The sequence below is a fragment of the Haliotis cracherodii genome, unplaced genomic scaffold, assembly GCF_022045235.1.
Source record: "Haliotis cracherodii isolate W230 unplaced genomic scaffold, xgHalCrac1.p SCAF_9, whole genome shotgun sequence".
In the NCBI taxonomy this organism is placed as follows: domain Eukaryota; kingdom Metazoa; phylum Mollusca; class Gastropoda; order Lepetellida; family Haliotidae; genus Haliotis; species Haliotis cracherodii.
The window spans coordinates 46,391,813-46,513,708 of record NW_027266343.1 but is presented as its reverse complement, the minus strand read 5'-3'; the positions used below and the strand labels follow the sequence as shown (position 1 = coordinate 46,513,708).

At 40.6% G+C, this 121,896-nt stretch overlaps 4 protein-coding genes across 6 annotated transcripts; 3 read left to right on the top strand and 1 right to left on the bottom strand.

Annotated features, from left to right (window-relative positions):
* Window positions 1–4,026: 4,026 nt before the first annotated feature.
* Window positions 4,027–71,188, top strand: LOC139452187 (uncharacterized). Its single transcript, XM_071233551.1, has 24 exons — window positions 4,027–4,321; window positions 29,876–30,430; window positions 31,128–31,257; window positions 33,155–33,257; window positions 35,073–35,139; window positions 36,283–36,532; window positions 39,902–40,041; window positions 41,145–41,270; window positions 42,405–42,606; window positions 43,188–43,524; window positions 45,185–45,345; window positions 47,353–47,480; window positions 48,209–48,376; window positions 49,813–49,906; window positions 50,241–50,450; window positions 52,492–52,656; window positions 55,490–55,715; window positions 57,112–57,354; window positions 58,366–58,464; window positions 58,844–59,025; window positions 59,988–60,097; window positions 62,487–62,649; window positions 63,749–63,885; window positions 66,064–71,188. The coding sequence occupies exons 2-24, from the start codon at window positions 29,973–29,975 to the stop codon at window positions 66,266–66,268; spliced, it is 4,104 nt and encodes a 1,367-aa protein (XP_071089652.1). The 5' UTR covers window positions 4,027–4,321; window positions 29,876–29,972; the 3' UTR covers window positions 66,269–71,188.
* A 9,848-nt stretch (window positions 71,189–81,036) lies between these two features.
* On the bottom strand, window positions 81,037–88,913 carry LOC139452423 (nuclear transcription factor Y subunit alpha-like). 2 transcript variants are annotated; one of them, XM_071233894.1, is made up of 6 exons: window positions 88,878–88,913; window positions 87,590–87,766; window positions 85,299–85,617; window positions 83,174–83,229; window positions 82,586–82,708; window positions 81,037–81,655 (listed from the first exon to the last, which is right to left on the bottom strand). In XM_071233894.1, exons 2-6 carry the CDS (start codon window positions 87,758–87,760, stop codon window positions 81,428–81,430), a joined length of 897 nt encoding a protein of 298 aa, XP_071089995.1. In that variant the 5' UTR covers window positions 87,761–87,766; window positions 88,878–88,913; the 3' UTR covers window positions 81,037–81,427. The 2 variants fall into 2 exon arrangements, with proteins under 2 accessions (XP_071089995.1, XP_071089994.1); XM_071233893.1 differs by having other exon boundaries at window positions 88,790–88,878.
* A 159-nt stretch (window positions 88,914–89,072) lies between these two features.
* On the top strand, window positions 89,073–93,472 carry LOC139452536 (probable small nuclear ribonucleoprotein G). Its single transcript, XM_071234048.1, has 4 exons — window positions 89,073–89,203; window positions 90,903–90,925; window positions 92,456–92,580; window positions 93,159–93,472. Exons 1-4 carry the CDS (start codon window positions 89,172–89,174, stop codon window positions 93,207–93,209), a joined length of 231 nt encoding a protein of 76 aa, XP_071090149.1. The 5' UTR covers window positions 89,073–89,171; the 3' UTR covers window positions 93,210–93,472.
* Window positions 93,473–103,703: 10,231 nt separating this feature from the next.
* Window positions 103,704–116,273, top strand: LOC139453316 (protein O-GlcNAcase-like). 2 transcript variants are annotated; one of them, XM_071234983.1, is made up of 15 exons: window positions 103,704–103,911; window positions 105,156–105,207; window positions 105,583–105,680; window positions 106,082–106,212; window positions 106,533–106,701; window positions 106,864–106,962; window positions 107,620–107,904; window positions 108,167–108,951; window positions 109,266–109,440; window positions 110,377–110,430; window positions 111,488–111,573; window positions 113,541–113,645; window positions 113,966–114,057; window positions 114,391–114,580; window positions 114,898–116,273. In XM_071234983.1, exons 1-15 carry the CDS (start codon window positions 103,764–103,766, stop codon window positions 115,195–115,197), a joined length of 2,769 nt encoding a protein of 922 aa, XP_071091084.1. In that variant the 5' UTR covers window positions 103,704–103,763; the 3' UTR covers window positions 115,198–116,273. The 2 variants fall into 2 exon arrangements, with proteins under 2 accessions (XP_071091084.1, XP_071091085.1); XM_071234984.1 differs by lacking the exon at window positions 110,377–110,430.
* The last annotated feature ends 5,623 nt before the right edge of the window (window positions 116,274–121,896 follow it).

Sequence of the window (121,896 nt, the reverse complement as noted above, 5' to 3'; positions counted from 1 at the left end):
TGCCCCAACCAAAGGCAACAGCTTGGCCTTCTCTGGCTGTGTTGGTGTGTCAGCATACACCCTATGGGATCCAGTGTGCCAACCAAAGGCAACAGCTTGGCCTTCTCTGTCTGTGTTGGTGTGTCAGCATACGCCCTATGGGATCCAGTGCTCCAACCAAAGGCAACATCTTGGCCTTCTCTGTCTGTGTTGGTGTGTCAGCATACACCCTATGGGATCCAGTGTGCCAACCAAAGGCAACAGCTTGGCCTTCTCTGTATGTGTTGGTGTGTCAGCTTAACCTTTGTGGCATCCAGTGCACTCATCAACAGCAGGGGAGCGGCATTCTCTGTCTGTGTTGGTGTGTCAGCATACACCTTGTCGATTCCAATTCCCCACAAACAACGGCAGCTTAGCCTTCTCTAGCTGTGTTAGTGTGACAGCTCACACTTTGTGACAATGTAGTCGATGGTTCTCTAGCAACGATCCAGTAGTTGGAATACGACAACGTCCCTCGCAATCGGTGTACGATGACACGTAATCAAATAAAGTCAATACGTCTGACCTGCCCATGAATTCACCTCCTCAAACGACAGGCATAGGAAGATAGAGATTTACCATTGTTATCGGTGTATAGAGTGGGTGTGACGTCGTACTGTCAGTCATGGCGACAGGCCGTGGTAGTGCTGTTAACTTGACATTCAACAAAACATTCTAGATCTAACTTTAGGATCTGATGTCCCATCATACTACTGAGTTTAAAGATGTGTTGCAGCTAGGATACCCAAGGGGTGGTGTGTGTGTGTGTGTGTGTGTGTGTGTGTGTGTGTGTGTGTGTGTGTGTGTGTGTGTGTGTGTGTGTGGTGTTGTTGTTGTTGGTGGTGTGTGTGTGTGTGTGTGTGTGTGTGTGTGTGTGTATGGTGTATTTGGTGGTGTGTGTGGTCAGAGGTATGTGTTTGGTGTGTGGTATGTGGTATGTGAGTGTGGTGGTGTGTGTGTGGTGGTGGTGGTCGTGTGTGTGGTGGTGTGTGTGGTCAGAGGTATGTGTTTGGTATGTGGTATGTGGTATGTGATTGTGGTGGTGGTGTGTGTGTGTGTGGTGGTGGTGTGTGTGCTTTTTGTGTATGTGGTGGTGTGTGTGGTCAGAGGTATGTGTTTGGTTTGTGGTGTGTGTGTGTGTGTGTGTGTGTGTTTGTGTGTGTGGTGTCTGTGTGTGGTGGTAGTGTGTGTGCTATTTGTGTGTGTGGTGTATGTGGTTGTGTGGTTGGTCAGAGGTATGCGTTTGGTGTGTGGTTTGGCAGTTGTCTATAATTGCTTATCCTTAAGCTATTGTGCTGTCACCATTAAAAACTCGTTTTAAGACGATGTGCCATATTCCCGGCAATATAGATCTCCGTGTGTCACGAACTACAGACAACGCGACATATATTTTCTCGATCTCGAGTTTACAATTATATTTGCACTTTCAAACAGGCGACATGGGGTTTTCGACTTCACATGACGTGATCTAATTGAAACACTTTACTTATTAAGATAAGGTCAATATTCAAAATAATGATTACGGGATAAGGACGTTTCCTGAGTCAATAACGTGTTTATTGTTGTTAGTGAATAGGCGAATTTTATCGCCGCAGCCAGCAACGTGTCTACTACTTCCCGTCGGTCTTGAAATGATCGAGTCCGTACCAGGCAAACCAGTGACTGAAAACATGAGCAACGACCCATGACGATGACGTATGCGATGGCGCACCATCGGCTTAGTTACAGAGCCGTGAATTCCAAGCCTCACATTAGTCGGCCTTACGACCTGGGACCTATATTCTGATTCCCTCAGAGTTGACTGTCATAAGCTCCAACCCTCTTCCATCTCAACCAGACAATAGTGCATGTTCCTGATGAAAAAGGATAAAAAACATTACAGGATCTTCAGACATTAATAGAAAAAAACATTATTTAGTACTTACACAAACCGGATTATTGTACTTTTACACATATTGTGTAACCTAAAATAACCACACCTTCAGTGGACTTCAGTCCTTAAGAAACTTTTATCACTTAAATGTCTGTAAAAACATGTGTGTTCATTAAGAAAGAAATCTTAAGCTTATCTTTCGTTAAGACCGCACGTCATGTTCGTGAAGTCCGCAACCGCAGACTAATCCAGTCTGACATTCATAAAAGTAACGAAGCACTTTTATATTTCTTATATCTTTCTAGCTTTTTCTTTAATCGGAGAAAAGTATATATTTCGGACACCATTAGTGCATGTTTTGTAACTAATTTCTTTAGATTTCTTCTAAAAGTACAGAAGTAAATAGATTTATTTTTTTAAAATGATGGAAATTTATGGAAATAGGTATTAAAATTTGCTCCGACCCATCTTTCAAGAGTGAGTGAGTGATCGAGTTGGGTTTAACGCCGCTTTTAACAGTATTCCAGTTATATCACGGCGTGTCAGCTTAATGTGGGAGGAAAGTCCGAAGTGATGCAGGTCACAGACGTTTACCACTTCGGTGAAATCGGCGAGCACGGGTATGGTGCTGACAAACCTAGAAACATAATCGAGGCGAACCGGGATTCGAACCACAATCATAGATTTCTGGCATGCCCAAGGGACGCAACTCTGCACAGCGAATCGCGGCGCCTTAGGCGACTGGGCCACCCGTGCCCCCTCTTTTAAGAGAAAACCCTCCTGTTGATTCAGGGGAAATAACCTTCCGGGCAAAAGAAAATATATACACTTGAAAATTGACCAAAACATTACAAAGGTTATAAAATCGTTTCTAGGGTGAAAGTATATTCAAACATAAGGTCCAAAACACAGCTATGATGCGAGTTTCAGTCAAATCGCCATCAAAAAAACATTTCTTGTTTGCTTCATTTATAGCTACCATCAAACATGGCTGTATACTTTTTATTGACGTCATTTTTTCTGTTCCAGTAACACATGTACCGCATTACCCGATTAATGAAGATTGGTTCGTTAAAATTTGTGACCTGGCTGATTGAGTGTCATCGTACCCCGACGATTTGGCTCGATGCTCATGTTATCAACCACTGGCGAACCAAGCCCGGGTACTATTAATTACAGGTAGCCGTGGTATAGCTGGTGCAGGATTGCTTGGCGTAAAAAGCATCCACTCACCCACGAGAGAAAATTCTTAAACAATGAGACTATTATTGTATGGTCAAAACTCCGTCCTTTCTAACAGCCAGTCAGTCAACCCTGTAATGTGCACGTTGGTTAACATTCAAAAAGGTCAAATTCACGTCCATGTAATGTGATATTATAGCTGGTTCACAACGTGTATTCTATAACGTGGGAACGGTTCAGAATAAACCGCGGTTGCGGGAACGGGTCGTCACACCACGACTCAAGTCAGCGTATACGACGTGGCTACGACTCCAGCGAGGCACATATTTGGATGAAATAAGGTAAACAAAAATAGTTTCTCCACGTCACGTTTTCACAACAATTTAGCGAAGAGGTCGACAAACAGCGCCGTTTTTGTCACCACCCCCCCCCCCCCCCCCCCGACCGTTCATGTTAACATTGAGAAAAATATTACGCTGTTAAGGCTTCTTAACCTGTGGAATTTGCAACCCAAGCCCTAAGACGATTTAATAAAGAGGATGAATATGTTTAAAAACTCCAGCCTCGGAATGTTTACTCCCTTATCCGACATCGAACATAAATAGCTGCCTTTTTCAAGTTTAAACAATATAGGACACTTAAAATAAATCGTAAATCAATTCACAAATAATGTTAATAATGTTCTCCATTCAAATTTCGTTAAAACAATTACAGTGATATTTCAATATATGATTTTCATACCGTATGATATCGAATGCATATGGATACATGTAAGTTGTACACATGAATTTACAATTAAATATGTTTAAGGTGCTTGGTGTATTTGCAAGGGAGCGGGGGAGTTTGTGCGAAGGGGGAGGGATTGGGATGCCTCTATCCTACCATAACGAGTCTGTGGACCGGGGCATGACGGCCGCGTTGTTTCCTGACGACAGTAGCCGAGCGAGGATCAATATACGCGAACGAAGCTTGGGTTTTAGTTCAGCGTGAAAGAAGTCTGATGCAACTTGCTAAACCAGTTTTATGCCATTTTGTGTCAAAATCCTTTTGCAAGCGGAATGAATGTAAACCTACATGGCGTCAACCACGTGACGTGTCTCAGCTGAAGCTGAAATACCAACCCGGAAGAGAAATGTACGGGTATATGCTATCGACAACCGCTGTCGGATACTTCAAAATAGCAGCTGACTAATCACGTCACATTTCATATTCTACTGTAAAAGTGGGCACTTCAATCGTTTACTAAAGGTAAGACGTTTATTCATTGTAGTTTTTCTAGGTCACCGTGTTACCTTGTTTTCAGGTGGGTGATTGGGTTTGGGGCATATAGTCGTACCTGAATATGTAGCACGCATTTTATCACTGTTGAAGTGAACACACTTCGATTAGGCGTATCGATCATACCATGTGTGTATCACATCACAAGCTGTTTCAGGTATATTACGAACAGGTGTGCTTCGCGAAGCATAAACCTACTGACGATATACATAGGTAGTTATTTAATATTCCCTGCTATTGTGTGTATAAGACGACGTAGTGGGGCGAGCTCTCAAGCTGAAGGTGTACATTCACCCTGCTGTATATAAGACGACCAGCTAGGGTTAGTTCCCAAAGCTCGATAACATTAACAGGCTGTCTTAAATATTGACGACGTTCACGCGTTGGGAGTAGGGGCCGCTACTTGCCGCGATACCACCGACCTGTCACAATGCCACAATCACCACACACCGATGTCAGTCTGTGTCGATCGATATGGAAACTAGCTTTTGTTTACCCATATATAAATATGTGATAAGCAGCAGAACTGGTCTTCACTCGCTGTCATATATATGCGTCGCTATACACAGTGTGTATATTCACGTTCAGTATAGGTGAATATAGTACGATAGGCTGATAGAGTCAGTTAAACTTCCTTACGCTGACGCACATATGGGCAGCCTCGTGTGAGTACGAGTTAGGGTCCGTGTCGGACACGAAAGTTATAGTCTATAGTTAAGTGGGGCTGTAGAGCGTAACGTCAGTATACTCATGGGCTGAAATAACGGAACATGCAAAAGAGGAAGCATTCGTTGGACAGTCACGAGAATTGTATGTGCGGTGCCACATCGGGCTAATATCATACACCATGTTTATTACATGAACATTCAAAAATATTCTACAAGTAGGATGGCAGGACTAGAGTGAGTGAGTGAGTGCGTATGGTTTAACGCCGCCTTTAGCAATATTCCAGCAATATCACGGCGGGGGACACCAGAAATGGGCTCCACACATTGTACCTATGTCGGGAATCGAACCCGGGTCTTCGGCGTGACGAGCGAACGCATTAACCGCTAGGCTACCCGATCGTTCCGACTGACAGTTATGTTTCTGTGGCAATAAACAGCCAATCCAGCCCAGAATTTCTTCTTGTTTCTTTCTTTATTCCCCCCTCCCGCCCCCATGTTTTCCCGTACCTACTTTTTGAGGAAATAAGAAAACAATATTTGAAATATATTTGACCTACCGACCTGGATTTGGGGACCAAAGTCCGTAAGTAAACAAACCCCAAACAACATGTCTTGCCATGTTTACAGAATTGTGTTGCTTACACTCTGGTTGCATCAGTTGCAGTCTACATGCAGCGAAACCCCTTAAGTCAAACTTCGTTAACTCAGTATATAGTAAAACAATGTTACTTTATGGTACCTGCGTAATCCTTATTGCCACAACGGTCCGTTAAAGACACACAGCTTGCATCGAACTATAGATAACTCGAAATATCGGTTAAGTCGAAGTGACTTTATTGTAACGCCAGTATGTGCCCATGTAGACACAGCGCTTGTATCGAACTGCGGGTGACTCGGCAAATGTGGATTGTCCCCCGAGTTCGAATTAACGAGGTTTTATTGTTGTTTTACCAGTGAAGACATGTTCGATTACAATGATTACGCATCCCCGTGTCTCCATGCGTCCACAAGCAGGATGATGAAAAGGTACTGGCGGTATGAGTGAGTGAGTGACTAGTAGTGAGTGAGTGAGTGTCAGAGCCAACGCCTTAACCACTAGGCTACTCCATCACCATGATAATAATGATGACGACGATCACGACGACGACTACGATTGCAGTGGGAAGACTGAAGTTCAAATTGACATTTAGTTACATACTTTGTTTTCAGTCAGAGGTGTTTGGAGGCATACATTAGCCCTTAACAATAATACGACCCGTGAAGATCCGTTGTAGAATAGGTCTTCAGCAACCTATGCTTGTCGTAAAAGGCAACTAACGGGATCGGGTGGTCAGGCTCGCTGACTTGGTTGATGCATGTCATCGATCCCAAATGCGTGGATCGATGCTCATGATGTCAATCACTGGATTGTCTAGATTTCGACAACAGATACCCGTGTACCCGTAGGCCTGTACTGGCCTTGCGACTCGCGTGTTATCTTGAGGCCCCCGTTCTCCTTTACCCGATAAATACCAGATAATGTAGATCTGAAAAACGTTGCAACCAGGAAGGTGTAATCGTATACTGTCACTTTGTGACTGTCTCGAATGTGTGAGTTTAACGTCTCTTTTATAAAAAAGTATTTAAGTTATATCACAGCATGTCAACTTGATGTGGGAACAAAGCACAAAGTGATGCAGGTCTCAGACATTTACCACTTTGATGAAACCCATGAGAACAGGTATAGGGCTGACAACTGTAGAAATATAATTGGGGAGATCCCGGATTCGAACCAACGAACATCAGTTCCTGGCACTCCCAAGGGACGCAACTCTGCACAGCAAATAAATAACCAGGACTTAGGTTTTATAGTAGGCTGGATCACCCGTGAGCCCGTTTAACCATTCGTGACCAACTCGTGTTATTCCGGGACAAGCCGAATAGCGACTCGTGCCCCTCTCATATCCATTTTTGCGACCGGGTTCCGTCTTAGCGCAAACGGGCATACCTAAAACAATTGTCAACTCGTTGCGGAATGGTTCACATATATTTCCCCATATATTATATATATTTCAGATGCAATTCAAAGCACATCTGGACATGCGGTATTATACAATATGATTGAACACATTTAACTGTGTCTTGGGTATATTTTTAGATGCAAGACATTTGGAAAATCAAAAATTATTTCTGAGGGATTCTTTGATGAACAAATTGAAATCAAACGCGCATTCTGATTGGTTTGTCGTATTTTCGCACATAACCTTCATCGAAAAGGGGACGAGTCTTCTTGCAGGTTACGGAAAGGGGCGAATAGCTCATTGTACAGTGAAGTAATGGGGCCTTACATAACTGCATCTGTGAACCAATTAGCCGACTCGGTCGTTGGTAGTTCAGAATACTGGTGATCGTAGTTGCCAGAACGATTGCGCAATCCTGTTCGTGTCAAGACAACGCTTTTCTATAGTCTATAGATTACCGTTAACGCCCTACCGACATACTCGTTGTGTTGGACGATGCTTATTGTGTGATGGCGGGTGCTACTGGTAGGCCAGTACATGCTTACCCTTTTCGCGAACACATGGTGTGATCATTGATTTTCAATGATTGATTCATATAAATTTTCACCGCTGTTTTGGCCTTAACACCCAAAGGAATCTGTTTCGTGGGATAATCGAGACTTGTTATTCTCTGGCGTTCACGTTTTATATTTAATATAAAGAGTTGAATTCCGGAGGGAAGAACATGTTGTATGTTTATTTGATGTTTAACGCCGCACTCAGCAATATTCCAGCTATATGACGGCGGTCTGTAAATAATGGAGTCTGGAGCAGACAATCCAGTGATTGACATCATGAGCATCGATCCACGCAATTGGGATCGATGACATGCATCAACCAAGTCAGGGAGAACAGTCATGTAATTTGAATGCGTTACGTTTCTATAGGTCTCCATGTCAAAATGGGGTAGGCGGTATTATTTCTTCTTATACTGACAGGGAAAACCTGGCCATATAGGTTTATGGTACGGCTGTCTTGCACTTATTCAGCAGAATATTCCATGAAGCGATCATAGTGCTAAGGTGATAGTTACTTCCATATTTTGACATAGTCCGACAGTCCTAGTGCTACGATCGCTTATTTGAACGAGACCCTCATCCATACGCATCGCTATATACTCACACATCAACTGATGAAGATCCGGGTTAGAACTTGTCATCAGCAACCCATGCTTGCCGTAAAAGGCGACTATGCTTGTCGTAAGAGGCTATCAGGTGGTCGGGCATATCACACAGCAATATTCCAGCTATATGACGGCGGTCTGTAAATAATCGAATCTAGACCAGACAATCCAGTGAATTGACATCATGAGCATCGATCCACGAAATTGGGATACGATAACATGCATCAAGCAAGTCAGCAAGCCTGACAACCCGATCCGGTTAGTCGCTTGTTACGACAAGCATAGTCGCAGGAATTGATTGCTGAAGACCTATTCTACGCCGGATCTTCACGGATGCCCAGATGTAACATGTAGACAAACTGATGACGGTGACAACGAAGTAAGGATCTGATTACGGCTACCTCTGACATAGCCTGTTATACAACCAGGAAGTTGGACTATACGACCTGAGACTGAGATTTGTAGAGTCGTGTGGAACATGATGTGTACATCACAGTCGATGTTGTAGTGACGATCACAGGAGCTGAACATGCCCCCGATCGGAGGCCCATATGAAACAGCATCAGCAACCATGGGTGAGTTAATCAAGAGGACTTTTCACCCCGCTTGATATTTGCTTCCTGTCAATTGGGTTAGCCATGTAAATACTTGTAATCGGCTAGTCTCTCTTACGGTCACAAGAGCATATAAATTAATATGACAATCAAACCGCCCCATGTCATTCTCATCCCATTTTACGCTCCAGGACTGAAAAAAGATGCTTAAGAGTATCTTAACACTCGAGCGTTCCTTTGTAGGGCCTCGTTCCACAGAGTGATTGTAACCCTACGAACCGTGAAGATTCGTGAAGAATTGGTCTTCAGCAAACCACTATGTCCTAAGGGGGTCTAACGGGATCGGGTGGTCAGGCTCGCTTACTTGGTTGGTGCATGTCATCGTATCCCGATTGCGTGGGTCGTTGCTCATGATGTCAATCACTCGATGGTCGGGTCCAGATTGTTTACAGACCGCTGTCATATAGCTGGAGTATTGTCGGGTGCTGCGTTAAACAACAAACACACAAATCTTAGCGCTACGACTGTCGGAAGTCTATGCCGATGTATCGGAGTAACGATCGCCTTAGTTTTGTCACCAAGACCCTAGAGAATATATTAAAAATGGAGTCACACTCAAGTATAGAATGATTTCGCTAGTATAGATTGCCTTAGCTCTTAAGGATTGTTCTGGGTTCCATTTGGATATTATTTTTTATTTATTTTATAGATATATATATTTAAATAAGACTCAATGTCAGTCTACGATAGCCTTAGCGCTGAGATTACTTCGTGAAAGAGGCCCAGACTTTTTAATTCAGCAGAACTTTAATTACTTCTTGTGACTACTTGTTAGTCTGATAATTGGTATGTGAGTGTAACTGATGAATTCCTCTTTCGTAACTTTAATATAACAATACGAGTTGGGGAGCACGGGTGGCCCAGTCGGCTTTGGCGCCGCGATACGCTGTGCAGAGTTGCGTCCCTTGGGCACGTCAGAAACCTATGATTGTGGGTTAGAATCCCGGTTCGGCCCGATTATGTTTCTAGATTTGTCAGCACCATACCCGTGCTCGTGGGTTTCACCGAAGTGGTAAACGTCTGAGAACTGCATCACTTCGGGCTTTCCTCCCACATTAAGCTGACACGCCGCGATATAACTGTAATACTGTTAAAAGCGGCGTTAAACCCAACTCACTCATAATAAGAGTTACGTAAAAAGGAAAAGTAGTTATGCAAAAGTAAATGTGAAGATTGTATAACTAAACATTTAAATTCCAGATGGACTAGTGTAGATCTCCCTAGCCAACTATGACAAGAACAATCTACATTAAGTCCAGCCCAGCAACCTATGGTGGTCGTAAGAGGCGACTAATTGGATCGGGGATTCAGGCTCGGTGACTTGGTTGATTGTGTGTCATCGTACCCCGATTGTATCGGGTGGTCAGGTTCGGTGACTTGGTTGATTGTGTGTCATCGTACCCCGATTGTATCGAGTGGTCAGGCTCGGTGACGTGGTTGATTGTGTGTCATCGTACCCCGATTGTATCGGGTGGTCAGGCTCGGTGACGTGGTTGATTGTGTGTCATCGTACCCCGATTGTATCGGGTGGTCAGGCTCGGTGACGTGGTTGATTGTGTGTCATCGTACCCCGATTGTATCGAGTGGTCAGGCTCGGTGACGTGGTTGATTGTGTGTCATCGTACCCCGATTGTATCGAGTGGTCAGGCTCGGTGACGTGGTTGATTGTGTGTCATCGTACCCCGATTGTATCGAGTGGTCAGGCTCGGTGACGTGGTTGATTGTGTGTCATCGTACCCCGATTGTATCGGGTGGTCAGGCTCGGTATCTTTGTTGATTGTGTGACATCGTACCCCGATTGTTGATCATGATATCAACAACTGGATTGTCTGTTCCAGATTGTTTACAGGCCGCGGTTATCTAGTTGGATTATTACTGTAAGTGGCGTAAAACAAAAACTAACAAAAGGTTCAAAGTAGGAAAATGTGAAAATAAATGTGGGAGGTATATTTTCTGACATGAATGGTCCGCAATAGAGTGAAAAATAAGTCTAAACTGTCTTTTCTTCAGATGCTTTCGAGTTTGGTTTTTATCTGAAATGCTATTCTAAAATAATTACTTTAAAAATGGTTTTCGGTCGCTTTGCAGTTGTATCACGGCGTGTCAGCTGAACGAGGAAGGAGAGCATGCAGGAGATGCAGGTCTAGGAAGTTTTTTACATAAGTCTCGACTTAATTCTCCTAATTTCAACTTTCAGAAAAAAACAAGAACAAATTTGTTCGGTTTTGACCCAAAATCGTTCACCAAGCGCTGAAGCACTTTTTGGGAAAAGGAGGTGTGCGGAATGGGATTATAACTTGACATGCAAGAGCTAAAAATGAGTGCCGATTCTTCGAGAAGACATTTGCATTGAAAGTTATCTTTAAAGTTTAGCGGAAATGATATAGCTTTGCGGAACATTTACCCTTAGAATACTCGGTCACCTATTAAACTTCCAAATGCCAAAAGCACGTCAATGCTTCACAACAAACAAAACTCCGGAATGAAGTGATCTATCTACAGGATATTTGTTTTGAAACACAATGCTACTTTATTCAGGATGGGAGCATTTTGTTTCCGTGAAGTGTGTCAGCGCCTAGGGAAACAGCAACCTGATCAAACAATATCAAAGAATATCATATATTTCATTTTCCTAGATTAAGGGTGTAACTTAAATAGATATATGAACGAAACTGTAACCCTTCCTGAAACAGATGCGTAACACACTGACTCTCAGTGTTTGTTTGTTTGCTTGTTTCTTGTGAACGCCGCGGTCAGTCATTTTCCTGGAATTTGACGGCGGCCTGGATATAATCGAGTCTGAACCAGACAAACCAACCAGTGACTGATATAAGGAGCAACGATCCACGCCGTCTGAGTACGGTGACTAGCACAATCGCCTTTTAAGCTTGCCGTAAATGGCGACTATGCTTGGTTGATGCATATCATCGTATCCCAATTGAGTGGATCGACGCTCATGATATCAATGACTGGATTAACTGGTCCAGACTGGAGTATTGTTGAGTACGGTGTTAAACAACAAAAAAACAAACAAAGATATTCCTTATAGTAGAACCTGGTAAGCTCGCTTTATCCGTTGTTCCAGACAAGCGTAGTGTCGATATCAGACATAGTACGTTAGGGATTCTGTCAGCAATATAAAGTTACATCGTCTTGTACGATATTTCGAGTTAAAAGAGTTCGATTATCGACTTTTCACTGTACTTTGATTTGGACTTCTATCAGATTCGGGGGCGGTCGGGTAGCCTAGTGGTTAAAGCTTTCGCTCGTCACGCCGAAGACCCGGGTTCGAATCCCGTCTGGGTACAATGTGTGAAACCCATTTCTGGTGTCTCCCGCCGTGATATTGCTGGAATATTGCTAAAAGCGGCGTAAAACCAAATTCACTCCATCAGATCCATGATAAGGGTAGCTTTAAAGGTCATGGCCGGGTAAAAGTCCTGATATTGGATAAGAGTGGTTCTCAGCGGGTTGTCTGGAATGTGGAGGTCATTATTCCCAGTACCGAGCGATATTTGTCAACTGCAACAGTCCCTGTTCAGTGGATGACATCTCCTCTCAAGTTTTATCTGACAAATATCACCTGTGCCATGCTCCTGCTCCGGGTTACAGTGGCACGATCTTCACTGAACCTTGTGTTTGTTCTCGGTTGAAGGCGTTGATATATCACTTCCCAAACGTATAGGAACGCAGAGATATATTTATTGTGACAACAAATCGGGAGATATGTCTCTTGGGACAAGTCATGTACAGATAAAAGATTTTGGTTTCTGTATTTCAACATGAAGATGTCCCTTTCTGGTCAAATATATTTCTTCAGAATTCTAATACAAGATACGGTTATAAAAAAAAATGTCTCGATTATATATGGAAATGTAAGGGTTTTTTTCAAGATGGGAAAAGGAGGTGTGCGGAATGGGATTATAACTTGACATGCAAGAGCTAAAAATGAGTGCCGATTCTTCGAGAAGACATTTGCATTGAAAGTTATCTTTAAAGTTTAGCGGAAATGATATAGCTTTGCGGAACATTTACCCTTAGAATACTCGGTCACCTATTAAACTTCCAAATGCCAAAAGCACGTCAATGCTTCACAACAAACAAAACTCCGGAATGAAGTGATCTATCTACAGGATATTTGTTTTGAAACACAATGCTACTTTATTCAGGATGGGAGCATTTTGTTTCCGTGAAGTGTGTCAGCGCCTAGGGAAACAGCAACCTGATCAAACAATATCAAAGAATATCATATATTTCATTTTCCTAGATTAAGGGTGTAACTTAAATAGATATATGAACGAAACTGTAACCCTTCCTGAAACAGATGCGTAACACACTGACTCTCAGTGTTTGTTTGTTTGCTTGTTTCTTGTGAACGCCGCGGTCAGTCATTTTCCTGGAATTTGACGGCGGCCTGGATATAATCGAGTCTGAACCAGACAAACCAACCAGTGACTGATATAAGGAGCAACGATCCACGCCGTCTGAGTACGGTGACTAGCACAATCGCCTTTTAAGCTTGCCGTAAATGGCGACTATGCTTGGTTGATGCATATCATCGTATCCCAATTGAGTGGATCGACGCTCATGATATCAATGACTGGATTAACTGGTCCAGACTGGAGTATTGTTGAGTACGGTGTTAAACAACAAAAAAACAAACAAAGATATTCCTTATAGTAGAACCTGGTAAGCTCGCTTTATCCGTTGTTCCAGACAAGCGTAGTGTCGATATCAGACATAGTACGTTAGGGATTCTGTCAGCAATATAAAGTTACATCGTCTTGTACGATATTTCGAGTTAAAAGAGTTCGATTATCGACTTTTCACTGTACTTTGATTTGGACTTCTATCAGATTCGGGGGCGGTCGGGTAGCCTAGTGGTTAAAGCTTTCGCTCGTCACGCCGAAGACCCGGGTTCGAATCCCGTCTGGGTACAATGTGTGAAACCCATTTCTGGTGTCTCCCGCCGTGATATTGCTGGAATATTGCTAAAACCAGATCCATGATAAGGGTAGCTTTAAAGGTCATGGCCGGGTAAAAGTCCTGATATTGGATAAGAGTGGTTCTCAGCGGGTTGTCTGGAATGTGGAGGTCATTATTCCCAGTACCGAGCGATATTTGTCAACTGCAACAGTCCCTGTTCAGTGGATGACATCTCCTCTCAAGTTTTATCTGACAAATATCACCTGTGCCATGCTCCTGCTCCGGGTTACAGTGGCACGATCTTCACTGAACCTTGTGTTTGTTCTCGGTTGAAGGCGTTGATATATCACTTCCCAAACGTATAGGAACGCAGAGATATATTTATTGTGACAACAAATCGGGAGATATGTCTCTTGGGACAAGTCATGTACAGATAAAAGATTTTGGTTTCTGTATTTCAACATGAAGATGTCCCTTTCTGGTCAAATATATTTCTTCAGAATTCTAATACAAGATACGGTTATAAAAAAAAATGTCTCGATTATATATGGAAATGTAAGGGTTTTTTTCAAGATGTATATCTGAGATACATTTCTGAGACAATTTCACTGGATTTATGTCTTCATATAATTGGGATATCTTTAGCAAACGTTTACGCTTCTGTTTTGAAGGTAGTATTTTACATCACCAAAACACAACACATGTGAAAACTATGGGAAGTGATGGTATAAAGCTGGCTTCGTGTCAGAGATGGTTCTTGTCGAATCGGGGCGGTAGGGTAGCCTAATGGTTAAAGCATTCGCTCCTCACGCTGAAGACCTCGGTTCCATTCCCCACATGGATACAATGTGTGAAGCTAATTTCTGGTGTCCCCCCTCCGTGATATTGATGGTATATTGCTAAAAGCGGTGTAAAACCATACTCACTCACTCACTCTTGTCGAGTCTAACTTGATCAGATATATTCATTTAATATCAAGATTTTGTATAAACATAAACCTTGTACGCTGTGTATCATTTATCAAAATGATAAATATATTTTGATACCGTCGACGGTAAAGATCACTTTGACAATGAAATAATCAGATGGATTTTTGTGTGACTAAAACCAACGATACCGATCCAAACAGCAGGATGATTTAAAATAATCCCGTACAATGTTTTGTATTAATATCATTTTTCGACCAACCGTCCAAATAATTCGGGTAGCCTAGTGGTTAAAGAGTTGGCTCGTCACGCCGAAGACCCGAGTTCGATTCCCGACATGGGTACAATGTGTGAAGCCCATTTCGAGTGATCCCCGCCGTGATATTGCTGGAATATTGCTGTAAGCGGCGTAAAACCATACTCACTCACTCCATATAATTCACCATCAAAATACATAAACCTAACATATAAACAAATCGGACCCCAAGAAGTTGGAGTTTGTCGCTGCTGTGTGTTATTTCAGTTTTACCACTGTGTACATACACTACGGAGCTCCATCACCAGTGAAAACACACGACCGATTTGTGGTAAAGTCGTGACGTGCGTCTATTTTTAGTTAATAAATGAAACCATGCCGTTGAAACTTACAAATAGGTGCCTTACTTCGTGCAAGAACTTTGTGCTGACCCTACACTTAGCACTGAAACAATGAGCAGCTAGATGGTCGCAAGGTAATGAGAGGGAAGCGGGCCGTTTGTGTGACGTAATCTGAGCCCTCATTGGTTTGAGCACTTGCTCGTTTCCCTCTCGATGGAAACAGGCCGTGGTTTGATTCGTTGGTTAAAAATAGCTACTACCGTATTTCCTCGATTTCTTGCGTTTAATCGCAAAGATAATGATGTCGAGAATTCCGTGCAATTTAAACTTCCCAGCGTTTAATAAGGGCCTGGCATTTAATCGAGACCACAGCGTTTATTCGAGTCTCCCGTTTATTCGAGACTACCGGCGTTTATTCGGGACACCAGGTGTTTATTCGAGTCTCCTGGTGTTTATTCGAGATACAGGCGTTAATTCGAGGAAATACGGTAGGCCACTAGGGGCTCCTATGTAACCATGGGTGATGAAGAAACGTAGTGTACACAAAACCTATGAAGGGTTGGAAGTTTACCTTTACATATAGAACCAGACTGCCACAACAGCCGCCTTTCCTGATCCACGTGGAATTTGTTCTCGGCTACTGCTGCTGATCTTCACAGTGCATGGTACAAGGCTCGTTACAATTTCGTGGTGTCTTACACGAGTATTTTATCAATCGCTTGCCAATTTTGAGAACATGCTGACGGTAATTATCATATCAAGTATATCCTTAACAAAGATACATGTTATCGTATATTGGGTAGTTTTCTCAACAGGATAAAGCCAACCAATAACAATTGTATCCGTTGGGGTTAATTACGGATAAATATGCAAATGAAAATGGTCAGGTAGGTAGACTACTTTCAGTGTTTACATACAAAATAAGCGTCGTCCTTGTCTATCGGTATGGAGTCTGTCTGGAGAAACTAGTCGGATAAATGTTATCATTTTCAAAATGATAGTCTAATATACCGAAAATCGGCGTCAAACTGCAGCTTGGGGTCTTTTCCCGATTGTGAAATTGTTGGATTTTGTCGAAATGAGTCTTATCTTTCAGTTAGTTTCATTGTGTGACTGCATGGACATCTGACTGCCTTTTGTAACGTTGTGACTCTTCAACAAATGTGACGTCTCATAGACTAGAGTAGCTTCTCTTCGATAAGGGCAATTACTCTGGCGGGAGGACTAATGGAATGCCGCGAAAGTATTCTTTGTGCTTTAAAAAAATCTTATTAAAAATATGAATTTTGCCAGATTGGTAATTAAGTTGCTAAAGAACAAGTTTCAGATTGACCTGTTGTCATTGTCATTGTCCGTAGCTTGTGACGTTATATAGTAATGCGCACCAGGAAAAATTGCATGTAAAGATATAATGACAAGTCCAAATGTGATTGTTCACCCATATGTGCGAGAGATTTATCTCGAATTTCAGAATTAAAGTTCCTGTATTGGGAATATTTATTTATATATATTTCTCCTGTTTTTCCTGCACGCACACACACGTCGCCATATAAGTGCAATACTCTTGAATGCGACGATAAACACTATTTCTCCTCACCTGAAATGTACACAAGATATGAATGAATATAACACCCCCTTTCTATTTTTTAAGGAAATAATGAAACATTGCGGCGTCACTCTATTGTTCGGTTGTAACAATAGTGACGCGGCAATGTGTTTTGTGTGACGGATGTGCGATATGTTACTAACAGAGCATACGTCTGTCATCATGGATACGGAACAAATGTGGCTCACATAGAAAGTTTTTAAACTGTGACATATTTATGCATCCTGGCAGAAGCATCATTTCTGATACACGGGTGTGTGTGGGGAGGTGTGTGTGTGTGTGTGTGTGTGTGTGTGTGTGTGTGTGTGTGTGTGTGTGTGTCAAACGTTCTAGGATCTGTATTCTTAATTATTAAATTCGAGAGACTAATCGCATTTCTGACATCCGGGCTGCTCAGATTTCAGCTGAGTTACCAGTGTTGATCAGGGATAGCTGAGGACAGTTCCCGGAATATATCTCTAGATATAAAGCAACATGTCTACTTGAGAAATAGAACAGCCACGTTCATTGCCCTAACGTCCAACTGTGAGAGAGGTACATGTGTTGTATTGTTTTACGAAGCTCATAGTGTACATTTTCTGCAAAACAACCGTGAGAGCTTATCACGTGTTTTATACTTCACACAGCTGCCATTGTTCCTATAGTATGCATGTACAACAAGAAAGTTTAAAATAACGCATAGAACATCAAGCAGATGTATGCAAAAAACATCATCAAAGTTGCATTATTGATTCTTAAATACAGTCAAACACCGTTGTGTCGAAGTACTTCGAGTTATCCAAAGTTTGACACAACCGTATATGTTAAATAAAGACGGTATACGCAGGGACGAAGATTTTACTTCGAGACAAACGTAAGTTCGACACAACGGTGTTCGACTATAGTTATATCAACAATGGAAAGTTACATTTCCGTGATGAATATAAGAATACGTACGTGTACATGTATATACTGTCTAAGTCTAGTTAATTAAATTCATTCAATTGCTGTTATTCATGATTGAATCAATAAATTAAACTAATTAACTTCAACGATGACATCACTTGGAGGCTTCTTTCCACATCCCAGGCGTTGAGTAGGAATGAACACTTTGCCGTATAATTTCGTGTAAAAATAAATTGGTTCAATGAAGACCTGGGGTAAGAAATGAATTTGCAACCTCATGACACTCATCTTGTTTGAACTGTAAATTTGTGCCGAAAATGCAAACATTGATTTTCAAAGATGAGATTTTAACTTTTGATAAAATCATTGTTTTACTATATACTGAGTTAACGAAGTTCGATTTAAGGGGTTTCGCTGTATGTAGACTGCAACTGATGCAACCAGAGTGTAAGCAACACAATTCTGTAATCAAGGCCAGACATGTTGTTTGGGGTTTGTTTACTTGCGGACTTTGGTCCCCAAATCCAGGTCGGTAGGTCAAATAAATATCAAATATAATTTTCTTACTTCCTCAAAAAGAAGGTACGGAAAAGGTGCGGGCGGGAGGAATAATGAAAGAAACAAGAAGAAATTCTGGGCTGGATTGACTGTTTATTGCCACAGAAACATAACTGTCAGTCGGAACGATCGGGTAGCCTAGCGGTTAATGCGTTCGCTCGTCACGCCGAAGACCCGGGTTCGATTCCTGACATGGGTACTATGTGTAGAGCCCATTTCTGGTGATCCCCGCCGTGATATTGCTGGAATATTGCTAAAAGTGGCGCAAACACATGTTCACTCACTCTATGTCTTTAATCAGAGTTAAATCTTCGACACACACGTTGACATATAGATGAGTCTAGGTGCTTCCTCTTCTAAATGTGTCAGTATATATTATACACTGACGGTAAGATTAAAACTCGACAAGCAGACGGCTAAAATGTCGATATGATCGACAGGTGACCCCCTCGTCAGCTCTTGTATGTTTGATCAAGGCTAGATAATATCTAGGAAGCCGTCTTGATATTGCTGAGATACAATAGAAGCTCCCATGTGCTCCCAAGCCGAGAGTGAGTGAGTGAGTTGGGTTTAACGCCGCTTTTAACAGTATTCCAGTTATATCGCGGCGTGTCAGCTTAATGTGGGAGGAAAGCCCGAAGTGATGCAGGTCTCAGACGTTTACCACTTCGGTGAAACCCACGAGCACGGGTAAGGTGTTGACAAACCTAGAAACATAATTGGGGCGAACCTGCATTCGAACCCACAATCATAGGTTTCTGACGTGCCCAAGGGACGCAACTCTGCACAGCGAATCGCGGCGCCTTACGACGACTGGGCCACGCCCCCCCCCCCCCCCCCCCCCCCCCCCCCCCCCCCCCAAGGCGAGAACAACGACCTGTGTTGTGTCGGCGTTCCCCAGCTATAGGCCAAGCCTTTGCTAGGCAAAACCTTTTATTTTTCGGTTTACCGACAGGGAGACGAAGCCAATATCAGTAAATATTATAAAAACAAATATTTTCAAATAACAATTGTTCAATGCTTTGTATGTTGTCTCTGTAACTGAAATCCCCCTTCACTTCATAAAGAGACCAAACCCGTCTCAAAAGTTAATTCATATACGATTTTATTCAAATTATTAATCATCCTGCTCATATTAACATCATCTATTACCCACTAAACTGACCGAATCGATCAACGTTTGATTTCCAATTTTAAAAATACTTATTTATATTTTTATTCGGACACAAAATAATTGGTAAGCAATATCCGTTAACCATGCAAGTATTAGAGTGTGGCCTTAACACACACCGAAACTTGACAAAGAATGTACGTGAAATACCAAGCGTGTCGTAGGTGGCTGAGATTAATGTACGTGTTGTATAGTGTCTCCTATTCACGTCTAGCTAGGGAGATATAATAGGTTCAGTCCGCGACAAAGCCAGTTGTAGTCTTACAATAAATTATTAAAACCCAAAGGAGCACTATTAATAGCATGTTTGAGATGGTATCACACCCTTTCGTCCTGCGGCTGGTATCCAGGTTAGGGGCAGGTAGTGAATTAGTAGAGGGCTCTTAATGTTTAAATAGTCATAATGGATATATTATTATCACTAACCGAGCATAACCTGTTGTTCGGTTTTCATTAAACACATCGTTCCTGTGGGAATTGAATAGTCCATGTTCTTATCCTTACTTAGTACTCCAACTTCTATATCAAAGAAGTCCATGTTCAGGGTCAGTGATTTGAACAATCTGGCGCGGAAGTTGGACTTTTATCATAATTGTGTTCCTGATTGCCATACATGAGTGTCGTCGAATATGCAATGAACCGTGTCAGCACTTCTGTAGCGATGCACGTCTTGAGTAGCAGAAAGGGGCAAACCTGTTTCTGTCTCACTATCGTAACTTGACAATAGTTATCCAGACTTGGCCAACGAGGCTCACAGCGATGAGCGGAGTTCCCAGCTCAGACATACAAGAGGTGAGCGGAGCTCCAGCTCAGACATACAAGATGTAGTGGAGCCCGAGTTCAGACATACACGAGGTGAGCGGAGCTCCAGTTCAGACATACAAGAGGTGTGCAGAGATCCATCTCAAACACACAAGAAGTGAGCGGAGCTCCAGTTCAGACATACAAGAGGTGAGCGGAGATCCATCTCAGACATACAAGAGGCGAGCGAAATTCCCAGCTCAGACATACAAGAGGCGTTCAGAGATCCAGCTCAAACACACAAGAGGTGAGCGCTGATCCGGCTCAGACATACAAGAGGTGAGCGGACATCCAGTTCAGACATACAAAATGTAGCGGAGCTCCAGTTCAGACATACAAGATGTAGCGGAGCACCAGTTCAGACATAAAAGAGGTGAGCGGAGCTCCAGCTTAATGTCATGGCTATCTATGGATATTGTGCTGCTGGAGGTGAGCATTGACGATTCGTGCACGGAGATCACGGGCGTTATCGTCATGAAAGACAAAACGTCAACCCTTGCAAACGGGACAACAAAGGGTGTCAGTATGCCGTCCTGATAGTACTGTCCAGTGACAGTTCCTTGCACGATATGGAGTGGGGTTCGGTCAGTCATAGTGATACCGCCCCACACCATAACCGATCCACAGCAAAATCTGTCAGGAGGTCTCAGGTTGGCATTGGTCAGACGTTCCCGTTCGACGTCGCCAGAAACGCCTAGGCCCACCAAGGAAGTACATAGTGAACCTGGACTCTTTTCATGACACGTGACCAGCGACGATTACCCCCGTTTCAACGTTGTGTACACCAATGACGTCGATTAGCAATATGACGGCAAAACGCGTGGCCGTCTTGCATGGAGATGAGCTGCGTGTAGACGATTTCTAATCACCTGACCCCAGTAGCCTGATGAAAGTTTGCAGCAATTTGATTCGATCGATCCTGTACTCTTGTCGTTGACCTGGGACGCCCTGAACGGGGTCCATCGTCAACATTTGGGTTTTTTGCCATCTGTTCCAGTCTGCTAATCACAAACTGTGAAACATTGAACGCATTGGCCACTGCACGCTGACTTCTGCCAGTTTACAGCATGCCAATAGTCCGAAGACGCTCCACGCGTTGCAAACGCCGCATCACTTCATAAATAAACAATGAACGGAATCAAGTCACTCATAAGTTAAGACAGAAATAATGGTCCACAGAGATTATCGACCTTCCTTGAAAGTGTCAAAATCAGGAATGGCCTACAAAACACGTATGTGGCACTACTGCTTGAGGCACATGCAAACTATAGCATGTGTTTTGCTGTTGATTTTTACAGACAGAAACGTTCTTGCATAGTATCTTTGTCGACACTTTGTTCTAATACTTGGTATTTAAAAATATATATTTCTATTCGGCTTATTCAAATATAACTGTAAAGTCACAGGCCCATAGTATATATATTTCATCATTCCCTACTATTTGTGAAGAGTAGATATGTATAATCGAGTCTAGACCAGATAAACAATTGGCAGACACTGTGAGCAGCGATTACACCGTCTAGATAAGATGACAGGCAATGGCTCAAATCATCGTGCCTCACCACCCGATCCAATTAGTCGCCTCTTCTAACCTGGAATCCCTACAGGTTCGCGACAGCTGTGAGTCATTTATGAACGATCAAGTACTTTTTCCTTTATGCCAAAGGGGCGAAGGGTAGCCTAGTAGTTAAAGCTTTTGCTTGTCGCGCTGAAAGCCCGTGTTCAATTTCTAACATAGGTGCAATGTGTGAAGCCCATTTCTGGTGCCCTTGTCGTGATATTGCCCCAAACTCACTCACTCAAGGACCCGTGAAGATTCCGGGATAGAATAGGTCTTCAGCAACCCATACTTGCCGTAAAAGGCGACTATGCTTGTCGTAAAAGGCGACTAACGGGATCGGGTGGTCAGGCTCGCTGACTTGGTTGATGCATGTCATCGATCTAAATTGCGTGGATCGATGCTCATGATGTCAATCACTAGATTGTCTTGTCCAGACTCGATTATTTTACAGACCACCATCATATAGCTGGAATATTGCGGAGTGCGGCGTTAAACAACAAACAAACAAACAAACAAACAATCACTCAAGCCAAGGTGTGTGCAAGGGATTTTGTTTGGACACTTGATATATTTCCTTACTGCTGCAAAACAAGATATTCTTTAAATTAAATCCATGAACCTCAATGTTTTTAAAACCAAGCTTTCAACAATGGCAGACACATTTTATAAACAATACACTGAATATCAAGTGGTCTTAACGTAATACGGTGGTATTTGGCAGCATACGCTTTACAGTGACGTAATGAAATATCACTACTCAAACTCAGTCCGAAGTTTACGTATGTAGCGGAAAAAGACGAGTATAGCCGAATGCCAAAATATTTTACAGAGAATTCACTCTTTGAAATGTCTACCAAAATGAAGAAAATGGACACAAAACTCATCTTGACAGCCTTTACAGTAAGTACTGACACAAATCCTATCACGATAAGCACCCGAGTTGTATCTTCGCACGGGAAAAAAGTACTATATGTCGTCAGAGGACATGAATGTTTGTTAGTATGATTGAATCATTGTTTACTTACTCTGAATGTTTGAACATTAGACACACGCACACAAAACACATCGTGTTGCTCACGTTGCTTGGGACGATGGCGGTGTTTTGTTACCGCAATATAGGCATGGTGTTCAGCATTTCCTTGTATATATCGATTGTAACCAGGGCGTGCCTTTTAAGATTAAAACACACTCCCTTCGAGATATAATGTGTTATCTTTTGGTTTATTGGGACTGTGCAGTGATTAATTCCATTATGTGTGTGTGTGTGTGTTTGAGAGAGAGAGAGAGAGAGAGAGAGAGAGAGAGAGAGAGAGAGAGAGAGACAGAGACAGAGACAGAGACAGAGACAGAGACAGAGAGAGGCAGCTTGGGTTTTATACTCCCCAGGGAACTGAGAGTGATAAGATCGAGCGCACACTGATCCATTGACCGGAGTAATGTTAGCGCTTTGCGCATACACATTGTGTAAGGAGTTTAGCGCAATATAATAATAATAATAATAATAATAATAATAATAATAATAATAATAGAGACACTTGTACCTATATACATACGAACTAAATATAAAAACGTACGTTTATCAATATCGGGAATTGTCGCCGATCAATAGCGTTTTCCACCATTGAACACTTTCAATACAGGACAGGAACCATTTCTGATAAGAAATTCAATATCGACGCACCAACTGTAGCCACAACAATGCAGGGGTACATGAGTGTGTGATTCGTGAGGAAGTCCCTGTGTTGTTGACCTTTGTCGTCGCATTTCAACACAACGGGCAGGAAAAAAATGTAGTATATCAGCTTTCCTCTATTCCCTTCGAAATGTGTTCCCAATACAAACGTACATAATTTGTAATGCAAGCTGTCGGCAAGATAACACCAACAATGAAAGCGATGGGTTCAACCACGTGTAGCTTCAACAGCCCATTGTGAACCATATACCAGATGAGGATTCATCATAAATATCATCGAAATATGGAAAACTCGCTCAATTAAGTTCCTTTGATCCGATAGAGAAGTAACATAGGTTGATTTTTGTTTGGGTTATCTCTGCTCATAATCTAAGTTGGTTCCACAAAAATTGGTGGCTTTGTGACGTTTATTTGGTTTGTATAAGACATTTATTTTTGTCATATTGTGTGCCTCTGACACCTGCTAACTAGGCAGATTATCGAACAATCGTACAGGTGGTGATACTAGCAGCAAAATTGGCACGAGCAGTCTCCATGGGTTTCTTATTCGAGAAAATCCAAGATGGCCGTCAATGATTGCGTGATTCGGTACAGAGTTCCACATCGATTAACCTGAACATTAATGACATAATGAGCTATTTATTCATGTATCAACATGCTATTAAATATACACTAGTATGAATAGTGCATGAAGTCTATGCTTTGATCTGTTCATGTTGTTTTTTTAATATTTAAAATACGACTATTGACTTTCATGTACAGTATACTATGGTTATAACGAACTCAAAGGGACTGCTAAACTTAGTTCGATGTTAGCATATATACAGCAAATAGCCGGGACAAAATAAAAACAGTTCTTTATATCGGTCACTTCGTTATAAGCGCGTTCGTTATAAACGTGTATCCCTTGGTTCTTGTGGTGAAGCATGTGTTTTTTATCTCCTCTCCTCAGAGCTGAATAAGCTGAAAGCTACACGCTTGGTCCAAAAAAGGGTTTAATTGAAACATTTCTCATGACTTCATATGAAGAAAGTTTAACCCTGTTTTACTAGACTGCTGGTAGGCCTCTTAATTATCAAGGTTCAGGTTCAGGCGGAGATCTGTAATGCGGAAACGTACACCACGCTGGTCGATGTTTTGATGTAGGACCCGAGCATGGCGTTCATGTTCTTAAAGAATGAAGTACGAGGCCCCGATAAAGGCCCACTGGACGTTTTAGAACTACTGAAAAATGACATATTGTTACTCGACATGTTCATATGACTGGCAGCTAGACATTTAGATGTGAAGGTATGGCTACCATGAACAGAATTGGGCAATATACTTTAACTTCCAGAGAATGTATATCTATGAACAGGTCAAATATGAATTCATTACCATGAGTATTTGCTGTCTTGATCAATGAAACTTGTTTATTACTGTGCAAACACGGAATCCCTTTGTGATGAATTTGCGTCAAGTGTTAGTTTACATCTTCCAGCCTTTTGGTATGTCTCGATGACACTCTTTAAAGGATTGCCGATCAGAAGTATCAGCTCGCGCATCAATCGTGTCATTCTATGGAGATAATTTTCCCATAGTTGTGGATGAAAATTCATTTTTTATAAAAAAAATTATTGTAATATGAAATGGCTTGGATTACTGTCGGTTATCCGTAAAGCAGAATATGAGGGAAGATACGACGCCCTGTGTAAGCAACCCAGTCTAAGCTCTTTAAAACTATTGGAGCCGTGAAGATCCGGGGTAGAATATGTCTTCAGCAACCCATGCTTGCCGTAAAAGGCGACTATGCTTGTCCTAAAAGGCGACTAACGGGATCGGGTGGTCAGGCTCGCTGACTTGGTTGATGCATGTCATCGTATCCCAATTGCGTGGATCGATGCTCATGGTGTCAATCACTGGATTGTCTGGTCCATACTCGATTATTTACACAGACCGTCGTCGTCATAGCTGGAATAGTGCTGAATGTGGCGTTAAACAAACAAACAAACAAACAAACTTTAAAGCTATTGAGTGTCGTATCTGAATGAGTTGGGTTTAACGCCACGTTGAACATCACGTTAGTATATCATGGAATAGCAGCGATGTAGGGGAACAGCCCGAAGTGATGCAGACGTTTAGCACTTTGGTGAAACCCACTAGCACGGATATGATGCTGACAAACATAGGACATATTTAAATGAGGGCCAATATTGGATTCCCAAAATCATCGTTTTCCGGCACACCTGGCAACTGGGCGACTCGGCCGACGAGGCACACATTTTGTTAATCAACTATAGCATTAAAATGTCTACTCATAGAATATGATATTTTCAAATTACAAATATTTTAAAATGAAAAAAAGGACAAGAAATATTAACTTAAAGTATCTGATGTCACAGTTATGGAGAAAGTACAAGGTATGACAACGTATGACAAGGTCCCTTTAGGCTCCCTTGAGATTCATAGCTTCAGAAACAAACAAAACGTTTTGAAGTCGTTATGAAAGTTATTAAATGTAGTCATACGAATGAGAACTGGCTTTTTTCCCCTTTTCAACACTTGCATGTGTTTCCCCCCAAAAAACAAAATATAGAGAAGGAATGTAATGAAGGCTCAAAAAGGCTTATTTTGATCTGTTTACATGAAGGTATTTTTTAATTTCAGGACATGAGCAAGCCTTTGTGCCTGATTTTCACCGGAAATGTAGAGTCCAACACAGTACAATGTATGGTCGCGGCTCAGGTTTCTCTTGAAGTCAATTTGAAATTCACTCGTGTACTTGTGAGTGAGTGATTGAGTGAGTGAGTGAGTGAAATTTAACGTCACATCAGCAATATTTCAGCCATATCGTGACGAAACAGTTATACTAATTATATTTAGATTGAATAATAAGTTGTCAACGATGGAAGTATAATAACTAGAGTATCACAGTTTCGATTTAAAAAATAGTTTAGAATATTTATAAGAATACATTATCATTCAACAATGCAATATAAAAATGGGCTTATAGATCACCAGCAACCAAAGATAGGCTACCATACTAGGGACCGTGTGACCCGTGACGGTCCGGAGTAGAATAGGTCTTCAGCAACCCATGCTTGCCGTAAAAGGCGACTATGCTTGTCTTAAAAGGCGACTAACGGGATCGGGTGGTCAGGCTCGCTGACTTGGTTGATGCATGTCATCGATCCCAATTGCATGGATCATGATGTCAATCACTGGATTGTCTGGTCCAGACCGCCGTCATATAGCTGGAATATTGCTGAGTGCGGCGTTAACAAACCAACCAACTATTACTTGCTCATATCAGAACTTGCAAGTGTAAGAAAGACACAGGAGACTAGTTGTCGGCCACATTGAACAAGTCTGATAATTTTCTTACCAATATTTCTAAACTTTTCGGAAACTCGCCATCTCCAGTATTTCAATAAGACAGTGCCATTATACCTCGCCCTTTGATGCTTCGAGTCTCAATATTTATGAACAACAGAAAACACAATTGGTTGTTATTACACAAACATTCTACAGAACCTACAAAAATCATAAAATCAATTATTCTGTTGTCCCCAAAACGATAAACACGGGCGTGAAATGAGTCAAGTCTTTGAAAGGCATTTAGAAGTGATACACACAAGGAAGAGAATTTATAGGTGTCAACTTCTTTATTATGAGGAACACAACGTTTCGCGGTATATACTTACTCCTTCACGGGAGCATATATATGTACCTGTAAGATCAACAAAAGTAAACCGATAACAAAGGTAAAACTTGGCAACGAAAGACAAAAGATAATTGGCGCTGAGAGGTGATTAGCAATGGGCAAATGGAAGCTAACACTTAACAGTTAATTAACGCTGATATGTGATAGCGATGGAAACTGGAAGCCAGGATTTATATTATCACTGATTGGTAATAGGCAATGGACAATGGGCAACCGGGAGGTCGGGGGTTAAATTATCACTGATTGGTAATAGGCAATGGACACATTGTCAAACGGGAGGTCGGGGGTTAAATTATCACTGATTGGTAATAGGCAATGGACAATGGGCAAACGGGAGGCCGGGGGTTAAATTATGAGTCGCATAAATCATGGCTCTATATGAATATAAAATCACTGATTGGTAATAGGCAATGGACAATGGGCAAACGGGAGGTCGGGGGTTAAATTATCACTGATTGGTAATAGGCAATGGGCTATGGGCAACCGGGAGGCCGGGGGTTAAATTATGAGTCGCATAAATCATGGCTCTATATGAATATAAAATCTCATTTAAAATCAGATCTTCTCTACCGCGGAAGGTGGTTCTGGCATGTTCCGTAATGGGACGTTCAAAAATCGTTCTTTTGCATTAGTGAGAACTGGGATCTTATTGTAATGAGATCGAATATCCCTATACAGAGCCATACACAAATAAGGAAGTCACGATTTCGAGCAACAACTATGTGGCGTAAAGGATATAAATCCGTGCTCTATGAGGCAAATAGATGTGACAGGCATTCTTATTATCATCCTCGCTTGACCAGTGTATTATATTTCCATTCTGCGTTGAAGTACCCTCGACCAGGATGTAAAAGTGGTAATTATTTAAATTATGTAACGAAATGTCTCGACTGCCTTTATGTCCTCGTCATCCTGGAAGCGTCTTCCACGTAGGGCAGATTTCATTTGCCGGAGCAGAAAATAGTCACTGGGGGCTAAGTCTGGGCTGTACAGTTAAATCACCCACCCCACAGCCCAGACTTAGCCCCCAGTGGCTATTTTCTGCTCCAGGCGCTTCCAGGATGACGAGGACATATTTAATTAAATACTCAGCCGCCATAGGGGGGACACAGGTGTCCTGTGGTCCGAGGCGCCGAAATTCGGAATGCGAATATCTTCACATCTCTACATTTAGTGGGGCGGTCGGGTAGCCTAGTGGTTAAAGCGTTCGCTCGTCACGCCGAAGACCCGGGTTCGATTCCCGACATGGGTACAATGTGTGAAGCCTATTTCTGGTGTCCCCCGCCGTGATATTGCTGGAATATTGCTAAAGCGGCGTAAAACCATACTCACTCTACATTTAGTAGTCCAAAACATTATAGTGTTGAAAGGAAAAATGTCTCATTTTCATTCTGTGCAGAGTTGCGTCCTTTCCGGAATCCAGTGTTCGGGGTATCTAATCCCAGATTGGCTGCGACAATGTTGCTAGTTTTGTCAAGCATCACTTCGGGCCTCCCTCCCACATTAAGCAGAAACGCCGTCATATAACTGAAACACCGTTCACGGCCACGTTATACCATCACTCCTCCCTAACTTCATCCCGGATTGGATGATTTTACAATATCACCCGCAGGCAAAAAAATGCAACCCCCGTTTTTAATGATGGCTAATATGAAACAAACAAGAAATGGTTATTCTATTCTGATGTATTTTGATACGGGTAACACAGTTATGTTTTTTACCTTAAGTATAGACGTGTGTGTTTCAGCAATTGTTTTCATCCTAGTAACGTTTTGGTGACGTTTGTAATATTTGGTCAAATCCAATTTTCAAGTGAATACTTTCTTTTGCCGTCGTTCTTTGCATGGCGATATATATAAATTTCTAGATAATGGGGGATTCGGTGTTCCCAACAGTCAAGGCGCGACAATTCGTTGCACTGAGTTATGTCCCTTAGGCATGCCAGAACACTATAATCGGGGGTTCGAATCCAGGATCGCCCCGATTATGTTCCAGGTTTGTCACCACCATGCCCGTGCTTTCAGTTTCACTAAAGTGGTAAACGTCTGAGACCTGCATCGCTTCTGGCTCTCCTCCCCCACTAGTTAGTGAGTTTGGTTTTACGCAGCTTTTAGCAATATCCCAGCAATATCACGGCGGGTGACAACTGCAGTTTCACACATTGTACCCATGTGGGGATCGAACCTGGCTCATCGGCGTGACGAGCGACCGCTTAAACCACAATGCTACCCCACCTCCTACATTAAGTTGTTGTATAATGACATTGGTAGACTCTCGTTGTCTCCACAAAGACATTTTGCCACCTTGTTTAACTAATTTGTACCAAATAACTATAAAGAAGGTAACTATATTGCGACCAAAGGAACTCGTTATTGGTCAGTAAATAAAAAAATATACCCCTATATTTAAGTAGAGAATTCTTATATAAGAGGGTATATATTTTTATTTACTGACCAATAATGAGTTCCTGTGATTGCGACTTGTACAACCGCTTCTTAGCAGCCTGCTAGTTGCCTGTCCTACTGTATGTCGTATTAGCGTGAAGTACTATTGGTAATTTCATACTTACAAATCGGTCAGGACAATTCCTTAAGATCCTAGTTTATGACCCTAGTTTGTTACTATTTACTAAGACACGCAATTCTCGTTTCAGACTCACCTGTCCCAATACCGAATGTCGTGACTAATTGAAAAAGACATCACGTTCCTCCATCTTTTGCGTGGTAACCGCAAGCGCAAATCTGTGAATAATGGAGCTGGCGATTAGCAGACGATATCCGGTCGGCACGCTGACATTCTGTGTCATGTTTTGTATCTGTGCTCGTCAAGTGTCGTGTAGTTATATGCCTCCAAGCCAAAGCCCCCAAAACTTGCAAGGAAGCAGTCAAGCGACTACTACGGACGAATGTCCAGGCACTTGTGCCTCTATCTCAGAAGAACAGTGTGAATCACTTGGAGTGTGTTCTTTATCGTGTCCCAGTCGGTCAAGGACTTCATTTCCAAATCTGACCAAATTAACGATTAGTAGTGATTGTAGTGACCCTCAGCAAGTCTCTGGCCCTGCAGGTGTTCATGGGCCGAATGGTAACTACTTTTCCAATTCAAGTGATAGTACACCTTGTAATGTCAACACGACAGTGAACGCTGGTTCTTCACCAGGAACCTTTAGTATTTCTTTCTGGATACAAGGAACGTGTTCTCCTAACTGGTAAGTATACTGATGCGCCCCCCACCAACCCCTCCCCCCATACATACAAGCGCGCGCACGCACTCAGACACGCAGCACAAACGCACACCCACGCCTCCCCAACCCCAATCCCTAGAACATGAAAAATACAGCAGCAGCGCAGAAAAGATCCGTGGATTATATACAACTATATACAATAGTGACCCTGACCTAAAAACTATAATCTGTCATCAAGAGAGAGTGAGTATTAAATACACCACTTTTATCAATAGTTCAGCAATATCATGGTGGGGGACAACAGAAATGGGCTTCACACATTGTACCCATGTGGGGAATCGAACCAGGTCTTCTGCAACGAGCCAATACTTTAACCACTAGGCTCCCACTGCTCATCATCAAGAATACTCAACCAAATACTATTAGTGCCACATCATGTCTATTCAACTGTTCATCAGATGGTATCTACATCTGGAGTTTTCTATTCATCACACCCAAATATGTCACTGTTTGGCATGAACATAACACTTATTGGTAGGAAGTCCTGATAGAGAATCACCTGATTCTGGCACACCTGAGGGCTACAAGCAACTCTCTTAATGAATTGTGCTTTTTATTCAACTGGTCCAACTGGGCCCTCTCCATGATATTCTTTACAAGTATTGACAGTATCATGAATTATGGCAGTTGCTCTTTCATATTAATCCTGTTCTGGTTTCAGCACTGTTCTGAGGGTTGGTGGTACCACAGGGCTTACAGTGAAGCTTGATGGGAACAGCCTATTGGTGAACTCCCAGACTGTGACACCATCTGTCACAGAATCAGACTTTGTCCATGTTGTTCTTACAAAGGTAGGTGTAGACAGTCTGATGTGACTTCACCTGTCATCAGGGGCATCTTCACTGGTGTGAGTGAGTTGGGTTTAACACTGCTTTTAACAGTAGTCCAGTTACATAGTGGCGTGTCAGCTTAATGTTACCTTTACCAGTTTGCCGAAACCCACGAGCAGGGGTATGGTGCTGACAAACCTAGAAACATAATCAGGGTGAACCGGGATTGGAACCCATAATCAAAGGTTTCTGGCGTACCCAAGGGATGCAACTCTGCACAGCGAATCGCGGGTCTAGATTCATGACATGGCAGACCATAATCTATAACCCATGCCAGTGGTTGATACTGTGAGCAACACTCCATGCCAAGGGTTGATATTGTGAGCAACACTCCATACCATGAGTTGATAGACTGAGCAACAATCAATACCAGGGGTTGACAGTTGATAGTGTGATTCATGACATGGCAGACCATAATCTATAACCCATGCCAGTGGTTGATACTGTGAGCAGCATTCCATGCCAAGGGTTGATAGTGTCAGTATAATTCCATGCCAGTGGTTGATAGTGTGAGCAACACTCCATGCCATGCGTTGATAGTGTGAGCAACACTCCACGCCCGGGGTTGATAGTGTGATCAACACTCCATGCCAGTGGTTGATAGTGTGAGCAACACTCCATGCCAGGGGTTGATTGTGTGATCAACACTCCACGCCAGGGGTTGATAGTGTGAGCAACAATCCATGCTACGGATTGTTAGTTTGAGCAGCACTCCATACCTATGGTTGATCGATAGCACAATCAACCATCCATGCCTGCGGTTGATAAAACAATCAACCATCCATGCCAGTGATTGATGGCACAATCAGCCATCCATGCCAGTGATTGATAGCACAATCAACCATCCATGCCAGTGATTGATAGCACAATCAACCATCCATGCCAGTGATTGATCGCACAATCAATCATCCATGCCAGTGATTGATAGCACAATCAACCATCCATGCCAGTGATTGATAGCACAATCAACCATCCATGCCAGTGATTGATCGCACAATCAACCATCCATGCTAGTGATTGATTGCACAATCAACCATCCATGCCTGGGGTTGATAGCACAATCAACCATCCATGCTAGTGATTGATGGCACAATCAACCATCCATGCTAGTGATTGATAGCACAATCAACCATCCATGCTAGTGATTGATAGCACAATCAACCATCCATGCCAGAGATGGATTGATAGCACAATCAACCATCCATGCCAGTGATTGATAGTGTGAGCAAACATCCTTGTGATTGAGTTATTTAGGGGAATAGATCATAGAGGCTCACCTCACTTTCAAAATTCCTGGATTCATCCATACGATATGAAAAAAAGGCTAATTCATCACTTGACTATGGGCAGCTGATCCCTTGCAAATGTATGCCTACAGTGTCAAATGAAATATAAAAATCCATTTTAGACCTGACATTTGAGCCATGACAAGATAAGTATTGTACGCAAAATCGTTATCTATGTATATTTTTCCTGATAGTTTTATCATGTATTTTAGAGGGAAAATCATTTGGTCATTTGATATATTTCAAATTATTTTATTTTTGCAATAAGATAATGTATTGTAAAGGGATTGTATTATCCATTTATGTGTTTAAATAGGAACAGATGTCATGTTTCTCAAACCATGTTTCTCGTCAAAGTAGACACAATTTATGGATAGCAACTTCTTTAATACTGTAAAGGCGGCATTTCGATATAGATCCTTAAACTGTTGTCAAGTAAGATCTGTGGTATAAGGATCTATACCGAAACGTCGCCTTTACAGTATTAAAGAAGTTGATATCCATGAACTGTGTCTACTTCCGTCAACTTCTAAGTAATGCCGATCAAACAATTCATGTTTCTCGTGTTTCAGAGATCTGCTACGATGTTTGATGTGTATACAAACAATATTAAAGAAACTGTGACAGGAACACCTACTTTGCAAGGTAACACTCTGGTGCTTGGACCTGAAACAGGTAAATGTTGTTTGGTGACAGTATACCGTATTCGACGTAATAAGCGCCCCGCTCTAATAAGCGCCCACGGCGGTATTTACTAATATATTGGCCGGTGAACAATCCCAATTAGCACCCCTTCCGATTGATCAATGTTCACAAGACTTATTTATTCGCGTACAATACGCACTCGTGTGTTATATGCACCCTTAATTATGGGCGATTAAATTCTAGAAAAATATATCTGTCGTACCAAAACATTTCAGGCTGTCAGCATAAACCACGAAATTTATCTTTCAACTCTTTTTTTTTTCACCCAAATAATATTCTAATAAGAGCCCCCTATTTCTAATTTTGAGAGCGCCCTGGGCGCTTATTACGGGGAATACGGTATTTACCTTAAAATGACAAAAAGTATTCATATTTCCTGTTGTTTCAAGTTATTGTTGAGGTACTTTTGAAATTCTGTTTACAACAGCTTTTCAGTAAAGCAGTTTGCATCTGACTAAAAAAACAACCAAATATCAAAAAGGAATGAGAATATTTGAGGTTTTCATTAGGCATGAGGATTAAAAAATCTTCAATAATCTAGAATTCAGAAATGAATGCGATGTTGAGGTAATAGTGTTTTCAGGTTATTGTTTACGGATTTAGAGGTTAGGTAGGTCAAAATAATAGTACAGTTGTGCCTTATAAATAGTTTTTGTGTTTAAATTATATTTGATGTGAGTTGTTTGGGTTATTAAGGATACAATCTCATTAATCTCAGATCTTTTACTCCAATCTGATGCCTCTTTTATCATATCAGAGCAAAAGGCCTGGTTGTAGTCCAATAGTCAAAGATTGATCAATCATGCACATGTAACTTTTGTCTATTTTTATGTTATTTTTCTGATTGTGGCTTTTGGCTCTGGTTGGTTAAATCCACAAGGTGAAGGACTGAAAGAGTGTTGACTGAAGACATATGTATTCATGACCTTGCACAAATGTTAATGTCCAGAATGTGAAAGTGCAGAATGTTAATGTCCGTAATGTTAATGTCCAGGATGTCAATGTCCGTAATGTTAATGTCTGGAATGTTAATGTCCAAAATGTTCATGTCCAGAATGTTAATGTCCGTAATGTCAATGTCCGTAATGTTAAGGTCCGTAATGTCAATGTCCAATATGTTAATGTCCAGGATGTTAATGTCCAGAATGTTAGTACCCGGATTGTTAATGTCTGGAATGTCAATGTCCAAAATGTTAATGTCCATAATGTTAATGTCCGTAATGTTGATGTCCAAAATGTTGATGTCCAGGATGTTAATGTCCGTAATGTCAATGTCCGTAATGTTAATGTCCAGAATGTCAATGTCCAAAATGTTAATGTCCAGGATGTTAATGTCCAGAATGTTAATGTACGGATTGTTAATGTCCAGAATGTTAATGTCTGGAATGTTAATGTCCGTAATGTTAATGTCCATAATGTCAATGTCCAAAATGTTAATGTCCAGGATGTTAATGTCTGGAATGTTAATGTCTGTAATGTCAATGCCCAGGATGTTAATGTCCAGAAAGTTAATGTCCGGATTGTTATTGTCCGGAATGTGAATGTTAGTGTCCAGGATGTTAATGTCTGGAATGTGAATGTTAGTCTCCGGAATGTTAATGTCCAGAATGTTAATGTCCAGTATGTTCTTCTCCTGTCAGATTTGTCTTGCTTAACAACGGTATAAGGATCTATACCAAAACATAGCTTTTTACGGTATTAATGAAGTTGTTATCCATAAAATTGTGTCTACCTTGTCATTCGTCAACTTCTAAGTAATGCCTATCAAACAATTTTTCCTGTCAGGTTTGACAGTGTCTGATTTTCTGCTGCTGCTGGATGGGAGGTTCTACAATGACGGGCTGACTGAGAGGTGGGTTGTGTGGGGCACAGGGTCATAGTCCATGTACAGAGCTCTAGATACGCTTTTGCTTATTTGGTATTTTACCCAGGGGTTTGATTTTGATTGGGTATCCACAATTTTTAGAGTGTATTCAAATTTATAATACCCACCTGTTTCTTGACATTTGGGTAATTTAGATTGAAAACCTTTCTGTAAGAATCCCTGTAAGTCATTTAGAACCAGATGAGGAGTAGTATACCCGTGTGTGTCTGCTTTCATCTCCCTCTCCGGGAAGCCATTTTTGTTTGCAAAAATTAGCATTGTAAGAAAGGTGCCTTTTTGTAATCTCCAATCTGCGACTGTATAAGATACAACATGAACATATACTTTTAAATTGGCATCTATCAGTATGTCTGTCGCAGAAGGTTTTCCGAATGTAACTCTGTAAGTGAATTTGGCGATCAGCTGATACACAATCATTTTAGCTGATTGTTATTTATACAATTGTTTTATCTAATAGTTGTAATAAACCTATTAATTTTATATCAATAGGATATATTTAAGTTTTTGTTGCTTATTTGATACCCAAGGATTCGATTTGTCTGCATATTTCAGTTTATTTAAAGCGTATTTTACGCAAATGCGCAGCATATCTCGAGCCCTGCATGTACCTATAAAAAAGTTTTAGCCACACAAAATATTGTATCCTGTATGCTTAAAAATGAATGCAGGTTATTTCCACTGTCAATGCAAAAGAGTATCGAGATTGATAGAAACCAACTGTATTGGAGCATATAGTATGATTTATCTCATGGTTAGGTTCTCATAAGATATGCTGTATTTGTTGTTTAATGCCACACACAGCAATATGCCAGCTTTTGGACGAGGGTCTGTACAATCCAGTGATTGATATCATGAGCATCCATCTACACACTGGGATATACATGCATCAACAAGTCAGTCTGACCTCCCTATCACGTTAGTCGCCTCTCATGACAAGCATGAAAACCTATAGTCTTATAAAGAATATTTAAAAATTCTGGTAATATCCTCTGTATCATATCAAAACATTACTATCATGATGGCATATATGTATCTGTATGTATTGTATCACCACACATTGTATCTTACTGTCTTGTTCCTTATATTGTGTTATATTGTTTTTGTCACCAGAGAAATTGAAGAACTCTATACTGGTATCTTCCCACGGAAGTCATTAGAGTCGGACTGTCGTTGCCCTGTGTCCCATCCCAATATATCAACTGATGGGCTTGACTGTTCAGCTGGAACTGGAACTATCAAAAGATTAACAAAAACACTCCATGCCATTGATGATGTACTGAAAAATAATGCTTCATTCAATTGGGCCTCCAAAGAAGCTGGAGATGTCACTGTCATGATAGATCTGAAGAACTCTTTCCAGGTAAGCTGTTTCAGACATATCTTCAATGAGTGTGTGAGTTTATGTTTAATGTCACTATGAGGGGAGCTGAAATGGGGTTCAACTTTGCGTCCAATATTGTTGCACTTATATAGCAACGCGTGTGGCGACTTATGTCGACTAATAGTGCTAGCCCATTGAGATACCATGTTGCCGTTGAACATGACTGCTCTACTTAGACACAGTGTACTCAGTCCGAGCTGACCAGTCCTTGTTTTAGATCCTTAGTGCCGAGTGCTAGACAGGGTAACAACAAGTACCATCTTTTAATGTCTTTTGGTATGACAAGGCCGGGGATCAAACCCTGGACCTTCCGCTTTCCAGACGGACGCTCTACCACTAGACCACGAACGTCACTATGAACAGCGTTTCAGTCACAGCATGCACAGTCATGCAGGTCTTAGATCATCTTCCCGAGGCAAGAGAGTTAACTTACTTTAAAAGTCCAGTTTCCATCCTTGCCGAACTAGGTTGGAATTACTGGGCTCGATCGTAGCGCCACCAGTGGCTATTACCAGTTTTGTCCCTTTTAAGCCTCTCCTAAGGACCAATCAGATTCCATCACTTGCGTTTGCTTCACACAATATAGTGGCGCACAGTCAGAACGATTTGATCGATAATCAAGATCTATATTGTGATAAAACGGTTCTTACATCGCGAAATGCATCAAATCACGTGAGCACCTTGATTGAAAACATGAAAAGATTCGGAAAATATCTGCTGACAACGAGTTGGTGGTGCACATACTTTGCAAATCCTGCAATCGATCGAAATCTGCATGACAGTTTACGAACCGAATGTCGATTTTGGTGCGCGATTTTGATTGGACTATGCAAACACTCGTTATTCCAGCCAAAATGTAACTCCATAATACCAGCCTAGTTCGGCAAGGGTGGAAACTGTACTTTATTAGTCAGTTAACTCACTTGCCTCAGGAAGATGGTCTTAGATGTTTACAGCAAACTGGTTGGTGCTGACAAAGAGATCCAATCATAGGATCCTGGCACACCTAAGGGACACAATTCAGCACAAAACATTGTGGCGGCCTCGACGACTGGGACACCCATGCCCATGTATTGACTTCACATTTCCACACCTCATAATAATTAGTGGCATTGGCTTCCACACCCCTGGTCTTTCTGCCTTCAATGATCTTAAAGAGTGGCCAAGTCATCCCTACGTTGTATACCTAAACTACTCAAAAGAAGTTAAGGACAACCTTTCTTTTATATTACTATTGATACAATAGGGGTTATCTATTTTTAGACATGGTGCCAATTAGTGCAATGGGGAAGGGATCCATGTTTTCGTTTTGGCTTGAGGTGGGGTCACAGATTTCAACTTCCATCACGTTTGGGTAAATATTAAATTAAATTGGAAGTAATCGTAATTATAATCACTGCAATAGTTTAGACAGAAAGTTTATAAGTGCTACATCTATTAAAATATTGTAAGGTTATTAAATCTTTGTTGATTTATACATTTGTGTGTTCAACATGTAATTTTAGCTGGCGAACTTGTGTACAAACTGTGAGTCTTCGCTCTAGCTAATATATTTTCTCACAGGTTCATAATTCTATATACACCGATTCACAAAATGGCGCTTCGCTGTTGAATGCAACATTTAATGATCATTATGAGATTAAAAAAACAACAAGAGAAACAGCTTCCCGAAATAATGAAAGTGGATGACTGGTTTGTTAAATCTTTATTAGAAATAATAATGATATAATATAATTACAACGTTTTTCATCTTATATTTTTGAATATCTGTGAGTACCGGCACATGTCTTGCAGTTCGACTTCGCAGTGTTTTTTGCCTTTCACTTTCTGGTTCGGCTTATCTGCGGGTCATAGCATTTTCTTTCGTATTTCAATGGTCAAGTTAACACCTCGGCTTATCTACTGGGTCGGCTTATCCGGGGTCATATACGGTAGTCGTAACTTGTTTGGGGTCGCCGATACTTAATATTAACACTAGTCTGCTCTGGCCCAACTCGTATATAATCGTATATAATCCAAACAAGGCTACCCAGGGGCGTTTTGCTATAGTTAATTTGTCGTGGTTGTTAAGAGAAATTAAAAGCCTTGACTCTGACTGTCTCAGTAGAAAGTTCATCCAGATGAGAGGTCAGATCTTCAGCAAGGTGTTATATGGAAGTAAAATATCTGATTTTAATGAGACAATTATTTTCTTTCTTTAGGGACCGGTCATTTATTAGGGGGTTCAGAGGTTTTTGATACACTAATGTACTGCAAATAATAACCCTCCCCTAATGCTTGTCCTTTTTTTATGACCCTCCATGAAAAGACAAAATGCAAAAACACTGTATATCTTGTTGTTGGTTCTGGCTGAGGATGTAATTGAGAGGACTTGGGTGGTGAAGATGATTTAGAAGGATTTATTGTTTGTAAAAGATATGGATGACATCAGTATTAATTGATGTCCAGTCTTAGGAAACAAGAACGTCTCTCCTTGTGTGTGGTGTGACAGAGAGTCTGGAAAATACAAATATTTAGCATATGACATAATGATATCAGAATATATTGTCTAATTACAGTATTTTAAATTGATACTCTGAGTGGGTAGCTAAATACAATATTCTGCCGCTGTTACTTTATATAGATTGGATGTAACAATGAATATTTTTGGCGGCATACGTTAGGTGTAATGTCACAACATTAAAAAGTAACATTAATATGATATTTTCTATAATAAGGAAATATATACATGATAGAATGGAACTTAAACATACCTTTCACTCACAATCCTACTCACTGGATGGGGCTTTAACTGTGTGAATAAGTAATCTTGTGCAATGCGATGCCTCTTGACCAAGTAGGATATTCACAATTGATTACATTTATGATTTAGAGTTTGGATCACAATTGATTCTATTGATTAGCTTACCATAAGGAAATTAAGAAAGCAGATAAGGGTGGTGTCCTTAAAGAGATATAGATGACTACAGTACCAGTTGATGTCCAGTTGAGGGAGCAAGAACGTCTCCTCGGCTGTGGCGTGACAAATGACATATGACAGTGTCCAGGTCACACCCCAGGTATGTGCACAAGATACTGCTGGTAAGACAACCAGGAGTAAGAGTGAGAGAACAAGGAGATAGAGATGAGTCATGGAATATTAAATATATTTGGCAACAATTTTATTATAAAATGTTCATTTTTTTCATGACCCTTGGCTCACTAAATATACAATATTTATTCCAAATACAGGATATTTACCATCCTGAAACACTTGCTTGATAACCCTTATGTATCCTTACAGAGCCTCTGTGTATTGCAATATATCACCCCTGTCAATACTCAGTCCTCGTTGTATTACTGTTACAGGTAACAGAGGTAACTGTAACGTTTAGTGCTAACAGATCATCACCTACAACGACAGAATGGAACTTTGAGTCAAGGGGGAAGAAGAATCGAGTTGACTCCGCTCTGTACACAGTAAACTCCACCTCCTGTAAAATAAAGAGGTACCTTGTCTGTTTAGTGTGACTAAATATACGGCCATATACGGTATTACTTATGCATCATTAATGTTGTGGCTGCCAACCCCCTTTGGGTAGGCAGGATTCTGTGGTCTGTTTAGAGAGTATTTTGGACTTAGCAGTGTGGTACATGGTATAATATTGTCTTTGACATGCAGAATCATTTAAAAAAAGATTGGTGTGCGTAGATAATTCCTTTATATATTTTATTTTTTGTATACATTATTATTTTCAGTATTTTAACTTAAAATCACACCCTATTGACCTAGGAACGTGTTCTATAGGTTTTTGTTTCTGATTGAGATTCTTTGTAGAGTGAATTGTGACATGTGGTTTTGAGATTTGTGACAGGCAGTATTCGGGATTCAGAGGTGAGCCAGTAAGACTGAGGGTGAAAAATGAGATGGTATTCGGGATTCAGGGGAGGAGGAGGGGGTTGGCACCCTCAGTGTTGGTTAGAGGGAGGGAGGAAACTTCCTATGTCTCGTAAGTGTATTGCATGAACAGCAATAATTTCCTTACAGGTGAGATATCACAAAATGAAAGAAATTGTCGTATTGTGACCACCTGATCTGGCTCTTACAACAAGCCTGACCAACTGGGGACTAGACTTACATTTAGTCTATAAAAACTTATATTACACAATATCCTTCTTGGCTATAAAAAGAAAGAAATTCCCTGTGCTGATTTCATATAGAGCTAGCTAGAGCTGGCTAGACTTGCTTTTGTATACTTTTCTAGATGTGTTTTTTTCATAAAATAAATATATTCCAGTCATGGTGCAAGACTAACTGGGGACTAATCTTGCTCAGATTCCCAAAGAAGTTGTCATTTGGACAGCCTAAGATAGCTCAGTCTTGCACAGAGTGGTGGAAGTTGTATCCTGGATGTATATCACCTAGGTGCTCACAGTGATGGTGCTTTGTTTTTTGTTTGTTGTTAAACACTGCACTCAGCAATATTCCAGCTATATGACAGCGGTATGTAAATAATCAAGTCTGGAGTCACTCTGATCAGGCAATTCAGTGTTGTTGCAATGTGGTAACAATTTACATAGTTATTTTCTAACCATCAATTCTATTTTTCAGTATCACACCACAAAACTATCTAGCATTTGGTAAGACAATAGCTGAGAAAATCGAAATGAAATTCAGTGGTAGATCCTCTGGAACTGTTGAAAACCTGATCATCACAAGCATCACCATCTTAGGAAAGTGAGTGTCTTTGTCATTGAAAAATGTGCGGTCAGTGAGTGAAGAGTGAGTGAGTGAATAGCGAGTTTGTTGGATGAGTAAGTGAGTGAGTGAATGAGTGAATTTGGTTCAATGACGGCATGAACAGTATTTCAGTTACATCGTGGCATATCAGAGGAACGCTGGTGCTGGTCTTTGAACTTTGCCACTGTGGTGAAATCCACGAGCCCAGTATGATGCTGACAAAATAAGGATCGTTATTAAGCTTTGATCAGGCGACCTTTCTTTTGTGATTGTTACTATTTGTTTGGTACAAAATCCAAAATCCTCTTAGTACAGTGAATTGCATTAATTCCAACAGCATATTCCAAGTGAAATCATCCTAAATGACAATTTTCCACATTAACCTATGAGTCCAGCACTATAAAATCAGCATCAGTCCGGACAAGTACAAGCAGCCACTCACACTCACACATGAATACACGTCGCTATATAAGTGCAATAGTCTTTGACGCGACGTTAAACCCCATTTCATCTCACCTTATACGGTTGTCACGCTTATAAGACTGAGTTATGACATGGTACAGAATTATATATAATAGGTATATATATGTGTGATAATTGTTGTCAAATGTCGCTATCACAGTATGATAAAGAACTTGTTATCCATAAACTTTTGTCTACTCTGAGAAATGCTTATCCAACAATATAGGGTGTGGACTGTATGAGGTTTTACTTCAGGCTAAAACACATAGTAGTCTTGGTTCTCAGGCACCGCCTGCATCATCCAAAAGTCTGTTGCACGTTTCGTTTTTATTTCCATTTTAAATTTAAAAAAAAATTCTAATACTTAAAAACAATGCAATCCAAACTAGCACGCAGTTACTTCCCTTTACATGCACACTGCTTTACTGCACATCTCGTGTTATGGTCATGGCGGCAATCAGAGTTTGTATGCTTGTTTATATAGGGAGGCCCTTTCCCAGGTTGGTGGTACACAAATATTTATCTGGTGACATACTAGTTTGAACAAACAACATAAATAAAAAAAACACTGTCTGCGCACACTATATATTCAAAAGTCATTGCCTGAGAACCAATTCTTTTATTTTTTATTAGCCATATATGAATGTTGTAATCCACTGTTGCCCCCAGGTGTGACTGTGACGGGTCAGCGACAGCTTGTTCACTGACCACAGGAGCGTCCACCTACACGTGTACATGTCTGACTCAGACCGAAGGTGACCACTGCAGGTCGTGTGACAATGGTTACTACAGAGAGGAGACTGGCTTCGGATGTACCGAGAGTTGCGACTGTCATGATGATGGCAAAAATGTTTCCAGGAATTGTGAGATAGTAAGAGAAATTTATTTAATTTTAGATGGTTATTTAGAGATTAATGTAGGAAATAGGTGCTGTCATGGATTATATGTATGTGATATAGGTGAGTGATATAATATTGACAAGGAGTTCCCAACATAATTGAGTGAGTATGGTTTTAGGCTGCTTTTAGCAATATTCCAGCAATATCATGGCGGGGGACACCAGAAATATGCTTCGCACATTGTACCCACGTGGGGAATTGAACCCAGGTCGTCAGCATGATGATCGAATGCTTTAACCACTAGGCTACCCCACCAGCCTTTTCAACTTAAATTCTTGTAGGACAGATGATCCACAATTCCGAGGTTATTCTTGGTTTTACTCCTAGTCTAATGTCTGAGAAAAGCAAGAACAGTGAGGCTTTTCTCATCTCGAGTGGCATCAGCTCTGTGACTGTTGCTGGAACATAAAATAGTTCGGGGCATTGGAACAGTGGATGATGTCAGCTATTTGCTACATTGTGTTCTCAAGACATCACAATGAGTCTCATCGGAAACAATTTTAACAATTGGAACGAAGTATTAGCATGATACAGTTCATTGTTTTGGTTGCAGGTTGGAGGGACATGTTTATGCAAGTCGAATGTGGAGGGTGTGCGGTGTGACACCTGTAAACCACTCACATATAATCTCTCTGGGAGTAACACTGACGGTTGTACCAGATCATCCTGTGATGCTCGGGGGAGTTCCTCCTGCAACAATGAAACTGGGGAATGTGTCTGCAGAGACAATGTCGTGAACTCTAACTGTTCGGAATGCAAGGAGAAGCACTACTGGACGACTCAGGATGGGTGTTTGCCATGTGCGTGTGATACTAACGGAACTACCGAGGCTAGCAGTTTTGTCTGTAATGTTGAAACTGGCCAGTGTGACTGTAAACCAAATGTTGAAGGTAAGATAGTGATATAATTTACAGTAATGCTAGTTTTTATTCCATGTGATGCACAGCATTTGAAATTAGGTGTGATGGTCGAAGGTTCTTGTCATCGTCTTCATGCAAAAAATGAGAGAATTGGAGGGTCCTTAGATTCAGCTACCATTGCCAATATCCACAAGCACCGTATGGTTTGCCCTGTGAAGATCCAGGAGGGAACTGGCTTGCAGCAACATATACTTGTCGTAAAAGGTGACTAATGGGATCAGGTGGTCAGACTCGTTGATGCATGTTACCGTATCCCAATTGCGTATATCAGTGCTTATAATGTCAATCACACGATTGTCTGATCCAGTATTGATTAATTACTGACCACCGTCATATAGCTTGAATATTGCTGAGTACATATATAGCAACAAACAAACAGACAAACAAACAATCAAACAAACAAACCTCAGGGTTCTTAATTGCCACCTTATGAAATATGGTACACACAGAGGATTCAGAACTCCAGCCAGGGGTAGAATAGGTCTTCAGCAACCCATGCTTGCCGTAAAAGGCGACTATGCTTGTCGTAAGAGGCGACTAACGGGAAAGGATGGTCGGTTCGCTGACTTGGTTGATCCATGTCATCGATCCCAATTGTGGAATATTGCTGAGTGCAGCGTTAAACAACAAACCAACTAACCAACCAGCCCATAATGGGATCACCAGTAACCTATGCTTGCTGTAAGAGTCAGCTAACATGGACCAAGTTCTCACACTCTAGCCTCGGCTTATTGACCTCATAACGCGGCTTGTTACTCCTTCTTTCAGTCACTGGTTTGTACGGAAGCCCATTAAGGTCACAAAGTTATTTTTTTATCTTGAGAATTCAAGATCCTGTCTGGCAATAGTGTCAGCTCAAAGCAGAAAGTGAAGTCTTGGGAAGTCCTCTTGCTGCATTTAGTTTATCTTGAAATTTCTCGACAGTATCTTGAACTGATCTTTCTTATTTCTTGAATTTTTAAGATACTATCTTGAATTTTCAACGAAGTATTTTGAAATGTCAGCTAAGTATCTTGAATTTTCAAGATTATATACACAGCATGGCCCTAATGTGCTTCGGTAGGTATTAGGGCTGGGACGGGTAACTCGGGTACTCGGGTCATTTGGGTATTGAGTAGGACCCAGGTAACCACAGGACTACTAGGGCCCCTTGTTAGTCATGTGATATATTGTTTCATGACAAAAATTCACTATAACTACATGGTTACACAAGTCACTAATGTTCGCACTTCTTCATGGCTATGAACGCATTCCTTCTGACTTATATACATGTATGTTTGAATAAAGATAAAACTTCAGGCAACTTCAGTGTATGCATGATCAGATCGTATCTAGATACATTTTGCTCGGGCTACCAATCGGACAGTTTGTACCTATTTCTTAAGACCTACAGCAAGTACCCGGGTGGGGTCGGGTAATAGGGGTGTGGGTACCCGGGTAGTAAAGTTTGACTCATCCCAGCCCTAGTAGGCATGTCTGGTCCTCACCTGATTATTTACCAGCCACTATAGTCGGAATAATGGTGACCTAATCTAAACACTTGCATATTACATCACAGGAATTTCTTTGACATCATTTTCAATTCTACTTTTATATGTGAGTTTTTTGTGGTACTGTTTCTCTCCTTCAGAACGTCAGTGTGGCGAATGTAAGGATGAGTTTTATGGACTCAGTAAGGCAGGATGCACCGCCTGTGGATGCAACGCTCTGGGGTCCAGTAACAGCACCTGTGACAAGGGGCCGTCGGGGCAGTGTCAGTGTCGAGGGGAGGATTACACCAACAGAACTTGCGTAAGAGATGAGAGCTATCCTGGCTAATATTATTGGATTTGCTATCAATAAGTTTTACCGTTTTGTTGTATTTTTTATTTTTTCTATAGCTTTTTCTAATATATGTTCCTGATAATTTGGAATATAAGTTGTCTTTTATCTTTAATCTTTAATTGATGATTATATTTTTGGGAAAATTAATCAAAACATCTTAATAATTTTGTTTTGATGCAATATGCTTCGTATATTTGGAAACATTTCAAAAGTTTAAGGTCGGATAAAAAATTAAGTTTTGAGACATACCCCCACAAAAACCTTAATTGTGAAAGGTTGACACACCCATGAGATCTAGCAATACAAACACCAACACACCTTGCAAGGAAGCTTTTTTGAACTGACAATTATTCTTGTATTTAATCTTGTTATACCTAACCTATGATGATGCAGTCAAAATGTGAAAATTAGAACTGTTATTTATTTGCTTGAACTGTAAAACCCTGAAAAGTTCACTTCTGTCACATTAAAAATACCAGCAGACACTCCCCCACCCCACAACAACTCACACCACAATCCTATATCAGAAATTTAATAAAAACGTGTAGCTTTTCTAAGTCCTGGAAGGGAAGGGTTTTTTTACCTAAAGGAGGTAGAAATCCAATATTACAAATCTAAATACAATTTTGAATATAAAATTTCATTGAACATGTTAAGGCTTAAAAACATAAAAGAATTGGTGCTCAGGCAATGTTTTTTGAAAAAATAGAGCGGGTGGGCGGTGTCTTTTTTTCTTTTTTGTTGTTGTTCAAACTTATATAAGTATGTAACCAATAAACAGTTGTGTAATCAATAAACAACTGTGTACAATCAACCTGGGGAAAGGCCTCCCTACATAAATGTATTCCTTGATGAGTTAAATACTTGAATACAGTATTTGACTACCGTTGGGCTTGGAATATTTAAGGATTTAAAAAAAAAATATATGTAAATGGAAATAAAAATGAAATGTGCGGCAAACTTTATGATGATGGGGGCGTTGCCTGAGAACCAAGACTATTTTTTTTTTTAGCCATACAAAATCAACTGCAGGATCAGTTATATATGTTGCAGATTCTCTCATCAAAATGTCTTTGATCTGGTTATCACTGAAAACAAGACACTGTGTTAGTGAGTTATCATGAGCATTAAATATGTACATAAGTTTTATAATGATGCTATATACTAAAAACAACTGTTAGAAAACCTTTAATGGTAGTTATTCATAAAATATACTTTAATGCTCAAAATATCAAATTATAATATCATTGCAATGTTCTAAATCACCTAAATATTAAACTTGCTCTCGCCTTCCTAGGAACATGCCCGATCCCTGGGAAGTCTATGTATGCTCACCATTGTTGTATATATTTCTTAGCTACTTATATATATGATGTTCATGTAAATAAATCTGTGTATATTGTACTAGTTGTCTCTTGTTCTACCTGGCTAAGCTACCCCTTTAAGGCAGAACATGATAGAGTTCACGGAGATTCATTGATTGCTAAGGGACCGGTCATGTGTTACACAGGGGTTGGGTTGGGGTGAGGTGTCAGAGGTTTTTTGATTCTCTAATGTACTGAAAATAATGACCCTACCATAGTGCTTGTCATATTTTTGGATGACCCTCCCTGTGTCATTGTATATTTTTTGGCCAAGACCCTCCCTGAAAAGAGCAAATAGAAAATGACTTTATATTTCATTTTGAAATATCCATTTTTTCATGACCTTCCCCAAAATATATGTATTAATTTTACAACCATCCCCTTTCATATTCTTGGGTGACCCTCCCCTGATTCCCTCTGACTTATCTAGACCTGCTCTAAATGACCAGTCCCTAAACAGCTGATAAAACCAAACATTAAGCAAATTCTGCAGAAAATCAAAATTCCTCAGACAACAGAGAACTTGACAACTCAAAGAGGTTTAAGGAACTGAAATGTAGTCCCATGAATTAGAAGATAAGTAAGGCTTTTGTTTCTGATGTATTTTCAGACTCCATTTGTGACAAGTGTGTCTCCTGAGTTTGGTCCAAAGATTGGTGGCACCATGGTGACAATTAGGGGACATTACTTGACAAACAGTAATGTTACCATAGGAACCACAGAACCTCATATTAATAGGTGAGAGTCATTACTTTAGTTAGTTTACAGAGATGGAATTTAACCAAGGACGTCTACTAAACCAAATGGCGATTACATGCAGCTACACTACCAAAATTCTACTAGCCCATTGGGTAAAATTGGTCTGGAATTTCAGGGTGGCGCTAATGTCCATCCCTGGGTTAGTGTGCATGAGGCAGGAGTGACCCAGTGCTTAATAGCACTGTAATTCTCCGTGACCCTTGTCCGTCAGCACAGTACCTACATGTATGTGTGGTACAAAAAAGAAGCGACAAAACCATTTAGATAATCAAAAGAGTCTGACTATGGCAAAAGCATGTGTTTATGAATCACTATCAAATAGTGGTGACACCCGGTGTTCACGAAAAGGTGAGAGTATCCTGTCTCACTGGTGGCACTCGTCACAAACACATGCAAGGGACTCACTCACTGACTCACTCAGTCAACCCCCACCAATCCACCAACTCACTCACTCACTCCAACACACTCACTGACTCACTCAGTCAACTCAGTCAACTCACTTACTCATGGTGGCCCACACCCACCCACCCACCAACCCAACCCACGCACGCACGCACATGGGTACAATGTGTGAAGCCCATTTCTGGTGTCCCCTACTATTTCTGGAATATTGCTAAAAACAGCATAAAACCATATTCACTCACTCACTCACTCACTCACTCACTCACTCACTCACTCACTCACTCACTCACTCACTCGTGTTCCAGCTCAGACACTCAGCTTATCTTCCGGACCCCAGGACAACCTACAGGAGGAGCTAAGTCTGTGTCTCTTAACTGGGCAGGTTCATCTTTGAGTTACAGTTATAACTTTACCTACAAGCCCGACCCTTCTCTGTCTGCGGATAATCCCTCCTCTGCAACAGCAGCTGAAAGGTAATGTTTCTCTCCATAATGATATCAGTGGTGCTGTTGAAAATAACATTAAATACTTATAGAGAAATATAACTTTTTTCATTAACTTTCTTATGTATATTGTCAAGTGACACCTCCCCCAAATGTGCCCCCAAATGTGCCCCCAAATGGGGCAGTAATATTTACAGCTATTCTACACTGAAGTAAGTGTAATCCCATCATTACTATCCCAGAATGTCAATATCCATTTCATGAAATCCTCACTGTGATTACCACATGTCATTATGTATAAGTCACAAGACAGACTGACTGGGGCAAAAACAGTGTAAAAATCTAATCCACACAAGTTCTTTTCAGAGAAAATATTCACATGCTAATTATATACTGCAACTCGCTTACCGGTACTCGCATCAACCAGTATCTCTATACAGTCTATTGCATGTAGTAATCACTGAGTACCCATGTATTTAGATAAACAAGACAGTCAGGCTTGTTATGCTTGCCTTATAAACTGTCTAAATGTTAGAAATGCCAGAAGAAAACAGAAAGAAATTGTGATACCTTATAGTAATAGGTCTTTCAATTCAACTGTGAAACCTCAAAGTATGTTTGTAAAACTTCAGTTGTAAAACGTAGGTCTTACAATTTATATGTAGAACATCAGATCTCACTTGAAGGTAGTACTTCAGACACAAGGTTACTATGAGATAGGCAGATACTTTCAGCACAATAGGCAACAGTGGCAGCAGGTCTATAATGGCGTCTATTTCTAAGAACATGTAATTTGAATTAGGCACAAAAGGAAGCTATGGATTCAGGGTATTTACAATACGGTGGAGATAGGGATAGTCAAGGAAATGCTAGCATATGCACAATGTGTAATGAATATGTTTTCGAAAATATATGTCTTTCATAGGAGTCTACTAGGGCTGGGACGGGTAACTCTGGTACCCGGGTAGGGTGGGTACAGAGTAGGACCCGGGTACCCATAGGACTACCCGGACCCGTGGTTTGTCACGTGATATATCGTCTAATGACTAAAATTATCTGGAACTCTATGGTTACACTACAAGTCACTAATGTTCGCTTTTCGTTCTGACTATGCACCCATTCCTTCTGATTTTTCATATGGTTGAATAAAGATATAACTTAAGTCAACTTCAGTGTATGCATGACCAGATTGTTTAATACATGTATCTAAATACGTTTTGCCAGGGCTATGCTAAAAATATTCCCAATCGGACATTTTGAGACATCTCCTGAGTCCCAGCCCTAGAGTCTACATCACTAAAAAAAAATTGACAAGTATGTGGACAAATATGATTACCGGTATATGTAAGCATTAATTTTTCTCCACAATCTCTTGAGGATTATCGTCAACCATTTATGTAGGGGTATGTCTCAAAACGTAAAGAATTCATATTTTGGTCTACCTTTAACTTTTGTTTTCTCTCCAGTGGTGGGTGTTACATTACACTAGCTGGGGAGAATCTCAACAGCGTGGCCAAACCACGGATGATGGTCAATGCCTCTGGACAGGAATCTTTTTCGGTAAGGACGACACATTGGGGACCCACGATCTAATATTTTTTTGGGGAACTGGAACTATTGTTTGAGGCAGCTTCATCACACACCAAACAAATACTGTGAAAAGAGGAAACACTTTTTTCAGAGCAACCAGCGTGCTATTTATTTTTGGGGTAAAACCTGAGAAGAAATATGTATTCTTTTACTGTTTTGTCTGAATATTTTATTTTTAAACAATCCCATGTCTCACGCACATGCACATGCGCACATAAGGACCTGTTGTCCCCCAGGATCCACATAGGTTCAAGGCGAAGGACTAACGAATCCATCTGACATTCACTTTTCTTGCCCCAAACAGGACTGTGAGCCAGAATCTTCAGGGAAGCGTATGAAATGTGCAACTCCTGCAGTAATGGGTGCCAATATGAGCGCCGTCCCTGTGTATGTCATATTGGACAGCGCCATCGTGCAGGAACAGCTAAATCTCACGCCCACACAGGCTGCAAAGGTTAATGACAAAGGTTTCATGGAGTTTGCGCCACCATTTGAAAAAAGTATAACAATTACGGTAAGTTGCATAACACATGAAGACCTTGTACACGTTTTGTACTGGGTACCTTAGAAAAGATAATGAGCCACATTTACTTTAAGACAGAGTGCCGATATACACCATAGTGAAGGATTCTCCCAGGAGCAAAATGTGACATTGTGTTGCATGATGTATCAAATTACAGGGAACTGTACTTAGAGAAATCCACCTCTCACATCTCCCTGTTTTCCCCTCCCCTCCCCATCACCATCCCCCTGTTACTCCCTCCCCTCCCCATCACAATCTTCCTGTTTCCCCTCCCCTCACCATCACCATCCCCCTGTTACTCCCTCCCCTCCCCATCACCATCCCCTTGTTTCTCCTCCCCTACCCCTTCACCATCCCCCTGTTTCTCCCTCCCCTCCCCATCACAATCTTCCTGTTTCCCCTCCCCTCCCCATCACCATCCCCCTGTTACTCCATCCCCTCCCCATCACCATCCCCCTGTTTCTCCCTCCCCTCCCCATCACCATCCCCTTGTTTCTCCTCCCCTACCCCTTCACCATCCCCCTGTTACTCCCTCCCCACCCCTTCATCATCCACCTGTTTCTCCCTCCCCTCCCCATCACCATCCCCCTGTTACTCCATCCCCTCCCCATCACCATCCCCCTGTTACTCCCTCCCCTCCCCATCACCATCCCCCTGTTACTCCCTCCCCTCCCCATCATCATCCACCTGTTACTCCCTCCCCTCCCCATCATCATCCCCCTGTTACTCCCTCCCCTCCCCATCACAATCTTCCTGTTTCCCCTCCCCTCGCCATCACCATCCCCCTGTTACTCCCTCCCCTCCCCATCACCATCCCCTTGTTTCTCCTCCCCTACCCCTTCACCATCCCCCTGTTTCTCCCTCCCCTCCCCATCACAATCTTCCTGTTTCCCCTCCCCTCCCCATCACCATCCCCCTGTTACTCCATCCCCTCCCCATCACCATCCCCCTGTTTCTCCCTCCCCTCCCCATCACCATCCCCTTGTTTCTCCTCCCCTACCCCTTCACCATCCCCCTGTTACTCCCTCCCCACCCCTTCATCATCCACCTGTTTCTCCCTCCCCACCCCTTCACTATATCCCTGTCTCTGCCTCCCCACCCCTCCATCATCTCCCTGTTTCTCCCTCCCCTCCCCTTCACATCTCCCTGTTTCCACTCCCCTCCCCTTCACCATCTCCCTGTTTCTCCCTCCCCACCCCTTCACATCTCCCTGTTTCTCCTCCCCTCCCCTCCCCTCCCCTTCACCATCTCCCTGTTTCTCCCTCCCCACCCCTTCACTATCTCCCTGTTTCTCCCTCCCCACCCCTCCACCATCTCCCTGTTTCTCCTCCCCTCCCCTCCCCTTCACCATCTCCCTGTTTCTCCCTCCCCTCCCTTTCACATCTCCCTGTTTCTCCCTCCCCTCCCCTTCACATCTCCCTGTTTCACCTCCCCACCCCTTCACCATCTCCCTGTTTCTCCCTCCCATCCCCTTCACATCTCCCCGTTTCACCTCCCCACCCCATCACCATCTCGCTGTTTCTCCCTCCCATCCCCTTCACATCTCCCTGTTTCACCTCCCCACCCCTTCACCATCTCCCTGTTTCTCCCTCCCATCCCCTTCACATCTCTCTGTTTCACCTCCCCACCCCTTCACATCTCCCTGTTTCACCTCCCCACCCCTTCACATCTCCCTGTTTCTCCCTCCCCGGCCCTTCACATCTCCCTGTTTCACCTCCCCTCCCCTTCACATCTCCCTGTTTCTCCCTCCCCGGCCCTTCACATCTCCCTGTTTCACCTCCCCACCCCTTCACCATCTCCCTGTTCACCCTCCCCTCCCCTTCACATCTCCCTGTTTCACCTCCCCACCCCTTCACCATCTCCCTGTTTCTCCCTCCCCACCCCCTTCACCATCTCCCTGTTTCACCTCCCCTCCCCTTCACATCTCCCTGTTTCTCCTCCCCTCCCCTTCACATCTCCCTGTTTCTCCCTCCCCTTCACCATCTCCTTGTTTCCCCTCCTGTTCACCAGTACTTTGATATTACTTTGACAGGGTGAGAGAATTGGCAAGGACTGTCCCAGAGACGACTACAGCGTTATCATTGGAGATAATGTTGACTGCCCCATCACCAGTTTTTCAGAGACCAGCATCGAGTGTGAACCACCCAGCTCCCCACCCGTCACTACAACTACTGACACAAGAAAGTACAAGATGAGGGTAGGAACACCTAGAATGTCCTCAGATCAGCATTAGAAACTGGCGCTAGTCCTGTACATCGTCCTTGCCAAACTGCCCAGTAGTTAAGACATCATAAGGACTAGTAGAAGTTTGCCATTACTAAAGGTTATCATTGGTTCGAATCCCGGTTCGCTCCGATTATGTTTCTAGGTTTGTCAGCACCATACCCATGCTCGTGGGTTTCACCAAAGTGGTAAATGTCTGAGACCTGCATCACCTCGGGGTTTCCTCCCACATTAAGCTGACATGCCTTGATATAACTGGAATAATGTTAAATATATATATGTCACTATATGTTATCATTATAAGGACTGTGGACTAAAACTATAGGTAATTCTCAATACACTTCTGTTTGTTCAAACTTAAGAAGAATTTTGTTTTGTGTGTGAGCCAAAACTAGAGGCCGAAGTGGATTTAATTATAAGCCAACATTAACAAAAAGCTATATTTGAATTAAGAAAATGTACAAATTTATGCATAACAACTTTTGGTATATTGCATATAATACGTTTCGGAGTATATTCATACACTGTTATGAAGCTGGAGTGAATACAACCAAGTGATGAGAGGTAGATATGCATGACTGAAACATGGCTATATGCAACAAAGCCGGAGTTGTTATCCATAAAGTTTGTACGTTTTCCTACTTACTCACCAGATTCTAGAATGCCAATCAAATAGTTGTATTTGAGTGAGTGAGTGAGTATGGTTTTACGCCGCTTTTAGCAATATTCCAGCAATATCATGGCGGGGGACACAAGAAATGGGCTACATACATTGTACCCATGTTGGGAATTGAACCCGGGTCTTCGGCGTGACGAGCAAACGCTTGAACCACCAGGCTACCCGACCGCCCCTAGTTGTATTTGAATTCTTCATTATTGTAAAATTGTTGTCTAAAGTCAAATGGCCAAAAACAATGTGTCTTAAATTATGGTAGAAATGGACATCTGTTCCATGTGGGGAATCAAACCAGGGCGTTCATAGTGATGGGCAAACACATTCACCTCTGGGCTACCTCACTGCCCTTAGTTTGAGTGGAATATTTAGAATGTATTTCATGCTGATTGACCGCCTCTGTGGTCTAGTGGTAGAGCATCCGCCTGGAGAGCGGAAGGTCCGGGGTTCGATACCCGGCCGCGTCATACCAAAAGACGTTAAAAGATGGTACTTGTTGTTACCCTTTCCGGCGCTCGGCATTAAGGGGCTTAAACAAGGACTGGTCGGCTCGGAGTCAGTATACTGTGTCTGAGTGGGGTATCCATGTTAAACTGCGGCATGGTATCTCAGTGAGCTAGTAGTATAAATCGGCATCAGTCCGGATTACAAGCAGCCACACAAACACACAAACACATACACGTACATGCACGTTGCTATATAAGTGCAATAATCTTGGACGCGACGTTAAACCAAATTTCACCTCACCTCATGCTGATTGGTTGTGTTTTGTACTTGATTTAGCAGTAAGTGCTGTTTCTAGACTTACTCAGTGCTCTATGGTGTGCATCTTCCCAAGGCAAGAGAGTTAAAGGGCAAGTTCACACGGAAATGAACCATTTTTTCTTGTACTTTTTCCACATTAAAAGTGTTAACATAGAAGTGTCATAGACAAAAATATAAAAACATCATATTTAATTAACATATTTATTGCACAAAAACGATTTATATTTTTCACATTTACCAAGTGTTCTATTTCCATAACAAAAACACCATGGCTTATGCCCCTTGCAATATGACGTCATTGGTGCCAATTGATAAACATTATGACGTCATCATGCTTTGTTAGAGCCGCTTCACGTGGTGTAGGTACAGTTTTGTGATTCTAGCATCTCAGATGCCAGCCAGAATTGTGTTATGCTGAGTCACCACTGCGCCGGAGTGTGTCGTAGACCATGTTGTTTTACCGCAAACTGGTCCTTGATATCTTTTGCGTTGAGAATGGACAGGGACCCAGTTGAATTGGCACCAATTACGTCATAATCTAAGGGGGATAACTCAGGCCTATTTCGCTCGTAAAACGAAGGCCTCATAACGGCATATCACTTTCACACTATTGTGAGCTTCCTACTTTCACTGTGAAAAAAAATGAGTGTATATTTTCAAACACAGATACTAACTAATTCTAAAATTGCGTTTTGTTTAGAAAAAGAAAGAAAGTGATTTTTGCGTGTACACTTCCCCTTTAACTGACTTTAAAAGTCCAGTTTCCACCCTTGCCAAATAGGGCTTCAACTCCTGGGCGTAGAGCCACCAATGGCTGTTACGAGTTATGTTCCATTCTATGCCTCTCCTATCAGATTCCACTTCTTGTATCACTTGCATTTGCTTCACACAAAATGGCGGTGCCCAGTCAAGATGATCTAATTGATAATCAAGATCTAAATTGTGATAAAACGGGTCTTACATCGCGAAGTGCATCAAATCATGTGAGCACCTTCATTAAAAACATGAAAAGATTTGGAAAATATCTGTTGACGAATTGGCAGTGTACATGCTTTGCAAATACTGAAATTGACCGAAATCTACATGACAGTTTATGAACTGGATTTTGATTTCGTCGCGCTATTTTGATTGGACTATGCATGGACTTGTTAGTTCAACCAAAATGTAACTCCATAATACCAGTCCAGTTTATCAAGGGTGGGAACTGGACTTGTATAGTCAGTTAACTGTCTTGCCTCAGGGAGATGTATAGTCTGCAGGTTTTGTATATACTCATCCTACTGATAATAAAAATGTGTTGTTTGTATTTTTCAAATGCCACTAAATTTGATTTCCTGACCTTAAATATTTTGGTTTCCTTTGAAACCAGGTGTTTATTGGAGTTCGAGAAGTGGAAGTGGGAGAAATCTACTACAAACAATTCTGGCTGACGGAGTATTTTGTCTACATCATGGTGGGATGTGTCCTGTTTCTTATCGCTCTCATCGCACTGCTCATCTGCATCTGTGTGTGTCGACGTCGTCGACGCCGCCGCAGCCACAATACCCAAATTAGTGAGCCATTGAAGAATATCACTCCCCTGACACAGGACAATGGTAAGAAACTTGTCCTCCATATTACCTTCAGTGAAAGAGTGAGTGAGATGGGTCTTTAACTATTTTTGCAATATTCCAGCCATAAAATGTCAGCCTGACATGGTGTATATAAATACAGAATTATTATCCCCTGCCACGAAGTGGAAGGGGGATATAGGAATGGGTCCTTCCGTGCGTCACGTTTCATTTCCGGAGCAGAAGTTAAAAACCATGAGACATATCTTAACCAAACTTGGCACATAGATAGGTCTAATGGTGAACTGGTGCCTTTTGATAGTTTTGGATTTAAAAAAAATAATAATTCAAGTTTCCATGGCAATGATTTTGAAAATGGCATTAGTGCTCCTTCCAGGAACAGATCTTGAAAAAACATACAATATTTCTTCACCAAACTTGGCACATACATAGGTCTAGTGGTAAACTGGTGCCTTTTGGAAGTTTGGGATTTTTAAAGAAAATATTTTTCGAGTTTCCATAGAAACGACTTAGAATGAAAATGGCGGTAGTGCTTGATTCCGGGGCAGATCTTGAAAACCGTACAATATTTCTTGCCTTGCACACAACCGGACATGTCATATTTGTGGGGGATATGAGTATTTCATGCTATTATGTTATTATTGAGTTATCCAGGGTGAAATATCTCCATTCTATACTATATGATAAGTACTAGAGGTGACTATTGGTCTGGAAATCACTATTGCGATAACTATTGATATTGAAAGAAACTATTGCGATTACTGTTTTATTTTAAAAGAACAAGCACAGCATCATGCTTCAATTCAGGAATGTTTTGCTATTGTGTTGGGGAATTATGATTTAGAGTATTGAAAATATTGTATGTAACATTGCTACAGAGCCCATATACCTAGGGACATGGTCACTGATTGCTATCATTGCTTTGTCTATTGAAAAGTACCTTGCAATGTATTGACAGCATTAAAGAATGGTAGGAATAATTTGACTCACAAGCTTTTAAGTTAACCTTTTTAAGTGTATTGAGATAGATGACATAAGTCATGGTATTTTACACACATATTTAACAGGCTTTGGGATATATATTATTGGGTTTTTTTCTTTTTAAAAAAATACATATTTTAGAGAACTACAGTAAACTTTGGTATATGCACACCCAATTCTTTCATATTACTATAGTTAATTACTTTAGTAATATGAGGAACTGGGTGTGCTTTAACTTCTTTTGAGTAGTATATTTTCATGTGTACTCTTTATTTTTTAGTGTGAGTACCACTGAAAACAAGTCAGCATGAGCATCCACAATTAGGGTTATTCAGCTAATTGGAACCACATACTCTTTGTAGACTTAAGGACATGTTGAATACTGGTAAGCTGATCATTTAAATAGATGATATTTCTCTGCTTACCTGTGTTGCTTCAGATACAAGGGGCAGTGATGAACAAGAACTGATACAGCCCGCACGGCCCTACACCCCCTTCCCCAAAATCAATCGCTATAGCAACCCTGCGTTTGATGGCACGGATGCTGAGGAACATGACAAGGATGAAGTGGTCAACACGGAGTACTTCCTGCACCGCGTAGAGGAGGGCATCCGCAGCAAAGTACAGGCCTGTGTCATTGGCAAGAAGAACTTTGCTGTTGGCAATGTGTGTTTTGCTAAAGGTGGGTGCGAAAGTTGATGATAGAAGTTGGTGTACAAGTACAGGTTTATGTGCAAGTTGATGTACAAGTTGATGTATGAGTTGATGTACAAGTTGATGTACAAGTTAATGTATGAGTTGATGTACATGTTGATGTACAAGTTGATGTACAAGTTAATGTATGAGTTGATGTACAAGTTGATGTATGAGTTGATGTACAAGTTGATGTACAAGTTGATGTATGAGTTTATGTACAAGTTGATGTACAAGTTGATGTATGAGTTGATGTACAAGTTGATGTATGAGTTTATTGATATTGATACGAGCTTGTTGATATACAAGTTGATGTACAAGTTGATGGACAAGTTGATGTATGAGTTGATGTATGAGTTGATGAACAAGTTGATGTACAAGTTGATCTACAAGTTGATGTATGAGTTGATATACAAGTTGATGTACAAGTTGATGTACAAGTTGATGATGAGTTGATGAACAAGTTGATATACAAGTTGATGTACAAGTTGATGGACAAGTTGATGTATGAGTTGATGTACAAGTTGATGTACAAGTTGATGTATGAGTTGATGAACAAGTTGATGTACAAGTTGATCTACAAGTTGATGTACAAGTTGATGTACAAGTTGATGTATGAGTTGATGTACAAGTTGATGTACAAGTTGATGAACAAGTTGATGTACAAGTTGATGTACAAGTTGATGTACAAGTTGATGGACAAGTTGATGTACGAGTTGATGTACAAGTTGATGTACAAGTTGATGTATGAGTTGATGAACAAGTTGATGTACAAGTTGATATACAAGTTGATGTACAAGTTGATGTACAAGTTGATGGACAAGTTGATGTATGAGTTGATGTACAAGTTGATGTACAAGTCGATGTACAAGTCGATTTACAAGTCAGTTTACAAGTTGATTTACAAGTTAAAGTACAGGAGTTAAATGTAAAGATACTTTCCGACAGGTTGAATGTTCTTTGACCGACATGGTGATGAAGATGTCACACTAATTTGTAGGAACCCATGCCAGGTTAGTAGACGGAGCCTTTACTGCCCGGTCCAAGGTAGAACCCATGGAGAAACTCACCATCAAGATGTTGAAAGAACCCTTGCCAGGTGAGACAAAGTTACACGTCTTTGTTGCAAGGTGAGAAACAAAGTTACAGATCCTTGTTGCCAGGTGACACACAGCTACATGTCTTTGTTGCCAGGTGACACACAGTAACCCGTTCTTGTTGCCAGGTGACACACAGTTACACATCCTTGTTGCCAGGTGACACACCGTAACTCGTTCTTGTTGCCAGTTGAGACACAGTTACGCATCCTTGTTGCCAGGTGACACACAGTTACACTTCCTTGTTGCCAGGTGACACACAGTTACACTTCCTTGTTGCCAGTTGAGACACAGTTACACATCTTTGTTGCCAGGTGAGACAAGGTTACACGTCTTTGTTGCCAATAAACAATATCTGATTGTCATATGTTTGGTCCCCAGAGTCTGGCGTACTCTCCCCACTGTACACAACAGCACTGAGAGAATGTCTCCGCTTCAAACCCTATGATGACGAGTACTTGTTGACCATCAAGGGAATCGGACTGGACAAGAAGCGGTTCTATATTCTTTACCCGTATATGGAGAACCGGACACTCAAAGACCATATTGTAGACACAAAAAGGGTAATGCTAATAAAATATTTTTTCTAAACCAAAGAACCAATATATGCATATGTGTATGGATCTGACAAGTTTTAGGGGGTAAGTATAGGGCTCTGAAGTACTTCTTTCTTGTTTAGCTCTAAATTGTCTCTGGCAATGTCAGTTATTTTTTCCTAAAGATTAGAATTTAGAAACTTTGGCACTTAATGAGCAGATATCTTATTCATCTGTAAATGTTCATGAATAATAGTTTCAATGGATCCATGGCTTAGAGCTATGTCTTCCTCAAGTTCAGCAATGGTAATACATCTATCTGACAGTATAAGTTTTTCTATCTCCTTGATTGAATCTTCATTGATGGAAGTTGAGGGACGTCCAGACCTAGGGTCGTCATCAAGGCCTGTTCTCCAAGCCTAAAACATAGATGCCCAACGCTTAACAGTATCCCCATACACTTGTGACATGCAGTCATGAACTTCTTGGGGAGTACTTTCTCTAAAATAAAAAACTTAATGACTTCTCGGTACTCATTCTTTTCCTATTTTTGTGCCCATTTGAACCCCTATCACGTTCACTAATATACCAACGCCCTCAACAGACCAAATACACTTTCAATGAACTATTCAAACATTGTACCTGTGAAGTTCCGGGTTAGGTCTCCAGCAACCCATGCTTGTCGTAAGAGGTAACTAACGATATCTGTTGGTCAGACTCGCTGACTTGCTTGATGCATGTCATCATATCCCAATCAATGCTCATGATGTCAATTTACAGACCGCCGTCATAAAGCTGGAATATTGCTGAGTTCAGCGTTAAACAACAAAGAAACAAACTCAAACAATGTACTACGTTGACTAGTTCACTTTGTTATGGCCCATAGTTGAAAGTTAGTCAGGCTTTACCAGCTCTCATTGGACAGTGCTCAATAATAACATCAGGAGTAGAGGTACATGTACTGATCTGTGGCCTACCATCCCCTGTAGGACTTCATGCTGCGGCAGCTGCTGGAGTTAGCTGCCCAGGTGTGTGAGGGCATGGACTTCCTGACTAGCAGGGATGTGGTGCACAAAGACCTGGCTGCCAGGAACTGCATGTAAGTAACCGTGGCAACCAGTACTGTATGTAAGTAACCATGGCAACCAGTACTGCATGTAAGTAACTGTGGCAACCTGAGTACTGCATGTAAGTAACCGTGGCAATAAGTACTGCATGTAAGAAACCATTGGCAACCAGTGCTGCATGTAAGTAACTGTGGCAACCAGTACTGCATGTAAGTAACAGTGGCAACCAGTACCACTTGTAAGTAACCGTGGCCACCAGTACCACTTGTTAGTAACCGTGGCAACCAGTGCTGCATGTAGGTAACAGTGGCAACCAGTACTGCATGTAAGTAACTGTGGCAACCAGTACCACTTGTAAATAACCGTAGGCCATCAGTAACACTTGTTAGTAACCATGGCAACCAGTACTGCATGTAAGTAGACCTGGCCAGGGAAATGTATCACACACTGATTGTTTGTAAAGTGTCATGTGAGGTGTCACTCTGATTGTAATGTGTCATGTGAGGTGTCACTCTCTGATTGTAATGTGTCATGTGAGTGTCACTCTCTGATTGTAATGTGTCATGTTAGGTGTCACTCTCTGATTGTAATGTGTCATGTTAGGTGTCACTCTCTGATTGTAATGTGTCATGTGAGGTGTCACACTCTGTTTGTAATGTGTCAAGTGAGGTGTCACTCTGATTGTAATGTGTCAAGTGAGGTGTCACTCTGATTGTAATGTGTCAAGTGAGGTGTCACTCTCTGATTGTAATGTGCCATGTGAGGTGTCACTCTCTGATTGTAATGTGTCATGTGAGGTGTCACTCTCTTATTGTAATGTGTCAAGTGAGGTGTCACTCTCTGATTGTAATGTGTCATGTGAGGTGTCACTCTCTGAGTGCAATGTGTCATGTAAGGTGTCACTCTCTGAGTGCAATGTGTCATGTAAGGTGTCACTCTCTGATTGCAATGTGTCATGTAAGGTGTCACTCCCTGATTGTTATGTGTCATGAGAGGTGTCACTCTCTGTTTGTAATGTGTCATGTGAGGTGTCACTCTCTGATTGTAATGTGTCAAGTGAGGTGTCACTCTCTGATTGTAATGTGCCATGTGAGGTGTCACTCTCTGATTGTAATGTGTCATGTGAGGTGTCACTCTCTGATTGGAATGTGTCAAGTGAGGTGTCACTCTCTGATTGTAATGTGTCATGTGAGGTGTCACTCTCTGATTGTAATGTGCCATGTGAGGTGTCACTCTCTGATTGTAATGTGTCATGTGAGGTGTCACTCTCTGATTGGAATGTGTCAAGTGAGGTGTCACTCTCTGATTGTAATGTGTCATGTGAGGTGTCACTCTCTGAGTGCAATGTGTCATGTAAGGTGTCACTCTCTGATTGTAATGTGTCATGTAAGGTGTCACTCCCTGATTGTTATTTGTCATGAGAGGTGTCACTCTCTGATTGTAATGTGTCATGTGAGGTGTCACTCTCTGAGTGCAATGTGTCATGTAAGGTGTCACTCTCTGATTGCAATGTGTCATGTAAGGTGTCACTCCCTGATTGTTATGTGTCATGAGAGGTGTCACTCTCTGATTGTAATGTGTCATGAGAGGTGTCACTCTCTGATTGTAATGTGTCATGTGAGGTGTCACTCTCTGTTTGCAATGTGTCATGAGAGGTGTCACTCTCTGATTGTAATGTGTCATGTGAGGTGTCACTCTCTGATTGTAATGTGTCATGTGAGGTGTCACTCTCTGATAGTAATGTGTCATGAGAGGTGTCACTCTCTGATTGTAATGTGTCATGTGAGGTGTCACTCTCTGATTGTAATGTGTCATGTGAGGTGTCACTCTCTGATTGTAATGTGTCATGTGAGGTGTCACTCTCTGATTGTAATGTGTCATGAGAGGTGTCACTCTCTGATTGTAATGTGTCAAGTGAGGTGTCACTCTCTGATTGTAATGTGCCATGTGAGGTGTCACTCTCTGATTATTATGAGAGGTGTCACTCTCTTATTGTAATGTGTCAAGTGAGGTGTCACTCTCTGATTGTAATGTGTCATGTGAGGTGTCACTCTCTGATTGTAATGTGTCATGTGAGGTGTCACTCTCTGATTGTAATGTATCAAGTGAGGTGTCACTCTCTGATTGTAATGTGTCATGAGAGGTGTCACTCTCTGATTGTAATGTGTCAAGTGAGGTGTCACTCTCTGATTGTAATGTGTCATGTGAGGTGTCACTCTCTGATTATTATGTGAGGTGTCACTCTCTGATTGTAATGTGTCATGAGATGTATCACTCTCTGATTGTAATGTGTCATGTGAGGTGTCACTCTCTGATTGTAATGTGTCATGTTAGGTGTCACTCTCTGATTATTATGTGTCATGAGAGGTGTCACTCTCTGATTGTAAAGCGTCATGTCTATAACTTGTCATGTCTCCCTAGGTTGGATTCTGGAGGGAGGGTGAAGATCACTGACGCTGCTTTCTCATGGGACTTTTATCCAAATGAATACATGTATGACAACCAGAGAGATCGGTACTTGCCAGTGCGCTGGATGGCACCGGAGAGCCTCAGTACCGGCTTCTATGACGGCAAGTCAGATGTGGTCAGTGCTCTCATATTCCGCATATTTTTTGTTCTGATGATGTTTTGTAGCCTGTGCATGAGTGAGTGAGTAAGTGAGTGAGCTAATGTCAGCAATACTCCATCTATTCCATGGCTGCCTGTCAATAATGGAGTCTGGACCAGGCAACCTAGTGACAAACAAGGATCACACACAATCACAAAACTGTGCCCCTGGTTCTGTCTCCTCAAAAGAACCGCGGGGCTTATTCTAAAGATGCAGATTCTAAAGAGAGAAAGTGAAGAAAATGTATGAAATGTCAATCCTAGACAGAAACTTCACTAAACAAAGCCTATTGTTTAGACGACGTAATGTAATCAATTTGTGACATCATGAACAATAGGTGACATCATATCATATTTTTCTCAATGTCATATGGCTTCAATAGACCAATACACATGTGCAAGTATCAGAAAGTTATTACACATGATCATTCTACCTTTGTAGGTAATATTATTTTGCCGAGGCTAGGGCGTTAACTATAAAGTCCAGTTCCCTCCATTGCCAAACTAGCCTGGAATTCCAGAGTCTTTTGCATAGTCCAATCAAAACCGTTTAATGAACTAGACACTTGGTTTGTAAACACCATGGATTTCGACTTGCAGATTTTGGCCGACTGCAGGATTTGCAAAGCATGTGTACTGCCAACTGGGCATCGACAGATATTTTGCAAATCTTTTCATGTTTATATTTAAGGTGCTCAAGTGATTTGATGCACTTTGTGGGTAAGTTTTATTACAATAGAGATCTTGATTAGTGATCAGATCGTCTTGACTGGGCATCACCATTTTGTTTGAAGCAGAGACCATATCCCGATATTGGTAAATGGTCTCTGTTTGAAGCAAATCCAAGTGATATGAGAGATAGAATCTGATTGGTCAATAGGAGGACATAGAAGGGACATAACTCATAAAAGCCGCTGGTGGTGCTATGATCGAGCCTGGAAATTCCAAGCCTAGTTCGGTAAGGGTGAAACTGGACTATTATAGTCAGTTAACATGGAAAGATGAGGTAATATTTAAATAATGATCTTTTAGACTAAGTATATGCATCCTCTTAAAGCAAGTGGTTTTTGCTGCAGTGGTCATTTGGTGTCCTGATGTGGGAGCTGATGACGCGGGGGCTGCTGCCGTTCCAGGACATCATGGACGAGAAGCTGCAGGACTGCATCCTGGACGGCTACCGACTCGGCAAACCCCAGATGCTCACCGAGGACCTGTACGTGGAGGCCTTGTGGCAATGAGCCCTTGCAATTAGCTGTCCTTTTGTTACACAAGTCTTCTAGCATTTAGACTAGATCTTTCTCTTTAAGGGGGCATGGGTAGCCCAGTTGTCTAAGGCGCCGCGATTCGCCAGAAACCTATGATTGTGGGTTCAAATCCTGGTTCACCCTGATTCTGTTTCTAGGTTTGTGAGCACCATACCCGTGCTCATGGCTTTCACCGATGTGGTAAACGTCTGAGACCTGCATCACTTCGGGCTTTCCTCCCACATTAAGCTGACACGCCGTGATATATCTGGAATACTGTTAAAAGCGCTGTTAAACCCAACTCACTCTTTCTCTTTACAGTCAAGTCCCATTAATTCAACATTGATGGTTGCATATGATTGTGTCGGATTAACGAGTATGTCGGATAAACGAAATTAAGTAGTATCAACGTTTGTGATAAAAAATTGGACAACTGCACGAAAGTAAACGATTGTACGTACTGTATGACTTATACAAAATACTTTATAAAGCATAGTCTGGAATAGAAGTCGCAACTTTGAAACTGGTACGGCAAAGCTTAAGAAAGCTGCTTTCTAAGTTGCTAACATTAACTTCCTGTTAGTCATTTCATTGGTAGGTCATAGTTGGCGAAAGGTTGTTCTGATGTGACCTGTAATGGGATGTCCTTGCAGATAGCGAGAACTTGTATCTGATTTTAATGAGATTGAGGTAATCTAAGCATGTGATTAATCCTGTTTTCTTTGTTTAAAGTATTAATTGGTAAGCAAGTTTATCTCTACAGCCATTGTAATATGCAGCTACAAGCCAATTCGTCTCGTAACAAAAGACGGGTTGTGTACTCGCAGGCAGATGACCATGGAGTACGCTGATCACTGTGTCGGATTAACGAGACTGATAAATGAGTGATTTCGGTAATTCGTTGCAAATTAGGTGTGTTGGAGTCGGAGTGCGAGACTGTCGGATTAACGGGTCTAGATAGTACTGATTTAATCGGTTCCCATCATTAGTGTCGGATAAAGCCGATTGTCTGATTAACGAGTGTCGGATTAACGAGACTTGACTATATATTGTTGCAAGTAGTTATATCTTTAAAAAAAAATCTTCATTCAAATTGTTCACAGTCGCTTGATGGATTTAGACATTATATTTCTTTAAATGTTTAAGAAGCTTCTCCGAAACCATGAGGCCCAGTAGGCTAGAACTATGTGGTGACGTGAAATGGGGTTTAATGTCACTTTCAAGTTAAGACACTTATATATAGCGACGTGCATGTGTGTGTGCATGCATGTGTGACCTCTTATACTTGTCCGGATTAATTAGTGTTTACTAAGCCAACTCAGGTAGCATGCTGCAGTTCAACACGAATACCCGATTCACACATAATATGCTGACCCTCAGCCATCCAATGCCAAGCACCAGGCAGAGAAAGCACAAGTGCCATCTTTTACCAAGTTTTGACACAGCTTGGGATGGAACCCACTGGGCAGGTGCTCTATCCACTACACTATGGTTGGTTGGTTTGTTGTTTTACGCCGCACTCAGCAATATTCCAGCTACATGACAGCGGTCTGTGAATAATTGAGTCTGGACCAGACAATCCAGTGATTAAGATCATGAGCATCGATCCAACCAATTGGGATCGATGATGAGCATCAACCAAGTCAGCAAGCCTGACCACCCAATCCTGTTGGTTGCCTCTTATGTCAAGCATAGTCGCCTTTTACGGCAAGCATGGGTTGCATGGAGGTGGTTACAACCTGGGTGGGGGGATGGAGGGGGAGAACTTGGGATGCATGATGACAGCCACTAGTTTCTGCATCAGCATCAGTTCATTGTTTGAGGAAACTGATGCAGCATTAGAAGTTCAACCCTCTGGCTAAGCCCACAAGCATGGATATGGTGCTGACAGATCAAGGATTACAATCAGGGTGAATATGGAATCCAGAGTATCCAGGCAGAGCTAAGGGATACAACTCTCCACAGCAGGATGCTGTACCCTATGTCAGTAGGCATTCTGGAACCCATTAGCATTTCCCACGAGGGATTCTGGGCCCCAATTATTAATGGTAATGATAAGGAGTGGCAGTGCAGGGGAGTAAGAAATTGTCTTCATGATGATGATGATGATGATGATGATGATGATGATGAACGCTTGTGTCTTACAGATATGAGCTGATGAACTCTTGCTGGCATGTGGAAAATGAACAACGGCCGTCGTTTGTACGAATTCAACAGGAAATCTCATCCTCCATGACAAACAGTCAATCCACAGATGAGAGCCTGTATGTGAACCAAGAAAGCATCGGCAATGTCTACGTCAACAACGATGAGATGCAACAGATCCGCAACACCATCGGCAATTATCGCTAGGCGACTTGATAAGAGAGCTTCATGGGACATTTATATGCAACTTAAGATACATGAAATATGCTCAACCAAAAAAGGAAATGCAATTCCTTTAGGGCTGGGACGAGTCCAAATTTACTACCCGGGTACCCACCACCCTATTACCCGATCCTACCCAGGTACCTGCTGTAGATATTTAGAGATAGGTACAAACTGTCCGATTTGGAAAAGTTTGACCGTAGCCCTGGCAAAAGGTATTTAGATATACGTGTAAAACAATCCGGTCATGCATACACTGAAGTTTACTGCATGAGGTTTTATCTTAATTCAAACATATAAAAGTCAGAAGGAATGGGTGCATTGTCAGAAAGAAATGGGAACATTAGTGACTCTAGTGTAACCATAGAGTTTTAGATAATTTTTGTCTTTCAACAATATGTCACGTGACTAACGACGGGTCCGGGTAGTCCTGTGGGTACCCGGGTCCTACTCAGGACCCACCCGACCCGAGTACCCGAGTTACCCGTCACAGCCCTAAATTCCTTTGCCCTGCAGTTAAGGAACACTGATATCCTCCTTGTTCTTCAGTCTCAGACTGGTATGACAGGGAAGCTTTTTGTTTATTTGTATGTTTGATCTCATTTTAGACTGTTGTCAGTCACCATACCTTGATCACAATATTGATCATATTGATTAGGGATATTGAGGTGTGTTTACTAAGGAAGGAATGTGGACCTGAATATTTGGTTATTTCATTGTCATAGCATTGGTTTGATAGGGAAATTAAAATTTGGTGTTTACTATCTTTACAGCAACAAATTTTCTTTTTAAAGAGAAGATTATCTGTTAGTGTTTCATTTGTTGCAGTCGATCTGTAAACAAAAAATTAAGAAATGAATTTGTATAAATTCCACCATGGTCTATGAGTTTAGAATCGGTTCACAGTGTAGTGTTTCGTTACACCAATATTGTGACCGTAGGTGTCAGGTATGTGATACCCTTCAACCTCAGCCACTTATTCTTACCACTCCTTGGTTCCGGGGATGATGTAGCTCTCTCAAAGTACAAGTCAGATTTGTTGCTCAAAGTCCATTTATTCGAGACAGAAATCTTGAATACTACACACAATAGGTCCTCAGATGTGTTTCTGTAGCCTGACGTATTTATACACAACACATACCTAGGAGATGCATAGAAGAGTCTGCTAGAACTTCTTATCAACTCTAAATTCTAACACTTTTTCTGATCTGTACTTCCAATATACAGAGAGAACCTCCCTGGTCATAAGTGAGTCTCCAGGTCTTCGCTCCACTCTCTGACTAACAAAATAATATCGATGATAATTTCAGCTCCTCCCACTAAAATAATGGTTAACGTCATGCGAAATGAGTTCTAATGCTTATCTCCATAGTAACCAATTTCCCTTTCCTCAAGTGGAAGATTTAGTTTGTGCTATCAATCTCTTCTTGTCTTTAGAAGACAGATTCTTATTTTCAAAATACCGTATTCAGTTCTATTGATGTGATGACAAAGATATTGCTCAAGGGAACATTGTCGTGTAGGCTGCAACAGAAACATTACTTTTTCTAGCTACAGTCCCTCAAAATTAGAAAGCTCTTGGCATGAGACTGAGTTCAACATATGCATCATACGCCGATATTTGTTAATATATTGGCTAGTGAACCATCCCAATTAGCACCCCTTCCGATTGATCACAAGACACAAGACTTATTTGTTCGTGTATAATACGCACCAATGTGTTATATGCACCCTTGATTATGGGCAATTAAATTCTGGAAAATATATCTGTCGTGAATAAGACGCACAGACTTTTCTTTTGTATCATTTCAGGCTGTCAGCATAAAGCACAAAAATTTCGATCTTTCAACTCTGTTTTTTTTCACTAAAATTATAGTCTATTAAGAAACCCCTACTTCTAATTTTGAGAGCGCCCTGGGTGCTTATTACGTCGAATACGGTAATTATTGTAGGTCATATGTACATGTTCTCATAAATTGCGCATGTTTAGTACTTGTGTTATTAACTATCTTAAATGAGATCATATCATTCTTGTGTGATGTTTCGGTGTATATTTTATATTTTTACAAGCTTTAAGGAGTGCTGTTTGTGTTACATTGTCCATATACTAAGTAGCCATGTGTTGATATCAAATATCACGTGTATTGGAATGGTCAATTTGTCATTTGTAATAGCTGATTTTTATAGTCACAAGCATACAGTAAATATTCTGTGCCAAATAAGTTTCAGCAGTAATATGGCTGATGATTCAGAGGTCTTTTCAAAAGCTGAAAAACTATTAGTAAATCTAGAACCTGCAAGAAATAGAAGAAAAAAAATATTTCAACATCAACAAGATCTATCTTATAATTTGCAGTAACTTTGAAATTTGCCATTTTTCTCTTGAGCCAAAAAGGTCCCTCCTACATGAGCCTTGTAGTCTAACTTTTCCTTCCCACTCATACGTGTTGAATGTGGGTATTCAGGATCAACAGGAAAACATACTACTCAACTTTAGATAAGGATTTTGTAACGATTCCCAGAGACAATAATTTATTGAACTGAGAGCCTATGTTGTGATGAAGTTGAAAACGTGCATGACAAACAGTCATAGAGGATATTTCATGTGTCAAGTGAAATATGTTTCTCTCATCGAGTGATCGGGGGCAAAGGAGATATATTCACGAGCGGCCATGAGTGAAAATATCTCCTTTTCCACAGTCATGAGATGAGAGAAACATGATATTCCACGAGACACATGGAATATCCTATTTATCATATACTTTTTGTGTAGTTGTCTACTGGAAAATTAATTATTTAATGACAAATGTAAAACCTTGAAATCTAAATTCTCCCTACCTAACACACAGGGACGGGTCACCACCCCTTGTATTTGCGACTAGAGAAGTAGTTTAGTGTTTGCATAAAAAATATAAACAAAAGTAACAGAAACTATTTAGGGTCGTGAAAATTCTCTATCATACATATAGATATGATTATATACAAAATCAACTTATACAAAAAATATTCGAGACCACTTTTGTAAGCGAAAGAATACATGATGGTCAAGTATAAAAAATTGCGCTGTGCGAAACCAAAATTTAGAGTTTATAATGAAACATTTTCAAGAGAATATCAAACGCCATGGGGCAATATTAACTCCATAAATGACCATCTATCCTTATCTTGCCTTGTCAGTGTGGAACTAACATAAAAGGAATTCAACAGTTTGTGAATGGGTCAGACAGTTACGATAAAGGGAGACAATTTGAGGGGAGGCCACTCTTGCATGACAATAGTTCCGTTAAAGTGTTATGTTCACTGCAGTGAAATATCAATTGTTATGTTCACTGCAATGAAAATATCACTTTTCTCAACTTCAGAAAACTCAGTCTTTCACACCGAAGTATGTAATAAAGTATCATTTAGTCCCCACATGAATATTGAACTGATGAATGTTGAGTAGCAGAATACAGTGGAGTAAGTAGGAGTCACGGCTGTACTTTCCAAGGTGTATTGGTCGATACTCTGAGGAAAGCATGTTGTAACTAACTTAAACCCTTCACATGTGAGGTAACAAATATTTACTTTTTCAATTAAAAAATGTGATGTTTACAAATACACAGCAGACAAAAGTTCATTTAACTATTAAGTGATTCTTCCACCACTCAGCCATAGTGAAACATACATATTCTTTTGACTATTTATTCAAGTCTGGATTCGGTAGAAATCATTGTAAGTGAGTGAGTGAGTGAGTGAGTGAGTGAGTATGGCCGTTTTTAGCAATATTCCGGCAATATCATGGCAGGAGAGACCAGAATTGGGCTTCACACATTGTGCCCATGTCGGGAATCGAACTGGGGTCTTCAGAGTGACGAGCTAACGCTTTAACCACTAGGCTACCCGATGGCCCCAGAAATCATTGTATAAACAAGGATGAAATACTTATTTCCCCTGCCCACATTACATCGGGTTGTGTGCAAGGCAAGAAATTTTGTATGGTTTTCAAGATCTGCTACGGAAATGAGCCCTATTGCCATTTTCAGTCTAAGTCAAAGTCGTTGCTATGGAAACGTGAAAAATATTTGTTTCAAAAATCCCAAGCTATCAAAAGGGAACTGTTTGGATTTACATGTGTGTGGCTTTGTTCTCCTATAACAAACAACAATTCATTTGATCAATTATTTAATAAGTTACAAAGTTACGTTTTGTTTTATTCTGAATGTTATTTTATGTGTTCTTAATGCCATTCTGTTGAATATGTAACCCAAAAAATAACACATGCCTAACACAAGCCTTCCACCTTGCATACAAGATCAGTCTCATCAACTGGTATGTCACTGCATACTCAGTCTGGAGACACCCTCTGACTGGTCCTCCATACAGATAAGAATTGTACCAATCTCTGACTTCTCCTTGCCATAATAGATTGAATCTGTTGATGCATATTTTATCAAAAAACTTTGTAGCATCCATTGTCTCATCATATCATTTAGACATTTGTGTAATCATGTTTGTAATCAAGTTTACCAGAGCATTGTCAGCAGACTAGTTTTGTTTGTTTTCTGTTAAAGCCGCACTCAGCAATATTCCAGACATATGACGGCGGTCTGTAAATAATTGAGTCTGGACCAGACAATCCAGTGATTGACATCATAAACATCGAGCCATGCAGTTGGGATCAATGACATGCATCAACCAAGTCAGCGAGCCTGAACACACGATCCCGTTAATCGTCTCTTTCGACAAACAGTCGCCTTTCCTATCAAGTTTGGGTTGCTGAAGTCCTATTCTACCCTGGATCTTCACGGGTCCTGTGGACTAGTACTTGGGTAGGTGGTGAAGATGTTTGCCTGAGTGCTGTGATGTCCTATGTCCCATATTAACTCTCGCATACTAATGAAGAGGTTTTGTGGAGAAGTTTTCTTGCAGAATTAATATTTATTTTGTACATATATTTTAATAAAGATCTTATTTTCTTGTAAATTTCTTGTTAGTTTCATCTGCCATGAGTGTGTGTATGGTTTTATGCTGCCTAAAGCAATATTCCAGGGCTTTGTTCCCCAAAGCGATCTTAAGCCTATGTAACAGCTATGATCACTTTAGCGCTAACATTGCTTTGAGGAAAAGGCCCTGCAATTTAACAGCAGGGGACAGCAGAAATGTTACATCCATGTTGGGAAAAGAACCTTGGCCTTTGGTGTGTTGAGCTAAAGCTGTTACCACTGGGCTACTCTCCTGCCTCCCAGATATACGAATCTGTGCTGTCCTTGAATAGTGACAACAGAGTGAGTTGTGTGTAGCAATGCTTTGAATAACATCTTAGTTACATTACCACATGCCAGCCTACTGTAGGAAAGTCGGTAGCTATTCATTTGAGAAATTTACCATTTTAGTGGAACCCACAGGGCAAGTAAGGTGTGGACAAACCAAGAATCATCAGGTCAAATCTGGGACTCAAACCCAGACCTGCACATCCTGGCAGGAATAAGAAACACAACTCTGCAAAGCACTACCTTATTGATTGTCAGCAGAGTACCATATTTTCTTGAGTATAGTGCGCATCCGAGTATAATGCGCACCCCCACCTAGCCAAATCAGTATTTTTTTTGAAAAAAATTGAATATTAAGCGCAGAAAAAAATTACACCATACCCCTTCAGCAAATTCCGGTAAACGAACAAGTGATGAGAAACTTGGTCAGTACTAATTTGAAATTAGAGATAAAAAAATCACAAGACATGTTGATTTACCGTTTAAATTGTATTTTTGGTTCTGCTAGGCTAGGGATTAAGATTACCGTGTGTATTTTCTCGTAACTTGAGCCGGAAACAGCAATCAGCTGTACACACGTTTTCTTGGAATCTACCTGTGATTCGGTCAAGACACACCCAATGATATAACTTTACAGGATTTTAATGCAAGTGCAAATGAAGTTGAAAAGCCCAGTCAACACTGTTTCATCTTTAGCACAATGGACCAGGCAATCCAGTGACTGAAAGCATGATCAATGATTCATGCCATCAACACGATCACATATTCCCTCAAGTCACAGAGCCTGACCACTCTATACTTCTTGGTGAGCTCACATGAGAAACAGAGCTTTCTGGGAACCAATTCTACCCTAGAATCCCACAGGGAGTGCAGCACAGGTATTCTTAAATCTTGCAGTGGCCTCAATGGTATGACTAAAGCAGTGGCCTCAATGGTTAGTCATATAAAATTTAAAAAAAAAGATAACTTGTTTTCCTATTGTGTTGGAATGATGAAAAACCTCCTCAATCAAGAAGGCCAGTTGGGATTGACAACAAATGCACTCATCATATCAAATATTTTATTTTCTGTTGGTACTGTACAATTTGTACATGACTTGTTAACATGACGATGCTACATGGTAACGTCCATAGCTTCATCCAGCTGCTATGCTATACTTTCAACCAGGGATAACAGTATCCACAGATCTGGAATAGTGCAGATCATGAAGGCAGCCAGGTTATTTCGGGGAATTGTGCAAACCTGACACAAATTTCAAGATCCTATTCAGCTTCTCGTTCCAGCCATCTCTGTTCAAATTATCTTTGCTACTCATGCAACAACCAGAATGGAGTCTGTGTCTTTCATCTGGTTTACTTCATTGTGTATCATGATTGTACAATCAAAACCCGACATGGACTATCCTAAGCTCCAAAACATATTTGTAAACTGTAGGACATTCAGGAATACTTAAATTTCATTGCAGTCTGTAAATAAATACAAACCAAACCAATCCAGTGTTCGAAATTAATGGGGTCCTTGAAGTCTTCTACAGCATTTGTATCTAGGGACCCCAAAACTTTAAACATGAGGGTTACAACAATGACCCCTTGACTTTCATGCTTAATTTCAAACACTGCTAATGGTTGATAGCATGAACAGAGAACCATGCTGTTGAGGCCTGATAGTGCACAATAAACTGGTCTGACACTGTTGAGGTCTGATAGCGCACAATCAACTGGTCTGACACTGTTGAGGTCTGATAGCACACAATCAACCGATCACACATTGTTGAGGTCTGATAGCACACAATCAACCGATCACACATTGTTGAGGTCTGATAGCGCACAATCAACCGATCACACATTGTTGAGGTCTTATAGCGCACAATCAACCGACCACACATTGTTGAGGTCAGATAGCGCACAATCAACCGATCACACATTGTTGAGGTCTGATGGCGCACAATCATCCAATCAGACATTGTTGAGGTCTGATAGCGCACAATCAACCAATCACACATTGTTGAGGTCTGATGGCGCACAATCATCCAATCAGACATTGTTGAGGTCTGATAGCGCACAATCAACCAATCACACATTGTTGAGGTCTGATAGCGCACAATCAACTGGTCTCAACTGGTTAAAGGAAGAAACTCCCAAGCTGTGTTCCTGTTATAAATGGCACCATATGGCAAGAAATTTTGTATGGTTTTCAAGATCTGCTTCGGAAATGAGCCCTATTGCCATTTTCAGTCTAAGTCAAAGTCGTTGCTATGGAAACGTGAAAAATATTTGTTTCAAAAATCCCAAGCTATCAAAAGGGAACTGTTTGGATTTACATGTGTGTGGCTTTGTTCTCCTATAACAAACAACAATTCATTTGATCAATTATTTAATAAGTTACAAAGTTACGTTTTGTTTTATTCTGAATGTTATTTTATATGTTCTTAATGCCATTCTGTTGAATATGTAACCCAAAAAATAACACATGCCTAACACAAGCCTTCTACCTTGCATACAAGATCAGTCTCATCAACTGGTATGTCACTGCATACTCAGTCTGGAGACACCCTCTGACTGGTCCTCCATACAGTTAAGAATTGTACCAATCTCTGACTTCTCCTTGCCATAATAGATTGAATCTGTTGATGCATATTTTATCAAAAAACTTTGTAGCATCCATTGTCTCATCATATCATTTAGACATTTGTGTAATCATGTTTGTAATCAAGTTTACCAGAGCATTGTCAGCAGACTAGTTTTGTTTGTTTTCTGTTAAAGCCGCACTCAGCAATATACCAGACATATGACGGCGGTCTGTAAATAATTGAGTCTGGACCAGACAATCCAGTGATTGACATCATAAACATCGAGCCATGCAGTTGGGATCAATGACATGCATCAACCAAGTCAGCGAGCCTGAACACACGATCCCGTTAATCGTCTCTTTCGACACACAGTCGCCTTTCCTATCAAGTTTGGGTTGCTGAAGTCCTATTCTACCCTGGATCTTCACGGGTCCTGTGGACTAGTACTTGGGTAGGTGGTGAAGATGTTTGCCTGAGTGCTGTGATGTCCTATGTCCCATATTAACTCTAGCATACTAATGAAGAGGTTTTGTGGAGAAGTTTTTTGGAGAATTAATATTTATTTTGTACATATATTTTAATAAAGATCTTATTTTCTTGTAAATTTCTTGTTAGTTTCATCTGCCATGAGTGTGTGTATGGTTTTATGCTGCCTTAAGCAATATTCCAGGGCTTTGTTCCCCAAAGCGATCTTAAGCCTATGTAACAGCTATGATCACTTTAGCGCTAACATTGCTTTGAGGAAAAGGCCCTGCAATTAAACAGCAGGGGACAGCAGAAATGTTACATCCATGTTGGGAAAAGAACCTTGGCCTTTGGTGTGTTGAGCTAAAGCTGTTACCACTGGGCTACCCTCCTGCCTCCCAGATATACGAATCTGTGCTGTCCTTGAATAGTGACAACAGAGTGAGTTGTGTGTAGCAATGCTTTGAATAACATCTTAGTTACATTACCACATGCCAGCCTACTGTAGGAAAGTCGGTAGCTATTCAATTGAGAAATTTACCATTTTAGTGGAACACACAGGGCAAGTAAGGTGTGGACAAACCAAGAATCATCAGGTCAAATCTGGGACTCAAACCCAGACCTGCACATCCTGGCAGGAATAAGAAACACAACTCTGCAAAGCACTACCTTATTGATTGTCAGCAGAGTACCATATTTTCTTGAGTATAGTGCGCATCCGAGTATAATGCGCACCCCCACCTAGCCAAATCAGTATTTTTTTTGAAAAAAATTGAATATTAAGCGCAGAAAAAAATTACACCATACCCCTTCAGCAAATTCCGGTAAACGAACAAGTGATGAGAAACTTGGTCAGTACTAATTTGAAATTAGAGATAAAAAAATCACAAGACATGTTGATTTACCGTTTAAATTGTATTTTTGGTTCTGCTAGGCTAGGGATTAAGATTACCGTGTGTATTTTCTCGTAACTTGAGCCGGAAACAGCAATCAGCTGTACACACGTTTTCTTGGAATCTACCTGTGATTCGGTCAAGACACACCCAATGATATAACTTTACAGGATTTTAATGCAAGTGCAAATGAAGTTGAAAAGCCCAGTCAACACTGTTTCATCTTTAGCACAATGGACCAGGCAATCCAGTGACTGAAAGCATGATCAATGATTCATGCCATCAACACGATCACATATTCCCTCAAGTCACAGAGCCTGACCACTCTATACTTCTTGGTGAGCTCACATGAGAAACAGAGCTTTCTGGGAACCAATTCTACCCTAGAATCCCACAGGGAGTGCAGCACAGGTATTCTTAAATCTTGCAGTGGCCTCAATGGTATGACTAAAGCAGTGGCCTCAATGGTTAGTCATATAAAATTTAAAAAAAAAGATAACTTGTTTTCCTATTGTGTTGGAATGATGAAAAACCTCCTCAATCAAGAAGGCCAGTTGGGATTGACAACAAATGCACTCATCATATCAAATATTTTATTTTCTGTTGGTACTGTACAATTTGTACATGACTTGTTAACATGACGATGCTACATGGTAACGTCCATAGCTTCATCCAGCTGCTATGCTATACTTTCAACCAGGGATAACAGTATCCACAGATCTGGAATAGTGCAGATCATGAAGGCAGCCAGGTTATTTCGGGGAATTGTGCAAACCTGACACAAATTTCAAGATCCTATTCAGCTTCTCGTTCCAGCCATCTCTGTTCAAATTATCTTTGCTACTCATGCAACAACCAGAATGGAGTCTGTGTCTTTCATCTGGTTTACTTCATTGTGTATCATGATTGTACAATCAAAACACTACATGGACTATCCTAAGCTCCAAAACATATTTGTAAACTGTAGGACATTCAGAACACTTAAATTTCATTGCAGTCTGTAAATAAATACAAACCAAACCAATCCAGTGTTCGAAATTAATGGGGTCCTTGAAGTCTTCTACAGCATTTGTATCTAGGGACCCCAAAACTTTAAACATGAGGGTTACAACAATGACCCCTTGACTTTCATGCTTAATTTCAAACACTGCTAATGGTTGATAGCATGAACAGAGAACCATGCTGTTGAGGCCTGATAGTGCACAATCAACTGGTCTCACACTGTTGAGGTCTGATAGCGCACAATCAACTGGTCTGACACTGTTGAGGTCTGATAGTGCACAATCAACTGGTCTCACATTGTTGAGGTCTGATAGCACACAATCAACCGATCACACATTGTTGAGGTCTGATAGCGCACAATCAACCGATCACACATTGTTGAGGTCTGATAGCGCACAATCAACCGACCACACATTGTTGAGGTCTGATAGCGCACAATCAACCGATCACACATTGTTGAGGTCTTATAGCGCACAATCAACCGACCACACATTGTTGAGGTCAGATAGCGCACAATCAACCGATCACATTGTTGAGGTCTGATAGCTCACAATCAACCGACCACACATTGTTGAGGTCTAATAGCGCACAATCAACCGATCACACATTGTTGAGGTCTGATAGCGCACAATCAACCGATCACATTGTTGAAGTCAGATAGCGCACAATCAACCAACCACACATTGTTGAGGTCTGATAGCGCACAATCGACCGATCACACATTGTTGAGGTCTGATAGCGCACAATCAACCGATCACACATTGTTGAGGTCTGATAGCGCACAATCAACCGATCACACATTGTTGAGGTCTGATGGCGCACAATCATCCAATCAGACATTGTTGAGGTCTGATAGCGCACAATCAACCAATCACACATTGTTGAGGTCTGATAGCGCACAATCAACTGGTCTCAACTGGTTAAAGGAAGAAACTCCCAAGCTGTGTTCCTGTTATAAATGGCACCATATTTATTTAATCTGGCAAGATTTTGAATGATTCTAAATCCTAACATACATGTTTTAAACTAATCCGGATGTATGACCTATGACCCTTGGGTATTTGAGCATTGGGTATTAAAGTTAATCTTTAACACAGGGTACTACCAGTAAATCATACCCATCTCAACCAGCTTCTACAAGCATTGACTAGACCGTTCAGTTGCCATATTTCCAATAAGTACACTTGGATTCACACCAAAAACCGGGATTACTTCTCACAGAGGGAAATAACATTTACAAGTAAAGAAAATGCTAAAAGGGAAAGGGTGTAGAGGGTAGGTTTCTAGTCTCTGAAATGAACATATTTTACACAAAAAACAGGTGTTAAATTATCAAATTTAAATATAATAAAAAGGAGCCCCAGAGTCTTCATTTGCAGAGACTGCAGTAATCTAGACTTGCTAACTATTATCAGGTCTCTTTGTACAGCCTCCTTATTATTATCAACTTGCATGGGCTGTATTGGATATATTTGTTTCGGGGTCTGTGACAGACTATCAGCTAGATCATGCGGGTGTCAATGATTAGAAAACTCAGGTTGTGCGGCGACAAGGTCTTCTGTGGTGATCAACTGCTTTAGACAACTAAAGTGCAGTCACCAATATTCTGGCCATATCCCAGGAACCTGTAACACCAGTCCAGTAATTTATCACTGATATACAAATAATATATGACCCTCCAAAAATTGTTTAGTCTTTTTTTCATGCTCCCTTTCCCCGACAAAGCAGTAAATCCTTAGAAGCTTGCTCACATTTCTTGCTAGAATTGGTACAATTTTCAAAGGTCTGTTTTAAGTTCAGATGCCAGGTTGAAGTGTATGTTTCTAATACAAAATGTTCTGGGGAAAACATCTGAGAAAACAATAATCCAAAGTTTAAATAAACCCCACTGAACGGAAAGATAACTTCATTTTTTTTATGACCCTCCCCAAAACAGTGATTTTTTTTTTATGATTCTCCCTTGATTTCCTCTGGCCATCTCCCCTTGACAAGCATGGATTGATGGGATCACATTGGCCCTGTCGCCATGGTACAGTATCACAAAACAGGATTTGAGTCAACATCAAGTTCCTAACAATGCGTAAACAGGACCTGAAACGAATGAATGGAATCAAAAGGCCCAGGCAACACTGAGATTCTATTTCTGATAATGAAAATATGATTCTTTTTTTGCCTTTTTATGTGTGATAGATAGTGTCGTTTGATTTGTTAAACAACCAATTATGGTGGCAACTCTTTCAAAAGCATAATCTTTTATCTGACATCTCAAATCCATTTCTCCGTATTACCATGGGGATAGTGGTATTGGCAGTCTGTGCTAAAAACGTTTGAGTCTAGAACCCCAAAATGGCTGAAAGCATCATTTCCTGAGTGTTATCTTTTAGGCTATTAATAGCTGTGCTTACTGGACCAAAGAGAATGTTACTAGACTCAGGCTTCACACCAGCATCTAAAGTTTCAAACTGTGATGGTTCACATATCTGGTTTTGTTTTTGTGTAAAAGACTTTTAAATCTAGACCCTGATAAAACCTTGGGCCACATATTAAAATAGGAAAAAACTGATGATTTGGTGAGTAATTTCAACTACAATCTATGATCATGTTTTAGTGAAGCTCTCCAACTGTTAGTAACATAATTGTCATGATTCATATTGATATTCCCCAGATATCTAAAAATTAAGGGGATTCTTGGGGTCCTTGACGTTTGCTGGTGTAATATTCGAATCCAGGACCCCCTTAACCTTTGACTCTTAACTTCACGGTTATATCAAAGACCCATTTTCTTTCATGTTTAACTTCAAACACTTAACCATTATGAAACCCGGCTCAGCCCAGTGGACTGTGCAATGTTTCCATGGCTGTAGGAGTGCATATAATTGTGGATGATCTCATGATAATGGTACTTTCTCACAAATAAACTACTCTCTACTTTGAGCATCTTGAGAAATAATACAACACAGGAGCATGCAATATAACAATAGATGACCAAGGGAAGGACCCTCGACATGATATAATACAAATGAAAATGTCTGCACCATGGTGTGATAAATGTACAATACAGGAGTCGAGGGCTGACACAATAAACATGGCTAAATGACACCAGTGCTCCAGTGCTGTGTGGCTGCGGAAAATACACTGTAACCCAATTAATTAGTTGTTTGCATACATATATGCATGTAAACTTGAAAAGTCATAACCCCAATAGTACAACACTGAGCATAATTGCACAATGTGACCTCTTTAGCATGTAAACTAGTACTTCTTCACTCATCTTTCTTCAATGGCATCATGTCTACTGCTGTGAATAATTTACAGAGTTGCTCTCACTTTTCATAAACAGACAGGTATCACTGTTGTGATGTTAAAAGTGTGTGTCACATGATTTCCTTTTCAAGGAAGCCGAACACTGCTGGTGGTGAAACTCCATGCCACAGGCGGCACATAAAAAACACAATATTCACTTACCAAAGGATACCAATACCAGAAGAGACCTTTACGACAAACACCACTTCAGAGTGAGTGAGTGAGTGAGAATGGTTTTATGCCACTTTTAGCAATATTCCAGCAATATCACGGCGGGGGACACCAGAAATGGGCTTCACACATTGTACCCTTGTCGGGAATCGAACCCGGGTCTTTGGCGTGACAAGCGAACGCTTTAACCACTAGGCTACCCGACCGCCCCTAAACCACTTCGGAATCAGAGCTAGATTTCAGAATTGGATTTAACTTTCACCAGCTGCAAATTGACATAAAAAACCAAGTTGCACCAAACAAAACCATGTTGCACCCTGGTCCTCAAAATTTATCAAAGTTGAGACAGAGTGGCCTGCTGCCTGTGTCACATAAATTAATGATGCATTGCTGTTAAACGTAATAGCAACATGTGCACAAAATGTTGAAGTACCCAGTCTGATGTCCTCAAGCCCAAGAGGGCATGACAAATTTCACCTAACACAGGGGTTAGTGATGTACTATGGTACACAACACTTAGAGGTACTGAGTGTGTTCAAAGCTCAAGTTTGTGTATGGACAAGTAAGGATTAGTCAGACTCAAATTTGGTGCTTGTTGACATGAGTATAAGGTTGCATTTTTCAAGTATAAGGTTGCATTTTTCAAGGATAGGTCGCAATGGTGCATGTTTTATATATAGCTAAATCGAGCCCTAAGATGTCTAACTCATTGGCTCAAAAATACCAGTGACTGGACACATGATTAAAAATTGATGAAAGAGCACAAGGAAATTTGAAATGAGAATGATTAAATGGAAGTAAATACTCCATGGCTCAATAACAAAAAAATAATAATAACAAAGACCCAGAGCACTGTGATACAGATCATATAGTGAGGTTGTGAAACTTGTAACATTAGATTAATGAACACAATTCCATCATCAAAGCAAAGACGTCTATACGTCTTTGATCAAAGTGACTAACTAGAGACTTGATTTAAATTTGGTAAGCTTGTTTCTAGTTAACAAAGGATATATGTATCAAAGGTATTAGATCATCTTCCCGAGGAAAGGGAGTTAACCGACTTTAAAAGTCCAGTCCTAGGTGATCAGAATTACATCTTTGTCACAATATTCACCATTATCATATTCAGAGTGGACTTGACTATATATATTTCTGAGACTATTTTCAAATATGGTAATGATAAAGTGTTTTGAAAACTTAACACACTCAGGAACATGTCCTTATGCTTATTGCCTGTCTGAATTCAATCAGTTACATACCCGAGAATGTCTCTTTCTAGTACAAGCATTGTTTTCTAGGCATACACATCCTCACAATAAGACACACATATCCTGTCCATAAGCATCACGATGATACCAGTGAATCATTACAGCCCAAGACTTCCGTTCATTAATTTGGTTAATAGCACAGTAGAAAATGTATGTACAATTCTATAAACATGTCGCCGGCATCTGCAGGAAGTCACACCACAATGTCTGTCCAGCTCTTATGTCCCGAGAGTGGTGAGCATCTCTGCAGCTTGTCCTGTGTGGTGAATAACTGGGCCCCCATCGGAGTGCAGCACCTGCGTTTCCTGAAACACCTGGTGATTGTTTTTCCCATCAAGAGGCTTGATGTTGGGTTGGGGGCCGTCCTCTTCTCCACCAACAAACACACCGCCTGACCCTCTCTGTCTGTTCATGGCGTGCCGATGTCGTGATTCGTATAGGTATTTCTATTGACAAGAGAAAAGAGTGACATAAAAAGTTGGTTTACTTGCCTGAATAGTGATAAGGCATCATATTTAGATACATATTCTACCAATCTCAATAAAATTAAATCTTACAGCTACACAACTAGAGCGTCACTTACCAGGTCAGGAAAGTTAGTCAGAATTTGTGATCTAATCAAGCACCCTCGAAAAAGTTACCACAGTGTATTCGTAGCGACAGTTATGGGCGGAATGAGTAATTCTGCCAAAGTCGTCATCTTTCTCTTGCTTCAATGGGTAAACATTTGAAACGGAAAAGACTGCCATCCATTAGATATTCCAAACTTTTCTTTTGTTCAGTTTTCAAAATTTGATATTTGTCAAAATATTTTTTCAAAGCGTAATCTGGAATCAAAGTTGCCATTTTGAAGCTAATGCCATAAAGACTGAGAAAGCTGCTTTTTGATTGGCTAATGTCAACTTCCTGATAGTTATTATATTGACTGGTAAAAGATCGTGAAGGGTCAGTCTGACATGACTTGTAATATGATGTCCTCAAATCTTAAATGTAGCTGTAGCTGTAGATCTGATTTTAATAAGATTTAGATCCCATATTTATCAATGAAGTTTATGTCAGAGGCTCATAGTATACCAGGTTAACTGGGCAAGACAGCAACTCCACTGTTCAGACAAAGAGAAGGCTGTCTGTTCCACTTGTTAGTTCATAGGTGGAACCAGAGGGGGGGTCTTGACCCCCACCCCACCCCTTCTTTTGTAGACAACCTCCCCTCTGAGAGAGGATTTTGATATTTTGGACAAGTCCCTTTAAAACTAAATGTAGTATGTTGTAGAGAATCCTCCCCCTCTCCACAGAGAGGATTTTGATATTTGCTGGATCCGCCCATGAGCTTGTGATTTGATATGTGTTAAATATTGACTCATTGAGTAACCCACCTGTCTCTCCTTAGGGATCTTCCCTAGAGATTCCAGCTTGGCTCGGGCCTGTCTTCGTTTCAGTATCCGATGGTACTGTTTGGCGTTCACATACAGTGGCTCATCCCCTGACTCGGAACCAGGCTGCAAGGTTAAACCAGAAGGTATTTTATGTCTATAAAAGTTCCTACAAGTCTAAGGCCAAACACAATGAAAAGTATCATGTTTTGGGTCTTACAGAAAAGAGGGTCAGTAAGGTCTTAGATGTTTACCACTTTGGTGAAACCCACAAGCACAGGTCTGGTGCTGACAAACTTATAAATGTGATCAAGAATTTCAGGGATTTGTACCCACAATTGTAAGTTTCTGGTGGGCCAAATGACACGAATCTGTAAGGGAATTGCAGCGCCTCAGACGACAGGGACACCCCTGCCCCGCTAATGGTTTCACAGCTTGTTGTCGCAGGCTAGTATGTTGATTTCATATTTCATATACATAGCAGTTATCTATGTCATAGTGAAAAGTTGTTAATGGATTGATGGAGTGAAAGAGTGACTGACACAGCCACCCATCACACAAACTCACACAGTGAAAATGATGTATACATACCATAGGTAGCTGCTGGCCCCCTGTTTGTTGTGATGGGAGATTGATTACTTGAATACCTTAAAGAAACAAAACCAGTTAAGTCTCGAAACATACTCCCAACATGGCCAGGGTGTGAGAGGGTGACCAGCCCAAGCGTAGTATTTGACAAAACCAAAACACAACTACTTGCCACAGGAACCGTGATACTTAAAAAGTTACTTGTTCTGAAACATGTTTTTCTCTTCGACAATAAATTATTAATGATTGTGAGCAAATTCTACCCAATTTGCAATATTATTGCAGTAGTTAATTTATAATGGATCGTAAGTGCGCACGCTTACTAACCTATAAAATATGTCATACGCAAACTGTTTCTTGTTCTTTGTTCAACTCTCATGACATATCATTTAGGATTGATCGATGATAATTGTCATTACCGAGTTTGGTAAACAAAGTACCTGTCATCAGCAACTGAAGGGTGGGGAATTCTTTATAATCACGGTGTGGCTATTTTGTGGTATGATACCCGGGGTGAAACGATACAGGGAGGTCGTGATATGATACTTATCGCATATTTTCGTCAAATCTCGTGGAAACTTGTTGACTATAAATATTTCAGAGCAGGTGCAAAGGGAAAGGCTAGCTGTAGAAGCATTATTAGTAGTTAACTGGAAACACTTATTACAACACATTTTGCAGTATTCGATAGAAAAAAATGCTTGGGGGTGATGAGTAGAAAACAATTTATTTTAACAAGTATATCGTCTTGCATCGATACAGTAAAAAATTTATCATATTGTCGCATGAAAACTCACGATGCACTGGTGCACTGTTGCTTTGTTTCACTCCAATATGATACGTGTGGAATATGTGCTTTACATCACTTCCTGCTTTGGATTATGCATGATCTGTATGCATACAATTTAGGTCATCTTCCCGAGGCAAGAGAGTTAACTGACTTTAAAAGTCCAGTTTCCACCCTTGCCGAACTAGGCTGGAATTACTGGGCTCGATCGTAGCGCCACCAGTGGCTATTACCAGTTATGTCCCTTTTAAGCCCCTCCTATGGACCAATCAGATTCCACCTCTCGTATCACTTGCGTTTGCTTCACACAAAATGGTGGCGCCCAGTCAGGACGATCTGATCGATAATCAAGATCAATATTGTGATAAAACGGGTCTTACATCGCGAAATGCATCAAATCATGTGAGCACCTTGATTAAAAACACGAAAAGATTTGGAAAATATATGTTGACAACGAGTTGGCGGTGTACATGTTTTGCAAATCCTGCAATCAACCGAAATCTGCACGACAGTTTACGAACTGGATTTCGATTTCGGTGCCCGATTTTGATTGGACTATGCATAGACTCGTTATACCAGACAAAATGTAACTCTATAATACCAACCTAGTTTGGCAAGGGTGGAAACTGGACTTTTATAGTCAGTTAACTCTCTTGCCTCGGGAAGATGAATTTAGGTTGGGTCAAGGGACTTCGTCCAAACAAATGGGTTCTTTATTAGTCCATTACGAAGGAGGCAGGGGTAATTCCACTTCAAAAACATTCCAAGAAAGTTAACGTGTATACTCATGAATAGCCATGACATACCGCAACAAGTCCCGTATTTTATCAAGCTATGAAATATTGTGCTTAGATCTGCATACGTAAACAGTCGACAGGGTGTGTGGATTACAAGATGTACTGATACTGCGATAATAACGAGCCTGGGATCATATAGTGAGTGAGTGAGTTTGGTTTTTCGCCGCTTTCAGAAATATACCAGCAATATCACGACGGGGGACACCAGAAATGGGCTTCACGCATTGTACCCATGTTGGGATTCGAACCTGGGTCTTCGGCGTGACGAGCGAACGCTTTAACCACTAGGCTACCCGACCGCCCCCTGGGATCATATAGAGCCATATCATATATTACTATTCAATTTCAATCCCTAATGTTGTCTAAATCAGTACAGCTTAGTCATATGCCTTACTGAGAGAGGGCCGCTTATATTTTGACTGATTAATATCAAGAATTGACCCAGTATCAGTACTGTGTTGAAAGGCTTACGGCTTTAACATGCAAAAACTTAAACACAACTTCCCATAGGTGTAAGCAAGTGGAAGCATGTCACCATGGTTACCTTGTGGTAGCTGTACTGGTTTATTGTTGGCATCCACTAACACAAAGGATGTCTGTCCATTGATTGTAACTTGGTTGAGGAACAACATCTGGGGGATTCCCCCTGGGTTGATGGTAGTGGTACCATTTCCTTGTATCACCGACTGCGTGCCTATAACATTGGCTCCTTGCTGGACAACTGATGTTGGCTGGACGATCGTTTGACCAGAAGAGGCGATCACATTGGCAGCATTGGCCACAACCTGGGTGGATGGTGTTGATGCGAGAGAGGTGAACGAAGAACCGCCTTGCGTTGTGTAGATAGTTTGAGCATCTGATACCTGAAGAACAGTAAGTGAGTGAATTGTTTGTTTTGCTGAAGTCAGCATTATTACAGCCATATGATTTGTTTGGTTGTTTGACGTTTAATGCCACACTCTGCAATATTCCAGCAAAATGAGGGCAGTCTGTAAATATGTCGGGTCTGGACAAGACAGTCCAGTAATTGACATCATGAGCATTGATCCACGCAATTGGGACACGATGACATGTTTCAACCAGGTCAGCAAGCCTGACCACCCAATCCATTTAGTTGCCTCTTACGACAAACATTGTAGCCTTTCACGGCAAGCATGGGTTGCTGAAGACCCATTCTAATCTAGATCTTCACGGGTATCCAGCCAGGGGAAGATGGTCTGCAAATACAACTGTATGGGACAGGCAAACCTGTTGTTTGATTGTTTGTTGTTGTTTAACACCGCACTCAGCAAATATTCAAGTTATATGACGGAGGTCTGTAAATAATCGACTCAAACTAGGACTGGGACGATAAATACACCAACAGTGAGATCCGATATGTATTACGATAACTTGCTCATGATCCGATATGTATTACGATACCTTGCTCATGACCCGATATGCACTACGATACCTTGCTCATGATCCGAAATGTGAGTGAGTGAGTGAGTGAGTTGGGTTTAAAGCCGCTTTTAACATTATTCCAGTCATATCACGGCGTGTCAGCTTAATGTGGGAGGAAAGACCGAAGTGATGCAGGTCTCAGACGTTTACCAATTCGGTGAAACCCACGAGCACGGTTATGGTGTTGACAAACCTAGAAACATAATCGGGGCAAACCGGGATTCGAACCCACAATCATAGGTTTCTGGCGTGCCCTAAGGACGCAACTCTGCACAGCGAATCGCTGATGACCTGATATGCATTACGATACCTTGCTCATGACACGATATGTAATACGTTACCTTGCTCATGACCCGATATGTAATACGATACCTTGCTCATGACCCGATATTTAATACAATACCTTCCTCTAAACAGATATGTATTACGATACCTTGATCATGACCAGATATGTATTACGATACCTTGCTCATGATCCGATATGTATTATGATACCTTGCTCATGATACGATATGTATCACAATACCTTGCTCACAATCTGTTGCGTACCAAAATATTTTAATGTGCTCTTTTCTGTGGTGTGTAAGCCATCTTTTTCAGACAGGATGGTAAAAATACCTGGCACACTGACAATTTACAGTTCGATGAAAATATTTACGTTTTCACTACTTATCAGAGTTTGATGTAACAGTTGTTAAAGAAAACATGTAAGGTAAGAATAGATTTTTTACTTAGTGTGCGACTGTGTTTGATACTTGTACCAGGAAGCAAAAAATCATGATCCACCGATGCATCTATTGTCTCCAAACCCCCTACATCCTGTACTTTCACAGCTAAATATAGCTGTCCATGTTTCCCTGTATGATCTAGGATTTGGTTGTTGGTTGATTTGTTGTTTTACGCCGCACTCACCAATATTCCAGCTATATGACGGCGGTCTGTAAATAATCGAGTCTGGACCAGACAATCTAGTGATTGACATCATGAGCATCGATCAACGCAATTGGGATCGATGACCTGCATCAACCAAGTCAGCGAGCCTGACCACCCGATCCCGTGTATGATCTAGGACGCGAGGTGGTAAAATGGGGTTTAATGTCACGTCCAAGATTATTTCACTTATATAGCGATGTGCATACACATATGTGTGTGTCTGCTTGTGCTAGGCCGTACTAATGCTGATTTATGTGCTAGCTATACCATAACAGTTTACCATGAATACCACCCAGACATAGAATACTGACTCCTAGCCGACCAGTCCTTATTTTAGCCCCATAATGCCGAGCCCCAGGCAGGCTAACAACAAGTACCATCTTTTTACATCTTTTGGTATTATACAGCCAGGGATCGAACCCTGACCTTCCGCTCTCCGGACAGATGGTCTAGACGTACCTGTATGACCCCTGGCTGGCCATGGAGCTGGGCTACCTGCACCCCATCCTGTGTGATGTACTGGATGCCCTGCACATGTTGGACAGCCTGGCCGTCTTCAGGGTTGACCGTGACTGTGAGGGGCTGCTGGCTGTCTGCCTCATAGACTGTGTACTGCTCAGCCTCTGCCATTTCTCACTGCTCAACAAACAAACAGTGCTTGACGTTAAGGTAATCCTTGATCTTTCCTGACATAGCATTTGAAGCAATGGACCCCCTAAATTTATGTGTACTATCAGATTTACGACAAGAACCTCTTGAATTTCATGCTTAATTCTGAATGCTGTAATGCATGCAAGCATAAACCCATACATGTCTGTACGGATGAAGATGGTTATATAATGTGACATCACAGCCGATCCTGATCGCATGCAGACTAGTTAATCTGTTGGTGAGCATTAGATAGGCCTAAACGTCACACAAAATTGTCACATTATAAGAAAAATCTACTGAAACTTTTTCCACAGACAGAAATGTGTGCATTTGCTCATAGTTTCACAAAAATCAAAGTTATTGGCACGGTTAACAGTGTGCACGCAATATTTAAGAAATAAACATGAAAAATATGTCAATTAGTGGTCAATGACCAGTACTCATTGGGATTACATTTAAACTTAAAGAAAACTGATAGACCACTGGATCTTGATACTCATCATACAACATATTAAAGACCAACAGAGAACTCATTTGCCATTTGATCTTTTCTGCAACAATACACTATCAAACTTGTCCTCTTGATCAACTTCTAACATGAATGATATAGCATTTTGGCGTAACAGGCCAAATACTTAGTATTCAGCTGCTTCAACAGAAGAGCAGAACATCATGTGAGGCCTAGTCTGAGAAACAGACAGTACACTAGTACGTCACTAAGCTAATTTCATCTATCGCAATGCTGACTGGATGAAAAGGCGTGAGTTTTTGGTTTGCAGAAAATTCTTTTAAATTGGAAGTTAGTTTTAGAGAGTGTACCGGTTAACTCTATTCTCATGTGCGTAACGGTACAGTGACGAAAGTGCAAAACAAGAGAGACCTAGATTTGGGTGCCGACATGACTGAATGGATGCCGTTTTGTCTGACATGGCGAAGGCTCGAATGGTTGAGAAAACCGTCCTCACACTTCACCTTCGACATCTTAGAGAGACAACTGGGGTTAAATACCTTCAACAAGCATCCAATGAGACTTGTTACTCTTTACTGGCTAATAGAGTCTATCAGTGACCAATCAGAAAGGAATATTTGGATTTACCAATGCATGGGCTTCCCCTGTGGTTATAAATATGGCGCAGAATTTGAGCACACAAATTGATGACGTATCAAGGAGGAAAAAATATTTTAATTAGCTTACTAGTGTCATCTTACTGATGTGTGTATTTTCGTATGTAAATTCCCAAAGTTCAATGGTGTTAGTTTTCAAAAAGATGTTATTTTAGATTTTTCAATTTGTCTCTTAACTTCCGGTTTCGTCGCGTCGTGGAAACGTTACCGCCTTTGTGATACCGGTGTGAGTGTAAGCTTGATTCGAAAATCCGCTGTTATCATCATGAGTAAGGCACATCCACCCGAGTTGAAAAAGTAAGTATATGGACAAAAAGTGGTGTCTGGACTGTGTACCTAATTTTCACTGTCATTTGCCTTTGTTTGAAAATAGACGGTATTGAACCGGTTTGTTTACATCCAGAAACGGGCATCTGCTGAAAAAAGGATGAGTTCTCAGGATACGATGTTTCACAATAGGAACAAATATTGTATTGTTAAGAATTGTGGATGCCGAATAAAGAAATAGACTGCCAATGTTATGTCCTGTATGCACCTGTATGCATATTCACAAGCTTATACAGTAATTTAGGCTCAAGTTCAATCATGAAGCCTCACCTTTTTGAAAAGTTGAATATTTACGATTAGGGTCTACGATTCCACGCGTACAATTACTGGGTTCTTCTTGTACTAGTTATCAAAGTATTATGCCTTACTTCGACTCAGTATGTAGTACCCTCAATAAGCTATGACAGATTGGTTGCAAAACCTTTTGACACAAAAAATGGTAGCACGTTGAAATTGTCTCCACATGTTGACATGGTTAAGAATACCGTATTCGACATAATAATAAGCGCCCATGGCGCTCTCCAAATTAGAAATAGGTGGCTCTCATTCAATACTATTTTGGTGAAAAACAACAGAGTTGAAAGATCGTAAATTTTGTGGTTTATAGTGTCAGCATGAAACGTTTTTATACGACAGAATTATTTTTCCAGAATTTTATTGCCCATAATTAAGGGTGCATATAACAACCGTATTATGCACGAATAAATATTCTTGTGTGTGTTTATCAATCGGAAGGGGTGCTTATTGGGATTGTTCACTAGCCAATTTATTAGCAAATATCGCCGTGGGAGCTTACTAGAACGGGGCGCTTATTACTTCGAATACGGTATCCATCAATGATCTTGTGGAACATGTAGCTGTTTTTATATTAGTCATGGTTTGTCATGTTGTTATTTGGCTAAGAAGAAAAGACTTGTTATTGTTTGCTTTATGACTGGCCACAGACAGGAAATGTCAGTATCTGAAAAGTATATATACTTTGTGTGAACTAAATGAATTGGTTACATCGGAGGAAAGTCAGCTTTTCCATGACTTATGGATAGAAATCAAGATCATGAAAATAGCACTTTTTAAAAGAACCCTGTTTTTGAGACCTACATGTCCACAAAACATAATCCTTGAATGTTGCACCTAACTGTGCTTGTGGGTTCATGTAAGTGATAAGATCTAAGAGTTGCATCACTTATTCTTTCGTCCCACATTAATCTAACACCTTGAAGACTGCCTCCAGTGCCTAGTGGATAGAACATCTGCATCTGGGCTACTAACGTGCCAGACTAGTACAAGCAGATGCACAGCGGTAGAGACATCATGAAAATCAACACTTTTTGATACCTTAAACCTATTCCAGTGGTAGAGAGTAACATTTTTAGTCCACTAATATTTACAATAACATATAGCAAAACCCTTAAAAATGGCAAATTTCTACTTGTCCTTTTGATTCCTTTACTATTAGGCAGTGTGGCAAGGACAACAGGACTAGTGCCAATTTCTAACGCTGATGCACAGCATGCATGCGACTTTAAACCCCATTTCATCTGGCCTTACACAATTTATTTACTCTCAAATCCTGTTAAAGGCAGTGATAAACTGGACTCCTTCACTTGAGTATCAATCTTTTCTTTAACTCTAAAAGTGTACGCTAAACTTATTTTTTTGTATTTTACAGGTACATGGAGAAGAAGCTTCAATGTAAGTTAATATACCATTGTCAAATCAAGAAGTTGTGTTCTTTTGAACAAGAACACAAAGCCATCAGCATGTCTGTCCATCTGTTTTCCGTTTCCGGTGCAGAACTAATCCGTTGAATATTTCTTGGATTATTGCTGAGTGCGGTGTTAAACAACAAACCAACAATGTAACATTGCCCTTTGAACACATTCAATACCTGTTAGGATATTTTCCATAATAAGTCAATACTTCAAGATTATGTGCACATTTCAACTTTGATAGATTTATGGGTACAGATTGTTCTTGAACAATCATGGTGGCTAAGCACTTGCTTACTGAGAGTAAAGGAAGAACTGAACTTATTTCTTTAATTGCGCACACACACACACTATTTTCTGAAGTTAAAACTTTAGGGTCCATCTTTGTGGGAATTTGTGTGAGGTTTAGTATATTGGCAGTGATGTTTTGTGTGACTTGTAGTATATTGGCAGTGTGGTTTTGTGTGACATGTATATTGGCAGTGTGGTTTTGTGTGACATGTATATTGGCAGTGTGGTTTTGTGTGACTTGTAGCATATTGGTGGTGTGGTTTTGTGTGACATGTAGTATATTGGCAGTGTGGTTTTGTGTGACATGTAGTATATTGGCAGTGTGGTTTTGTGCATCTTCCCAAGGCAAGAGAGTTAACTGACTATAAAAGTCCAGTTTCCACCCTTGCAGAACTAGGCTGGTATCATGGAGTTATGAACTAACAAGTCTATGCAAAGTCCAATCAAAAGCAGCATCGAAATCCGGTTCGGAAACTGTCATGCAGATTTCGGTCGATTGCAGGATTTGCAAAGCATGTGCAGCGCCAACCTATTTTTCAGCAGATATTTTCCAAATCTTTTCATGTTTTGAATCAAGGTGCTCACGTGATTTGATGCATTTCACGATGTAACACCTGTTTTATCACAATATAGATCTTGATTATCGATCAGATCGTCCTGACCGGGAGCCACCATTTTGTGTGAAGCAAATGCAAGTGATACGAGAGGTGGAATCTGATTGGTCCATAGGAGAGGCTTAAAAGGGACATAACTGGTAATAGCCACTGGTGGCACTACGATCGAGCCCAGTTATTCCAGCCTAGTTCGGCAAGTGTGTAAACTGGACTTTTAAAGTCGGTTAACTCTCTTGCCTCGGGAAGATGGGTTTTTTGAGACATGTATATTGGCGGTGTGGTTTTGTGATGTCTATTGGCGGTGTGGTTTTGTGACATTTAGTATATTGGCAGTGTGGTTTTGTGTGACATTTTGTATATTGGAGGTGTGGTTTTGTGTGATATGTAGTATATTGGCGTGTGGTTTTGTGTAGCATTTAGTTTATTGGCAGTGTGGTTTTGTGTGATATGTAGTATATTGGCGTGTGGTTTTGTGTAGCGTTTAGTTTATTGGCAGTGTGGTTTTGTGTGACATTTTGTATATTGGAGGTGTGGTTTTTTTGTGACATTTAGTTTATTGACAGTGTAGTTTTGTGTGACTATTAATGGTTGTATGGTTTTTATTCCAGTGAAGCTAAATGGAGGCCGACAGATCACTGGCATCCTTCGAGGGTTTGATCCCTTTATGAATCTTGTAGTGGATGAGGGTACAGAGGAGACCAAGACTGGAGAGAAGCGACCAATCGGAATGGTGGTATGTTGATTCCTTGCTCCTGTTATGGTATTTAGTCCCATCGCTCTATATTAAAAGAAATGCCCTTGAAAAAGTGAAGGTTGTGTCGATTGCGATTGCTCTTATATTGTTTTTTTTATTCATTTATGTTTATGAATACCTCTGTGGGGACCAAGGGTAGAATGTGTTCCCATCTCCTCATTGCTAATTGGCGACTAAATTAGGAACTTGTGGTTTTCCAAGTTAGAATTGGTCTCCAGCAACCTTTGCTCGTCGTAAGTGGTGACTAAATGGATCAGGTGGTCAGGCTTGCCGTAGTTGGTGACCTGGTTGAAGACGTATCTACATACCCTGATGGTGGTTCATTGATCATAATATCAATCACTGGTTTGTCTGGTTGATTATCTGCCCGCTGCGTCATTTAGCTGGAATAGTGCTGTGGGTAATGTTAAACACTCAAAACAAAACAAGACCCTCAATTTCATTTGAGGCATTTTGAGACCTAAAATAACCTTGCCATCCATAAATCTGTTAAATTTCAATTCCTATCACTATTGTTGATCAATATCAATAAACACGTCTCCATTTTTCCATTGCAGGTGGTACGTGGAAACAGTATTGTCCTGTTAGAGGCTCTTGACAGAATATGATGACTGTATTCCGTGTGTGTTCATGAACTTGATAACAGGATGGAAGGACACTGAGTGAATGAAGCAGTGATACAAAGCAGATGCTACAGATTCTGGTGTTTGCCTACAGCAGTGGTTTGCAATCAACATAAGAAGATCTTGTCAGTCAGTTAACATGACGTCTGGTTGCAAGTGGATGAATGTTTTTTGTTTATTTCTTTCATCAACAAAAATGTCATCTTGGTTTTTAAAAACTCATTTATGTAAATAAACATTTGTGTATAGATGAATTGTTTGTGCTTTATTATGTCTCCCCCAGAATGGAGGGAGACATATTGTTTTTGGCACGGCTCCCGTCGGCGTCGGCGTTCCCACCGTTTCCGGACCATAACTCAGAAACCGCTTAATATTTTTTCGCGAAACTTTGTATACACATTAACCCAGCACTGAAGTGGTGCCTTTTGTATTTAGAGATTTTTGACATTTTTATTTTTTCTCGTTTCCATGGAGATAACTTGAACATAGACTCTGAATGGGGGTAAGCTTTGTTTCCTGACCATAACTCAGAAACCGTTTAATATTTTTTCGTGAAACTTTGTATACACATTAACCCAGCACTGAAGTGGTGCCTTTTGCTATTTAGAGATTTTTGACATTTTTATTTTTTCTCGTTTCCATGGAGATAACTTGAACATAGACTCTAAATGGGGGTAAGCTTTGTTTCCGGACCATAACTCAAAAACTGTTCAATATTATTTCATGAAGTTGTAACATATTAACCAAGTCCTGAAGTGGTGCCCATTAGTTGTTTGAAATTTCTAGGAGTTCTATTTTTGTCTCTGTTATTTAGTAATGGAGGGTGGGAATGAAGAGATGGGGTTTAACGTGAAGTAAACGAATTAATGGGGGTTAGGGGAGTGGGGGGAGACATATGTTTTTACGAGTAAAAACACTTTCTAGTTAAACAGTGATCTTGGAGTCTGGATCAGAACAGATCCCCATTGCCTCCTGCTTCATTAAATTGTTTGATAGGCATTACTTAGAAGTTGACGGATGACAAGATGGACACAATTTTATGCATAACAACTTCTTTAATACGGTGAAAAGCGACGTTTCGGTATAGATCCTTATACTGTTGTCAAGCAACAGTATAAGGATCTGTACCGAAACGTCTCTTTTCACAGTATTAAAGAAGTTGTTATGCATAAAATTGTGTCTATCTTGTCTCCTGCTTCATGTTGGGCGGTTGGGTAGCCTAGTGGTTAAAGTGTTCGCTCGTTACGCCAAAGGCCTGGGTTCAGATTCTCCACATAGGTACAATGTGTGAAGCCCATTTCTGGTGCTCCCCACCGTGATATTGCTGGAATATTGCTAAAGAGGGCATAAAACCATCCTCACTCCTGCTTCATGTGAGCAGCAACAAATGAGAATAGAACAGAATTTATTTCATATAGTCTGGCCATGTGAGGTCAACAGTACAGATGAATAGATATCAGGCACATTGTGACAACGCTTCAATTTGTTTTGTTTTTGGAATTTCTAATTTGAAACATTTTTTTCCAAGTTAATGAGAATAGGGATGCATTATGTGATGTGGCGGATTGTCATTGTGCCCAAATGCATTGATAATTGTTGATGTTATTAACAATTGGTTTGCCTGTCTTGGAGTATATGCAAGTTCAGTTTTTGCCAAAACGATCTGAGTCTATTAATATGGAATTTCATTAGCTGAATCTACTTGACCAAACCCACTTTTACAGACTTAGCCTTTGTACCTAGAGGAGGAGTCACAGACAGTAAGCTGTTGGGAAACAACTCGCTTACACAAGGGTAATAACGGGACCTGTAAATTAAGGCAAACCTGTGGTCGACATGAATGCCATTTTTGATGTTGATACTGATCCGAAAACAAATGAGTGTATATAGATACCAAGTTTACATTTGTTACCGATGGACAATATGAAGGCAGATATTTAATGTTTGTTTGTTGTTTAACGCCGCACTCAGCAATATTCCAGCTACATGAAGGCGGTCTGTAAATAATCGAGTCTGAACCAGACAATCCAGTGATTGACGTCACGAGCATCGATCCATGCATTTGGGATCCATGACATGCATCAACCAATTCAGCCAGCCTGACCACCCGATCCGGTTAGTCGCCTTTTACGACAAGCAGTCACCTTTTACAACAAGCATGGGTTGATGAAGGATCAATCCAGTTGATATCATAGTTAACTTTATTATTTGCATTTAGATAGTAATGTGTAACCTATGCACCTACAGCTATGGTAATACTTTTGAGTTGTCGACACTAGACCCATGAAGATCCGTTTAGAATAGGACTTCAGCAACCCATTCTTGCCATAAGAGTGGACTATGCTTGTAAGAGGCGACTAACGGGATACAAATTGGATCTATGCTCATGATGTCAATCACTGGGTTGTCTGGTCCAGACTCGATTATTTACAGACCATCATTTTTCTGGATAGTGTTGAGTGCGGTGTTAAACAACAGACAAACAAACAAGGAGGGGTGCCAACTGGCCCTGGATGAGCATATGTCTTTAACAGTTCGGGAACTTTTGGATGATATCTTGACAAGATTCTCTGGCGAGGAGAATGTTAGTCTAGATGGGTCCCATACGTTTAGTGTATCTTATGGCTGTCTGGCTCAATGTGTGCAGGGGCGGTCTGGTAGCCTAGTGGTTAAAGCGTTCGCTCATCACGCTGAAGACCCGGGTTCGATTCCCCACATGGGTACAATGTGTGAAGCCCATTTTTGGTGTCCCCCGCCGTGATATTTCTGGAATATTGGTAAAAGCGGCGTAGACCATACTCACTCACTCAATGTTTTCAATGCACATAGTGCTAGAGAAGGGGACGGATTGTCCACTGAACTGACCATTAGCCGTAACTGAGGGACAGTAATGGAAAGTTTCGAGTCCCATTCACTGGAATTGAATCCTTGGTGTGCAGCACCACCCTCTGCTCGAGTTTTCACCCAAGAGGTACATGTATATTTACGACCTGTATCTCTAGGATATTCTCCGATAGTATACTTTTATACCTTAATATTACAGACATTCTATCATATTTGTTAATAATGACACAGTTAAACTATCCAACTCTCTTTATTTAAAGGGGACACGGGTGACCCAGTCGTCTGTGCAGAGTTGCGTCCCTTGGGCACGGCAGAAACCTATGATTGTGGGTTCGAATTCCGGTTCGTCCCGATTATGTTTCTAGGTTGGTCAGCACCATACCCGTGCTCGTGTTTTTCACCGAAGTGGTAAACGTCTGAGACCTGCATCACTTCGGACTTCCCTCCCACATTAAGCTGACACGCCGTGATATAACTTGAATACTGTTAAAAGCAGCGTTAAACCCAACTCACTCAATCACTTTATTTAAGATTGATTAACAGACCCAACGTATCACACGGTTACATTAATTTAATTCACAATGATAATTATATAATCCTTAGTGGTCACAGTTTAAGGACTTCCAGGTTTGGGATCATCTTTTAGGCTCTATCTTCCTCTCTTGAACTCCGATGCCCCCCTTTTTACAGTTACAAAGAAAGGGGCATCATTCCCCATAGACCCGTGAAGATCCGGGGTAGAATAGGTCGTTAGAGGCGACTAACGGGGTCGGGTGGCCAGACTCGCTGACTTGGTTGATGCATGGCATCATATCCCAATTGTGTGGATCTATGCTCATGATGTCAATCATTGGATTGTCTGGTCCAGACTCGATTATTTACAGATCACCGTCATATAGCTGGAATATTTCTGAGTGTGGCGTTAAACAACAAACAAACAAATCATATGTATGTGACATGCATATTAATGCCACTGGTCCCCCCAAAGCAATACGGGGCGATGGGGTAGCCTAGTGGTTCAAGTGTTCAATCGTCACGCCGATGGCCGGGCTCGATTCCCCACATGGGTACTCTATGCGAAATCAATTTCTCGTGTCCCCCGCCGTGATATTGCTGGAATATTGCTAACGCGGCGTAAAACCGCTCAATCCCAAAGCAACACAGGTGAGTCAGGCCCCTGTCATCATGCTTGTATTGATCTTTCTTGCGCAGGCAACTCTCAAAACACGGCTATATTGTCTTCAGGGACAAGCTCTCAACTGTGTGGTTGTATCGATCGAGATGTTATTCTTTTCATCATAAAGGACTTCTGAAGAGCATATCTGTGTGTGTGTTCTCATTGGCCAACGATTTGCTGTGCTTTTGTGGCGTGCGTTAATGTACTTTGGCAGCATATATATTCTTTTTATGTATGCTAAATCTGCCGCCATCACGACTGAGAAACATACTTGTGAACGTTTTCTCTTACGACCACCTCATAAATGTTGGTGAACAATTTTAAACTTCATGCATCTCAATACGTGTACCCCTCCCAATGTATAATCGGCGTTCCTGTTCGGATCAGTTTAAATAAAATACGATATAACATATATATATATAGTGGAACGTGCCTCAAATTGAAAGGGAATATGTCATGGGAATTCATTCTCCACTCGCATGCAGGGCCAAATTGGTTAAAAATAAAATATCGATTTATGACTCGGGTGCTTTATTTTGACTTTGAATAGTATTCAAATGAAATCCCTTCAGCTGAACAAGTAAATCTTAAGTTGTGAATGCTGCTGTGAAGCGGAGATCCACGACCTAACAACATACAGTAAACTACGGTTATAACGAACACGCTTATAACGAACTGACCGATATAACGAACTTATTTTTTAGTCCCGGCCATCTGATGTATATATGCTGCATATATGCTTAAAACGAACTACGGTTATAACGAACTAAAATTAGTGGTCCCTTTGAGTTCGTTATAACCGTAGTTTACTGTAGGAGCATGTGCACTTGTGCACCCCTGGAAATGTATAGACTGGTATTTTAAGCTCTATGCGAATGCTCGCTATATTTGCATAATCAAATCGTGAATTTAATATATTGGAATCGGAGACGTATATCATCATAATTAATTCAAACGTTTATGTTGTATAAATGCCTAAAGATTACGGACTGTATGTTACTCGAGACGTTGGAGACAGACTGTCGATATCACCTAGCAAATATGCACCTGTGTAGATACCAGGAAGAGGAGGTTCCCAGTGGTGCCATGATAATCAAATTGTCGGCGATGGTGTGGACCGTTGGTCCTTATTTCGGTGCCATTGTCACATAGGTATAGTATAGACCATTGCTGATTGTGGCGTTCAGTAACATTCATTCACTCACCATCCAAGAGGGACCACGTTCGTATGGCAATTTCCGGTCCAGATTTTGGGCACCTGTATATAGCGTAGTGATTAGCTGCCATGTTCATAATACCAGCGGGAAAAAAGTAATCCTTCAATGCATATTCATGAAGACGCACAATTTGGATGTTTGCGTGTTTGTTGGGGGCGTGTTATTCACACACGTTTATTTAATGTGAATAGCACACAATGAGTGCGTGCTCATAAAACAGTTTTGTCAGGAACGCCTACCTTGCTGTAGACAGCATCTATGGTTCAGAAGACAAGACTGGGACAGTATGCCGATAACAGATGAGTCAAGGTTTCATCTGACCCGTGAAGATCCGGGGTAGAATAGGTCTTCAGCAACCCATGCTTGCCTTAAAAAGGTGTCTATGCTTGTCGTAAGAGGCGGGTGGTCAGGTTCGCTGACTTAAGTGGTTGATGCATGTCATCGACTCCAATTGCGTGGATCGATGCTCATGATTTCAATCACTGGATTGTCTGGTCCAGACTCCATTATTTACAGACCACCGTCATATAGCTGGCATATTTCTGAGTGCGGCGTTTAACAACAAACAAACCAACCAACCAACCAGGTTTCATCTGGACAGCTCAGGTGGTTGTGCAAGGTTTTACAGGGGTCCTTGGGGACGTTTCAGCGACGCGTGCGTTACTCAACATCGTCAGTTTAGGGGTGGAAATGTAATGGTATGTTGTGGGATCACAACGGGCGTACGCCATCGGGACGCCTTCGTTCGAGATCATGTTCTTCCTTTGTGCAAATGCAGGGACGTAACGTCACGTTGCAGCAGGATAATGCCAGCCAACATGTGGCACGTGTTGTAACAGAGTTTTTAAGGCAGCATAACATTGCTGTACTGCCATGGCCTCGTTTTTTCCAGACCTCTCCCCTATAGAACATGTTTGGGATGAGATGAGATATTGACTCCATAAATGAACATCTGTATTTTGCCTTGTAAATAACGTAACGTAAAAAGGAAGTCGACCGTTTGTGTACGGTCTAAACACTTACCAAGCCCCTAACAGGAGGTACCAATACCTCATACGCGGAGCTAGAGTGTAACGAAGGTGCCACGCGCTGGGAAAGAGCTCGGACACTTGCGTAAAAGGGGAGATAATTTGCGGTGAGGTAACTCTTATATGACAAAAGTTCACTGCAGTGAAATATCACTTTTCTCAACTTCAGAAAACTCTGTCTTTCACACTGAAGTATATGTGATGCTTACCACAATCGTAGCGCTAACGTCGCTTCGTGGAACGGGGCCTATTGACCCTAACTTTGTTCCCTTTGTATCAGGGCGTCTTATGGGTGCTGACAGTGTATAGACAATGTACGTGTTCATACTGGTATATCACTACTGTTAATTTTATCTTTCCATCGTGTAATAAAATGGGGACATATGCATTGCGTAAAGGGTATATTGACAATCTACCGCTTTAAAGGGATGTAAGCGACTATATTCTCCGCGGTTGCCTCCCTTAGATGTGCTATTAAGACCTGCTGGGTGTGCGTTCGAATCTGGTATCGACGATTCCGTTTAGCAACACAGTAGTCATGCTGGTTAGATTTTAAGTGGTACACATCAAAGAAAAACAAAGGCCTGCTTAGCTTTAGACTGTCCTCCTACATAAGGCTGACACGGGATATAACAACATAAATACTTCCAAAGCAGTGTTAAACTCTCCGGGTTAGAATAGGCCCGGGCAACCTATGCGACCAAATTATTCCTGTGGTCAGTTTCGGTGATTTGGTCGATTGCGTTTCAATGTATACCCCATTCACAATACCAATCTCTAGATTGTCTAGTCCAGACTCGTTTATTCACAGACCGCCGTCATATAGCTGAATTATAGCTGAGAGTGGCTTTAAACAACAAACACCCGTTCACTCTTATTGTTCGCTACAATAGTTCGGTGCGTGCACGTATATATATCGTATTGTTATGTATAGATGAGTTAGTTACGACTTGAATGTCAGCATGACCCAGACAACCTGTCAGCCGCCCGTTTCCCATACATACATGTCGGCAACATTTAGAGCTGCGTGAGCAGGATAGGAAATTGAGTCTGGGTTGCTAAAAAAAACCGCAAATTGATCAATGTTACCGCCCCGAGCAAAGGGTGTGCATGGAAGTGCGAATCTTGATGCAAACAATTTCGGCTGACTTGTCCTACTTGGATCACTCCATTCTAATACTTAGGTAAAATAGGGTAGACCAATCAATGCATTCAGCCATGACCTATGTTGTTTTAAGGTATATGACAAATAGGGCGTATAAGTAATTGGAGGTATAACCGCTTGCACAGACACAGTTGTTAGTTGCGTAACATTCACCTCATTACAAAACACGTACAATAATCCAATCCCGGAAGCATTTGTACATTCTGTGTTAGGGGTAATTTTCTTGTGTTGTCTTTACGCGCAATTATCAGCTAAGGCTGAGAATTTGTAAAACTAACAATGGCAATAAATCGTAAATTAAGGCTGACGTTGACAAGCGCGTCTTTCAAATAAGAAATGACAGATTAGTTGAATGAAATGACAAATAACTTTGATGTTGTGTGAACATTCCCGCGTTTGCCAACCATCGTAACTTTTTCAGACGTTCGTCAAATCGCCTTTTATCAAGGGCGGCCAGGTAACGCATTACAAAAAGACATCCACATGTATTTATCATCTTGAGTATCCTACACAGCGTGTTATATCTCCATTCTATAATGGTAAATATTTGTAAATATATGATATAGCTAGAATGGAGATATATGATACACAGGACAATCGAGGATGCAGTATCATACGAACTAAAGACAAAAGAAGTATAGATTTTATGTAGCACTTTTTATTCACAAGTGGTCAATTATTGTGTGTGCACACAGGAGATATTTTTTATGCATTTTACTGTGGGGTATTCATATACGAAGACAGTAAATCCATGTGAAATCCAATGAAATCATTGTCACAGTAAACTTACGTTTTGGGTTCCAAGTGCCCTATTTAATAGAAGAGATAACACCCCCCTCCATAATCATTAGAAAGAAGAATCCTTTGTACGATTCCTTATAATAAGCATGTGTTTATGATGACACCAGGTCAGCTTATCCTGCCCGGTCGTCTAGTGGTAGAGCGTCCGCCCGGAGAGCGGAAGGTCCGGGGTTTGATCCCCAGGCGCGTCATACCAAAAGACGTTAAAAGATGGTACTTGTTGTTACCCTGTCTGGCGCTCGGCCTTAAGGGGCTAAAACAAGGACTGGTCGGCTCGGAGTCAGTATACTGCGTCTGAGTGGGGTATTCATGTTAAACTGCGGCATGGTATCTCAGTGGGCTAGCACTATAAATCGGCATCAGTCCGGACTAGTACAAGCAGCCACACACACACGTGCATGCACGTCGCTATATAAGTGCAATAATCTTGGACGCGACGTTAAACCCAATTTCACCTTCACCTTATCGATCCTGCCCGAGCGGTGGAACCCGCCACACGCACACGCAGAAACAAGTTAATTGTTCATCTGAATACACCTAGGAACATATATTGTACAAGTCTAATAGAGAATGGCATCGGATATAATTTGGTCACTGAGATGATGAGTCAAATTTAGAAATGTCGTCACATATGTCACCATAAATACTTTTGGGAAGATTTACTGTAGCCCTGATCAAACAACTAGTTTAATGTACTGAACAGAGACAATGTCTTTGGAGACAAAAGTCTACATTTGCTTAAGCATCAACAACTATAGATATAGATCTGTTTACATCTATATTTACACGATGTTATCTATGTTGACAAGCGCTTACCAATGGTCACAACGAAACAAATAACTTAGTTTTCATTGATAATAATTTCCAAGTTGTCCACCTATCGTAACAGAGATACGTGTGGCATATAGAAGTGATACACTGAAGGATCTTGGAATGTTGTTGGCGGTATGTACTAAAAAAACCTTTAACAGTATATGATGTTAATTTATAAGCAGGATAGGTAACTCTGCACTGCTGGTAAACTTTATTATATGAGGAACATAACAACAAACAACAGGGTGTTCCTCATAATAAAGAAGTAGACATCCATAAATTCTCTTTCTTAAATTTAATTGAGAAAATATCTGATAAATTTTACATAATTATGTGTAGATGTGCCCTCTCATGTTTTAAGTCGGTCCGACTAAATAACGCCCAGGAGCGTCTGGGCAACGTCAGGGAGCGTCCGGGAGAGTGATACTAAATAGTAAAGCTATATAGATCTATATACTAGTAATTGTGATATATAATATCAATAAAGTGCGATTAATGTGCAGTTATTGGTTTAGATTGATGGAGTGCAGCAGATACGGCCAAAAGTTGGAAAGTTTAAAAAAATAAGTTTTTAGATATGGGGCTTTGTTGGTCTTTGATATAAAACCTTTTAAGCGTGGCTTTGCTTGAATTGTGGTATTTTGTTGATATTATAGGTTTGTGTTGGGCCCCGGAAGTAATTAAAAATGATCTGATGTCTTCTAGCTGTGACTTATTGAGGCCATATTCCACATATTAAAAACATTAATGTGTTGTGGCTGTAGTGCATGTGCACTCATGCGAGACAATAAAATAAATTTATTTTATGGTCTCTGGTGGACTTTAGTAGTTAATGATGATCGATATGAAGAGGGTTAACGCTCGGGAAACACAAGAATTCGGACTCTCATTTCGTAAAGTCAGCATGACACAAATATCTCACGCCATTAACAGTGGATATTCACACGATCGAACCCAACTGAGAAAGACATGTTGATTTCACTGTATTATTTAACTCTCAGACGTTAAATAATAGGATAATAATATATCACGAGTCATGTATAGTCTCATTTTAGAGTTATTTTTACAAGCATATTTTCCCTCTTTTATTTATCAGCTATGCATAAGAAACGCTTTTTGTGCAATGTAAATGTAATAATAGTTGTTATTTTACAACAACTGTCGTGTATCGTTGCTTGAATTTGGTGTAGATCTAATGATGTCTTGTTAGGCCATGTATATATAGGCCTATATATGTGTTCCATTTACAGTACATTGTGACAGCCAGTTCTGTCACGGAACACGCCAATGGCAGTGCAAACCGGTTTTATCCACTTTTTTTTACCCACAGTACATTAGCATGCACCAGCGCTATGCCAAACGGGTTTTCATTGGTTGAGAAGAATCCGTGTAGCCAATAAACGTCTTTGTGTCATCCGGATAGTCCGTATTACCCACAATTCAGCGGAGTAATAATTATTTCACGAGTAGAAGCGAAAGAAAGTGTGGTTGCTGATGGTTAAAGGGAGCTCAAAAATTGGTTCCATAGCGAGCAGATGTCAAAAGGGTGGATATCAGCGCCAACTACGATCCAGAATGACGGGGAAAGAAGTTGACGATAACAGCACGGACGATGGTACATTCGTGTCCGGTGTTGTGGAAGGTGAGGCAATATTCGACCTTGGACTGCCAGAAACACATTGTTTCTTCTCAGTAAATCCTTACATTTCGTGAAACTGTGTCTTAAAATATGAAAGATTGCGATTTGGACATACTTACGAAGCATTACATTGGAAGACATGGTCATTCTGTGATAAGAAAATCTAAGTCTATTTTCATTCATCCGGGGCACTTGTCTAAGTTGTCACATTCCGACGGTGAAAACAAAATGGCGTCTTGCTCCTGCCGACATGAAATACGGGACTGATTTTTATCAACGAATATTTTGTCAAATTTCACCACTGTCTTGCTTTCACTGAAATATTGTACTAAATCAACCGCTATACTACTGTGTTGAAGTGTAAACACTGGAAGCCCCTTTCAATGAATCCGTGATTCTGGGAACTACCTTTATTTTTAGCCTATAGCCTTTTGCGACTGTTATTGGCTTTGTTTCATTAATACGGTGGATTACAAGGAAAACGTTTACCTCAAACAGAAAAAAATATCCTACAAATGATTGTGTGTCATGATAAATAAGCCTACAAATAGTGATTTCTGTAGCTCGAAAATGAGTGCTATTGTTTCTTATTCATAAGTTGGAATATCCTGGCATATCTTTTTCCAAACGGTTAAGACGGTATTGCTTATATGTTTGGGGAAGGCAGCGGTAGAAACTAACTTTTTGGTCCACTAGTCCTTATAATGTTCATATATAGCCAAACTCTTAAAAATGCCAAATATCTACTAGTCATTATGATACATTATCAATTGGGCAGTTTGGCAAGGACTATGGGACTAGTGCCAATTTCTAACCCTGGAAGGGTGAATGAAAAACAAATTTGTATGCTAATACTGGAAGCTGATGTTTTCAACAATAGAAATCAACTCTTTTCCAACAGAAAAAAGTTTACCTCCATTGTCTTGTCTGTAAACTTCTGCGGCAATTGAGTGATGTCGCCTGTTTTGAACACCCGATTGATACTTTAGTAGTGGGGTTCCATGAATGTTCTCAGCATCAAAACTAAAAGTAATTGAAGGATTCAGTGTTAGAAATTGGCACTAGTCCTTGCCAACTGCCCAATTGTTAGGTATCATGACACCTAGTAGAAAATTGGGAAAGACTTCCAGGTTTTATGCTTTTATACTTTGTTTCTTAAGTTGTCCTGAACTGGTAAAGTCTAGTCATGTTCCAGGTCCATTTTTAATTTTGAAAAACTTACTTATATGAGATATTTTCGTTAACAGGGTTCTATGGTAAACCATGGAGCACAGATCAAAGGAAGCTGCTTTTTGCATGGTAAGAACTTCTAAGTAGCTTTAGAAAATTAATATTTTATAGTTAAATTGTGAACAAAGCATAAACAGGATTAATACCAAGTAGTCATGAGTGTGATAAAGTTAGCATATTGTTAATCAATGTTGAAATAGGTTTATAGCAGATCAATTGATGACTACAACAGGTCAATGTCTAATGATGTTCCAAATTAATGGTTTTGTACAGATGCAAAACAATTGATATTATTTCAATGAGCATGGGAAAGAAACTGAAGTCAATATTTAATTGTACTTTATTGTTAATTTAGCTAATGTTTTTGGGAAACCATTGATGTTATGTATTTGGCAGCATGGAACCAGACAATGGTTGAACTTTTGTGATGTTTTTATCTTTCAGGATGAACAAGATGGGCTTGAACACGTACATGTATGCCCCAAAAGATGACTGTAAACATAGGGCTTTCTGGAGAGAACTATATTCTGTTGAAGAAGCTGGTAAGTAACATTGTACACAAAATTGGGTAATGACAGAATGTGGCAGGGTGCTTTGTTTCATGTTTGGTGCTAACTAAATATTACTTAACATCCCAAGCATCCCTGAGTTGACAGCAAAACGGTCACTTCACAGCTGATTTAATAAAGGTGTAAATGTACAATGATCTCAAGAGATTTTACAGCATGAAGTAGAGCATATTAAAACTGACATACATTATAAGTGTTGATACACAACACTTCGTATTAGTAGCTACTGCATAAACATTACACATTCAGAATTGGGCATTTAATTCCTTGTCAAAAGATATATATATATATATGTAAGAAACTTGAAAGCCATTGTAGTTTTGTGTCTCTATTTGCAATATGATGATGCATAAATATTGCAAATTTGTTTGCAGACCATCTTACAAATCTGACTGAAGCTGCTCATCAGAACAATGTGAATTTTGTGTATGCCATCTCACCTGGCCTAGACATCACATTCTCCAGCACAAAAGATATTACATGCTTGAAAAGGAAACTGGAACAGGTAATAGTATGAAATGTTCATAAATGTCAAACGTCACGAGTCCTGTTAGTGAGTTTAATCCCTTAGATCATACTTTTAAGTACTGAAATGATTTTCTGTAGTCAATATTTGACTGATTTCATACTGTATGATCTGACAAACCAGAAGTATGGTTAGAAAGTCTCATTGGACCAACTTGCTTGATACAAATAAAAGCACGGACTTGTAAGACCTTTTTAACTGGTGAATGTTTGATTACAATCTATACGTTTGAGAAACATTTATCCCAGATGAACTTATTTAACAATTGAGATTTCATTATTTGGTTCATTATGTTTCAGGTTTCAACATTTGGTTGTAAAGCATTTGCGATCTTATTTGATGACATTGACCCTGAAATAAGCGAAGCAGATCGGAGTGTGTTTCCATCCTCAGCATTTGCTCAAGCCTCTGTTACAAATGAAGTATATGAGCATTTGGGCCAACCAAAGTTTTTATTCTGCCCTACAGGTGAGTAGCAAAGACTGAACATTCATTAGGCTCCACTTAGGATACAACTTTAAGATAAGCATGATTATAGCTGTATGCTAATTTGAATCCCAAACTCTTGATAAATGTTTCTTACACATTTCATGAATTTGTAAGTTAATCTGAACTGAATGTGTGTTTCAGAGTACTGTGCTTCCAGAGCAATACCAAATGTGTTAAGTTCAGACTACCTAACAACTATTGGTAGCAAGCTGCTTCCAGGGATCAATGTCATGTGGACAGGTATGTTATTGTGTTGATTACCTTTCCTGACCTGTTGGAATAAATCAGTATGCTATGCTCTGTCAGGGATAGTAATTAACCATGTAAATCTACTTGCCGGAATAGTGATAACATTGAGGAACACAAACAAGGTGTTAAAAATTCTACCAGCCCTTGGATACCTTTTTTGAAACTGGCTCAGTTTAGTGTATCTTTCAGTTTCTGCTTGTCCTAGAATTTGATAATGGTGGTTACAGTGTGTGACCTGGGTGATGGTGTCATCTTGTCAGTGGTTTGTCTGACCCTAACTGGGCATCTTGCGTCCCCAGTTTATATGAAGGATAATATTCCCGAGTTGTTATCAGACATTTTGGGGTAAATCAAACATTTTTGAAAGGTCCAATCTCACACATACATTTTGTATCCTCCTCCATAACCTGGTGTGCAAACAATCCTAAACAAGTTCCCCCCTTCAAAAAACTCACCTTTACATCCCAGCCATAGCTATGGAAACCATCACCAAGGTAGTCTGTTCGGGACACTGGATATGCGCCTGTTGTGCCTTCGATGTTGACAAAGACTTTAACAGACAAATATTCTTTCCTTTCTTTGGGAATTCAAGAACCTGATCTGTTAGAACCAAATTGTATGAACTCAAATATTTATTTCCTTTTTCAGGACCTAAGGTGATCAGTAAGAAACTCAGTATTCAGTCACTTGAAGAAATTGCTTCTGTCTTGAAGCGTCCACCTGTGATATGGGACAATATTCATGCCAATGACTATGATCCAAGAAGGATATTCCTTGGACCATATGATGGTCGGTCACCTGAAATCATTCCATACCTGAAGGGTGTGATGACAAATCCGAACACTGAATTTGAAGCTAATTACATAGCGTGTCACACATTGGCGCAGTGGTGCAAGTCAAACATGGACGGAGTGAAAAAAGACATCATATCAGGTAATTCAATCTTCGTGTTTCGAAGTTGTTTTATGCAAGTACATATTCAGTGGTCTGATAAGAACTTTTTTAGTGTTTTCTCTGAACACTCTGAACTGGGATGGGAATGAAGTGAGTTTCACCACTAGTTTCAAGTGGAGAAAAATGGGTTGGCTCATTGTAAATTCCCACTGGCAATATCTGAATTGATAGAAAACAAAATCATCTACGATTACATTAATGATGTGAAGTTAACTTAGTCTCTTTTTTTTTTGCATGACAGGTGACAGATTAAGTCCTGTGGCTTCTGACATCAAGTTGGAGACAGAAAGTGATTTCAGTTCAGATGAGGACATTCCAACAAGGTTTGATACTCGGTACCAACCCAGACAGGCACTGAAGATAGCTCTTAACGAGTGGTTGATAGAGTTCTCAGCAGGACGCCTCCCTCCTAAGCGCCCATCCCCACCTTTGATGCCCATTTCCAATGTTGTGGTCAGCACATGTACAGCGATAACGCCAACAACGACAACATTTGAATCTGAAGACAAAACTGTTTCCTTACCAATCCCTCCACTGAATTCCATGGATTCTAACATGGCTGAAGTAGACAATGTCTCTTACATGCAGCCATCAATGAATCCTGTGAACAGTCTTGTTGATGTGCCCATATCAGATTCAGAATTTTTGGCTGACAATTCAGAACTTGAACCTATGGATTGTGTTCCTACAGGGATCAGTGCAATACCCCCTAATGTCCATTGTATTCCCAAAAATGAATCGTCAGAATCTCTTATGCAGATTGAAGTGACTGCTTTGGAAAAATGTGAGGAAAGAAACGCTACAGGCATTACAAATTGTGAAGAGGTTGTGGAAACATCTAGTGGTGTTGAATTTACGTCACCTGGTGATCTAACCTTTGACAACATTTCATTGCTTGTGGATTTGTTCTACACACCTTTTGAACATGGGTCCAGGGGTTGTGAAATGATGCAAGATCTGTACTGGCTTAGGGCAAATGCTCATGTTATCTCAAGTGCAAATGGTGCAAAGAAAATCAGAGATCAGGTATAATGAGTTTTTTTACCTTACATTTCTATGCAAATGATATGTGATTTTCATTGCCATATTTTGCCTTTGAACAAACCTTATTTTGAAATTGAACTTGTTGATTTCAAGAGTTGGAGGTGTCATTTAACCTACGGAAGGCCTGTCTATTCTGCCTCAACATGTACTTGTTCAACCCTTTTGTCACCATTTATTATGGTGGTTTTCTTCAGAGTTTGAAGTATTTTAGACTTTCTTGTATGTAGGCATGACAATACACTATACAGATGTCCTAAGACAAGTTTGCATTTTTGATTATCAATGTTTTGTTTCAGGTAACAAGCTGGTTTGAAGTGGCAAGGAGGTTTGAGGATGGTGTTGGAGCTGTTTTAGAGTTGTATGATCGCCTAATGGCCATCCCCAACAAGTCCCTCTTGTCCGACATCTTCCCGTACCTGTGGGATCTACGGGGAGTGCTACAGACTTGTTGTGCTTACGTCAAGTGGATGGGTAATTGTCAATTTTTATGTACACATGACATTGATATGCACGGTCCCTCTGGCTGACAATATTGTAACCTTGTCCTGTTCTTGAGCCTCAGTATTATTAAAAGCAATGTCTGGTTTTATTTTGATGTCCATTTAGAACATCAGCTTGTCGTTTTGAATGTTCATTTTGTGGTTTTCTTAGTTTTCTGATGGAAGAAGCTTAATAGTACACCACATGGCATCCATGTTTCAGATCGGTTCATTTTCTAGGATATTGACAGACTGTATTAAAAAAATCTAAGATGTTATTCAGATTTGGGGTAATGGCATGAGAATGTCCAATCAATAGTTGATATCATGAAAATATCTCATTCAAAGTCACTGGTATCCCATGCTTGTGAAGTTTTGAGTTCAAAAGTAGACCATGTTACGCTAAAAATTATAACCTACATGGAAAGGTTAATACTTTATCATAATATTGTGGCTCTTGGATGCTGATACTAATTAACAGCCATTTTTTATGCGAAATTCCTAAAAAAAACAAGGTCTTCAATGTTGTCAACATAGCGACAACTTTCAGGCATTATCTTTTACCCTGTTTGATTATTTTAGTAACGCAGTTAATTTATTTTAGGAATTCTTTTCCTGGCTTTGTGTGTCTAGTTCTGACATGTTTTGTGAAATACTTCCAGCCTTATTTTTTTCCAACCAATATTTTCACGGTTTAAGAAAAATGCAACCTAAGAGAATGCTTAAGTGAACAGGATTTGAAGATAATGCCTTGTAGGACAAATAAATACCATCTTTTTGAGGACTAAATTGTCTTCTAGTTGATAAAATATATCTCAATTGGTGAGTAAGGGAGTCAATAAAATAAACTGGCATTTAGTCCTTACTTTCAGTGCGGATGACCAGTGATAGGCACATACTAATGTTCTGTTTGCTTGTGTTCTTTCAGGAGGTGGTCGAGTTCCATACATGGCTGTGTGTCACTTGCAAGGATCTCTAACATGTACGCATTCTATGTGTTTGGGTTTGGGCCGACACTCTTCTACTGCAGTTAGCACTTTGTACAGCTTTCCAAGGCTCACTAATCATTGTTCATTTACACAGGTTCTGCATGATGTTTGATTTTCTTTATATATGAACATGGCATCTCCATTTCACCAATAAGTTCACAAACTTCCGGGTGTTTCAGTGTGGGCTATTCAAGAGGAAATCTCACATAATGTTATCTTGTCAAAAACTTGCTTGTCACTTGGGAAATGCTTTCTAACAAAGTAAAATGCAAATATTGGTAATCTTTGAGTTTGGTATATTATTACATTTGTTTTGTAGAGTATATGAAACACCTTGAAGCTAGAGCCTTGCTGAAATGGAGATGGTTTCAGATGCAGATATTTGCTCTCGGATTGGAGAGTTTTGAATCCAACTTCAGTTTCATATGTGTGATGAATATTTTCAGTTTGTATCAGTGCCCTCAATTGTCTTGATTTTTATCAGAAAATTGAGTGACCAAATTTCGATGATTGCAGATCTCACTACTTCAATTCTAGTGAGACTATTAAAGACTGTCTTTGAGCTTTTGATATATTCTCATACAGATGTAGTTGAATTTGGATTCCCATGCCTTCTCATCTTGCCTAGTCAGAGGTTTGCAAACATGGTACAAAATATTGAGGTTGATAAGGCTTTCAGATTTAGTTTGGTTGGGTTATTTTTGTCTGAATTTGTGGAAATTGTTTCATTCCTTTCAAATGAAATGTCATGTTTCATCAACAATTCCATGTAGTTTAGTACATTTAGAATATGTATTTGCAAACCTATATCGCTAAGAAAGCTGTACAAAGTTCCGTGACATTATCATGTCCCTGGACATAAAATAGCATGCAAGTACATCTTGTTCAAGTAGCAACATCGATGAATTGTATCGTCGAGGTAACTATTGAACTTGTAAGGTAAGATGTGTAAATGTAAAATAAAGTAAACCATATCCACCTTCTTCCAACCTGAATTGGTTTTGTCAGGACACTAATGAGTTCTACCTATTTCTTTTTTAACAATAATAGGGCTTACAAAAGGCTATAAGGAGGTATTCGTTAGTGGAGACCAAGAACCCTGGGTCTTCAGAGGCGGTCTGCAGGCAGAGTTCCAAGTATGTATATCCAGGAAGCTTGTTGCTACATGCGCTGGATGCACAACAATCATCATCATGGTGGTTTCCCCATTCCGAGTCCCAACTAATATCTTCTCTCCAATTTCAGCTGATCTCTGCGGTTGTTGCACTTTTATCTCAAGTTTAATTCTTGCTTCCTTTACAGGTTGCGCTGCTGCTCGCGCTATGAGCAAGCGTCACAGCTCAGATGGCTTACAATCACATGCCAAATTTAAAGCTTTTCTTAGAATTCAATTTGTTTCTTGTCAATATTGCAGACTATTTTTTACAGCTAATGCTCAATTTGAGCAGTTGTTTCAGAAATTGCTTGTTTTAAATCCATAGCAGTTGGATCACTTTTATACATGTCTGAAATATTCTGCAAATCAAGAGTCAACTTGAATTATGTTCAGAGAGAATATTTGTAATCTAAAGTTTTGTACCATTGTGTACACCATGAAATGTTCAGAATTTTTTCTTACTTTTATTTGTCTTTGCAAAAGAATTCCCCTTAGTTTATACCCCCACTATGCAACATTGGGGAATTTGGTGTGTAAACTTAGATACGTTTGGCAGAAGCACTTTACATTTACATACTTGTTAGCACTTGAGAAAACCTCTTTATCATGTGATAGAAACTTTTATTGACCCTTCCACTACCATATTGTCATTTGACGGTAGTGTTGTTGATCATTGCAGAATGTTACTAACAGTGTTTGAATCTGTCTAAGGATAATCTGGTCAGCTCGTGACTTCCTTTTGAAACTGGATATATTAATGCCATGATTCAGCAAAGAAACTACTTTATTAAAATCATTTCAAACACTGTTGTACGCCATCAAATGTTTCTATCTCCATACAGAGGTTGATAATTCTAGTAATGTGAAAAATGTGAAAATTTTCTGAACATAATTTCTTCAAGTAAACGGTTTCCAGTGGTGTTATTACCATGTGCTAATAGATGTCTTTCATTACAGAAAGTGCGCTGCGATAATGCTTGGTTTCTTTCATAATCCATGAAAGTTGGACAATCTGAATAATTTCACTTCTAGTGTCTTTGGAATATATTTTGATTTAATTGCCCCTGACAATATTTTGCAAAGGCAACATAGATATTATCTTTACATAGCTTGTTCCCAATTTCACATAAAAATGTTACCATGGTGCGACCCAGCCATGAGGTTTTCACTTCTCCCAGATCATTTACAAGTTCAATGTTAACTGTTAATGTTGGATTTAGTTAATCCACATGTTCTTGAACTATTAGTAGATTGTCACGTTTATTGACAATCTACTTGGACATGTTATCACAGATATTACAAATTGCTAAGAAGAAAATAATCCAGCTTGAGTTTTTACCTTTTGTAGTTCTGTTATGTACTCTCAAGCTTTCCCAACCCTATCATTAGAATATCTTCCAAAGACAAATGTCAGTATCCTGACACCTAAATATTATGGCAATAAAAGATGCATTGAAAAAATGTTGAAAATGTGTAAGAAAAACCCTGATTTTTGTCCCAGTAATTATTGAACTGTCTAACTTTCATTGTGGTTACCATTTAGCAAGATTGTAAAAACTTGAGATAAAGTGCAAAAGCAACAGTGAATCAGCCTGAAAGACGGAAGAAATGCTAATATGATTTGAATGTTGTAGGCTCTCAGCCAACAAGTAAGTGATAAGTAGTTTGCCTGTGTTTAAATAAGAAGTAATATTATAAGGTAAATATAATTTTTCAATTGTTTCCTGAATCCAGTTGAATCTTGATGTACAGCACTGTAAACTTTATAAGGCATGGCTCAAGTCAGTAAATGGTAGTAAACTTCACCACTTGTCAATGCTGTTTTTCAAGTCAAACATCTGGCTTCAGGAATGTCATGCGCTTGCGAATTCTTGTCCTTATTTGAATCTGGATCAGTCTTTGTTCCTGGCTGGATCCTTACATAACACCCTTCTGATCTGTTCACAGCGAATGTTGCCGATTGACACTGCTCATGATCTATTCTTCATGACTGCCCCTGACAGTTTTGTCAAGAAACAATATGTCTATAGACCTTACCATCCTCGTGATAAGGTGAGTTCATGGTAAACAGCCAATATATGCAAAGATAATTTTTCTGCCCTAATCTGAATAGGTAAAAGGTATTAAACACCCTGAGAATGTCAAAAAGAAATTTGTGAGCAAACCTATTGGATAGATGGCAGTTGGATTCTTGGAAGTTCTGTCCTTGCCATAAAGTTTTCTTTCTCGTTTATCTTTCCTGGATTCTGAACCAAAATGAGTGTTGTTTACTGCTGAGTTATTTGGTCAAAGCTGACTTAAGGGTAGCTTCTAGGGTCAAATTATTGTTTCTTAGAGTACATCCAATCTCAGTAAAAACGATCATGCTTCAGGATCAAGTGTACCAAGTGTGTCTGAAGACTTGTGACGACGGCATGGATGGCACCGATGTCTTCCCAGACAATCCGCAACTCATGGGAGACAGGTATGAGAATCAATGTGCAAACATCTAGCTAATGTCTGAAATCTCTTTTTGATCTATTGTATGGTTCAATGTCGAACATATGCCTTTGGATTTTCGATTTGGCTTTCCTCCACAAAGAGTTTTCCAGTCTTTTGGGTCATTCAATAACATGCCTATTAATGGTCGGTGAAGACTCTAAATATAATCACCTATATAATTCTGTACCCAAACAATGCTCATGGGTTTCTCCCCAACATTAAGGTTGTATGCAAAAATATGGTGAAATGTAACTATGTAACTATGCATTTCAATAATTTAACAGCAGTTGTGATGGTAATGACACATTAATTCCAGGTTACTCGGAGGCCTAGTCACCAATTGCCCTGAATACTGCTTTGTTGTGGAGGATGAAGAAGGAATCTGTGGCTATGCCCTTTGTGCCCTAGACAGCAAGCAGCTCCACCAGAAGACCAAGATTGACTGGATACCCTCCATGTGCCAGAAGTACCCCAAACCTGACAAGGATGATCTTTCACCAGCAGATGTATGTATGCACTGAACTACTGAACAGACCTATTGAGTACTTTATGCTTCCTCTTAGTCTCATCAATGCTTTTCTAAAGGTTATGCTGCAGATTCTTTGACCCTAGTACCCCATAATTCTCATAAGAGCTTATTAGAATGACAGATTACAAAGTGTCATGCCCTGATCTTGTTGTATTACCCTCAAGCTCAGGTTTGCCTGTTGAAGGTGGAGGCAGGCAAACTTTTTGTGTCATACTTTATTACTGAAAAATATATGGTTATGACTGGTTATAAAAAGATTTTAGACCCAATATATATTTCCTTTCGTTTTTGCAGGAACTGATCTTAAGCTTTCACAATGAGCAGCAGATGATTCCGGAAGTTCTATACAAACGGTACCCATCATTACTGCGTGTTGATGTCCTGCCCAACAGAATTGAGGACCCTGCAGTACCTAAAAGACTTCTGGCCTGTGCCCTTTGTGCTGTGAAAACCAGTGGTTCCATCGGTGTGCACTGTGAACTAACAGTAGGAGATAAATACATGATGGATTGCTACGCAAAACTGGGTTTTGTACCAATAACAGGACCAGACTGTTTGTCCGACGATGCTATCTTTCTTGGACGGATTATCTAAACTGTGATACTCTAATGGCATCAAGGCAGGGTATTGCCTTCAATGGACAACTTATGGCTGACTGCCTTGCATTTGGCATTCTGTTCGACATAGCACCTTTTCTGAAAGGAACTTCAGCCAGTACCACCAATTACCATAAAAAGGGTAGTGATTGGTCTTATGCTTCGAAGCTGGGCTTCAAAGTGTTTTATCATGTGCAAATTGTGTTACTGACTCCAAAAATAGATCTGACATTCGAAAGCCTTCTTGGGATATTTTCTTTTGCAAAGGAATCATTTTTCTTTTGTGTATATTTTGATAATAGCTGTGCTTATCTATTTTGATTGGCATCAGTAGAAATTAAGAATGTAAGTCTTCAGCGGAGGAACTAAGCATGATTTCAAAGTACACTGTATAAACCATTCTCCTGTGAAATGAGTGCTATGGTCTCAAGAAAATATCACCATCAGTATATTTTACTTCACTATCAGTATTTTCAAGGAATTTGGAGTTTCAGTAGTGCCACAATTAAGTTCACTGATCACTTCATATCCTGTAAAGGACTGACTATATCACATTGACTGTTTTGTTCATTTTCTAAACAGGAAAATACTGTTCTGTCGTGCCTGAACTTATCTTTAAAATATTTATATATTCACTGGCTCATTATCCCCAAATTGTTCTTTTGCGACAATTCATTTGAGACAAGTCCAAATACTCTGTAGTGCTCCATCAATGTTTTGGTTTTTATACAGCATGAGTGAATTCGTATATTAATGTGAAACTGTATTTTGTTGATCCAAAATTTATAAACATTACCTGCTGTTTAAGGATATGAGAGTTGACTTAAAAATCTGTTTTATACAAAGTGTAAAATGGTGAAGTTATTGTTGATGGTATTTTCTTAGTCCTATTTATGTATTGATAATCTCTGACAACAGCCAAGCTGCTCTGTGTTTGTTGCCCTGTTGTAGCCCAGTCTGGTAGACTACATACACTACCAAGTAGTTATGGTGGTCCAACAATGAAACCATGTTGTAAGTAATGGACACTTAACTTTATTAATGACTCGGCTGTGGATCAAAGAAATAAAATGATGAAATATGATCATGTTTTTTTTCTCCCTACACTAGCTTCTCCATACAGTAGCATGGATCAAATTGTTGACTGTGAAAGCCTGCGTCTCTGGACCAGATATTTATATCAAAAACACACATACTGGATGATTGCTGTTTGAAATATTTACGAATATACAAAGTGATTTAATCATGTTTACCTCTTCCCAAGATTCAATTCTTCATCCGGACAATTTCAGTGAAAAACCTACCTGGATTGACAGGGTTTCACTGCATCTAGGAAATATTGTCTACTTTCTTCAACAGTCCGGTTATCAAGTAGGGACTGCTGAGTGAATTTGAAGTCTGCTACTGCTTTTTATCCCCCACTGGGCCAGAATGGCCAAAGGGGGATTATGTCGTGGTGCAGTCCGTCCCAGATGTGAAATCAACTCCTACAGTTTCCAGAGAATATCACTGAAACTCTACACACAAGATGTCGACATGTTGATGATACGCATATCGCAGTCCCGTTACGTTTCGACTAATTTTGACAGTTACTGCCCCTGTTTTACGGAGCTTCATTTGCCGTATAGGGTACTTAGCTTGTGAAATCAACTCCTACAGTTTCCAGAGAATATCCCTGACACTCTACACACAAGATGTCGACACGTTGATGATACGCATATATCGCAGTCCTGTTTCCTATCGACTAATTTTGACAGAGTTACTGCCCCTGTTTTACGGAGCTTCATTTGCCTAATTGTGAGAGAGGGTACTAAGCTTGTGAAATCAACTCCTCCTTCAGTTTCCAAAGAATATCCCTGACACTCTACACACAAGATGTTGACATGTTGATGATACGCAAATCACAGTCCCGTTTCATTTCGACTAATGTTGACAGTAACTGCGCCTGTATTATGGAGCTTCATTTGACTCGTTAAAAAAATTCATGCGGGGGATTTTGTGATCTCAGAGCACACTTCTTTATACCATGCACTTCCAACAGCCATCATACCTCATACCTCCTATATGCCCTTGGAGAATTCTTTCTTTTTTAAAGTGGTAGAGTGTTCGACGTTTAGGGGCCAAAACAATGACCGGTCGACTGGAATCGTATGCTGTGTCTGAGTGAAGTATTAGCGTAACCTAAAGCCTGATCATTTATAATTGGAAATTGACAAAACTTGAAATACATATCCTCTTGACAGTTCATGGTTGAGATTGAAGATCAAAGCAATAAGCTGGAAGTGCTCGACTCTTTGATGAAGCAGATTTGTTTCAAAGGTGTACTGCATTGGGCATGTGAGGTCACCTGTTACCTAAGTCGAAATGGTTACTGTTAAGTATTTCTAATGGGCTCCTTTTGCAACACACACCTTTTTAAGTTCATATGAGAGATTTTCTTCACTTTGGTAGAATCTGTATATACTTCTCAACATTTGACAAGGACCATACCTTTGACTAAGATGACTTTTTTGGCCCTTAGTAAATGTATATAGAAAGAACACAGAATGACCTTGTTTTTAGCTCATTTGGCTGCAGCAGCCAAATCGAAACAGCTATACTCAGCAATTTCAATTTCAAAATGTAATAACATTTGGTATATGTGTACATGTAATAGCATGTGGTGTTGAACACGCTCCCGCTTTTAGCGATATATCACATTTTGCTCTTGATTTGACATTTACACATCGACCAGACTGAAAGCTGAAATTTCTTATGACATAAATTTGGTATATATACAGTTAATAGTGGGTTCCAACACATGTTGCGTTTTTAGTGATGTTTTATATTTTGTTCTTCATTTGACCTTTGCACCTCAAACTGCTTTTCCTTGCACAACATTCTCGGAAACCACTTGGTCATTGAAGCGGAAACTTCACACTCTTGTCCCTACCAAAGATGACCCACCAATATTTGTTCAAGACGTTCGAATACCATTTACTGTATGGCCGCCACGGCAGCCTTACAGGCGACTAACGGGACCCAGTGACTTCAATCATTTGTCTGGCCCGGACCCGCTTATTTACAGACCTCAGCTTATATATCTCCGGCGTTTGACTGAAAAAACAATACAAAATAACCCCAAAATAGATTTTACGGAAATACTCATTGCCCAATCAAAATGTATTTTACGTTTTAATATTGATTAAAATGCAATACAGGACGAGATAAAGACATAGTTTTCTCACACCTCTATCTGTGGGGACTCCCAAGTAAGAATATACTCCCCAGCATTGGATGTCTCATCTACTGCAATATGCCTGGATCAATGTTCTTCTGTACAAAGGGTTTTATGCGTCCCGCTTTAGATTTTATACTACGAGCCGGCGGCGCCGAGCCTGACCCTCTGATAGGTTTAGTCACAGTTTACGACAAAGCTTGACTGCTGGGGACCCATTCTAACGTGGAACTATAATAGGGATCAAGGCTACCTCCCAGCCGGGGATCATGTGGACTTTCATTATCTCTGCTTCATGGATGACGCCCAAAATTTGCATCATCTCTACAGCTACTGGTGGTTATTGACACACCTATAGTCCTCGCCACGAATTATCGCGCAATTTATTTACAAAGATCCGGGATAGAATAGGTCTTCAGCAACCCATACTTGCCGTAATAGGCGACTATGCTTGTCGTAAGAGACGACTAACAGGATCGGGTGGTCAAGTTCGCTGACTTGGTTGATGCATATCATCGATCCCAATTGCATGGACCGATGCCCATGTTGTCAATCACTGGATTGTCTGGTCCATACTCGATTACTTACAGACCGCCGTCTGCTGAGCAGAATATTGCTGAGTGCGGCGTTAAACAACAAACAAACATAATGATATGGATTTTATCAATATTTTCCTTAGCCGTGGCAACGGAAGATCTTCCTGATCCTTGATCACCTTCATGGCTCTCTCTTCCCCTTTTGAACTCCGCTGCCCACCTCCTAACAGTGACTGGAGCATACCCTCAAGTTGACACCATGTCCGCTTGGATGGCTATTGGAGAAACTTGATCATAGCGCAGTTGCCTATTTTGTCCATTTTCAAGACAATACTTAGTCACTTGATGCCTGCATACATGTGCTGCCTGGGTGTGTGTATTTGGTTCATATGCCGCTTGTAACCATGAAAGTAATGTAATGTTGCAGATAACTGTTTATAGCCACCCCTCGTAGCCCATCTCACACAAACTTATATTTTGAGGAAGGAAGGTTCCTTTTTGTTGTTGGTTGGTTGTTTGTTTCTTGTTTAACGCCGCACTCAGCAATATTCCAGCTATGACGGTGGTCTGTAAAAAATCGAGTCTGGACCAGACAATTGGTATTGCTGACATGCATCAACCAAGTCAGCGAACCTGACCACCCGATCCCGTTAGTCGCCTCATACGACAAGCATAGTCGCCTTTTAAGTGAGTGAGTGAGTATGGTTTTACGCCGTTTCTAGCAATATTCCAGCAATATCACGGCGGGGGTCACCAGAAATGGGCTTCACACATTGTACCCATGTCGGGAATCGAACCCGGGTCTTCGGCGTGACGAGCGAACGCTTTAACCACTAGGCTACCCGACCGCCCCCGCCTTTTAAGGCAAACATGTGTCGCTGAAGACCTATTCTACTCCGGATCTTTATGGGTCGTGCGTTTTTGTACAAACCTTTCCCAACACATACTATGTTTGATAAAAAGCAAGGAGGTTGTACGGTGTATGGTCCAATCATTAATATATTCTGATTTAATGTGTGTGTGTGTGTGTGTGTGTGTGTGTGTGTCCTTTAACCCGACTAAACATCGTCTTAAAGTGCCTGAAATAGTTATGATAGTTAAGACCACATGAATAAATCTTATTCCCTTATGGCTTAAGAACAAATCTCCCGCCACTTTATTCTTCCATTACGCTTTTGACCATTCTACATTAAAACGGTGACATTTACACAGAGAGTATGTTAGAGTGACCTAAACATTTTGATACCTTTCGCTTTTTAGAGAAACAAAGACATATTCTTCTTGCCTTAATATATTCTGTATCTGAAACAAGCTGAACCAAGTTGTCCTGTGCAGAAGTCAAGGGTCGGAGATGGCAGGATAGGTCCTTCCTGATCGACAGGAGGCATCCTTTGAGGTAGGTGACGTTCAGAATGCCAGGATCGACCCACTGGATGCCCGAGTCAGCAGAGCAGTTGAAGATAGGACTTGCTTCTGGTGCTGCTTGACGGTGCTGTTGTTGCCGCTTGTGTTGGCTCTGTTTAATTAGAAATATTCCAACCATACCATAGATGGAGACACAAAGTAAGTGTGTGAGTGAGTGAGTGAGTTGGGTTTTACTCCACTTATAAGTATAACAGTTTTCCAGTTACATTACGTCGTGTCAGCTTACTGTTGGAGGAAAGCCCCACAGTTATGCAGGTCTCAAACGTTTACCACTTTGTTGAAACCCACGAGCACGGGTATGGTGCTATCAAACCTAGAAACAAGTTTCTGTCTTGCCCATACCCATTTGCGGCGCCTTATTTAATCGGGACACCCGTGCCCCAGGACACACAAAGAATGGATTTCACATCGTGAGAATGTATCCTTGGTTCTAATCCTCTAAATCTCCTGAGCTCGCATTTCCGTAAACCTTCATGAACCCCTTCATACATTCAACTGGTTCTCGCGATCGCAAATTACTCGTTCTTTATTTTTCATTTGCCAATTTGATTGGCTACGCTACTCAGTCTAACGGACCAATCAGAATGTGAGTTACAAACTAGCCTCAATGCCGGATTGGCGATATCAACACCATGATGGCCAGACTCATGAATAACGATAGTTCAAGAATAGAAAACTGATTTACACGCAAAAGAAAGCCCTCAAAATATTTCTTTGATGGGAAGGATGTCTTCATGGTTTCTAGGTTTTACTACACTAAATCAGAGTCAGTTGTGCCTGAGCAACCTTCAGTGCAGATCAACAGATATCTGGCAGCTGTGATTGGATGATATTGTGTTAGATTTTTATGTCTTTAAACGTTCATCCATCCAGTAAAAAAAAAGGAGCCTTACCTTACCAAAATTTGTTTTTATTACAGCTTACAGGCCAGACTGAGCATACATGAAATGACTTTGGAGTGCCTAGGTATTTAATAAACATATATAACGTTACTGTAGAAGTCTATGGGAAAACATTTGTGTAACTCTCTGGGTAGTATAGAGAGCTCCGCGAACGGGCTATCACTGTGAGGAGTCTGTTCCTTTCTCCTTATCTCGACATTTGAAAGGTCTGTAAAATGTTGATGATAATCAAGGGCGGGTGATACCTGATCTTGAGAACTACGGGAATGGATCCAGGGGCTACTGTCGAATTTCAACAAATTTCACTTTGAACAAATTGACAATGCATGTAAGTCTCAATGTCCAAAATAATCATCGCTTCAGGCGGCTAGAGATTAAGAGAGATGGACCTGTTTTCGTCACTCCCGAAACAAATATACTGTTGTGAATAGATCGAGGATGTTTATTACAATAAGATGGAGATATAATGCACTGTGTAATCGAGGGTGATAAGAACACAACTGTGCCTACTTGTGATGTTGGTTGGTTTGTTGCATTCATCCTCAGCGTTGCGATCTTTGTTTGGTCTGACGGCGATGTCCTTTTAACTAGATTGACCTACATGATAGAAATGAGTG

Excerpts from the sequence above, each read along its gene's own strand:
- LOC139452187 (XM_071233551.1), top strand. The coding sequence starts at position 29,973 with ATGGAGCTGGCGATTAGCAGACGATATCCGGTCGGCACGCTGACATTC. Across the intron at positions 40,042-41,144 it reads ACCTCCTGTAAAATAAAGAG|TATCACACCACAAAACTATC; the intron begins GTACCTTGTCTG and ends TCTATTTTTCAG. Across the intron at positions 55,716-57,111 it reads TCCCCTGACACAGGACAATG|ATACAAGGGGCAGTGATGAA; the intron begins GTAAGAAACTTG and ends GTGTTGCTTCAG.
- LOC139452423 (XM_071233894.1), bottom strand. The coding sequence starts at position 87,760 with ATGGCAGAGGCTGAGCAGTACACAGTCTATGAGGCAGACAGCCAGCAG. Across the intron at positions 85,618-87,589 it reads GCCAGCCAGGGGTCATACAG|GTATCAGATGCTCAAACTAT; the intron begins GTACGTCTAGAC and ends ACTGTTCTTCAG. Across the intron at positions 83,230-85,298 it reads ACCAGTACAGCTACCACAAG|GTATTCAAGTAATCAATCTC; the intron begins GTAACCATGGTG and ends TGTTTCTTTAAG.
- LOC139452536 (XM_071234048.1), top strand. The coding sequence starts at position 89,172 with ATGAGTAAGGCACATCCACCCGAGTTGAAAAA. Across the intron at positions 90,926-92,455 it reads CATGGAGAAGAAGCTTCAAT|TGAAGCTAAATGGAGGCCGA; the intron begins GTAAGTTAATAT and ends TTTTTATTCCAG. Across the intron at positions 92,581-93,158 it reads AGCGACCAATCGGAATGGTG|GTGGTACGTGGAAACAGTAT; the intron begins GTATGTTGATTC and ends TTTCCATTGCAG.
- LOC139453316 (XM_071234983.1), top strand. The coding sequence starts at position 103,764 with ATGGTTAAAGGGAGCTCAAAAATTGGTTCCATAGCGAGCAGATGTCAA. Across the intron at positions 105,681-106,081 it reads ATATTCTGTTGAAGAAGCTG|ACCATCTTACAAATCTGACT; the intron begins GTAAGTAACATT and ends ATTTGTTTGCAG. Across the intron at positions 110,431-111,487 it reads CTTGCAAGGATCTCTAACAT|GGCTTACAAAAGGCTATAAG; the intron begins GTACGCATTCTA and ends TAACAATAATAG.